This window comes from Vicia villosa, linkage group LG4 (assembly GCF_029867415.1).
Source record: "Vicia villosa cultivar HV-30 ecotype Madison, WI linkage group LG4, Vvil1.0, whole genome shotgun sequence".
Taxonomy (NCBI): Eukaryota; Viridiplantae; Streptophyta; class Magnoliopsida; order Fabales; family Fabaceae; genus Vicia; species Vicia villosa.
Genome location: NC_081183.1, coordinates 156,444,969 through 156,552,347, shown reverse-complemented (window position 1 = coordinate 156,552,347; position 107,379 = coordinate 156,444,969). Strand labels below are relative to the sequence as shown.

Sequence of the window (107,379 nt, the reverse complement as noted above, 5' to 3'; positions counted from 1 at the left end):
AAATCATCTTATATACATTCTTTTAAGTATTCACTCTCTTTCCACTGCACGAAAGAGTTCGAAGATTAGTGGGGGTCTTAATATAAGAATGTGGCCATTCGCCACCTCATAGTGAAGCATATAACAACAGCCTTTTCTTTTCGACGGGAAGAAGGCAAGAACCAAGAAGAAACCAAGTATATCTTGTCAACAATTTTTTTCTTTAGGCATTAGTTATTCTTCTTGATCTCAGCCTCTAATATACGTCTTTTGGATTGCTTCAAGTGAATCCTCTTTGTCATCCATTTTCTTTGTTACTCCCCCTTGCCTAATGTTCAACCTTGTCGACCTTTTAGGGTTGGAAAACAAAGAGATTTATAGGTTTCGACCAACCATGAGACTTTGGTTTGTATCCGTTGTTAGCTTCTCCCATCTTTTGAACCGCATGTCCTTCCTTAACATTTATCGTTTATGTTAGTCTCAGCAGAAAGAATCTAAATTCTACAGCGAGGATGAAGTCTCTAATTCTCCTCGACCTTTTACCCCCAAAGTATAAGGTTCCAATAGAGTTAGACTTTACCTTGTTCGAAACTGAACAAGGTAGGACAAAGCCACCTACGACTACAATGGAGTCTTCTAATCGCCAAAAGAAAAAGGTCGAGAAGAGAACCAGGCCTAAGCCTGTCATTTCCTTTGACACATAAGAGGTGAAAGATGATGAGACATCCAACTTGAGGAGGATGTAAAAGAGTAGGGATGTTCCTCGCTAGTCTACTTCAATTCTATAACTTACAACCTCTTGCACCACTCAAGCTACTAAAGAGGTGTTGAAAGTATTTTGAGTAAATATTTTCTAATATCGTATCCACAGAGACTGAGTTAATATTGCTTCCGTTCTATAGTCGAATTATAATGAGTAGTGAAAAGTATTGGTTTTGATTGTTTAATCTCAAATTGCAAATAACAGAATAAGAATTAAATGGCTAAAAGCTTAAAGAACGAATAACAATGATGATGAATATGTTGAGTTCTAGGATTCATCAACCTATTAACATGCAATAATCAATTAATCCACAAGTGAACATCATCTAAGTTATTATCTTCATTCATCCTTAAAACTGATATTATGTCTAATGATCAATTTAGAAACACCTCCACCGATATGATATTCGATCTCTCAGAATAACTATAAAGATAAAGGGAATTAACCACGATGATTTATGAAAACTCCTTCAAAATCTCATCTCTGAGTATTAATCAACAAGTCAATATAAGAACCTAGGGCAAAAGTATAAACCCTATCTCTCGATTGATAGTTTAACAATGATATAAAATAAAAGAAAGGTTCTTTATTGATAATAAAACTTAAACAATTGTTCACAGGAATTAATCAAAGTAATTGCATCTTCATAGGTTAACTACTACCTTAAACTCAACACAATGGGGTTTAGCTCTCCATAGACATGAAGAACACACAAAACTTCATAGAGGGATTCATCTTCATCAAGGGAATGTCTTCAATTGATGTTAAATTCTCCGTCGGATATTGTTTTCTCCTCTGGAATAGGATTGCTCTCTGAAATTCGCTCACCAAAGATCTCTCTCTTATGAGGATTAGGGCTTTTATTTATAACTTTATTTCTTTTCACGCGGCTCCCGCGGCGCGGCACGGATTGGCGAGGCGCGAGCCAAAGTCAGAAGTGATGGCGCGTCTCGCCCCTTATCACCGCGGCTCGGCCTCTGCTTCATCCTCCTTCTTTGTGATTTCTCTTCTCTAGAATCTCTACGCTTCTGTGTTTCTTTGTCTTTACTTTTCAACATTAAGATCTGCACAAATAACACCCAAAGTGATGCAAGTCGCTCTACAATTAGCATCAAACCTCTAGAGTTCAATTCTAACCATAAAATCCTTAAAAATCATAAGATATGTTTAACTTCAAATCAAAAGGTAGTTAATTTAACACATGAAAATACTACTAATTCACTCCTAACAAGAGGTAACTCGACATCTCACTTGTTTTTATTTTATTTATCTTGGCTCTGGCCATAACTTATTTCTTTTATTGTGAAGGCGCCCGATGTCAATCTTGACAATGTTTAGAACCTAGACGTTTATGGTTTTGTTGCTTGTGCACACGACGATTTATCCATCATCAAATAAAATACCCCTGCAACCACCAGTTCATTGTCCACTCGAGATGGTGATTCTGTTGTCAACCAATCCAAAGGAACAAATTTAACGGGTTTGGTGGTTATTGCATAGACAACCAAAATTCTGGTCAATGAGCTTATGCCTAGAAGCGATGTTGACATGGAGGATTAATAAGGATGTTCACATCTTATGAGTGGACGGTAACTAAGTTTACAAAAAACAAGTGAAGGAAAGCAAGTTGAAGTGTGGTAAGGGTGTTTATCCACTAATCAAAGTACTTCGTTTAGTGGATTGTGATGAAATGTCTGCAATGGGATTAATTTATAAGGCAATGGACAAAGCTAAATAGAAAATTCAAGCTAGCTTCAATGGTGTTCAAAGCAGGTAATAATTAATTCTCTAATTCTGTTTAAATTTGGGCATTGTTTGTTTATTCAATTTTGTTCACTGTTTTTTATCAATTCTGTTCAAATGTTCAAATCTGGTCACTTGAATTTTGCTCACTATTTTTATCCAATTCTGTTCAAATTTGCTGGTTCAAATTGGACATCATGTTTGTTGGTTCGGTTGAGATTTTTTTGACACAGCTACTGTTGAGATTTTTAGAAGTAGATAAATGTATTATTTAGTTACACTTTAGTTTGACACAACATTCAGTGTGCTCACTAGTTTACTAACTATTTGTTTACGTCCAGTTTCCACGCATTCATTCATGTTTAGAGTTTGACAAAGCTTCAGTTTGCTCACTATTTATTATTATTATTATTATTATTTAGTTACAAGCCTATATGGAATATAATTAATGAAAGGTGGGATAACCAATTGCGCAGGCCTTTGCAAGTTGCGGGTTACTATCTCAACCCAAATTTGCATTATAGCTCTAGTTTTAAAGCTGACTATGAAGTGAAATGAGGGTTATGTGATTGTATGGAAAAGATGATTGGAGATGTAGAAGAAATAAGTAAGATCGATGCCCAATTGAAAGATTTCAAGAGAAAGGCAAAGTTTTTTGGTAGTCCAATAGCATTGGCGGCACTTAAAAATAAAACTCTAGCACAATGGTGGGAATCATATGGGGACGAGCATCCCGAGCTACAAAAGTTTGCAATTCAAGTCCATAACTTAACTTGTAACTCATCGCGATGTGAAATGAAATTGGAGTGCCTTTGAAATGGTCCATACAAAGAGAAGAATCCACTTGAAACAAAAAATAATGAATGAAGTTGTGTTTGTAATGTCAAATTTAAAGTTAGCAAAGAAGAAGAAAACAAGAAAGATGATAGAATATAACACTGATGACATTGAATCGAATGATGAGTGGATCGTCATGGACAATGATCAAGGTTCATTAGATGATGATATTCTAGATTTCATAATTGAAGAAGGAGATTTGGAAGTTGCCAATCAAAATGATGGAGAGAATGGAATTGGCAATCAAGATGATTTGGAGGTTCACAACCTTAAAGATGAAGATGATTGAGGAGATGAAGATTAAGATCATGGAGGACTTGTTCAAGATGTGTTGAATGATTTGTTAAATTAGTTTATGTTATGTTTGTTTGGAATTTTCTAATTATGTTAGTGTTTATTTGGAATTTTGGAATTATGTTAAATGTTATGTTTGTTTGGAATTTTGGAATTATGTTAAATTAGTTTATGTTATGTTTGGAATTTTGGAATTTTGGAATTATGTTAATGTTTATTTTTTTAGTTATTTTTATAATTTTGTTGATTTTGTGGGATCTTACGATCCAACTTAGGATCTTACATCCACGCTTTTTTCATGCCCCAACGATCTTGAGTGAAATCCCGATTTTGACAACTATGCTTCTATCATTTGGCACTAACCATGTTTGATTTAAAACTAGATCAAAGTGTCTTGCTTGTAGTAAATCAAGAATCTTTCATGAAGCTCAAGACGTGTAATTGAATTATGCTACAAATTCAGGTTTTTGGCGCTGGCTTTTGGATATGATGGGATTTACCATAGCTCTTCAACATTTGCTACTGGCATGCTCAATCTTGTTCCTGGTTTTACCTTCATACTTGTCGTTCTTTTTAGAATGGAACAATTAGATTGAAAAAGTTATAGCAGCCTAGCACAATCATTCGGAACAATAATACCAATTGTCGGTGCTTTTATTGTGACTTTGTACAATGGGTGTTGTACTTCTGAAGGGACCATCATCCCCTGCAAACTTATCTCATCAGCTAGCTTTCTCGCAAGATACTAGTTGGATAATCGAAGGATCATTTATAACAGCTGATTGCATGGTGGCTTCAACATTTTTAATAGTACATGCTTCTGTTCTTAAGAAATATCCAACAGGGTTGATTGTTGTATTCTTTTATTGTTTCTTAAGGAGTGCTAGCAACACTCTCTTTTCAACACTAAAACACTCACTTTTCTATTGGTTGAAACATGTGTGAGTCTCTCACTTTAGAAATAGGTTCCACATAAAGTGATAAGACCCACACATGTTTCAACCAATAAAAGAGTGAGTGTTTGAGAGAGTGTTCTTAGCATTTCTCTTATTTCTTTGTGGCCATTCTATCTGTTGTGACATGTTTGGTTATGGATAGAGAAATCAATGCTTGGAGCTTGGAACCCAAGTTAAGGTTGCTATTAGTTTTATACTCTGGAGTGTTTGGCTCTGCATTTCAAGTTGGTGTGGCTACTTGGTGTTTGCACTAGACAGAACCTGTCTTTGTTTCCATGTTTAAGCCTATAGGAATTGTCATATCGGTGATTATAGGTGTTGTTTTCCTTGGTGATGAATTCTATCTCAAAAGTGAATCTCTTTTAAAAGTCTTTGGAGAGAAAGTTGTGTGATTTAGGAATATTGCGTGGAGTTAGAACTTAATTTCAAATAGCAAATATTCACTAAAAGAAACATATAATTTGGAATAAATTGATACCCTTAAAATTATTATCAGTGAGGAAATTGTTTACATTTACTTGCAAAAGAGACAATTTGGTGAATACATTATTTTTGCCAAATAGAAATTTGTGTACAATTGAGTGATGTACTAATCAGGTTGTTCAACATTTATTCTATAAAATTTCAATTTTCAACAAGGTTTGACATTCTATAAATATTAGGGTGGTTGAAGTTTCAAAATGTCATGTCCAATACAACAGTTGATCAAGTCTGCCAATTTAGGAACTTGTGTTGGAGTCGAATTCATAAGACGAAAAACTAACACCAGCATAAAGTTTTTAATCATGAATATTTTATGGAATTTGGTAAGTTATTATTGTGGTTATGGCTCAAATACAGAAGCTTTGACTGCAAAGTTAATCAATGGACAAATCTTCTCTGATGTCAGAGCAGTTAGTGGGAGTTAAGCATGAAATTTTGCTTTGGTTATTTGTTTGTGGAATGTGCACAAAATTTTGCATTGGCTATTAGTTTGCGGTGTGCGTTGTATTTCTTGTGTCGTCCTTTCTCCATAGGGTCGGTGTTGCTATTGTACTTTAAGTCTAGGTATATGTGCAATTTTACAGTCTACTTACAAATATTCAAGGGTGAACAGAATGACTTCAGTGGAAGTCAATCAAAATAGCAGTACAACCATCATTGAGACTTCGAACATCAAGGTTCAGCAACTTTGTTAATGATCACTGATACATATTTGGCAATGGACGATTCTGGAGACTGCTGAAGTCTTCCAATTACAGGGAACAAAGGTGATGAACGGATGAACTGTCTGCAGAGTGGATGGGCACACATCTTTGCAAGGGAAAAGAGAGCAATCTTTAAAGGAGACTCGTTTGTTGAATCATTTCTGCTTGGGTTTAGTGCTGATGCCGCATAATCGGAAATTAACTTCAGGAGAGACTGCAAAGGGAAGGTCATCAAAGATTTACATCAAATTGCTTACAAAAATAGCCAGTAGTATGAAACTGATAACTTCTTATCATCTTTCATCCTCAAGAGAAAACAGGATAAAATTTGCAAATGCGCTTCATTGCTACTGCAACCAATATATTCTAACTATCTAACTATTAAACTTTAGCTACCGCAACTACTTGATCATGCCATTGGTTATTATGTTCAACTAGCATCTGCTATTTCTTCTTACACTTTTTGTTCAGGTGTTGGCTGGCTAGTTACTGGTAGAGATGGATTCACAATATTCACATCAGCAAGCAGTTAACTTTAAAAGCTTATTTTCTTATAGGATAGAATGGGTCATAGTAGAGTAACTGCAAACTTCAAATTAAAATGTGACATGGAATTCAAAAAGTTTAAATTGAAGAAATTATTTAAAGAACAATTTTATCATTTGAACCGTGTAATCACAATTTTCTCTTTGATACACAAGTTTTTTTCATTTTAAAACTATAAAACTTTTTATGATAACAATTTAATAAAAATTTAAAGTGAATTAGCATAAGTTCGAAAAAGAAAATTTATGCAATCATCTTACATTCTAAAAGAAACTAAAAATATTTAAGTAAATATCTGCGAATTCGACTAAATTTATTGATTCCCGTGAAAAACAGTTAAGTGTTACTCCCTTCGCTTCAAATACGTTTTTCACACACAGATTAAGGAGTGTAATAATATTGTCATAAGACATTACACTTTTACTATATTTACTTTATTAATATGTTGGAACTAGTGTAAAGAATAATAATTAAATGGTACAATTAGAAAAATTGTAATCATTTCTATATTAAAAAGTGAAAATGATGGTCAGTTTAAAACAAATTTTGTTTGCTAAAACGATAATCATTTTGAAGCAGAGGGAGTAACTTATTTAGAAGTGAAGACTGATGAAGTTGCATTTCACTGTATAAATAGAATAAAAGAAAATTAATTCAAAGTGAAAACTGATGCACGTACCTGAACCGCTCCTTTAGACACAATGTCTTCACAAAGTCTGTCAGAATTGCGAACCAGATTGCTAAGTGCACCTGCTGCATTTGCCTTGGTCTTGTCCTCCTCTGCCTTTTCCAACAAATTTGCCAGATGAGGAATCGACCTCCTCAGCTCTTCATACAACACATCATTGTGGTAAGCCGCATTTCCAATCTAAACTCGGGTATGGGACATCAGATAAAAGACATAAGAAAAATTATAATTATAGCACATACACGATACGGAAAAGCATAAGCGTGATGGTATATGTCCTAAAAACAGGGAGGACAAATTATCCATACATCTATGTAAATTGACAAACTCATCCAACACCTTAAGTATGCCAACAGGACATAACATATGCTATCATACAGCATAAGTTTTGGGTTTAGAAGTGGAAGCTAAAACTTACAGCAAAACAAGCAAACTTCCTTGTCCGTTTGTCTGGATCAGAGCATCGGTCAATAAGGATACTAACGATTTGATATCTTGCCTGCAAATTCCAAATGTATTATAAGTGAATTCAAAATATGATAGCAGTAAAAGTTAAATGTCAGATTTTTGTTTTCCATATTTGATTCAGTTTCAGAATTTTTCTGAGTAATGAAAATGTGTTCACTCATTGAAAAAGGAAAACTTATTTTCCCTTTTAGGTATCGGCTATATTATAGATTCAAGTTACAAAATTGTCTATATCTAGTATTCAAGGATGTCATGATAGGCAAAAAATGAGAAGGACAACATAAGAAAAATTATAAAAACAAGTCCACAAATTTGCTTTAATAGTTTGATCATACAAAATACATTGTTTCTATATTCTTCATTATTATACTTACAAGAGAACTGTAAAAAAAGGCACTGTGACGGCACATGTTTCCAAGAGCACTGCAAGCTTTCGCACGCACATTTGGATCCTCATGTGAAAGAAAACTTTTTAAGAACTCCAAAACAGAAGCACCTTTAATGTATTCATAGAATCCCTGAACACCAGGAAACAGAAAATAATAATCATTTTGCAAACTATCATTATGGAACATCCAAAAAGCAAATGCATGTGAAACAACTATACTGGTCCAAATAAAAAATAACCCAAACTATGCTACTATGCATTGTGTGCCAGAAACCATAAAAGAGTGTTTCTTCAAATGGACATTTTGACATTACAAGAAAAAAATTCCTTAAGCTAAGGCTTAAAACAATAAACATATTCATCTATAAGGATAAAATGAGACCATTGAGGCTATATATAAATAGAAAACATTATACGAACTTATGAGATGTCTTATTCTAATATAAAAGAATCCTTCTTTTAATAGGAGAGAGTACACAAAGTCAACTTCTTAAATCAAGGAGTGAGATAAGAAGTTGAAATAAAAAATAGAGAACCAAATGCTATCAAAAATAATAACTAATAAGATATTTCAACAATAAATAGATGTATCAAGTAAGATGAGTTTTAGTATGAGAGGGTGAGAGAGTAAATCTGGTCCACAACCATATACAGACGGTTATGATTTAAAGGTACTTTCGGATCACATGACCACTTAAAAAACTCAAATAACTTTTTGTTCTAATCATATTTATTCATGATTTAATCAATTCCTAAGATCCATTCCCCTCACTATCAAGTTATCAGTGAGCTTTAATAATCAATTCTCTAATACCTTCACCAAATCTCTACGGGGAACCTCGGACAGATTGTTTTTTACATAACAAGTTGGATGCTTAAGGTGTATATACTATGTTCTCCAACTTGACAGTGAGCGTTAGTTATAGTCATAATTAGAATTATTCTCTCTATTTTTATTATAGTATAGTTGATACGGTTTCCTTAGTTTCTTATTTTTCCTTTTTGAGAGATTCTCTCTAGAATATACATTGCTTTGTACATCCCCAATGTGTAATTCCAGTTTATTATTCTCAACTATTTAACAATATATCCTTTGGGAATTAAGTTGATAGTGACACAAACACGAGAAATACCAAAATGAGGATTATCAAATATGTATTGAACACATCTCAACAAAACTGTACTACTTTCCTTCCTTTAAAAGAAATACATTTTGTTGTTTTTTTATAATTATTTGCCTATTTCTTGTAATACTCTTCACATTTAATTATCACATTCTACCTATTTATCTCTCGACGATAAATAGTTAGATGTAACTTTGACATAACAATATTTAATAATACTATTTCAAAGTTTGAAAACAAAAAGTAAATAAAACCAAAAAACTTCTAAAACATGACAATTAAAAAGGAACAGAGAGAGTATTATGTTCTGCAACAACAACCAAGTCTTATCCCACTAAATGGGGTCAGATGTTCTGCAACACGTCCACAAATCTATCTCTTTTCTTTAATGTGTATCCACTACCTTTATGTCTCTAAACTGAATAGAAAAAATAAAGGGAATAACTGATGAACTTAGGATTTATATAACGAAACCATTTGGTGAAGAGTCAACACTAACCTTGTCCATACGAGAAAGATCAGAAATGATCATAAGAGCATCCAGCATAATCTCTTTTGGTCCCGAAAGGTCAAACAACCTTTTCATCCTATTAGGATCCAAAAGACCTTTACTCACAAGTTGGACAGCTAAAGGTCGCTGGCACACCATTTTAGCAAGAAAGGCCACAGGCCTACCGATATCATTCAATTCCATATGGTCTAGGCATCGAAGGATAAGACTAGGCACACCAACCTGAAAACTTCAAGGTAATTGCTTAGGGGCACGGATGTTATAAGATACCATTTCAACAAATGGCCAAGTGAAAGTAAAAGATAAATAGCAGGCTGCTGAATCAAGTATAAATTTCTATAGCTGAAAACAACATACAAAATAATAATAAAACTAAAATTACCATAACAGAAACTAGTAATTGGCGCATTAAATAATAAATAGTGCACTAGCTTTGATCTTTCAAAAAAAGTAACCTAACATCAGCTGCTGCTTAATAACTGTTTAGAGTCCCACATCGGATAATATATGGCATGAACATGTTCTTATAAGTGGGGGCAATCCTCACCTTACAAACCGGTTTTGTAGGGTTGAGTTAGGCCCAATCCACACATTTTAACAACAACAAACACTAATAACATGCAGTGGGCAGTGGTATATTGGTATCCCATGAAAAAACAGTATTTGTTTGAAGCCACTTCCAATAATCCAAATAAATTACCAAGGACAGGAGAGTTGAAAGAGGAGTGTACCTCCATAAGGATCTTAATGTATTTTCCCATGTCTTCTTCTATTGCCTTAACTGTATCCTTGTCTTCCATGCATACTCTCTGACCAGGGGAACCAACGTTAAGAAGAAACCCACTGCTAACAGAAGCAGTGGCTGATGGCAATCCCGGTGCATTTTGAAGAGCAACAAAAGGAAATGCTAAGAGATCTATGACTGCATTTATTAGATCTCGAACTCCTGCTCTCCCTCCACCAGGTCCGGTCCAGCATTTTATCAACTTAAGATGAACATCACATATTAAGTTGGATATGAGCTTAACATGTTCATTCCTAATCAAAATCTGACGAAAAATTAAAGCGCCACCAGAGAGACAATGACATAATGATGAAACTGTGCACACAACACCGATAGGAGACAATCCAACTTTATCATTTAGGCACTCGTTTCTTTGAGAAGCATTTAAAAACGCATTGCTTAATAAGCCAATAAGAAGAAGAGGTATACCACTTGCACACAACTGCTGAACAGCTAATGGTCCTCCCAACTTGAGTTTGGAATCTAAAAGACCAACACACCCATCTTTTACCCCTAGCCAATTTGGGAGCTTCCCATTAAAATTTCCATGGTCCAGTTCATTTTCATTTCCTGATGAAGATTTAAGATGGTCACTTAGTGTAGAAGTTCGGGGAATTAAGGGCATAGCAACTTCAGATATCGAAGACTCAACCGAAGTCCCAGATTCGAGTGAAAGAATGGATGCCAGAGCCAACATGGCTGATGCACTTTGAAGTTGGAAAGAGGCTTTTGTTTTGTCATCATAAGAAACGTGATGAGAAAGAACTGAGAGTCGGGCAAGCTGCTTCTTTGGTGAGGTGGTGAGCATAAAAATTGCAGAATTTCTTCCAGTTGACTTCAAACATTGTGCAATTATTGTGAGAATGGTACATGAATGACGAATCAGAGCAGAAGGATTTGCAAATTTGCATTTAGTGTTACTTGGTTCTACACCGGGTGCATCTTTGTTGAGAGAGGAACTGCATATTGACAAAACTGAGAAAATCTCTGAAACAATAGTTCCATCACCACCACCACTTACAACAGTAGTTAGAGGAAGGGAACTGGGCAGACCACAAAGAGCGGATGGAACAATTCCACTATGGAGGCAGCACCTTGACAAAAGCTGAAAAGGAATAAGAATTATGTAATAAAAAATTAGAATTACTTTCAAATATATTTTGTAACTAGAACCTTTGTACCAATAACAATTAAGTACTAAAACATTATTAGAGAAACAATGAAAAATGTTGGAAAGATCTACTTTATGCAGCCAATATAAAACATGCAACTCGAGTCTCGATGTCATAATTGGAATCCCTAAAACAAGGGCAAGCGCACAGAAGTACCTGAAGACAACAAATCGTTGCAGACTCAATCCGTTGGTGAAAACAATAGTACACAGCAACCTGAACAGCTTTTGATCTCAGGAATGCTCTTGTCATTACATCAACCATTTTTGTTGATTCTTCATCAAACAAGGGATCTTGTTTGTGTTCCATAATTTCCGTCCTCTGCGAAAAATGACTCTGCAATGCACTAATGGGAAACAAAATGGCACTTTTTCTCACAAAAAGGACATCCAGAGCATTAATCAAAGACCAGGCAGCCCTGCATGCTTCAGAAGCAGCCCGTAGCATATTGGAAGAGCCTGCAATAAGACCTGAACCTGAAGTCGCTAAGCACGAGCACAAATGGTCAATTAAACCAGATGTTTTCGCATGCTCTATAATTCTGTTAGCTGTTTTGGTCGGTGTCTCTGAGCTTGAAATTTGAGATGATCTAAGCACCTGAGCAACCTTAGACAACATGACTGTAATGCAGGCACTAGATTCATACAGAACTCTTCCAGATGCATCATTTATAGAAGTTACAACCTGCAATTACACATTAACAAATGAGTGCTGCAAACATGTGAGATTTGCACAATTAATGTTGGAAATTAAAATAATTAATTATGCATTTTCTATTAATTCTGCATTTTCCAAGTAGTTAATACATTGTTTACTAGGTTCTATGTATCTTGGTAAACTGTATTAGTTTAATTCCTTGTAAATTGCACATAATTATGTATTACCCTAGTAAGTTGTAACAAATGATTATAAATAAAGCTTTATGCTGAGAGCAATGTATCTCAAGCACATTCATAACATTTTCTCTCTGTTTTTTTCACATGGTATCAGAGCTCCTAATCTAGGAGACTCTGCTTCTGCTAATCCTTCTTTAGAAAATCTGACTGGGCATTTTTATGCTGTCAAACCCTTAAATCTTGACTGGGCAACTCTTGCTGTCAAGGTCTGTCAGTTAAACACTATTTCTTCTTTCCGGTAGCTGTCTGTCCAGCCGTTGTTTGTACATTTTATTGCACTAAAATACTATGGAGGAGGAGATTGTAAATCCATTTGCTCAGGGAGGAAGTTCTCAAGTCCAGAATAACCAATCTGGAGAATTACAGAGCATCCAGCCTTCTTATCGATTAAATGGGAAAAATTATTTGAAGTGGGCCCAACTTATCCGTACTGTGTTAAAAGGAAAAGGTAAAATCAGTCACTTAATTGGTACTGGTCCTGCAGAGGGAGATCCAACTTTTACTGCATGGGATGAGGAAGACTCGATGATTATGGCATGGCTATGGAACTCAATGATTCCGGAGATTAGTGATACTTGCATGTTTCTTAGCACTGCAAAAGATATTTGGGATGCAATAGAGCAAACTTATTCGAAGGCCAAAGATGCTGCCCAAGTTTATGATGTGAAGGTGAAAACAGTTGCTGCTAAGCAAGGAAATAAATCGGTCACAGAATATGCCAACCAATTGAAGTCTCTTTGGATGGAATTGGATCACTATAGAGTGATAAAAACTCACTGTGCAGCAGACTCAGCAGTTCTTAAGGAATTTATTGAACAAGATAGAGTCTATGACTTTCTTGTGGGATTAAATTCTGAATTTGATCAGGTAAGAATTCAGATTCTAGGAAAGCCTCAAGTTCCTTCCTTAAATGAAGTTGTTGCAATCGTAAGAAGTGAGGAGAGTAGAAGAAACTTAATGCTAGATACTCCATCTACTGAAAGTTCAGCCATGATAGTTGAAAATCCTAAAGGTGGTGGACAAGCAAAGGTGGAAAAGAAGGGCGAATTGTGGTGTACTTACTGTAATAAGCCGCGACATACTCGTGAGAAGTGTTGGAAGTTGCATGGAAAGCCTCCTAGTCGTGAAGAAGGACAAAGAGGAGGCGTTCCCGGAGGTGTATCTCGAAAAAATAATAGGGCTTATGTTGCTGAAAAAATTGAAGAAAACTAGGCAGAATCTTCAAATAATTCTGGATTAAACAGCCTTAACCAAGAAGAGATTGAAAAAATGAAGGCTTTCCTTAATAGCTTGGATAAACCAAAAGGTACTTGTACTCTGGCGTATTCAGGTATGCTTCCAATTTCATTCGGGTTTAATGCCTCAAATATACTCTCTACTTCCCTTTGGATCTTAGATTCAGGAGCCACGGACCATATGACACCTTCATCCAAGTACTTCTCGACATATCACCCTAGTCCTAGTAATAAGAAAATTTCCACTGCTGATGGTACTCTAGTAACAGTGGCTGGTATTGGAGACATCCAAATAACTCCTTCCATTGTCTTAAAAAATGTCCTTCATCTTCCAAAATTATCCACAAATCTAGTCTCTATACAAAAACTTACTAAAGATTTATCTTGTATTGTAATTTTTCACAACCACCATTGTGTATTCCAGGACAAGGATTCGGGGAGGACGATTGGACATGCTAGAGAAGGGAATGGCCTTTACTATCTTGAAGAACCAAATCAGCTTGTTACCACAAAGAATCACTTGTCTTGCTCGCTAATGTCAGAGTCACATCTCACAAGCAAAGAGAAAATAATGTTTTTCCATTGTCGATTAGGACACCCCTCTTTTGGAGTTATCAAATTTATGTTTCCTTCTTTGTTTTCTAAAGTGAAAAATGAGACTTTTCATTGTGAAGTATGTGAAATTGCAAAACACAAGCGTGTACCTTTTCCTTTGAATAATAAAAGATGCACAATTCCTTTTCATCTTGTCCATACTGATGTTTGGGGGCCATCTGCTACTCCAAGTGTGTCTGGGGCTAGATGGTTCGTTACTTTCATTGATGATTGTACCCGAGTAACTTGGTTGTTCCTTCTTAAGAATAAATCTGAAGTAAGTACCGCTCTTCCACTTTTTTTCTCAATGATTAAAAATCAGTTTGGTACAAATATCAAAAGAATCAGATCTGATAATGGAAAAGAGTTCTTCAATCATGTCATTATTCCTTTTTGTGAAAAAGAAGGAATAATTCATGAATCCTCTTGTGTAAAAACCCCACAACAAAATGGAATTGCTGAAAGAAAAAATGGTCATCTTCTTGACCAAACTCGGGCATTGTTGTTCCAAAATAATGTTCCAAAGTATCTTTGGGGAGAAGCTGTTCTTACAGCAACATACCTAATTAATCGGCTACCTTCTAGAGTGTTGGAATTAAGGAGTCCTATGGATATTCTTTCGTCCTTTTATCCAAACATTTCAACCACTAATAATCTTGTCCCACGGGTCTTTGGGTGTGTCTCGTTTGTTCATATCCATAGTCAAGGTAGGGGAAAGCTTGACCCAAGAGCTCTCAAATGTGTCTTTGTTGGGTACTCTACTACTCAAAAAGGATATAAGTGTTACCACCCTCCATCAAAAAAATTATTTGTGTCTAGAGATGTTACCTTTCATGAAGGAGAAGCCTACTTCACTCAACCTTAATTTAAGGGGAGCCTCTTAATGAAGATAAGGGTAATTCTCTTGAAACTCTTATTCTTCCTAATCTTGAAATGAATTCTCATGAAGCAGTGAATTCTCATGAAGCAGTGAATGAAAACAAATTTGAGAAAGAAGCACTAGCTGAAAACAGAGCTGAAACCGACATGCTGGCTGAAAACAGAGCTGAAACCGACATGCTGGCTGAAAACAGGGCTGAAACTGACATGCTGGCTGAAAACAGAGCTGAAATTGACAAGTTTGGAAAGAATTTAGTGTATACAAGAAGATTAAAGGCCATTCCCGAATCAACAAATGTCCAAGAGACCGATCCAAATCCTTTAACACAGGTAATAGATTCTGATTTTTCTGTTTTACATGATATTCCAGCCCCACATATTGAAATAGGAAGCTCAGAAATTAAAGATAACCATGACCTCCCAATTGCCATTAGAAAGGGCATTAGAGAATGTACAAAAAAGCCACTCTATCCTATCTCAAATTATATTTCATTTCAAAAAATTTCTAAGACCCATAAAACCTTTCTTGCAAACTTAAATACCATCCAAATTCCCAAAAATATTTTTGAGGCATTATCTGATAAAAATTGGAAACATGCTATGGATACAGAAATGGAGGCATTAGAGAAGAATAAGACATGGCAGTTGGTTACTTTGCCGGAAGGCAAGAAACCAGTTGGATGCAAGTGGGTGTATACAGTAAAATACAGGGCTGATGGGACAATTGAGAGGTACAAAGCAAGGCTGGTTGCTAAAGGTTTCACACAAACCTATGGCATTGATTATTCGGAAACTTTTGCCCCGGTGGCAAAGATGAATACGGTTCGAGTTGTATTATCCCTTGCTGCCAATTACGGGTGGGAATTGCAACAATTCGATGTGAAAAACGCATTCTTACATGGAGAGCTTGAGGAAGAAATTTATATGGAGGTCCCACCAGGATATACAAAAAAGGTTGCTGCCAATTCTGTTTGTAAGTTGCAAAAGGCATTATATGGATTGAAACAGTCACCTCGGGCTTGGTTTGGAAGGTTTTCTAAGGCTATGACAACATTAGGCTACAAACAAAGTAATGGAGATCATACACTGTTTATTAAACACTCTACTTCAGGGGGAGTAACAGTGTTGTTGGTATATGTTGATGACATTATTGTGACTGGAAATGATTGGAAAGAGCAACAAGTCTTGACTCAACATTTAGCAAAAGAGTTTGAAATTAAAACCCTTGGAAGGCTGAAGTATTTTTTAGGAATAGAGGTGGCTCACTCAAAAAGGGGTATTTTCATATCTCAACAAAAGTATATCATAGATCTGCTCAAGGAAACAGGTAAGCTTGCTTGCAAACCCGTGGGCAGTCCTATCGATCCAAGCCATAAGTTGGGTAATGTGGAAGAAGGTGCGGTAGTAGATAAAGAAATGTATCAAAGATTGGTTGGAAGATTAATTTACCTTTCCCACACTAGGCCAGATATCGCATTTGCTGTAAGTGTAGTTAGTCAATTTATGCACAATCCAAAGGAAGTTCATTTACTTGCAGTTCATAGAATTTTACAATATCTCAAGGGAACTCCTGGAAAAGGGATTTTGTTTAAAAGGAATGGGAGTGCTACTCTGGAGGCATATACGGATGCTGATTACGCGGGTTCAGCTACTGATCGGAGGTCAACTACAGGGTATTGTACATTTCTCGGAGGAAATCTTGTAACTTGGAGAAGTAAAAAGCAGAATGTTGTGGCTCGATCCAGTGCTGAAGCTGAGTTTTGAGCTATGGCACAAGGTATTTGTGAATTACTTTGGTTGAAGATTATTTTAGAGGATTTGAAGATTAAATGGGATGGACCCATGAAACTCTTTTGTGATAATAAGTCAGCAATTAGTATAGCTCACAATCCAGTTCAACATGACCGAACAAAACATATTGAAGTGGATAGACATTTTATCAAAGAGAAGCTTGATTGCGGTTTGATTTGCACTCCTTATGTTCCTTCACAAGGTCAACTTGCGGATGTCTTCACCAAAGGATTGAGCTGCCCTAATTTTGAAAAAATTGTGTCCAAGCTGGGAATGGAGAATACCTATTCACCAGCTTGAGGGGGAGTGTTGGAAATTAAAATAATTAATTATGCATTTTCTATTAATTCTGCATTTTCCAAGTAGTTAATACATTGTTTACTAGGTTCTATGTATCTTGGTAAACTGTATTAGTTTAATTCCTTGTAAATTGCACATAATTATGTATTACCCTAGTAAGTTGTAACAAATGATTATAAATAAAGCTTTATGCTGAGAGCAATGTATCTCAAGCACATTCATAACATTTTCTCTCTGTTTTTTTCACAATTAACAAGATTAATAAATGACTCCTTGATAGAACATTATGGCGAAAGTTGATCCATGTAGCCAAACAGTGGGATAAGGCTTAGTTGTTGTTGTTATATAAGTTGCCCAAGTTAATGTTTAAGGTATGCTAGGAATTGGTTATGAAGATATGAGTACAGAAAAAACTAAACCATGAAGTTTAGATATACGTTGTCACATTCAATATAAATTTCTAACAAGTTGCAAATTTACATGATGGTAAGAGTATCACCTGAGAATAGATTTCGACCAATTCAATCCAGTGATTTGAATACGAGGTTGAACAGAATTTCCCACCAATATCTAGCAAAATTTTGGCGATCGAGAAACCCTGCACAAAACAAAATGCCTGAAGTTTAACTAGCTAATCTTGGGAGGAAAGGTTTGCCAGTTAATTTCACAAAAACATTCATCATAAAAATAAGGCAAAAATGATTAATCAAAGAGCATGAAATGAGATGCACATAAGTTGTAAATAAAAGTATTAAGAGAAAACAAAGCTAATATAATGTGGGCTGTCCAACAAGTTCATTTGTAATCTCACCTATCTCTATATCTGAGGTGTTGCTTACAATTGTATTATACAGGTTTATTTTACTCTCTCTATCTCTGTTTTTGCATTGATGGCCCTACCATATTTGCAATAATTTGATACTCATGCTGAACATTCAGGGTCCCTACTCATAAGGAACCCCCTTCGCAGTATTGCTTGTTCAATGAGATTAGCTTGTAACAAGGACATTGTTAAAAGTTCAAGTGCTGAAGCAAAATATCATGTGAGAACTCATTCCACTCAAGTTGCTTCAAAAAATAGATTTGAAGAGGTTACACAACTGAAACTTATTTGTGATGTGGGATAATCAAGTTGTACCACATTTCTCCTTTAATCGAGTGTTCCATCGAAGGGCCAGTCATCTTAGAAAAGAGAATATCTTTTAAGGAGGGATCATCACTCACTTTGATGATTCAAATTACCAATAAGCAGATGTTTTCACTTGCGTGAGGCAAACGTTTACACATCGGACAATATACGGCCTGAATATGTGCTTATAAGTGAGAGCAATTCTCACCCGACAAGCCGGTTTGGTAAGGTAGAGTTAGGCTCAATCATAATTCTTAACATACATCATAAACCAAATATATTTCAAGACATTGTTAAAGATTATGAGATGCTTTAACACGTCAAATGAAGATCCAAGCATTTTGAATTCATCATAGATAAATAAGAGGAAAAGAATACAATTCTTGAAGGAAGAAATCAATAGATCAAATGTGCAAGTGATGTACCTTAGTTAACAGGTCAAAAAATTCAGCAGACTTCATTGCCACAACAGATCTGGTAAACAAAAGAAGCTCACTTATGAGTTCGTCTATTTGTCCAGTAGAACTGAAGACACCGGCATCAACTAGATTTGAGAGAATTCTTAATGACTGGTTTGAAGCAGGAAGATCTTGACCACTGTAGATTATAAAAGAAAGACTTCAGAGATAAATAATTTTGAGACAAAAACTAAAAACTTCCTATGGTGTTGAAGTCAAAAGAATGTTCCCTATAAGATAATCAACAAAATCTCAATAAATAAAAATATTAAATAATGCTGATTAAGCTGAAGACATTAAAACCAGTTCAATTTTAAGTGGAATTCATGAGGACTTCAAATGCAAAATCAAAAAGTTTTTAAGTCTGCAGCACAACTATACCTGCAAATATTTTGAGATCCCATTGACCATCTTTTCAGGGGTTGCAGAACGAATCCAAATGCTTCATTGTCTTGACCAATTAGTTTAGCACCTTTGACAGTGCGAGAGTTACTTTCAAGTTTGTCCAGTCTTTGGCAGCCTGCTCAGAAGCATTCACAATCTCATCAATCCAGGTGTTTATGTAAGATAAAGAATATACTAATAATGTGTGTGAATATATATATATATATATATATATATATATATATATATATATATATATATATATATATATTGGCCTTTTGTGTTTAGCCTGGGTTGCTCTGTTTGATGCAGCATCTGGTTTACAGCTGAGATTAATTGTCATATCATTAAAAAACAGATGCAGCACTGAGTCATTCTACCTGTTCATGAAGAATGGAAAGCCGCTGCTAAATTTTTTTAAAGTCTCACTCATAATCCAGGTGACTATATTACCAAGTTAAGAATGATCAACACCTATTCTCTGGCTTGAGAAGAGTCTTAGAAGTTAGAATACATGAGTTTGTCCAGACACGTTAGAATTAGTAAAAGCTAGGGGCATGCACGAGTATGTACAAAATATCTCATAATATAAAAACCAATTAAATATCTTCACCCAACAGCTAGATTTTGGGATATGTGATTGATGAAATGGTATCAAAGTTATTCCTAAACCTTATAATGACTTCCTACAGCTTTTCATAAAGGTAATCATACTACACATAATCTTCATTTATTTTATAACTTACTACGCTATTACTGTTTATCCCCATCCTAGTATCAGTGTACTCCTGCAACTAATGAGAAATTTACAATTTGTAGTCACTAGTTCTTTAAGACTCAATGTTGTACAAAATGTAAATGTAGATAGCACTGAGTCAACAATAGTTTTCAATCCCTTCATTTGGAATGGAGTATACATGCTGACATGCTACCTCCCTTCACATAAGCAAACATGGAAGATAGACCAAACCATAATTACAAACCAAAACAAATAACACCCTTTTAAATTTAAATCTATTATGAGCTCATATTATTTAAATTATAGTAAATGTTTAGAACAGTAAATACTCATGTTACAATAGATTTTCAATAGTAGAATGAAAAACCACGTTATAGTTAAAAATATTTCTAATTTTAAATTTAATTGGAATTTATTATAAGAATATAGCCAATAGTCAGAAATATGTAAAAAGGGTTATAGCTTATAAGTCTTCTAACAAGTTACAACACCAAAGAAATATTTGCATACAAATAAGCAAGCATGGAATAAAGGAAAGACGAGAATACCTGACTCTGCTACATCATTTTGATTTGAAAATCCAGAAGACTCATCAAGCACTTTAGAATTGGTTTTGTTCATGTTAGGACTATTTAACTGAGCTTCATTCTGAAGGGGTGAAGAAATATGCTCCGCCAAACCTGTTTTGTGATTGTTTTTTCCTGTAACAAAGGTAGATTATTATATGGAGGGAAAGAGGAAAAAAGTAGAGACATCTAATAGACAATTTATTGATGCATAATAGTAGAGTATGAAGTATAGTCCTGCAATACTAAAAGTTGCTGAACCTGCTGAAGTTTGAATGGTTTTTCTTTCAACCCTCTGTGTTGTATCATTGTCCTTTGGCGAACCACTTATCTCATGCAGTTCCTGAAATAGTTCGATCCATATTTTACTAAAATCTAAATTAATTAACTGAGAATAACTGTGTTACAACTCCAATGAACATCTTGCCCGATGCTGAATTGTTTGGCATAAAGTTTAGTATACCTACCCTTTCCTCAATTTCTTCGTTAGTTTCTTTAACAAATGGGTGTTCAAGAAGAGCAGGCCAAGTTAGTCGACTTTCCGGTGCCTGTTTAGAATAAATTAAAAAACTAAAGTGTATGAATTCATTGTGGTTAAATCTCACAAGGTAGAAATGAAAGGGAAATGTGCAGTAGTGAACAACCTTGTTAAGTAAACCCCTCAAAAAGCTTTTGAAGTTTGGAGTCATGCTATCGGGATATTTAACCGGATCCTAGATCAGTCAATTAGTGATCAGTACATCTTTCAGTATAATAACATAAGTGATTGTATAACAAACCTTGTCCGATTGAAAAATGTACCTTAACAATGTGTCTGATGAGAGCATAAACAGAATTTGTGTAAAATGGAGGTTGGCCTACAAATAACTCATACCTGTTATGGGCATAAAAAACAGGTTTAAACTCATGTGATTAACAAAGAACAATGAGAGTGCAAAAGCCATACAACATTTGCTACATAACTAATAGGTAATGATTAGAAAGAATAAGGATAATACAATTACAAATAGAAAGTAACATAAATAAAAATTTGGGTTTATTTGGTATATGAGAAAGTGAATGACCAGCTTAAATCATGTAAAGGCATCTAATATCAAGACACTAGGCCTTATTTACATTGACAACTACCATCCACGAATGCATAACTGAATACCAGTAAATGTGTTATTAGATGCAGATAAAAATAAATAGAGATATTCAACATACAATATAACACCAAGAGACCATAAATCTACTGTGTGGTTGTAAGGTTGTTCCCGGACAAGTTCTGGAGCCATGTATAATGGAGTGCCTGAAAAGCATAAAAAAAATTCCGTTCCTCAGAATACAAGCTACACACAGGCTACATTACTACAATTGAGATTAAAAGCCAACAAATTGTGTTCCGATGAGCCCAACCTTTTATAGATCGCAAAACAACTGTGTTTGTAGACATCGCACGTGCAAACCCAAAATCACAAAGCTATTGGAAATTCAGAAAATATATATAAATTAGAGCATAATTAACTGTACTTAAAGAAAACTAGAAATGAAAACCATACCGTTAGTGAATATGATTAAAAATTAATATGATGAGTATTTGAATTAACTTAGTGATAAAAAAAAACTTGTATTTTAGGGGGTATTTCAACGACCAGGGGATGTATATTATATTCAATACCACCATTCATTCCAATAACTTTTTTCGCGTAAACAATGATGAGATTCTTATTCCCAGGTACTTTTCAGAAAAGTGTTAGGATAACACTTTCAACATTACTCAGAATTATTTGCAAGAGTGGGGCAATAGAGGTTGGTACACAAATTTCATTCCCCATGGGATTCTTTTTTCTCAACCTCTTCCTTGAGAACAAAACCATAGGAAAGTGGTAGTTACTTCATACTCAGGAATGCATTTTTTAAGCTTTGTTTAAACATGGGAATACACATTTCCTACACATATATTCCTGAAAATGTGGTCAGGATACTTGAAACAAACATCCTGGTTTAACCTTCTTAGAGAGCCTTTGAAGACAAATATAATTTCACTTAAAAAGATGAGCAAAACATGTATGCAATCCCCCCCACGGAGGAAGTGTGTTTACAGGAAAATTATGTTAGATTATTCAATGCAAATAAGTCTTAACTCGGTGTGTAATATAAATTGTAACAATAACGACAGAGTATGACAAATTTCTACTGCAACAGGCAAAAAGAAATGTTTGGTGCATGTATCTTCATGTGAACAAAGAGTTAAATCAACCTTGACAATAGATCCAGAACCAATGAGGATATTTTGGGGCTTCATATCACGATGGATGATCCGGTTGGAGTGCAAATAATGCAAGGCTCTTACCTGCATAATCCAAACCAAAAAGATAAGACACTTATCCTTGTAATTCTTCCCCTAAATTTTGTTAGGACAAATCATTTGGAATAAAAAATACCAATTGCTTTGCAATTGCTTGAACTTGTTCTTCGGGAAGGCATTTGTCATCTTCGAGAATCTCAAAAAGCTCACCCTGATAAATTATAAACTATCATCAGCATGTCTCATGACTCAAACTTCCTTGCTCCGCTATCAACTGGTTGTGCAGACTTAAATCAACGATTAATGGATAAGTGGTGGTAACTTTCATTGATTTAGAGTACTATAAATCCAAAATCACTCAAACAATAAGCCGAAAAATGGCAGAAAATATAGATGGTTTACTTGAGCGAATTCTGTGACAACACAAAACTCTTGTGGGCTTTCAAAAGAATCAAGCATTTGAATAATATTTTCATGCTTCAACTTCCTTAATATCTGCAAAATTCATGAATATCAAATGTCAACAGTTACTACAACCATTTATAAGTAATTAGTAGAAACCAGTGTTATCAATGGCAGAGAGCCAAAAAACTGCGGCCGATGTCCGCCACGGTCGATATGTGACAACACTTGTAGAAACAACAACAAAAGCTAAATCCTGCTAGGTGGGATCAACTATATATATGAGTGAGTGAGGGCTCTACGAAAAAATAGATCTTCAATAAAATCATTTAGAACAAATTCTACTCTCATGATCAATTGTTTGTCTCTTATTTCCCCAAAGTTTCCAAAAAAACACATTTGACATTACCAATACTAGTTCAACATGTGAAATTATTTTCTGTTATTGAAGTATATGGAAATCACTATTCAGGAAAAACAATAATGGCAGACCAGATCTATGAACTCAACATTAATAATGATTTCGATTTTTACCTTTTTAAGGAAACAGTAAATAATGAATTTATTTACTGATTAATTAACTCAATATAAACATAGCAACAGAGATTTAAGAACAATTAATTTAGCAGTAGATTCTTAACTCCACACTCCCATCCTAACGACCATAACTATAACTCACTGCTTTTGACTTCCGTGACAAAATACTTGTTTTCACATTCAGCCTACATACAATAACAGAAACCCTAACTATTGCAACCGAATGGGAATCGAAGCTTCCAATAACAAATCACACAAAATTTGTTAACACGTATGAGTTGATAGCGACGAGAAACCGAAGAATCAAAGAGTATTAGTTAAAACGAAAACAAAATTTATGAATGAGTTAACGAATTACCTCGATTTCTTGCCTCAGATTGTGAATATCCTTTTCAGTTTTACCGTGTTTCATTATGAACTTCATGGCAACAGTCTAGAACGAAAAGGATTGAAAATGAGAAGTTAGAAAATGGAAGAAAGTAGAAATGGTTGGTTTTAGGGAGAGGAGTAACCTGTCCAGTGTGCTTGAGTCTTCCTTTGTAGACTTTGCCGAATGAGCCCTCGCCGACTAGCTCAATCACGTGGTACTTCTCCACCGAACCCATTGTTGAATCGGAAGAAAGTGGAGCTCAGAGAGAGAGAGAGAGAGAGGGATTTGAAAATGTGAATGTCGTTGAATGATGATGAGGGAGAGAGAAGAATCAGAGATCGCAAACTTTGAATTTCTATTCCCGCTCCACTCAAACCCTTTACCGTTATTATTTTTTAATTTTATTTTTTAAAAATAATACAGTACTAGTAGTCACTTTATTAAACAGAAAATATTAAAGAGTTAAAAGGTAGTGCACTGACAGTTTAAAATAATTTTACACTGTCATTCAATAGAAAATTATAAATATGCCATGTTATTAAGTTTTTTTAAATAAAAAAATGATTTAATTGGATACATGGGTGGTGATTGGTTGACAGTGTAAAAATATTAATGAAAATATAGTTAACAGTAATTAATTATATATCAAATTAATTTTATAAAAAGTTAGTAAGATTTACCGTCAAAACTTATCTTTAATATATGACAACAAAATTTCCAAACTCTAATTAATAAATGAATAACTCACTTCCTATTTGTAACCAAAAAAATAAATAAATAACTCTTATAAATTTCGATGTAAGATGAATTATATTTGTTAATCATATTGTTTAATTAATGAAATATGCTTCAAATATTTTTGTCTCATTTTAGTTGTTTTATTTAGATTTTAATTATTTTTTTAAGATGATAGTAAAATTTATTTATTTATATTTTAAAAAAATTGTAATTTATAAATTGAACTATAAAATTACAATTTACACTTATTTAACTTAGTTAATAAATGTGATAAAAAAACTTAGTTAATAAATCATTAAGATTGAATTAAAAATTACTAATACTTTATACTAATTAAACTTAATTAATATATATTAGTTAAACTATTTCATTCATTTTATTAATTATATTTATTTAAATAATAAAAATAATTTTATAATTGAGATGAGAAAAAAGTTACATAATGAAAATATAAAAGAAAGACACTACATACCGATGGTGTTTAAATATTTCAAAATAAAATAAAAAAGAAAGAGAATTTCTCACTCAACCCAATCCCATTGCTCTCTTACGCACCACCGAATTGTTTATTTTGTCCTCGTGCTTCCGTAGATGCATCTCCAGAAGCATCTTTTTTTTTGTTTTAACGTTGTTCTGTTCCGTAGATGCATCTACGGAAGTCTTCCGTAAGTGGATCTACGGAAATGTTTGGTGTTATAACTCGCGCCAGACCTTTCCTCTCCCTCATTCTCTTCATTTCAAACTCAAACACAAACACAAACTCTCCTCATACTCTCTCAACTTCAAATCTCTTTCAAGTTCTACTTCAAATTTCTTATCAACATCAAATTCAAACAAGGTTTAACAACATCAACATCAACTTTAATCTGTAAGTTTTTCGAATTTTTAATTTATTTAGAGTAGTTATGAAATTGAATTGGAATGTGATATTTAGGTGTAGAAATGAATTGATAGGTTTAGCAATAGTGTTTAGAGACATTGTAGGGTTTGTTTGACGTCTTAAACAGGTGATCAAGCCACCAAAAATAGGTTTTGTGGTGGTTGGATTGACTCAGACGTCGTTGTTGCGTTTCTGAGTTTCAGTTGTTTCCGTATATCCATCTACGAAAGAGATGAACGTTGGGGCATTCCGTAGATGCATTTACGGAAGCACCCAATGTTTTGAAACAAAGGTACTTCCGTAGATGCATCTACGGAAAAATTCAGTATTTTGTAAATATCATACTTCCGTAGATGCATCTACGGAAGAGCAATTTTCTGTTTTTATTTTGATGTTTATTTGTAAATACGCAGTATCTAAATCGAGCTTTTTTGCATCATAATGTCGACATCATGACCCATGGCCCGGATAGAGACATTCATGGGAGGACCGTACATCACGCATCCTTCTGACGAGAATGGTCGCGTGTAGTAGTATCTCAGGTCACTGATGGAGCAGCTGTTCCACCTGATTCACCTACGACATCTCATACACCCGCATCAGCCATATCTTCTCCATCACCCCCTTCAGTCGGGCCTGCTCCTTCACGCGTCACGCCTTCACCATCTCCTGCCCCTCTACTACTGCACCACGGAGGCCTCGGGACGATCCTGAGGGTTCCTCACTTATGCCACCACCCCGCAGACGTCTTCGTGGCACTATTTCTACTTCTACTCCTGATGCAGGATCTGATGTGCCACCTACGCATGATCTACATCGTGCCAGGACCCGTGGGACGCTTGATGCTAGGGTAGAGCCAACAGATCCCTTCGTGGATTCGGAGGGGATGCGCATGATGGTACGCAGGAGGATGTCCGGCATACTCAATAGTTTTATTTGATGATGTATTTATATTTTATTTTTGTTTGTATTTCATGATGTACTCGACACTTTGACCGACATTATTTATATATTGTATTTTTATTGGTCTACCTGTTGTTGTTGTCTTTAAATTACATTACCGAATCTGAAAACGTGTGTCTTTAAACATGGATTTTCGTCATGAAAATGACATGAATTTAAAAAAAAAAAACAGACGGTTCCGTAGATGCACCTACGGAACACTATATTTCACCTCCTTCCGTAGATGCGTCTACGGAAGAATTATAAAAATGAAAATAAGGTGGAGTTAACTGTGTTTTCTTTTATTTTATAGGCTTTCGTAGATGCATCTACGGAAGGAATCTATTTATTTAAAAATGAGGTGCTTACGGATGTGCATCTACGGAAGCAGGGACAAAAATAAAAATTTGCGTGGTGTGTAAAATACCTATGGGGTAGGTTGAAAAACTTTCAAGAAAAATAATGTTATAACTACTCAAAAAAAAAAACAATAACAATAATAATAATAATTATATTTTATTATTGTTATTATAAATTGTATTAATTCAATTAAATTTTAGTGAATTTGTTCGCGATTTTAATTGTCTGTATATTAAATTATTTAAAAATAATAATGATAAATTATTGTTATAATAATTAAATAATAATATTATGCTTGCATTACATATGAAATTTAGGGTTCTTATTATTATTTTGTACATGAACAAGAAAAAGATAGTCACGAAAATTATGGTGGTGAACCTTCGATGCGATGGAGCAGGGGGTGTATTTGCAAGGTTAGCACTTCAATGCTCAAGTTAGTATGTGAGTGATAGAGAGTATTAAAATTGTGTTTGAAATTGTTACCTGAAATGGTGTCATCTGCATATATAGAAGAGTTAAATGACTAACTCACTAACTAACCAGTGTGAGATTCGGACACCGTTGGATGTGTTGGAGAGATGGAACTTATGCTTCTAGATAACTGAAGGTTAAATAGTCACATAAACATTCCAGAAGTCTTAGTTTCCACTTGAGATGGATCCGAGATGTTACACTTGTAGGTGGGCAGACTATAAATGGTATATGTTTGGACCGGATCAATTAGAGGAGTCATTTCCTTGCAGTAGTCGGGTCGTCGAAGGTGGGGTCGGATCTCTGAGCATGTGGAAAGCCCATAACAGTTTCCCCCCCCCCAAGACTTCATGGATTTTAGGAACCAATAAGTCTTTTCATTGTATCAGTCGGCTGTGTTGAAGGTATTCCCAGGATGCTTGAATAAGTGGATACGTTTGAAATATATTGTAGGGGGTACTTGGTGCACTTAATGTTTTCTCTATTTCTGACTCGTTGTCTCTCTAAGTCGTTGACATGTCATCTCATATATGTGGGTTAGGAAATGATTATCCTACCTAGGTGACACAAGTGCTTGTTTATTCGAAGGGACTTTATGGGACAAGAAGCATATTACCATCGGACAGTTTGATTATTTAGGCCGTTAGTATTTTCGTTACTTTTCCCAATAAGAGTTTAGGCATTATTTTTAAAATTTTATAGTTGTTTCGTTCTTGCCTATCTTCTTCACATTATTTCACCTTATCCCTCAAATCTTTTGTCTCGTTGATTTTATCGGTGTTCATGGCGGCGGTTGCTACTGAAGATTATTTTTGGCTAGCGTCGCCATATTTAGGTTATAAATCTATTTTCATTCCAGGGAAGGAAATGTCATTCGATCTTTTAGAGATAAGGGTTTCTTCCTAATGGAAAATGTCGCAGGTCTCAAATGAAAGAAGGATCTTCCATCAGCCAAATGGGTGTTTTGTCCCTTTTTATGCTTGTATTTTTCAAGACCTAGGGGTTCGCCTTCCATTAACTCCTTTGAGAATACAGTTTTGGATCATCTTTGTATTCCTCGTTCGCAACTTCATCCTTGTGCCTGAGGTTTCGTGCGAGTATTTCAATATTGGTACGAATATCATGGGAAAGCGGGTCTCGCTTTTCGAGATTTGTTTCCTCAAACTTTTCAAAGTGTGTCCTGCTTCAAAGTGTTATTGGCCATGAACTTGTTTCCCTCTATCGTATTCGAACCTTGTCTTTAAGGATTACATCGACAATTGGAAGAATTTTAAATCTGGCTGCTTTTTAGACACATCGCTTACCCTTCTGGTTCACGATGAGTTCTGTGTCGTTTCTTCTACCCTTGGCGGGCACCTGTGTTATATAGAGTGGTGAATGCGATTTTGGTCTTTCGAACATTTCTTCGAATGTGCCAATAGTTACTAGGTACCCAATGATGCCCTAATAACACTGATAAGGAGATGAAGGTGATTATGGTTTCATTTTCTGATGATTTGATGCCCTGTAAAGAAGTGGCAAAGGCCTATTATATGGATGAACGAATAATGGGAGTTTGGCAAGCTATATGTTTTGTTACCTTGAAGACCATATCGATCGATTTAACTTATAATTTGTTATCTTTTCCTTTCAAATAAGTATAAGAAAAATTTGAATTCGTTAGGACCCAAGATGATACCGATTGTCTTGGCTTCTCTTGGATGCCGCCCTAAGAAGAAGTGTGCCTAGATCAGTGTCGTTTCCCCTATAACGATCGAGTAAGGGGAAAGAAACCAACAAAGGTTGACCTTAGGAGTGATGTTGTCGGAGGGTCAGAAGGTAATTCTCCTTATTTGCCTCCATTATTGTCCGACCATTCTTCCCAATATCTTGGGAAATTGGAAAATCTTATCTCCGCATAGAATTGTGTCTTCGTTGGTCAACTTCCTTCTTCTAGATGTCTAAACTGGCAAAGGAAATAACTATTAGGGTTATGAGGACAGTGCCTCTCCTTAACTAGTTAGAAGTTGATCCAAAAGTGTTTTTGGGTTCTTCTGTCATGCCTCAGAAGGTGTATTTGTTGAAGGCTTAATGTGACATAGTCGAGACGAAAAGGGTGAAACTTGAGGAAGTTCATCTGGTGACACAAGGGTTATTTGAATGTTGTACTCGGATGTGAAAAGTGTCTCTAATAGCACCCCTGGGGAAATTGGTTTATGTAGTCGGGCGTGTAAAGCTTCTCCGACAACTCCCATGGATTTTGAAGGCACACAAAGCGCAGTGGGGAATTGACTGTAGTAGCCAGGCGCTCAAGGCATATCCGACAACACTCCCGACTGTTGAAGTCGTATTACCCTGAAGGAAAAATAGACGAACAAACAAACAAGCGAAGTATGATGTACCTGATATGTTACCATTGGCCACGACATGTAGGGGCATTTGCCGGAAGGTGGCACTAGGAGATGTCGTCTTTCCACTTTCCTGTTGGGGAGTTGACGATCACACTCCATGACGTGACCTGTTTGCTCCACCTGCATATCAGACGGAGGTTGTCGGACTGTTCCCGGATACAGAGGGTTGAGGCCATCGAGTGGATGGTGGATTATCTGGGTATGGACCCATACATGGCCGATTATGAGTGCAGGACGACGAATGAGGCGTATGCCCGATTCTCCTCCCTGAAGAAGATTTATGAGCACCACTTGGCGGCGACAGCTGAGGCCGAGGATGAGGGGGGTGCTGTTTTTTGTTGAGTACCACCGAGCCTGTGCGTTGTAGTGTTGGTTCATGTTCTTGGTTGGCACGTCCCTCTTCATGGACAAAAGTGAAACCTACATGGACATGACATACATACGGTACTTCATTGATTTGTCTACAATTCATGAATGGAACTATGGGACCGCCATTCTGGTATACCTCTACTAGAAGCTGAATGAAGCATGCAACTGGAGGACCAGACAGTTGATAGGCTCTTGCACACTTCTCACGGTATACTTCTTTTTAACTATATCACACTTAAAGTGTTATTTGTTAACTTGTACCAACATATTTTCATATTTGTGTTTCAGAGCTGGATCATCTCTTACTTCCACCGCATTCATGCTTACGATTCTGATTCCTTGTACACTGACGCCATGCCTAGGGCTGCACGATATGTCCTCCATAGGGGGAATCAGAAAGTTGGGCCATATCGTGTATACCTCGATCGTACTGCTCACGATGACATCAACTGAACGTATATATAGATGATACCGAGATCTCCATTTGAGGCTGCTCCCGACACCGTTATCCCTCCGAGATCTCACTGCTATCTTTGAGGATTGGACGCATCATTTGGTGTCAAAGGAGTATCGGCGTACGCGAGCCGCAAAGAGTTGACACTGTGTAGATGGATATGTGACATGGTTTTATCAGGTGTCACATTCTATCATGGCACCCGATGCTCATAGGCATCCACTTAGGCCAACGCATGAGATGCTCTTGGAGAACCAGCAGGTCGAGGATGACCATGCCATTGATCTGCTGCCGATATGCCAGCGAATACAGTTGATTGGTCAAAAGACATTGGACATAGGGATCATTGAGGGGGGTGGTCTAGAGGCAGTTGCGATAGTGCAGAGGCTGGTCAGTGAGGCATCCGGTGCGACATCGTATATAAGGCAGAGGAGGTCGTAGCGAGTTCGCATTAGGCATACTCAATAGTAGTAGTAGCCTATGTTTTATTTATGATTTTTTTGGTGTTTTAATATTTCGACATTTTGCACTTATCTGAACAACTATTACTATATTTCAATATCGATATTATATTCTAGTCTACGTATTTTTTATTTCTATTATATTTTATCAGATATCCGCAATATTAATTTAGTTGCTACGTTGCTCCGATTATAACAATGTAATTTTGTAGTTTTTAAAAAAAATAAAAGACTCAGAGCATATTGCAGATGTGCATATCTAAAACTTGTTTATAGTCTTTTCGGATATGCACATCCAAAATATTTAAAAATGTGAAAATGGTGCATTCGAATATATATTTTGCGGTTTTTCATAGATATTTTTCACTCTATATGGGTGCAATGAAAATTTTCATTTATTTATTTTCTCATCATTTTCTTTATTTTCCGAGCTATTTTGTAACTAATCTATCATATAAGAAAATCAATTGTTCTGGAAATACCATTTTGCCCTGCTTTGCTATTAAATGTCCACGTGGCTATGCTCTTTGATTAGCTTCTAAAAAATTACTTTTTCAATGCAATTTCTTGTATTCTTCTACTACTTTTTTGAATAATTTCCAATGCTACTTTCTTGTACTACCTTTTTGAAATATACAATCATTACTATTTTTCTTTTCCTTTCTCTATCGAAAAAAGTATAGCTTTTTTCCATCCTTTCACATCAGCTTAGTACCTAGCAGACTGGCTCTCTAGCAGATTGACTCTCTATCAACTGTTAAATAGTAGATTGCAAAGCTAGGGACTTTACTTACTATGTGTCTGTGCTACTTCATACACACCTTTTATTTTGCTTTTTATTCTCTTCAATCTCCTTTTGCTTTTCTCTTTCCACCATCTTCTCTCTTCTCTAAATATATTATCTCTATTTTTTTCTTCATCACTTTTCTCCATTTTTTTCCTCACTACCCATTATTTTTTCTACAATCTAAATACATAAAAACTCATTTTTCACTCTATTATTTTTCTCCTTCATCTTCTTAATATTTATTTGGATTTTTCAGGTTATAGATCCACCGAAGACGGAAATCAGTAGGTAGTAAAACAACATTAATAATAAGAAACAGGTTAATAATATTAAGATCATATATGTTATTTTAATTTCTTTTATATTTATACCAAGTTAAACATTTTATATTCAGATCTATTATTTTCTTGATTTGTTTTTCAATGTTGAGAGTTTGGATCTACAAATATATTATCTAATCAGATTTGTAATTGTAATTTTAAATCTGGGTTGAGATTTTTTCCAGAAATGTTCAGAATTGGAATCTTTGAATGATTTAGATGATTTATATTTCTTTATTTGTTTTGATTTTTAATGCATTTTTTATATTTTCTTTTTATTTCGATTTTGAATACATATATATTTTTCATGTCTTTTGTTTAGTAATTTATGCACTAACTCAATAACAAATATGGTGTTTTTCTCATCTTTTAAAACAATTTATTTTTATGTATCCATCTCTTTCAAATTTTTTGATGCAAGGTCTGATTTTTTTATTTGTGACTTTTGATTGATAATATTACAGCATCCAATGTTTTTATCTCTGAAATCACTCTGTTTGCTTTTGGTATAATCTCATAAATGCTTTATATTTTTCATTCATGGTTATGTTTCCCATGTCTACCAATGAACATTGCACCTACCAAAGGACATTATTACTCCTACAATGTAGGGCCATTATTTTATAATTTTGAGAAATGTTGATTAACTATTAATTAATTTTATCTTTTAGTACTTAAATATTTTTTATTTTATTTTATTTTATATGCATTATGTATTATTTTGTATAACTAATAACTGTAAATATTATTTTTATTACATTCAAAGAGTTATATAGAAACTATAAAAAGATTATAGTTTTATTACATATTTATAATTAATATTTATATATAGAAAATAAGAAAAATAATTTAGTAATTAATAAATTTGTTTTTAATTATCATAAAAATGTTAATTAAACCAAAACTAAAAAATATATTAAATATGCAATAATTTCTAATTAAGAGCATGAGCATATTTTAAATGGTAATTAAGCTATAGTTGTGAGAAGAATAAAGAAAGTCATACATTTTAAATGCATATTTATGAGTAAATCATATTCAAAGCATTTACGTTATTGAGATGACAAATTTTTTTATGATCAACATTTAAATTAGTTTTCTAAATTTATATTAATATATAGAAAATAAGAAAATTATTAAATAATTAATAAACATGTTTTTTAATTATTATAAAAATGGTAAATTTGCACAACTAATAAAAAATGTTAAATATGTAATAATTTTTAATTAATAAAATGGACATGTTTTAAATCGTAATTAGTTATATTCCTGAGAAGAATAAAGAAATTAATCATTTATGTTAAAAAAAAATAATCATTTTAAATGCATATTTATAAATGAATGATATTCAAAGTATTTTTCAATTTTGAAATGACAGAAATGAATAAAGAAATTGTATTTTGTATTAAAATGAATAAAGAAATTGTATTTTGTAGATAAATGAATAAAGAAATTGTATTTGTATTAAAAAATTTTTTTGATCTAAGTGTTTTTACGGGTACCAGACATTTTTATAGATTCAATTATTATTATTTCACGGGTACCGGACATTTTTCTATGCCTTCAATTATTATTTTTTCACGGGTACCAGATATTTTTCTAATCATTTAATTATTATTTTTTCACTGGTACCGGACATTTTTCTATACATTCAATCATTATTTTTTCACGGGTACCAGACATTTTTCTTTACATTCAATTATTATTTTTTCACGGGTACCAGACATTTTTCTTATACATTCAATTATTTTTTTACGGGTACCAGAATTTTTCTAAACATTTAATTATTATTTTTTTACGGGTATCAGACATTTTTTATACATTCAATCATTATTTTTTTACGGATACCAGACATTTTTCTATACATTCAATTATTATTTGTTCACAGGTACCAGACATTTTTCTATTAAAAAATAAACATCTAAAACAAATGCGCGTCCCGTACCAGAACCCGTGCGAACGCACGGGTTTGTTACTAGTTTATTTTTATAATTATGTTTTACCCACGACTGGAACACAGACGGAATAACCAAAGTTGGCCAGCTACAACCAAATGCAATTGAACAATCCCACAACAAAGCTTCTACTTTCCTTCTCTCTATCACACCGTCTTCTTTCCCCTCCCTGCATATTTCAATGTTTCATCAATCACTTTCCCATCCTTGTTCACTTTCCTTCTCCTCAATTCCATCTCCTAAATCTTCCTATTTTTCTTCAACTTTCACTCTTCGATGCGAGACCAAGGATCACTCGCTTTCACTTTCCGAGATGCCCAAGCCAGTGGAATCGGCGAAGAAGAGTGGACCCTATCCAGGTGGGTTGGGTCCATTCACCGGGAGAGACCCCAATGTAAAGAAGCCAGAATGGTTGAGACAGAAAGCTCCTCAGGGTGAAAGGTTTTCTCAAATTAAGGAATCTATCTCTCAGTTGAAGCTCAACACTGTTTGTGAAGAAGCACAGTGCCCCAATATAGGAGAGGTTCCATTTTTTTCTCCTCTTTATTCAAATTATGAAATATTTTTGTTGGCTTTTCTTGAGAATTTCATTTTGATTCATGTATGACCCGAAACTGATTCATGTAGCCTACCCCACTTAATGAGATAAAGCTTGACTGTTGTTGATGTTGTTGTTGTAGTTAGTGACATATGTTTTGTATTTATATGCTTCTAGTCTAAATAAATAGTTTTGACATTTATATTCTGACGGACAGTGTTGGAATGGAGGTGATGATGGTATTGCAACAGCTACAATCATGGTTCTAGGCGATACGTGCACTCGTGGATGTAGATTTTGTGCCGTGAAGACCAGCAGTAATCCAGCACCTCCTGATCCTATGGAACCGGAAAACACTGCCAAGGCCATTGCCAGTTGGGGGTGCGTATATAACATGTTAAAAATTGATGTTTATGTTTCAGCGTGAATTAATGCACATTGACAACTGATTCATTCTAGTGTAGGGGTAAAAAATATCAAATTAAGCCAAAAGCCAAACTTTGTCTTAAACGGGCTTGAGATGTTTCTCAAACATAAGGCCTCGTGAGACAAAGTTTGACTTATTTTACCTGATGTAGTCCCTTTTCCAGAGTTAATCCTAAGCCTCTTATTTTTAAATCTGTCTTAGCTAAAAGCAGATTTGGCCTTCTCTGCAACAGGGCCATTACATAGTCGATGAAGTTTACTTATATGCAGACTTAGCATATGTTGTCCTTCCACAACTACCAATTGAGTTGACTTGGTATACCTTTACATAAGCTTATAGGTTGTGCCTTGAAATATGTCAATAAGTGAATGATTTTAAGACATTACAATAAAAATATATGTTTTTTGTTTCAAGTACACATATTGTGCAAATTATTTTAGTACAATAATTGTACGATACTGATAAAAATCTGAATCAGATAAGCACGGGAGAAATGATTTTCTTGATGGCCATTTCATTTAGAGCGCACACACAAACACCCAAGTTGTGCAACTTGCCATTCTTACTTACATGATGACCATATTACATTCTTTGTATGAGTTTTCCTGCATCTAATTCCTTTTTAATGGCATTGATTGGTTCAAATAACTAACTCTTCCTAATAAAATAAAGTCTGGTTTCAGTTCTACTTGTAATCACCTATTAATTACAAATTCCTGAATTTTCAGTGTGGATTATATTGTCATAACAAGTGTGGACCGTGATGATATACCTGATGGAGGAAGTGGGCATTTTGCACAAACTGTGAAAGCTATGAAGGTGCACTGATATATAGTCTGATGTTTAAAGATGCACTTAACAGAAGATATATAATGCAAATTATGATTACAAACTTTTTTTGATTATTATTCAGAATATCAAACCTGAGATCATGGTTGAGTGTTTAACCTCCGATTTTCGGGGTGATCTAAAGGCTGTAGAAACTCTGGTTCATTCAGGTTTAGATGTCTTTGCTCACAACATTGAGACAGTCAAGCGGCTCCAAAGACTTGTTAGAGATCCCAGAGCTGGGTAAGTTGAATTGCTGATCCAACTGCTTTGTTATAGAACCCTAAAATGTTACTTCGGTGCAGGGTTGTCAAATATTGGCTAAGGCAGCGCCATGGTGGATTTTTTGACATTCGCCATGGCTAATCTGTTAAGGACGGCAACACCAATAGCGTTTATGGTGGCGGAATTTTGGCCTTTTGCCATTGTCCGTCATCGATAACACTACTGGTAGAGTTGAAATAAATATGTAGGAAAAAAATATATTTCCATGAGTGTTTTCAAATGTAGTACCAAAATATAGTGTAATTTTTATCTTAGTAATGCATGACATGTGAGTGGAGAAGTTTTAAAATATATATTGTGAAGTGGGAACTGATAACTAGTTTGTACCAAATGACATCATTTAAAAAAAATGAAAGGGAAGATACTATTTAGCAAAGCGATCATTTTACACCTGTTTCTGAAGGGATTTAAACTTTGTTTTTTGAGGTAGACCCAAATCTTACCACTGAACTGATACCCCGTGGATCTAAAAACTCATGAATTAGTTTAGCATATATTTATTCTTTCTAAACTTTACAACCAAATCATTGGTCTTATATTCAATTTCTAACTGGATTTTCTAAATTTTTATGTCTTCTCTGTTCAGTTGCTAAGTAGGGGGATCATATGCCCCCCCACTAATACCAACAACGAGACTTATATCTAATATTTTGTGAGTTATAAATTTCAGTTACTTTATTCTCCAATATCATATATTATTCAATTACCTTATTCTCCAATGTTAATATCTCTAAACAATGGGGACATGGGGAAGGGATGGAGGAAACATCATAGTAAAAGCATCTTGATTGTGGTTTGTCCAATTACTTTACTACTAGTACTAGGGAATGTGATTTAAAACTTACCTTGTGTTTTCATAGGCATGTTTTTTTCCATTATGAATCATCATTAGTTCCATTTCTTATGCATAGTATGGTTGCAGGTATGAACAAAGCTTGGCAGTTCTAAACCATGCAAAACAAAGCAAGGAGGGTATGATAACAAAATCTTCGATAATGTTGGGCCTTGGAGAATCTGATGATGAGGTGAAGAAAACAATGATGGATTTAAGGGCCATAAATGTGGATATTCTGACTCTTGGTCAGTACTTGCAGGTTAGCTTATGTGAAGTTTCCGGTACCTCCTTTGCATGCTTGTTATAACCTTAGAATAAATATTAAAATTCAGTCCTTGGTTACAAGTAATGTTGATCATTCACATAATCTTACTATACATTTCATGTTTCATTTAATCTATGGTCTACTGTATGTTTAATTTAATATATGGCCTATTGATTCATTGTTGTGGATTATAGTTTAATAAAAAATGTTCTTGCAGCCTACTCCTTTGCACTTGACAGTTAAAGAGTATGTTACGCCTGAGAAGTTTGACTTCTGGAAAGAATATGGGGAGTCTATCGGTTTTCGTTATGTAGCCAGTGGCCCACTGGTACGCTTGTAACTATTGCATACCTTCTTTTGGCGTATGCCTTAATAACAGTTAGCATACAAATCATATGTGAACAAAACTACCAATCTACCTAAATGGACTAAAACAATGTACATGGTGCCTTTAACTGTCTTCTTGGATAGATTGTTTAATCATATTGTCGTTTTGATTGAGCGCTATAATTGCGTTGTGCAGGTACGATCTTCATACCGAGCTGGGGAGCTGTTTGTACAGACAATGGTAAGAGAAAAGACCAAGAATGTAGAAGGCTCGTTATTATAACTCTTTGCTCTGTGATTTTGATTATATAGCCAGCGACAAGAGATGATGAAATTTTTTGCTTGTGCAATTACTACACAGAAAAATGGTTAGCTATACAAGTGTCTTCTATTGCTTTGGAGTGAAGATATCGAGATTTTTTTGTCAATTATATGAATGAATTTGTTGCAGTGAGAAGTTCTAATCAATTCATTATCCCAGATATGATTCTGAGATATTTATAGTTATTATTTCAATATGATAATAGTGGGTAGGCTTAGTAAACTTGTAAACGATTTAACATTTTTGTCATTGCAATTCTCTTTATAGCAAACATATAAAATATTAAGAATATTGTAGGTGTAATTCACCCTCAAAACAACAGAGAGGAGAAATCACATCAGACAAATAAGTGAAGTTCAGATTCTTGATGTGTTCCCTGCATAAAACTTAATTTTTGGGCTTGAAATATCATGATAATATCCCTATGATATATTTCAAGATTCTCTAAATTTGGTGTAGAGCATTTTGTAGTTTGTTACTCCTTGTTTTTTTTGGTTGGACTATTTCCTCTTTATAAAATTTCCATCAAAAGCCACGAAATCAAAGGAGGAAATGGGGGTGTTTGATATCTGTGCTGTTACTTTTCTCCATTCTATCATAGTTTGCATATCTGACATTGTGCTTTTATCCAACAAAATTATTTCAATGGGGTTGCAGCACCTCCCCAAAGCTTCTTTTTTTAATCATCCTGTTGTCCCCTCTTTTGAGTTTTGCACTCATCTTGTTGGCATTACTCTCCAATGAGCCTATTTTCAGGTTTTTTTAATCTGAATTCTTTGTTTTGGTGTTTTTATTGGTATCATTTCCTCGATTTAATTCAAGTTGAGCCGATTGGGGCCCATCTATATGCGGTGTATACTCAACACCTTTTTTTTATTTGACAATACTTAAATTCAAGACTTTATTTAAACGGAACCAAACTCCTTTAACACTTGGACCAAGAGGTATTGATTCTTTGTTTGCTTTTTATAGAACAAATATCCAATACATATATTATATTTGTTTGTTTCTCTTGAAGTTCTAAACAACCATAGAAGTAATCTTATCCATGCCAGTGTTGTTCTTAGTGTTTTTCAATCTTGTTTTGAAATAAGCAATTAAAGACAAATTTTAGAAAAGCATATTTTGAAATTCTTCTTCCTTTCTTAACTGTATTTTTTCTTTAAAATGACAGAAGAAACTTGCTTTGGCAGTGAAAATCATAATGAAAAATCCGAGCGCAGTGCTATTAACTATAATAATAACTTTAATTATAAATAGAACACCAAAAAACAAAGCACTTGCAAAAAGAGTACTAAACATGAAATGCTCATACTAAATCCTGATATAGAGCAATTGTTTACATTTCTTGTGATACATTGTAGGGTAAAACATGTTTTTAGTTTCTGTAATACCGAATTCTGTTTTTGGTCTCAATATTCATTTTTTAGTTCTTATAAACTACATAACTGCATGCTTTTAGTGAGGGACTAAATTCATACAACTTTGTAATTTATACGGACTAGAACATGAGCATAAGAACTAAAAACATAATTAACCTTACGCTACTATCAAATTAAAGTAGCGCACTCAACATCTCATTCCAAATATCAGGCACACCAGGGAGACACCAATGACTGCAATCAGAAGAATGGTCTGTTCCTTGTTTTTGTTTCTCATCTTGTCTTATTGCCTTCCTGTACACTGAAGGATGTCCATCTCTGCGTAAGGCAGTCATTGATGTAATATCTTGCAGGTATACTGGAAACCTCATTCTCTTCAGAACTCCTTGGAGCACAACCAAGGGTTCAGGAGTATGTTCTTGGAGGCTGAAAAATGGTAGAGGTTGTTTCTGATTATAGCATTTCCAACCATTTTCCCTGCATAAAAAACCAAATCGCTAGAGGCAGTGAAAGGTGTAAAAAATTTAACTATAGATGAAAAATTATTAAGAAAGATTTATAGATGGTTTGATTATGAACACAATTTCTGCATTTCATCCGTGTCGATTTCACCTAGTGGGATATGAGACACAGTTTTTGTTTTTGTTTAGAAAATGATAAACTAGTTTTGAGCATTTAAAAATAGATAGTACCTGTTATGCCTAGGTGACATGCTTCTGAAAATGACTTTGGTTTTTTGGGGGTCTAGATTTAGATCCACCCACCTTGCCCATGTACTGAGTCCTTTTTGATAAGCAACCATAGGATTCATGTTTTTGATCAGACTATTTCCCTCCTTGTAGTAATCCCACCTGTACTAGTCAAGAAAAGAACCATATAAATCAATTACTTTAATTTTTTAAATTATAATTGATGTCGACGTGTCAGTTTCATGGTTGAGTCTCATGTCAGTTTCATGGTCATGTTCTTTAAGAGCGGAGAATTTAAGATTAAATGAAGGAAAAGGAATGATATGAGTTTATGAAGAATATTTCTTACGAGCTTGTGTTATTAGAGTGAGACCACCAATGAGCTGAATCAAATACAAGGATATGAACTCCCCTCCAAGACCTTGCATTTTCTTCAATCAAATCCAAATGTAAAACTCTTTTGTTTTCTGAACCTTTCTTCAGTTCTACCAACAGTGGTGCCCAGAAAAACTCAATTGAAGTCTCAAAATCCTATCAGACAAAATTTCGACATCAATAATTTACAGAGAAAGAAAAGAAAATGTGTTTGATGAATACCAGTACTTTCTTACCATAGCATGGAAGGCCATTGCAGGTCCATTATAAGTCACTTTTTTTCTACCAGTTGGTATTACTCCTTGCACTAAGCAAACCAAAGATTCCCACTGATTTCTCATTATTGAGTCTCCCACCAACATTATTCTCTTCCTTCTCATATTTCCAAGAAACCTTAGTGCATCAAACCTGCAGTGGGAATAAACAATTTAATAAGTATATTGATTCAATGAGTGCATATACAGAAGAAAACAAAAGGGTGTTAATGTGAATAAACCTTGGGATAGAACAAGCATTTGGTTTCCACTTCCACTTCTCATACTCAGAATCTGGCCTACCATTCTTTTGACAAGTAACTGCAGTACTGAGATAAGGGCAGTCAGGATCATAAAGAGGGTAAGATTCATCATAAACCCATTTTCCAACAGAAAAGTTACATCTCTTGCTTTGAACCATTTTAACATCATGATCAAGTTCAACTAGAAAGCCAACCTCATCTTGAGGGTTCAGAAGAGATAGTATGCAGTGGAAGAAGGTGAACAAGAAGATAAGAGTAAACAAGTGAGTGATTGGTGTTGCCATGGAAGAAGAGTAAGGGAGAAGAGGGTTGTGTTATTGTAGAATGGAAAGAGGTGATGAAGGCATGAGTTGCGGGGGTGGTGGACTGGTGGTGGACCATTGAGATATATTACTTGTACTTATTGCCATTGCTGAGACTGACACTGTAGTAATTGAACCTTTTCTTTATGCCACCTTTTTCAGACACCTTTAACTCTCTTTTATCCTTAAAATAGAATAGGTAGGTGTGTGTTTGGTTGATATCATAGCTGCCATTGATTGCTTTAATATTCAGATAAATTGATTCTTCGAAGTATAAAAAGTGAAAAAATATTAACCAAGTATGATAAAGTTACAAAATTCAAGAATTTTACAATCTTAGAATTTTAACCAAGTATGATAAAGTTACAAAATTATTCTTTTACTATTCTTTATCAGTGCACTATTTTGTATCCATCAACTGTGTTTTGATGATAGCTACACTCACTTCTTCAATAAATGGAAACAAGTGTCCTGCACCTGGTAATTCATGGTATTCAATCCATGGAAGTTTTTGAACAATATATCGTTGCAGCGAAACTGGGACAATCAGATCATCAACACCTTGCCATAGATGAACTTGGGTTGTATTATCTGGGAAAGGGTTATCAAGATCAAGTGGATCAAAATCCCAAGATCCAAAACCAACCATGGCGTCACGGCATATAGATTCGTGCTCACCTTGTTGTTTCACCTGTGACTACATTACAACATTACATGAGTATGATATATCTATAATGCTAGCTCAAAGACTAAAAATAAAAATGTAAATCATCATATTCATACTTGATGTTGTTTTGGAACAAAGTTGGAAACAATGGATAAATCTTGAGGAGAAAGAACAGCGGGATTGACATGTACTGCACTTGAAGTAGGAAACCAGTTTTGAGTAAACCACCAGTATGTAAGCCATGGAACATAATGAGCAACTCGAAGTGCCCATTGGTCTCGTGGAAGTTTCTCATGATAGGCCTTTGTGGACATGTTGTAAGGAAGTCCATGCCACCAATAGTTTATCCCTGGAGTCAACAATGTTGCCCCAGCAAGTCTATGAAATAAAATTGCAGCAATGGTAAGGGTTTATAAAAGTCTTATAGAATTGTAGAAAATCTTTTTGAACTCTTTTAAAGTTGGGATTTAGGATACTCGAATTAATTTGCTCAAATAGTAATAAATTTAAATATAATAGATTTATTTAATGGGACTCGTAATAATTCAGTAAAATAACTATAAATATTATATTTAGTAAAAAAACTATAAATATTATTATTTATCTTTTAATATTTCCAACATTCTTCTTCAAATTGGTGAACGGATCTTGGAACGTTAAAATAACGTAGCCCATATCCATATTGTACCAAATGACCCCGGTCTTTTTACCTTAGAAATCGCAATACCCTTAGAGGGTACTTAGACCCTTTGGCGTGGATGAGGTGAAACATGCGTCGAATTGTACTGATTCGTTTGCCCCGATATATTGTGTGGGCGAGGTCATCAAATTAGAGGGCCGACTCAACTTTGAGGCAACAAGTTGACTCAGCTTCGAGTGATTTTACATAGAAACAACATATTTAATGGTCATAATGATCTTACGGCCATAACGGCCAAGACAAGATTGGAGTAACGGTATGACTATAAATACAATGGAAGAGAATCGATCATTCATAGATCAGATACATTGAAGCACTGCTTGTTCTCCTCAAGAAAGTTCACATGTATTGTACTTTTTTTAAGTACAAATATCAGTCATTCCAAGCTTGCAAGTAAGTTGGTTGAACTATTATGTTGATAAAGCATTTGCTAATACATTTGAGAGCTAATGTCTAGAGGGTATATAGATGATATTTATCAATCCATTATCCAACTTTTCTTTGATGAAATGTTGGTCAATTTTAATATTTTTGTCTTACAGTGTTGAATAAGATTATGTACAATGTTAATGGATGTTTTTTTAGTAACAAAACAATGTCGCAGAGCCTTCACTCTGTATCTTCAAATCTTCAAGCATTTCATCCCAAATAATTCTAAAATTCCTAGTGTCATAGCCTTGAATGTTGCTTCAGCATTTGATCGAGCAACTACATTATGATTCTTATTCCTCCAAGCAACAAGGTTTCCACATAAGAAAGTACAATATCATGACGTAGATCTTCTATCAATCACTAAAAATGCATAATCAACATTAGTATAATCCTCCATAGTTAGACTTTCACCTCTTTTAAACAAGAGTTGTCTCGCTAAAGTGGCTATGAGATATTGTAGATCCTGGTATACAACCTACAAGTGTCTCACCCTTAGATCATGCATGAAATTAATCACCACACTAAATGCATAAAACAAATATGGCCTAGTGTGTGTTGAGTAAATCAACTTTTCCACTAACCTCTAAAATATTGCTTTTCAATTATAGTTCGTTTTTCTTTGTGTATGTTCAAAAAACAAAGTGTGATCTCCTTGGCTTTACTTATAGCCCAAATACAATATTGCCTTTATGAATCTTTAAAACCATGCGTGAGGGGACTATTTTACTCCATACAAGACCTTATTCAATCGAAACACCTTGTTAGATTTTCTTATAGAACTAAAACCGGGTGGAATCTTCTTATACACTTCTTCCTTAAAGTTTTCAAGCAATAACACATTTTTAACATCAAACTGTTGTAATTACTATCTATAATAAGCACCAAGAGATAGTAAGATTTGAATAATATTCATCTTTGAAACTGGTGCAAATGTCTCCTCGTTATCAGTATCATATATTTGACTATAGCATTTTTTCCATTAATCATGCCTGGTAATGATCAATGGTGCAATATGATATGTGCTTTACAATATAGATTCATCTGCATCCAATTATCTTATTGTCTCCATGCCTCTCAACAGTGTATCAAATACCGTTTTACTTAAGAGGTTTCATTTTCCCACTCATAAATTGGGCCAATTTTTTATATTTCAGTGCTTCTTTAACATATTATGGGATTCTCACAAAATTAATAATTGCAACAAAATTATGTGTGAAAAGATGTTTATAAGAGACACATTGAGAAATACGATATCTATTCAGGGAGTGACAAAATCGTTTATCGTTCCTAAAAGTAATGAGTAAATATTTTGGATCAATATCATAAGTATTAGAAATCTAAGAACCATTAATGGGGGAATCATTTTCAGTACTTACCTTCAACTGAGGAGATTGAAGTTGTTTTTAGAGTAGATCAGATTTGCTTTTTTCTATGAGACACATATCGGTGCTGAAGGTGTTGATTCTTGCAAAATAGAAGAAAATGGAGGAACCAAAATATGACTAGGAGTAGGCTCATGACTATGACTAGGATTAGGTTCACTCATAATAGGCGAGAGCTCAGGTTCACAAGTAGACTTGGGACTAGGAGCTGAGTCAATAGGACTATGAGTATATTTCCTCAAGATAGGAACAGAGACAAGTGTTTTAGAGAAATTGTGAGCAAGGATTAGAAATTCAAACTCATAGTCGGAGTCACTCATATTCTCCCTCCATGCCTAAGAACGGGTGAAGTAAGACACATTTTCTTGAAAGGTGAAATCTTTAAAAACAAAGTACTTACGAGTGAGAGGATTACAACATTTGTACATTCTTCTTTTAGCAAGATAACTCACAAAGACACATTTTGTTAGCAAGATAACTCACAAAGACACATTGAAGTGCATGAGAATATAACTTAATTAGGTGTTGCTTATGGGCATGGACAAAAGTTACACACCCAAATATTCAAGATTCAAGACCTTGCAACATAGAAGTTGAAGAAAAAAATGAGATCATAAACTGAACAAAACTAACATTACCTATAATACAAGACTGCTTCACTCCAATATGATTTTAAAACGGACATTTAGAAGAGAAAAAGCTCGAGCAGCTTCAAGTAAATAACAGTTTTTTCTTTCTGCAACCATTTTGTTGTGAGATGTTAACACTTGTGAATTCATGTGAATTCATGGATGATGCCTTATTTATTGGTAACAATGAAAAATTATGGTTGACGTATTATTTTCTATTGTCATAATGTATTCTTTCAATACCCTTTCTAAATTGTGTTGCACCATAATCTAATACTAAATAAACAATTATGGCACGTATGAATAAACAATTATGACACATACAATAGTTAAAGTTACTTGAGAACAATCATCTATAAATGAAACAAATCATCTCACGCCAAAATATTAGAAGCATGAATAACCTTAAATGATTCTGCACTTTTAATAAAACTAAAAAAAAAATAAAAAATAGCTCGATTATGATTAGGAAGACCAATATTTATCACAACAATACTCCTACAATATTTTTTATTACCTAAAAAATCTCTTGAAATTGTACTCCAATATACTTCTAAAATTCCTCACACCCCATTTACTTTTATCACACGTGTAACTAACTATGTTGAAGAAGTCGACTTTCATCTCAATTTTCTCTGTTTCTAGATGTATCTCTGCCTTTAAATTCCAAGCATTTCGTAATCAAAATGGTCAATCTTCTACTTCAAATATCTACCTAATCCAACTAGTGATTGTGGATCAACCAATTTTTATCCAATCTTTGTAATAATATTTGCATTTTTTGAGTAGGAGAGTTACTCATAACATATTATAAAAATGATTGGTCTATAGTAGAAGGAATATTAATTGTGTAACCAACCAACCAACCTGTGAGGAATGAATTTGAGGCAACCCCAAACAGCTTGTCCACCCATTGAATATCCCATGACATAGAACTTGGAACCCAATTCCAGCTTATCTGCAAGCTCCTCAACATCCAGAGCCAAACTCTTGACACTTCTTTTTGGATCAGGATCACTTTCTCCATACCCCGGTCTATCAAATGACACAATATATGCTCCTAACTCCTCAAGCAACCCCTGACCAAATTAATTATTAATCAATCAATCAATAAATTGAAGGAAAAAGAAAAATGAACCATATCTAGTTGAATATGTATGTAACTTACAGATGGAAGGTTTGTTGCTATGACTGTATCATGTCTGCAAGAAGCAAAGCCATGTATGAATACAATCTTCTTGTTGGCTAATTGTCTTGAAACACCATATTCTTTGTAAGCCAAATGCCTTCCATCTCTCAGCTTTATCCTTGTTGCTGTTATGGGTGGACCACCTGGTGAACCACATGTTCTTGGGGCTGGAGGTTTAATGGCCTTGTATGCTAACGCCAAAATTACAATCAACAATATTGATGCAATTCTCCTCAACATTTTCTTTCTACAACAAACATACACGGACTCAACTCAATATATATATCCTAAATATATTTTTGGTCCTTATAAAATTATTAAATTTTGTTTTTGTCCCTATTAAAAAAATGATATCTTTTCGTCCCCACAAAATTATCATGCATGTAGTTTTAGTCCCTGCTGTTAAACCGTTGTATATTTTTGAATGATTATTTTACACACATGTTTAGAACGTTATAACAAAAACATGTGAAGCATGTTGGAGGATCTTTTCTTATTCTATACATGGAAGGAAGCCGGCTGTAGAGAGACTGTTTTTTCATATGGAAGGTGAAAACTCCGTGTACTACAAAGACTACGAGCAAGTTGGTGATGTTTTACTCAAACCAAGTGTAACCGAGTCAATGTTTACATCTTGGTTTGAGGCAAACAAAACTTACGAGGAAGCAAGGTTGCTAACTTATGGTGACTTTGTTTCTAAATTTGTTTATCATAAAAGAAGTCGGACTTGGAAGCCAAGGAAAAGAGGATATACCATTGGTCGACTCATTTGGGTTCCACAAAGCACTGGTGAATTGTTTTATTTAAGAATGATGCTCACTGTCACAAAGGGTCCTTTATGCTATAATGACATTAAGAAAGTTGATGGAAAACAACTTAAAACTTTTAGGGACGCATGCTTTGCGATGGGTTTTCTACAAGATGATCGAGAATTTGTCGAGGCGATCAAAGAGGCACATCTTTGGGGTTCCGGTCCATTTTTACGCAAGTTATTCGTGACAATGTTGTTATCTTCTTCCATGAACCGACCGGAACATGTATGGAGAAAGACTTGGATGTATTTATCAGATGGCATCCTTTATGAGCAACGCTTATTCACAAGAAACCAAGGTATTTTCTTTATACTCTCACTGTTGTATTTGTTTAGATATGAATGCTTCCCTTCATGCCATTAACTATTTAGCTGCATCATACTGTTTTCATTTTACAAATAACATGCTTCCATTATATTTGAACCATAAGATTCAAGTTATTGCATTAACTTTGAGTAAACCGTGGGGAACACCGTCATATAATAATTAAAATATCTTGCCTATTTAAACATATATAGGTCATGATGATTTTATCATTTACCACCTATGTACTACATGCTGGGAACTCAGAAACAGTATAAATTGCCATGTATAAAGTTTTTGGTTTTTTTCTATGACAAGCTTCCTAACTGATGGATTACAATATATTATATGCATAATGGATGACGTCCATTGTACAAAGAATGACTCAACCCGTCTCTAATGGTTTTTAATAGTATCAAATTAAAATATATAGCATTTTACTTTTAGCATTTTACTTTTTTTTATCTCATCATGACCGAAACTGATACCCTGCCTATCAACCATTGTAACTATAGTTATTACAAAGGTCAAACTAATATATAGTTCTCATTTTTATTATTACCAATTATGTCGTAGGTCTAACAATGAGCGATGCCGAGCTAAAAGAAAGGACACTTATGGCCATTGAGACACTTTTACAAAATAATAATCGGACTCTTAAAGACTTCAAGACAATGCCATATCCAAAAGATTTTGTCGTCTCCTTTACGGGAAATAGACTACTTTACGATGAACTTCAATATGACGTTGTTGTTCAAAAACAAATTTTTGATACTTTGTATGCTTCTCTTACAGGTAAGTAGACTCTATTGATCGCTCATTTAAAAGTACATCCATATTATGTTTTTATTAACACTCTATTTTAATATTCACTATTATACATAGATGAGCAACGAAGCATTTTTGAGGAAATCATGGATGCTGTAGAAAAGCAACAAGGTGGGGTGTTTTTTTTATATGGCTATGGTGGGACTGGTAAGACCTTTATGTGGAACACTTTATCAGCAGCACTTAGGTCCAAAAAGAAAATTGTCTTGCCGGTTGCTTCAAGTGGAATTGCAAGTTTGTTGTTACCAGGAGGAAGAACAGCCCATTCTAGATTTAAGATTCCCGTTCCTACTTTAGAGACTTCTATTTGCAACATTGAAAAAAAAGATGATATTGCTGAGCTTCTTAAGTTTACGGATTTAATCATCTGGGATGAGGCTCCTATGGCTAACAAGTTTTGCTTCGAATCTTTGGATAAATCCTTAAAAGATATCATGAGTGATCCCACACATGCATCTAAAAAAATATTCGGAGGTAAGGTTGTTGTTTTTGGTGGTGACTTCAGACAAATTCTCCCTGTTATACCAAGAGGTACTAGATCTGATATTATCCATGCAACAATTAATGCTTCTTATATTTGGGATCATTGTAAAGTATTGAGACTTACAAAGAACATGAGATTGCAAAGTGGTCCACCTACTACTTCAGCTGATGAGATTAGGAGCTTTTCTGAGTGGATTTTAAATATTGGAGATGGGACCATGTGTGAACCTAATGATGGTTATGCTGATATCTGTATTCCAGATGAGTTCATTATTTCAAATTTTACAGATCCTATTCAGGCCATTGTTGAAGATACCTACCCTGATCTCATTCATAATTATCTTGATTCCAATTATCTTCAAAGTCGTGCAATATTAGCTTCAACAATCGAAGTAGTTGATGATATCAACCAATATATCACTAACCTTCTTCCAGGTATTCATATGCCACTTAGTTCATTTCCTAAATCTTAATCATAAATATCTGTTGTACTATGATATAACCTTTTTTCCGTTAACATTATTAACTAATTATTGGTTTTTTTCATGATGTAGGTGAAGAGAGAGAATACTTTAGCAGTGATTCCATTGATAGATCAGATGTTACTAACTTTGATGCATATGAGCATGTGACACCAGAGTTTTTGAACGCTCTTAAAACCTCGGGATTGCCTAACCATTCAATCAAGTTGAAAGTCGGGGCCACTATTATGTTAATGCGCAACCTAGATCAGTCAGAGGGCTTGTGCAACGACACACGACTAACTGTAACCAGACTTGCTGGCCATGTCATTGAAGCCAAGATCATTTCTGGAAAAAATATTGGTAACATCTTTTATATTCCTAGAATGTCTTTATCCCCCTCACAATCTCCATGGCCATTTAAATTGGTGAGACGCCAATTTCCAATTATTGTTTCCTTTGCCATGACTATTAACAAGTCACAAGGCCAGTCACTTGACAATGTGGGGTTGTATTTGCCAAAGGAAGTTTTTAGTCATGGGCAATTGTATGTCGCTATCTCAAGAGTCAAATCCAAAAAGGGATTGAGGATTCTTATTCATGACAAAGAGAAACAACCTATGCTCTCTACCACCAATGTTGTTTTCAAGGAAGTCTTCCATAACATTTAAAAGGTGCGAGGTTACATATTATTTAGTACCAAACATGTATCAACGCTATTTACCACTATGAATTATTATTTATTTGCAATATAACCGAAATTGTGATTTTTTTTCATATCTTTCAGGTTATATTCTACCACTTCATTTTGGAATGTCATGTTGCAGCTCGACTTCTTTTTTATAAGCTTTTGTAACACATTTTGTATTTCCCTGCTTATTTATAGAAGCATATTGTTTGCTTAGTACTAAGCTTATAACATTTGGAATTTTACTAGAGCCAACAATATGAGTTAATGGAGGATAATACTTCTTCATTTTCATGACATTAACAAGACTATCAATATATTTTTTGGCAGATTATATCTTTTCTTTATAGTCATATTCCATTTATTAATTTCATCCGGAACAACATAACATCACTAAAAAATAACCCGTGCGGCAGCACGGGTCTCTTACTAGTGTATGAATACAATCTTCTTGTTGGCTAATTGTCTTGAAACACCATATTCTTTGTAAGCCAAATGCCTTCCATCTCTCAGCTTTATCCTTGTTGCTGTTATGAGTGGACCACCTGGTGAACCACATGTTCTTGGGGCTGGAGGTTTAATGGCCTTGTATGCTAACGCCAAAATTACAATCAACAATATTGATGCAATTCTCCTCAACATTTTCTTGCTACAACAAACATACACGGACTCAACTCAATATATATATCCTAAATATATTTTTGGTCCTTATAAAATTATTAAAATTTGTTTTTGTCCCTATTAAAAAAATGATATCTTTTCGTCCCCACAAAATTATCATGCATGTAGTTTTAGTCCCTGCTGTTAAACCGTTGTATATTTTTGAATGATTATTTTACACACATGTTTAGAACGTTATAAAAAATTCTTTAAAAAAAACTCAAAATTTGTATTACTTTTTATCATTATCTTTTGAAATTTAAAAAATTAATATTTAATTGTACTCATTTTAAAAAATTCTATATAAAATTCTACTCATTTTATCATTATCTTTTGAAATTAAAAAAATTATATATATATGGATTGAATAGATGTTGAGCCTTGTTACGAAGCAGTAGATGAGTTTTTTAATTTAGATCTTTGGCCAACCCAGAATAGTTGCCTCCAAAACTTACCATGAGATGTCATATGAGAAGTCTTTCATAATATGTGTCGGCCTCATGATGCCAAGTTGAATGTGAAGGGATATTGTTGCGTATGAACGTTGGGGAATGGGAAACATGTGCATTAAATATCTTTTCCATCATTGAGACGTTTCACAAGAATTTTAAACATTTGGCCCCAAGTAAGCAAGCTAGGACGTGGTGCTTCCTCCTATGAAGTTTGAGTGCACTTGAGTATCGTGGTGTTCTATGATCAGGAACATTGTTTCTCGTCTTCCCATTTTCCTTTCATCTAGAATGTTGTTAGCCTGATAATCTTTTCTTATTTAAGGGTCATTTGACTTTCTGAACGGACTTTCGCTCTCATTACTTATTAAAGTATACTTTACCTTGGAGAAACCATCCTTTCTTCTTCAACTTCTGGATATCCATAGTTACGATGCCCCATTTCCTTGTTGCAACGGTGTGTCTTTTGAGTTGTCATCAACCTTTCGCTTCCCTTGATTGCCTCTGTTTCTCTGACTCACATTCCTCTCAGGTACTACTTCCAACCCTTAACTCCTATTTCATAGTTTTTATTCTTATAAATTTACGATGACCCACTTACTAATTCGGGAGGTAGCTCCGTCATGGTGATCCTTCATCATCTGTGTGGGCGGAAACCCTAGATAATTCAGATATAACTTCTTTGACGTATATTTTCCCTGATTCGATTCTTGTGGTTATTTATGATAGTTTTCAATCCAATGGTAATTTTGGTAAATCACATTTCGTCGAAGCCTTTTCTAAAGAATCTTCTAGCGTTTTTTCTATGAGTGTTGGGAACTTCGCTATTGATGTTCCTCTTGATAATGTTGTTTCTGCTTCCTAGAGAGTCTTTGGTGACTCTCTTTCCCCTATCACTCCTTTATTCTTTGCGGAGATTGCCACCAGAGATGAGCGGATACCTTAACATTTCATTAAGTCATATAAGATTACACAAGGAAGGGATGGACAAGCTCCAAGAGATCGAACAATTTAGGGGCTGATTTGGCTGCTGCAAGAGATCGAACAATTTAGTGTATATTCAAAAAATTGAAAAGATTTAAAAGATTTTTTCTTCTTGGCTCCCCCTCAAACTCCAGAGGCTCATCTTGCCTTCTGCAGGATCTTCGAGGGAAGGTCCTTACTCCTTAGTACCTGAATTTTCCACCCATAATTAATAACATTTGTGGAAGAATATTTTATTGTTTTATTTGTTTATGAGTTTAATTCTTGTAATCATAATCATATGCATAATACCTTATAAATAGGGACAAAAATGATTATAAAGATTGACTCTTTGAGTTTTGGATCAAGTTTCTAGATTGGATCAAGTTCAATTTATCACGAATTCATATTCTTGTGATGATCTTCATTCCATAAGGCTTATCATCTTCTTAGATTAAAAGACGGACAGTTCCCTTGTCTTATTTTCCCACCTATTTCTTCTTCCGATTATTTTGTTACAATTTCACAAATCATTTTATTTTTCCATAAGAATTCGCAATCACTTCATTATTCATCATAAATATATGTGTCTAAGTGAATCACAAGAACACATAAAAAGGGGCTTTGTATTCCTGTCACTAAACAAAATGGCTCAAAATCTCAATCTAGGAGCCATCAATGATGTAGCCAAACAATCTATAATATAAGAAAGAAAACTGTGCTGGATTATACAAGTTAACCCTTGCTTTGTTAGGTGACAAATCTCACTTATGGGGGCAAATTAGGTCCAAAGTAACCATTTGTCAGACAATTAGATGGTATTAGTTACATAATTGGTACCTTTTGTGCCATTCATTGGCTGCTCACATTATTTAATATTTTTCTGCAACGTTCCAGTTGCACACGAACCAGAAAAACTTTCCAAGTTCTCTCTGCAAAACAACTGCTCACTCATGGTCTTTCCAATGAGATGCACTGTTTGCAGGTTCTCTTTCTTTCTTTCCTTGTCTTTCTTTCTTTCCTCTTCTCTTTCTTTCTTTCCTTCACACGCCACCTCTCTTCTCTCATCTTGAAACTCAGCCCTCTTCAGATTCCTCATTGTTCATCTCAACCTTTAACTTTCATCTTCTTCCACCATTAACTTTTGAATCTTAAAAAAAATCCACAATATTTCAAAGAAACTTTTCTATTGCTTTTGGTTTTTCGTTTCGATTTCAAGCGAAGGAGATGGAGATCTGTTTGTGGTTTTGGTTTTGTTTCAATTGAAGAGTTGATGACGACGGATTTAATATTTTGGACAATTTTGCGGTGGTATATCATTTGCATATATTTTGTGTATATATTAATTGGTATTTTATACGTGCAAATTTTAGGGATTTCTTCTCCATACATATATGTACGGATTTTAGGGTTCCATACACCAGAAACGATGATGGTAAAAAAATCTGTGTTTGATGTGGTAAGAAGTTTCTGTTGTTGTTGTTGTGTTCATGAGTTTTTTTATATGATAGGCTTAACTTTTTGTGCTTCCAAGTTTTTAGTTGATTTACTGGTTTATGTTGTGTTGCGTCGATGTATTGGTTTCCGTTGATGAGTTTTTTATATGATAGGGTTAACTTTTGACGCTTCAAAGTTTTGATTGTTGTATTTTGTATCTTCTAAATCATTTTAGGTTTCTATTGTGCAGATTAGTTTTTAGTTTTTGTTATGCAAATTTCAGAGTTGATGAGAAAAGGAACCTTCTTGGCCTACACTATGTTTAGCTTAGTTGTTGCTGTGCATAAAATTTGTGGTGCAGATTTCAGAGTGCTAACAAACTTCCCAATAAAATGCCACTGATACACATCTCTTAGTATTTACATGAATGCAGTCCCTTTTACAAGTTTGAACTTTTAACGAATTTTATATACTCATACACTAATATTTGCATTTCAGGGATCTGATATACATTGTAGAGTTCCTACTGTGTATATACAAGCTTTTGATTCAGTGTTTACCGTCAATATCACATATAAAAAATCAAACAGAAGGATCTTATGAGTGTACTTCTGAAACAGGTTGGGCATCCTTCTTTTGTTTGGTCCAAAACATTCATAGTATTGTTACACTTAATTTTTTATTATAAACAAATCAATATTTATGTGTTTGTTGCAGCAGGAAGGCATTGTACAAGGTGATAGTGAGTTTAACGTTGACGAGTATTCTCTAGAAAACATTCCCGTCTAGAAGTGACTCTCAGTCGGTTCTTTGGGTCGACTACTAAACTCGACTTCATATGTCGGGTTGGTTAATATGTCGGTTTGGTTAATATGTCGTGTCGGTTAATATGTTTTTATGATTATTCCTTTTTTCCTTCTGTCCTCTTTTTCTCCTTTAAATTTGCACGTGTTCATCGTTGTTATTGGTGTTCTCTATTTCTTAAGAACGGTCTAATATGTATAGCTGCAGTAAACCGTTTAACTATTTGAAGTTTATAGGGAATCGACACCGGATGAGATAGGCATTTATGTTTATGTTTGCCTGTTTCAAGTTTGGAGGTAGGCATTGAGCCCTTTGATCTAAAATTCTAAATTTCTTGCTTTTTATACCCTTTAGTATTGACCAAGGAGTTAAAAAAACAATTAAACAATGCCATATATTTGCTTTTATTCTTGTCATTATGATGAATGTTTCATATTTTGTATTGTTGGTTGTTGGTGAGCTTCACAACTGCGAAAGTAATGCTTCTGAGTTGGAATTATGATGCTCTCATCTCACTATGGGATTCTCGAATAATGTTTTACTGGTATGAAGAGGTTTTGTTATTTGATTGTCATCAAATGTTAGTTAATGTTGGTAGTGTTCTTGAAGTTACTAAATGCTTCCCTTTTCCAGTATGATATCAAATTTTTGTTTTTTTCTTCTTTCTTTTCTTTCTCTATTTTCACACTATCTAACTTTGACTCCTCATGTTTCATCATATCTATTTCTAAAATTTGCAGATGAGAAAGGAGGATGGGGAAATTGAAGCCGATGGTGCAAATTATCAGCTTGAAATGATGAGGTGCTTGAGGGAGGTTAATGTGGACAATAATACCTTTGAATGGTATGTACTTTACACATGCAGGAGTGTTTCTAACTTTAGTAGTTTGGTAAACACACAGTTGGATTTAGTTTAAACTTCAACGTGTTATTTGTAATCATTTATCTAACACTTGGAATAATATTTCTTGAAACTTTACCATCACTATTATTAGTTTACTATGACACTGGTACTTTGTCAACAGTTTGAACTAAAGTCGGAGATTGGAGCAGCATGTATCCAGGTCCTATTGACATTGGCCATTGTTGTTCATACTTTACTCTTACGATATTCTCGATGTGCGTCTTTATGGTCCCTTTCTGCAAAATATTGTGAATCTGTAAATGGTTCAATCTATATCAGTATTTGTCTTTATGTATCCTGACCGACAATTGGAAAAGGGATGTCTTGATAGGTATCACACATATCCCCTAATTTACACTCTATACTAACTACCACAACATATTAACTTTACCTTCTATTCATTTTTTGGTATAGATGTATTAGGAATGGTTGTGGAGATTGGATACACACAAATTCACAATTCTAGCAAAAGGCAGCAGATCAATATGGTCCTCAAGGATTTGGGGTGCACACCATTTCAAAATGCTTCATTTTTTTAACTATTGTTTCTTACAACTGTTTCTTACATGTTCCTGAATGTTACTGATACATGAGAAGTTAGATAGAGATGAGTGAGAATATATTTCTGTTATGTTTTTGTTTAATTTAGTAACTATGCTCCATGCCATGTAATGAACTTCTCTGGGGTTAATCTTAGGAGGGGTGGATCTTAATCTTTCAAAATAAAATATAGAAATTTAATAGTTCAAGAATGTTTCAACTGATGAGACTAATGTCTCTCGTGCAATTAATACTGCTACTGAAGAGCTTGCTGGGACAGCCAAAGGTATTTTTAACACACCACTGACTTTGATTGTGAAGAAGAATGGTGTTCTTTTCAGATATTCTACTCACATTCTTCATCTCTTTTACTCATTACAACTGTTTACCAGGTCATTCGTATTCACGACTTCAAGAAAATTCACCATGCGCCGAAGGTATCAATTCTCTCTGTTTAATTGATTTTAAATGATATAAGAGTTGTAATACTCATCACCAATCTTAGTTTAGCATCTCTGTATAATTGAACGGTGTTGCTGTTGCTATGTGAATCTTCGATGAATAGTTTCGTTTTAAGAAATTTGCACGGTGTTTTGAAATTCTGTGTTTTTTGCATCTTTTTTTTCTTCTCATTATACTTTTATAAGTAATAGTAGTAACTATATTTCAGGATGCTTGTAGAGATGACAGGAGGAAGACCAAACAGAACAACATCTTGTGGATACTAGAAAGCTACCGGTTCTCCAAGCTATGTTTACAGTTCAAACAACAAAGTGATTGGGATAAAGAAAACCATGGTGTTTTACAAAGGGAAAGCTCCTTATGGTAGAAAAACTAAATGGAAGATGCATGAATATAAGTAAATTGAACACTTTTATTCATCTAACACAAATCCTCCTAAGGTATATTCATCATTAACTTGATCATGATATTTTAAAACTTTGGTTGTAAATTTATATGCTCTCATAAAATATATTTTGAATTGATCATTGCTTAATTTTTGTATGTTTGTATCTATGTGTATATATAGTTACGACACGAATTCAGCTTGTGTTGCATTTATGTGATATTGGAAAGTTTTAGTTCATTCTATCGTTGATCATTAGAGAGACCAAAAGTGGAGTTACAATTTGAACACAGTGCTTCAACAAGTGCTCAACAAGTTGTATCAGAGATTGATGAATCAAATCTGCATGCAACCTTCCATTCAGAAGGAATAGGAAGAGATCATGATGGTGTTGTTATGGGAGGGTCAAGTGGTACAAATTGGAATGATGTAGCAAATAATGGGGTTGATGAATCTGAACCTCTTTGGGAGTGGGAACATTTAAATTGGATCTAACCTTATAAGTCAAACCATGCATGCACAGACCTATTCTCTGTGGTTGGAAAACAAGACCAACAGAGTCATGTAACATACTATAACACAATCATTATATTTGTTGTTTGTGATAGTGAAATGCAATACTTTGTCAATTTAATAGCAGTCCTACTTTTAATAGCATTGTTTATAAAAAAAAATAGCAGTCCTACACTCATACTTTTATTTCTAAAAAGGCTTAGAAAACAATGTTTTCTTTATCAACTGACAACGGTAAGGTTTGGGATTTTTATGGACTGTAATCTTTTGACCATTATATATAAGTATCATAAACATGCACCTATATGAAGGGGGTGTAACTTATTTTAATTAATACACAAGTCTTGGAAACTTAACAGAAGGTGAGTTGAAACTTTAACTTTGCAACGTTTTTCAGAACTTCAACTCACTTTATCAAAGAATATTCAAACTATTCCATCTAAAAGTTCAGCCTTGCATAAAAATCTGGATTCTTAATTAATTTTAAATTTAATGAATATTTAATAAATTTAAGTAAAACATTAGTAAACATTAAGAATATTTAGTGAGATTTGTCAAAATAAAATAAAATTTTATTGGCCAATGGTATAGGCATTGTATTCACATGACAGTAATATATTCTTATCTAGAGATGGATAAGGATACACAAGTATTTGAGTCTCATCATTCTATATTTTTTTGTGATAAGATCATTTAAATTCAAATTTCTATATAGGATTAATTATATGGTTATTTAGATTGGAGTTAATGCAACTCATGAATTTGTTTCAAATATGTGAAAACATTAAGGGAAAAAATAATACTATTGTACATAAAAAAACAACTTTACTACTAATCTAACTTTAATATATGACAAAAATTATTATTGTAATAAACACTAACAACTTTGCTACTAATTTACCTTCTAAATAAAAAATAAATTAATCAATATTTTTTTTTTTACAATTTCATTTTTCTTTCATTTCATTTTTATTATGTATTCAAAACAAATTCGCGTCCCGTACCAGTACCCGTGCGTACGCACGGGTATCCCGCTAGTAGGTGATAATATGAATTGATGACTAATATATATATATATATATATATATATATATATATATATATATATATATATATATATATATATATATATATATCAATGTTAAACTCACTTCTACTTTGTTATTGTTTTTAGTTTCTGGAAATATTTTTCAAAACAATTCTGAAAATCCAATTCGCTTAAAATATTAACTATTACTCTTAAGTTGTTTTGCTGCATCATTACCTATAGAAACGATATAAAAATCCTCACTTCATTGGATTTTTATTTAAACAATACCACTACATTACAAAATCCTGCATCTTCAATGATCCTGAGAGAGGGGTGTCCAATAGATATACATCTATTATTACTCTAAACATATTTAACAAGTGAAAATTGATTCCTTAGCTTCTTTTGGTGAATGTAAATAGTAAAGTACCTCTCCCAATTTGCACTTTAAATTTGTAACAACATCACCAAAACTAACAATGGCAACTTAACTTCATCAGTGCACTATTTTGTATCCAGCAACTGTGCTTTGATGATAGCTGCACTTACTTCTTTGATAAATGGAAACAAGTGTCCAGCACCTGGTAATTCATGGTATTCAATCCATGGAAGTTTTTGAACAATATATCGTTGCAGCGTAACGGGGACAATCCCATCTTCATCACCTTGCCATAGATGAACTTGGACTTTATCATCTGGGAAAGGGTTATCAAGATCAAGTGGATCAAAATCCCAAGATCCGAAACCAACCATGGCGTCACGGCATATAGATTCATGCTCACCTTGTTGTTTCACCTGTGACTGCATTACAAGATTACATGAGTATTTATATATCTATAATGCTAGCTCAAAGACTAAAAATAAAAATGTATATCATCATATTCATACTTGATGTTCTTTTGGAACAAAGTTGGAAACAATAGATAAATCTTGGGGAGAAAGAATAGCAGGATTGGCTTCTAATGCACTTGAAGTAGGAAACCAGTTTTGAGTAAACCACCAATATGTAAGCCATGGAACATAATGAGCAACTCGAAGTTCCCATCGATCTTGTGGAAGTTGCTCATAATAGGCCTTTACAGACATGTTGTAAGGAAGTCCATGCCACCAGTAGTTTACCACTGGAGTCAACAATGTAGCCCCAGCAAGTCTGTTATCATTTCGTAAGATGAAGACTTGTCAAAGTATAAAAGTCTTGAGCAATATTATTATGAAAATTAAATGTTTCTAATTCAAATAGTAACGTCGCAACATCATAATTAGACATCTTTAATAAATATGGCACTTCCTAAGTAGAGAAAGATCTCAGAGTAAGCCCGAGTTAAAAGGAACACATAACACATAGACTTTCATACTAACTAAAAGCAGGCAATTCCACCCGATAGCACATCAATGATCATTCGATTTAATCTGGTGACGACTGTCTGCACAACATTCTACATAGTCCGTTCTTGGTATTTAAGAATAAATTGTGTTATTTTAGTTATTCTAATTTATTATAACTCATATATTACTTCTAATTTCTTTTACTAACATGGACGTTTCTCTCACTAACTTGGGCGTTGAAGTGTCAACATGTTGATCAGCCTTATTTCTACCGTGTTAGAAATAGAGATCCACTGCAGCAATACACAACTTCGCTATCCCTCCTTTTATCGGTTTCTGACCGGAACAATTACTACTTTGACTGAATATATAGTTTTCAAAACAAAAATCGGAAAATTCCTAACATAAAACCTAAAGAGATAATTCCTCCGTCTCACAATAGGTATTATCTTTTCTATTTTTATTTGTCTCAAATTATTTATCCGAATACAAATGTAATATTTATTATTTCTTCCACTAAATTACCCTTATTTATTATATTTTAAATCAGGTAACTACTCAACTACTTATTATTAATAAGATTATTTTAATAAAACACATTTATTTTATCTTTAAAAAGCGTGAAAATCTCAAATATAAGTATATTAATTAATTTAATAAATGGTAGTTGTGTGGATTGTAAAGAAGGAGCAATAATCTGTAAGGAACCTGTGGGGAATGAATTTGAGGCAACCCCAAACAGCTTGTCCACCCATTGAATATCCTATGACATAGAACTTGGAACCCAATTCCAAATTATCTGCAAGCTCCTCAACATCAAGAGCTAAACTCTTGACACTTCTTTTTGGATCAGGATCACTTTCTCCATACCCTGGTCTATCAAATGACACAATATATGCTCCTAATTCCTCAAGCAACCCCTAACCAAATTAATTATTAATTATCAATCAATTATGAATAGAAAAGAAAATGAGCCAGTTGAATAGGTAACTTACAGAAGGAAGGTTTGTTGCAATGACTGTATCATGTCTGCAAGATCCAAAGCCATGCATGAATACAATCTTCTTGTTAGCTAAATCTCTTGGAACCCCATATTCTTTGTAGGCCAAATGTCTTCCATCTCTAAGCTTTATCCTTGTTGCTGTTATGGGTGGACCACCTGGTGAACCACATGTTCTTGGGGCTGGAGGTTTAATGGCCTTGTATGCTAAGGCCAAAATTACTATCAACAAAACTGATGCAATTCTCCTCAACATTTTCTTTCTACAATAAACACAGACGGACTCAATTCAATATATATACTCTCTTTCATACAATAATTTTTCTACTCCAAATTGTCAAATTCCTCTTTTTTTTCTATTTTTAATTAATTTTTTATTGTTTTTGAAGTTTCGAAAAAATTCAAAAAAATTTCCATAATTCTTATTTCGTCTAATTAGATGAAATTATGTGTTTTTATATTTTTCTGAATTTAATTTAATCGTTTTTCTTCTTTCTATTTGTTTCTGCTTGTTTGGAACATGATTTGTATTTATGTGTTTGTTGATAACATGACGGAACAAAGAACTTTAAGGCAGTTGACTGTCCCTGATGCGAACTATAATGGTTTGTGCATTGAGTATCCTGATGTTGATGTATCTTTGGAATTGAAATCTGGTTTAATACATTTGTTGCCTAGGTTTAATGGTTTTGCAGGTGAGGATCCGCATAAGTATTTGAATGAATTCCAGGTTGTGTGCTTTGCACCTTCTGATCCTTCACTAGAGGATATTGTCAAACAAATGGCTGCAAATAATCTTTAGTATCAACAACAAATAGATTCTACTCTTCAGACTTTGTAAACACAGATTGGACAGCTTACCACTTTGATGAATGTCATGCAGCAATCTCAAGGATTTATGTTTTTCAAATAGAGTTGCTTTCTGAAAATGTTGATGATACTTGTAATAATTTGCTTGCATCTGATTTTCCATCACTGTCTGATTTTGATGATGTTTACTCATGTTCTGATTGTACTGACACTAACATTTGTGTTGTATGTGCTGAGATTGATGCTGTCTTGCAGGGTAACATATTTACTACAGGTGAAGTTGTTATCGATGTAGTTGTTCATGCAGCTGATACTCTTGACATCCCGGTTTCCCCAAGCACTCCTTCCATTGAGCAGCCACCTTCCCCCGAGCTGAAGCAACTTCCTGAAAACTTGAAATATGCTTATTTAGAGAGTAATGAAAAACTCCCTGTTGTAATTTCTTCTAATCTTGATTTTGATCAAGAAATTAAATTTTTGCAGGTTTTAAAGAAGCATAAGAAGGCGATTGGGTGAACTTTGACCGAAATTCTCGATATTAGCCCATCTATGAATTTGCATAGGGTCTTAATTGAAAGGGAAGATGAAACAAAAGTAGTGGGGCATCCTCTCAATCTTTTGATCTTCGATGTTGTGGAAAAGAAGATCATGTGCCAATTCGATATTTTTACTTATCGAAGATTCTTCTTTGATCCTGGAATAAATGGCGAAGGCACTAATGAAAATTTCAAGTTCAACGGACATTACCCAAATCTACTCCATGAGAGCCCCACTTTGGAAGAAGAGAATGTAGAAGATCTCTCTTTGGAAAAAGCTGCTTATGCGATCACTAATCCTCCTTGACTATTCGGGTGTGTTATTTCCTTTCTCTCACTCTTATTTAATAGTTATGTCCTTTCATTGAGGACAATGCATGTTTTAAGTGTGGAAGAGAGAATCATTTATTTTCTTTGCTTTTGTTCGTTGCTTTGTTTTGTTTTTAGTTATTATATTAAAAAAAATGCATCTTTTTGAAACTTTTGGGCTGTAGATTAATTTGAGGTTAGTTGGGGAGACTTGGGAAAAGTTCACAAGATCGGTATTGTCTTAACACCATAAGTCTCCTGTGTATGGAAATTATTTTGAATACTTGTTATGACATAGCCTTGAATTCTCATTCTCTAATAGCTCTTGAGCAGTTTATCTTTGGAGTCGACACCATCTCACACATGCTCTAGTGTAAGGAAGCCGGTGAAAATAAGTGAGTGATCGAAGGCTCTTTTGAAAAAGAAAAAAAATATAGGGAATGCACTTTCTAAGTTGGGTGACCCTCACCCGGTCACTTAGCCCAACGGTTGTGGAACCTACAAAAAAAATTAATAATAAGACTCGTTGTTAGTTGGTTCAGAGGTTTCTGGTGTTGAACTTGGTAGGGTTATACCATTTAGGTACCAGAAACCCATGCAAAAAGGATCAGAATCACTAACAGGTAGCCTTACTATGTGTCTGTGTAGATAACGAGCTTAATGTGATTGTGGCAGAATGAAAAAGCGTAAAAAGGAGGTTGAGTAAGTTAGGCTTTGGCATAATAACATGATTCGAAATGGTTTGTGTGTTCAGGAGGCTTACGATCGTATAATTGTGAATTTGTGTTCCTACAATATCCTTAGTGTGCAAGATTAGTACCTATTGATGCAACCTTAATCGAATATAAGTTTGTAGGCTAGAATGAGTAAATGTTGCTGTGTGCTTCTTTGTTTTGATTTTTTTTTAGTTTTTGCTCGGAATGCAAAATTTTAAGTTTGGGGGAATTTGATAAGTGCATTTTGAAGCACGTTCCTCTATGTTTGTACTTATACATTTCCATGGTTTGCTTTTCTTATTTTTATATTTTATAATGTTTTAATATTTTAGTATATTTTCATTGTTATTTAATTTTCGTACTTAATTTTCAGCTTTAGCAGTCTGCACTATAACGATTACAAATGGAGCTCCGAGAATGAGATCAACGCGTTCTAATAATCACCGAAAATCTAAGAGAAAAAGCTACAACTTTTGTGTTGGTGTCGAAGTCAGATTCAGAGTGCATATTATTCAGAATTTCGTTTGAAGCTGCAACATTAGTTTAATTTAGTTTTTGGGTCGTTAGTTTTGGGGTTATGTTTGTTTGACCCAGTTGGGTTATGACCCGAATTCTTGTTTCTCCCATTTACCTAGGGTTGGTCGTACTGTTCACTTCGTCACGTTTTTTTACTATTCACGAAATTATGAGGCAAGCTTGTACGAATTCCATGGAGAACTAATTCCCTAGAGATTAATCTGCTGTAAACGGTTTCCGCCGTTACTTTGAGGTTCTTATATTTTCCAATTAATATTTTTTATTTCAATTTTGATCTTTGATATGTTGTTTGCTTAATTCGATATTATCCCAGGTTAGATTGATTTGTTTCGACGGTTGCATGTTCCTATACTTTAATCGTGTTTGCATAATCCGCGTATGTTTGTCGTGTTTGCTTAATTCACAATTGTTATATCTAATCCGTTTGCTTAATTCGGGAATTAGCAACATACATCACATAATATCAATTGCGCTTGTATAATTGTTTTAATAATAAAAAAGGGAATAGAATCCGTTTGTGAGTTGGAAATTATTTGGATCGATGATAAGTTAGGAAGTCAAAACAGTAGATTAAACGTTTTAGCTTATTTTGATAATCATTTATTTTCACTTTTTTCCAAATCGAAATCTAAAATAAAACCCCCTAAATCGACTTACCATTGGTTGATAATTAACAAGAATCCTCGTGATACGACCCGAGCAATTGTCACTATACTACCATTTTATAAAATACTCGTTTTTGATCCGTGCACTGATAAGTGCCAAAATGTACTTATTTTGTGTATGTAAATAGTGGCACTTATCGATACTTTTGTTAATACCATTTGAATAATTCCCCATTTTGTGTATAAATACGTATACTTTGTGAATAGTTGTATTTTCATATACTTTTATACCATTTGATAGTTTTTCCTGTGTTTTGTAGGTAGTTATGCATATTGGAGCCTTGAGGAATAAAGTGTCAAAGGCATGACTTCGATTTCGCAGTTTTGGTGCAAGTCCGCTTAGCCACCGTCAAGCGGACTTCCATAGGCTCAAAATAAGGATGACCAAAATCATCATTTTGTTTTCCATTCATTCATTATTGGATAGAGCATTGAATAAGCTTTCCAACGCTTCGAACCAGGCGCAATTCGGAGTTACGGTTCTCAACTTATGGCGAAAACAAGATTTCACTTTTGCTGTCAGCCGCTAAGCGGGAGTATACTCGCTGAGCGACCATAATAGATAGAAGCTCGTTAAATAGGGATAAAAATCACATTTTTAGGTTATGGTTTTGGGGTATTTGTTCCCAACTCCATCAACCTTCATTTGTTGGATAGATTAGTTTAGAAAACAACTTCAGAGGTTGCATTTGGAAGATTAGGGGTGGATTGAGCGTCGAACGGAACTGACAAACCGGGAGATTTTCGGTTCATTTCTCTTATCCTTTGTGTATTTCTCTTTGGTTGGGTTTTGTATATGATTTTACTTTGAACTCATGTATATTTGTTGATCATGACGTTATATAAAACTTGCTTTACAAATCTATGTTGATTGTTGTATTTTTTTGCTCTGTGCTCGGGATTTGGGTTGCTTTAGAGATAAACTTCTTGAATCCTTATTTAGGATGATTATCTGTTAGTTTATGAACTCTAGAGATAGATGTAGAGCTAACAATCACTGTGGGTATCCGTTCTTAATGCTTTCGTGTTTGAGCGGCGCGCGAGAGATCGTCGACGTGAGAATACGGATGTTCTCGCAGCTTTGCGTTAGAGATAACCTAGGTTGTGAGTTAATCTCGTAGGTGCTCCAGAGATGGACACTTATGTGAGAGATACGTGATAACATAGACGAGTATCGTAGGTTGAGTATAACGGGTCGATAAGTTTAAGTTTGTAAGAAGTAGATCATATGCAAGGCTTGATAAGTCTTATCTTTCCAAAGAATGAATTCTTTTCTGTTCATATATTTTACTTTTCCGTTCTTATACTTTTGTCATTCAAACCCGAGCTCGAAACCGTAGAAACTGTTGAATGACATTCTCACCATCTCTGCGGACACGATAATTCCCGAATCAATATTTCCAAATCTTTTGTTGCTTGCCGCTATGCCTGCTTCAACATGCACGACAGCGGATCATTAGGATTACACAAGGAAGGGATGTACAAGCTCCAAGAGATCTAAAAATTTAGGGGGTGGTTTCGTTGCTGCAAGAGATCGAACAATTTAGTGTATATTCTAGAAATTGAAAAGACTTAAAAGGTTGTTTTTTCTTAGTGCTCCGTTAAACTCTAGAGACTCATCTTGCCTTCTGCAGGATCTTCGAGGAAAAGTTCTTGGTACCTGAATTTTCTACCCATAATTAATAACATTTGTGGCAGAACATTTTATTATTTTATTTGTTTATGAATTTAATTCTTGTAATCATAATGATATGCATAATATCTTAAAAATAGGGGCAAAAATATTATAAAGACAGGCTATTTTGATGAAAAAATTGACTCTTTGAGTTTTGGATCAAGTTTCTAATTTGGATCAAATTTGATTCATCAGAAATTCATATTCTTACGATGATCTTCATTTCATAAGGTTTATCATCTTCTTAAATTAGAAGTCTGACGTCTCCCTTGTCTTATTTTTTCACCTATTCCTTCTTCTCATTGTTTTTGTTACAATTTGACAAATCATTTTATTTTTTCATAGGAATTGTCAATCACTTCATTACTCATCCTAAAATATATGTGTCTAAGTGAATCACAAAGAACACATAGAAAGGAACTTTGTATTTATGCCTCAAAATCTCAATCTAGAGTCATCAGTTGAACAATAGATGATAATATGAATTGATGACTAAAATATATATAACTGATTATTAGTATGTGTTGAGAAGTGTGGTTGGGCCTAACACAACCCTACAAAACCGGCTTGTAAGGTGAGGATTGTCCCCCACTTATAAGGACATGTTCAGGCCATATATTGTCTGATGTGGGACTAAATGCCTCATCAATGAAGTAGTTGAAAAATAGATGATAATATGAATTGATGACTAAAATATATATAACTGATTATTAGTATGCATGTAGTTATAATACTTACAATTTAACCTCAACATCTATATATCAAAGTTTAAACTCACTTCTACTTTGTTATTGTTTTTAGTTTATGAAAATATTTCTCAGAACAACTTTGTAAATCCAGTTCGCTTAAAATATTAACTATTACTCGTAAGTTGTTTTGTCGCATCAATCCCTATATAAATGATATAAAAATACTCACTTCATTGGATTTTTATTTAAACAATACCACGTATATTAAAAACCCTGCAACTTCGATCATCCTGAGAGAAGGGTGTCCAATAGATATACATCTATTATTACTCTAAACATATTTAACAAGTGAAATTGAAACTAAAAAACTACTACATCCAGTTATTATCAGTCTGTGGTTGTAGTTTTGTTTCCTTAGCTTCTTTTGGTGAATGTAAATAGTAAAGTACCACTCCCGATTTGCACTTTAAATTTTTAACAACATCACCAAAACTAACAATGGCAGCTTAGCTTCATCAATAAATTATTTTGTATCCAGCAACTGTGTCTTGATGATAGCTGCACTCACTTCTTTGATAAATGGAAACAAGTGTCCAGCACCTGGTAATTCATGGTATTCAATCCATGGAAGCTTTTGAGCAATATATCGTTGCAGTGCAACGGGGACAAGCCGATCATCATCACCTTGCCATAGATGAACTTGGATCGTATCATCTGGGAAAGGGTTATCAAGATCAAGTGGATCAAAGTCCCAAGATCCAAAACCAACCATGGCGTCACGGCATATAGATTCATGCTCACCTTGTTGTTTCACCTGTGACTGCATGACAACAATACATGAGTATTTATGTATCTATAATGCTAGCTAAAAGACTAAAAATAAAAATGTAAATTATCATATTCATACTTGATGTTGTTTTGGAACTAAGTTGGAAACAATGGACAAATCTTGGGGAGAAAGAATAGCAGGATTGACATGTACTGCACTTGAAGTAGGAAACCAGTTTTGAGTAAACCACCAGTATGTAAGCCATGGAACATAATGAGCAACTCGAACAGCCCATTGATCTTGTGGAAGTTGCTGATAATAGGCCTTTGTGGACATGTTGTAAGGAAGTCCATGCCACCAGTAGTTTATCACTGGAGTCAACAATGTTGCCCCAGCAAGTCTGTTATCATTTTGTAAGATGAAGACTTGTCAAAGTATAAACTCACATAAGATTTGATGCATCATAATTTGTTAAATGTTTATAAAAGTCTTGTGCAGTATTTTCTTATAAAAGTCTTACGCATCATTAGTGTTTTTTGTTGTTGTTATGTATGCAATGCAATTATTTATTTATTTGTTTTAGAGGTTTTATTCTATTGTGTTTTTCTTATAAGAACTTTAATGAGACAATATATGTTCTTTTCAATTTTGTCCTAATCCCTCAAAATTGATCAAGTATAAACTTATTATTATGAAATTAAATGTTTCTAATTCAAATAGTAATATCGCGACATCGTAATTACACATCATTAATAAATGGAAAATGCTAAGAGTGCATCAGTAACACTTTTTAGTATGACGACTGTCCACACAACACTCCACGTAGTACGCAAGCAATTTTAACCGTTCTTGATATATAAGGATTATGCGTATTACTTCAGTTATTCAAATTTATTGTCACTCATACACTAATTCTAATTTCTCTCACTCTCTCTACCTTATTAAAAGCAGAGATCCATTGCAACAATACACAACTTTCATATCTCATCTTTTATCGATTCCTGACGAGAATAGTTATTACTTTGCCTCTGTTTGATAAGACATATTTTTGAACTTATAACTTATAACTTATACCTTATAAGCTCATATGATAATTTATATCTGTTTGGTAATGGTCTTTTCGTCGAGCTTATAATTTATTTCTCAGACGCTATTTCATTTTATCTTATAGCTTTTCATTTTTTCTTTCTTTTTTATCCTTATTATTTTAACAAAAATTTACTTTTATCTTTTATAATTTATAATTTATTTTAATTTAAAATAAAATAATTATTTTTATTAAATATTTTTTATATTATTTTATATTTATAAATTAATTGAACCGTTAATTTTACCAAACAATTCAATTAACTTATCAACTATCAGTCTCAATCATCAACTATAAACTATAACTCATCAACTATTTTATTAGTCCGCCGCTATAGCTAGTGGCGGAGCCAGGAATTTTAGGCAGTCTGGATTTTTACACCATTGATTATTCATCTGTTTTAATTTTCACACCTTATTTTTACTAATTTTGTCCCTGATTTTGTTTAAAAATCGACTATTAAATTTGGGGAGTACAAAGAAAATAGGCGTTGAGCCCGGGCGCCTGCCCGGGCTAGCTGGGCCTTGGCTCCGCCCCTGTAGCTTATCAACTAGCTTATAGTTCAATTGACTCGATATTTAATTTTCAAAACAAAAACCGGAAAGCTCCTAACATAAAAACCTAAAGAGATAACAAAGTATATGAATGGTTGGTGAAATTTGAACAAGTTAAAGAATTAAAATAATTTAATAAATGGTAGTTGTGTGGTTTATTATTGTAAAGAAGGAGCAATAATTGCGTTACCAACCTGTGAGGAATGAATTTGAGGCAACCCCAGACAGCTTGTCCACCCATAGAAAATCCCATCACGTAAAACTTGGAACCTAATTCCAGCTTATCTGCAAGTTCCTCAACATCAAGAGCCAAACTCTTGACACTTCTTTTCGGGTCAGGATCACTTTCTCCATACCCTGGTCTATCAAATGACACAATATATGCTCCCAATTCCTCAAGCAACCCCTAACCAAATTAATTACTCAATCAACAAATTGAACGAAAAATGAACCAATTGAATAGGTAACTTACAGATGGAAGGCTTGCTGCAATGACTGTATCATGTCTGCAAGATCCAAAGCCATGTATGAATACAATCTTGTTGTTGGCTAACTCTCTTGGAACACCATATTCTTTGTAGGCCAAATGTCTTCCATCTCTCAGCTTTATCCTTGGTGCTGTTATGGGTGGACCACCTGGTGAACCACACGTTCTTGGGGCTGGAGGTTTAATGGCCTTGTATGCTAAGGCCAAAATTACAATCAACAAAACTGATGCAATTCTCCTCAACATTTTCTTTCTACAACAAACATAAACGGACTCAACTCATTATATATATACTCTCTTTCATACAATAATATATATTATGTGTATCATTTGTTTGTCAAAAAGGAAAGACATGGTGAATTTAAAATTGTTACTTTATGATAATATTCATTTAATATTAATTCAGCTATCACGTCGACATCATGCCATTTAAAAAGTCCGTGCTTTAGTACTTGATTTTCCTTTTTTTCAGTAGACAAAATCGACAAGAACTCTTTCATTTCAAAAAACGTGAAATATGTGAGTGCCAAATAGAGTTTAATTGCTATGCACTGTCAGTGTAAAACTTTTTACACTATCAATGCATCACAACCACTCAATTATATTACTTTTTAAAAATTAAAATAAAAGTCAAACACTTCCAATAGATTAACGGTTGTGATTTACTGACGGTGTAAAACTTCTTTATACCGTCAGTATATTCCAATTAAATTCATTGAACAAACGATTATATAAGATTTTTTTTCTCCTGAACTAAATAATTCATACTTTGAAGTGATCAAAGTATACTTAACTCAAATCTAATTAAACAAAACAATCACAAGAACCTACTTACACATTCAGTGCTTTTCAAAAGGCCAATAATGATGGTACGTAATTCATAAAGCGCAAAATACCCATACACGTTATTCGCCATACTTCATTTTATTTTATTTTTTTTGTGGAATGAGGTTTTTGATTTTCTCCAAATATGTATATTATTGTAATTATGCATGACCTTTTTTTTTAAGTTTAATTGTTATACATTGTAAGTATAAAAACATTTACATCATCAATGCATCATAACCATTCAATTATATTATTTAAAAAAAAAATTAAACATTTCTAACTTATCAACGGTTGTGATTAACTGATAGTATAAATTTTTTTATAATCTCGGTGTATTTTAATTAAATTATTTCTTTTAATTATTTTAACTAAACATTATTTTTTATTTTTTACTTATTTATGTTTTGATACTTTCTTTTTTATTTTCTTAAATGTTGTATACTGTACGTATACTATGGATCATAGGTGGTGAATGTGTTTGAAATTTTTAGGAGAACAAGGGACATGTTTGAACGTCCACTACCTTGGTATAAAGATAGAGATATAAATACAAATCCTGTAAGTGAGCTGTAGTAAAAAGGAAACTAAAGGTTGGAAACAATATGCTGGGACGGATTGCCAGAATGAATAAAATTTCCTCTCCTTAAGCCATCTTAACATTGTTTTTGCGGCGCATGAAGTTGACGAGAAAAGAGTCCACAATAATCTACAAGGACTTCTGGGTTAGAATGAGAATGAAATATTAGAAGTAACGGTTGAAAAAAACAAATGAATAACCTGGATTAGATGTGTTGCAATACAAGGAAGAACCAGTAACCCGGATTCTCCAAATGCACCACAAAGTGGCTCGATAACTGCTACCATTACTGGTAATGTTTTCTGAAAGGTATCAAAGCATGTTTTTTTGAGATAAAATCAAATGAAGTATAACTATTTTATATGTGATCGATATTGAGAAAGTGATAAATAACTAGTTGATTTTTCACCTGGCTTGCGACTAATATGAGCGCGTTGGCATTTTCTTTGCGGGAAAAAGTTGATTTTTCACCACCAGAGATAATTGAAAGACTCTGGACAGCAATGCTGTTGAATACCAATAAGGTCAAATGAAGAAGTCTGCAATGCACCATGAAAGTCAATGTTAGATACCATAACTCCGTGTATGTTGGATGTCCTTTAAAACAACTAATCAATATGCAGAGTAGTGCCACCGAATACTTTCTCTAATGACTTATGTTGGTAATTAGAGGTTGTTATGGTTCCAGATCATATGCATATGAACGATAAAAGTACATAAGACTCTAAAAAGTAACATTGTTAATTGAAAACATGTGAACTATACAATAAATTATCTTATTTATAGAGCTTATTGTGCTAACTAACTTCTTAAATTCCTAACCAACTTACCAACCTAACTAACTAATTAACCAAACTTAATAGTAGCATCCTCTGCAATCAATTACGGACCACAGCTACTCTAAAGTGGGTACTCACTTGAAATTGGAACTCATTTGATAAACTATTAGTTTTAGAATAAAATACATAATCTGTTTTTATTTACTCAATTAATATTTCCAAAACAATCAATTAGTGAATTGAAAACTAGTGAGAACAGATCGCAGTTATCACACAATGTAAACAAACTGAAGCATGTTGGACATACAGTCCGAGTCCAATGGCTACAAGAAAAACTTTGGGCTTCACGATTAACAACAGTGGCCTTGACTTGCTCACTTGTGTCCAAGGTACCTGCATGATAATATTTGATTACCATAACTTTCCAGTAATACCTTGTTGATAAAATATTGAACCAAATATAGACTTAAACACCACCCGCCAAAACCTTGTCCCATTTCATAGACTTGGCTACATTGGTCAAACATCATAATGATATCCTATTATTATAACTCATGTGTAATGATAGACCATTAAAATGCATTTTTTTTGTGTTAAAGGTTTAGCTAAATATGATATAATTTATGAGAAGGAAGTAAATTCCTGAAGAGCCTCTAAAATTTTTAGTTAAAAATTATTTGTCCAGTAGGATAACTGGTAATATATGCAAGGCGTTCATGGATTGAATTAAAAGGCAGCATTTAACGAACAACTATTCCCCAGAAACTGACTTGTTTATGTACCAATTTTAGATGGCTCGCTTTGTACAGGGATTTCATGAATCAATTAAACAGATGGCTCACTTTCTTCTCTACTTTGTGGCGTAAAAACACTATTTGCATTTTTTTGTAAAAAATCAACAGATGAACATACCACTGGTGCAATGATATAATTAGTTTAAAGAAACTGCAAAAGCATCTCATCCATTTCACAACACATGACTCTGTAAAAATTAAAGAAAATAAAATAAAACTTAAGTACTCTTTTTCACCACATTGGTGCAAGGAAAATCACCAACTTGGAGAAAAGAAATAAGGAAACCCTGCAATGGAATCAGTCTTACCAGGCTAAGGAAAAATGCACTGATCCCTGAGAAAAGCTTACGGTTTCTGTCAACAAAGTCAGCGACACCTGTAATGCAAATCTGATCAAGACAAATAGTTTCAACAAGTATCATGTTATTGCATAGAAAAATGGAGAATCAGCACTAAACGAGAGCAAGACATTCTCTTTTAAATAAAGAACAAAAAGATTAGACTACTAGCATATATCTTCCTATAGCAAATAAAATAAAGAGAACTAAACCCGACTCACCAACTCGTTGACATAACGCAAAATCAATCAGCTCGAGGAAGCAGAAATGTAGCATAAAGACATGTCACATTCCCAACATTCCTTTATGCATACACTTATCATTCTTTTGTCTCTTAGAAGGGGAAGTGATTATGTTAAGGTAGTTAACCGACTATTTATATACGGAGTGGTAAAGGAGTCAATGCACTAGGATGATTACATAACTGTCTATATACGCTCGATCAATTTTATATTTTTATATGATTCTCCTTCATGGCTTTGGCAGAAGTAAAGAGGAGGGCAATCATGGCAATGCACAACTGATGACTGATGGTGTCCTTTGACACATGTATATAAGAGAAGTAAAATTGAAAAGGAAAATGTGTTTCGAGAGGGTTGGACAGAAGGAGACCAAACGAGCATATGAGAGGAGTGCTATAATTGGCTCGGAGCAGAATGTATATGTGATTAAGGCCGAGGGCGAAAAGAGTCAGTGAGTGAGTGAATCAGCTCTGATTTTCTTTTTTGCAGCATTATAATAGAAACCAACTGGTATAGAACAAGAATAAAAGAAGATCCCGGTTTACAGTGTAAAAAATTCCACCTTCATTGCAGTCTACTCCTAGTTGCCTACTTGCAGCATTTGGGTTACGTTCTTGGAGCCTCCAACACCTTCATTGTGTTGCATATGAAAGGGTGGATTTAGTTCCACGTGTTTATAAAACTTAGGAAAGCCTGTTTTGTAAGGTTGGATTATGTTCAACCCAAATTCTAAGACTAACCCATTAACCAACAAACTTCTTAACTACAAAACATGCCTATCAACTTCTCTTTGAAATTTATCAAGCCCTTTCATATTTTAAAGAGGCTTCTATGGTCACATGTTTAAGATTATGAGCAATTAGCTTTTATACGATATAATACAGTAAATAACCTTTCAAATGAGGTTTCCCTAAAAGATGTGTTGAGGGATTGACCATCTATTCTACATGGATATATTTTATCAGTTGTTATGTGTTATGTTCTTATGAATTGAGGGGTTACATTTTATCAATTACCTAAGTATGAGGAAATAATTACAAGTGACATTTAAGCAAATAATAATACAACTACTTGCCCATAACTATAGTATACTGCTTTGCAACAAAGACTTCTAGAAAACTGCATTACAATTTTATTCTCACTACTTATCATTTCTTCATAAAACACAATTACTTTTTTCTGTCAAAACAAGTGACAAGCAAACTGTTCGAATAAGCATAGAAAATAGGACACACCTTTAAAAGATTCACGAAGAACCTGCCCATTCAAAGCAATGAAAATTATTAAAATACTTTTAACAAACTGAGTGTAGCACAATAATTTGAGCACCGACCTCAAACAAAATTCAAACTATTGACAAGACAAACACAAATGCATACTACAACCAGGGTTTACAGCAACATAGAATTTCGACAAAATGAAATTATGCTACAAAATTGATGTGGTCAACAGGTAAAAGATTAAATACCAAAAAACTATATCTGCAATCAAGAAACAAGAAAGTGGCAAGATAGGATATTTGAAGAGTCATTTTGAATAATATGACCAATATATTGGCTCAATTCTTCAACTTTAATTTGGTAACTTATACAATTTAACACCCATGCCCAAATGACATCGCCTATTACTTGCAATAATACCTGTTTCTAAAGAGAATTAAAAGTCATTCTAGAGAGCAATAATAAGTGGGGTTTAAAACCACTCGCACACACTCATGAAGCAGCCTAACTTTAGAGATGCTTCGTGATAGTAAATAAAACACAATTAATTTCATTATGGAATATCATGTAGTTGGTCAAACCACATCATGTTGCAAAGATCAGCATCACAACTTAAGAAAGTGAAACAACCTCATAAACATAAAGAAACCTAGCAGTAAGTTCACGGAAGGAGGTCATATTTTTGCAGTTCAGAACCACAATGCTTATAAAGTATTCAAACAATAGTATATTCCGTATTGAAGATATGTGAAAGAGAAAACTCCATTACCTTTCCCAAAATAAGGGGGAATAATATGGTAAGAACAAGACTTTTAAATAACTGCTTGGTGGGTAAAGCCACTCCAACTCCACTAGCTACAAATTTTGTGATGGAAAATGGAACCTAGAAGAAGATGAACCATTGTCATAAAATACGACAACGAAGCCAATAATTATATTAGATAGAGAAAACAATATGGATACTAAAACTTTCTTGTTATTAAAGATAGTAAAAAAAGAAGGATAATAAAATCACAACCAAACCAGTTGAAATGATAGGAACTTGATGAAAAATGAGAAAAGAGACGAAACATTATTAATGTGAATATATTTATACCCAAAAATAAATATCAATCACACGAAAGATAGGTTCTTCCCAATTATAGTATAAAATAACCTAATAAGCACATATATAAACAACTATACTCTAACACAAGGGAAGATTACTAAGCACGTCTATAAGTAACTCTCTCATGGTTAGTCTAGCTTGAAAAGCTGGAAATTATACCATAAAGCTTCCAACTACACCAGAGGCTTCTCCTAACAGTTTCCCAAGCTGTATAAAGCTCTAAATCTCTAATGTTTGATTTAACCAATCATAAGAGAAAAATAGAAATGTAATACAAAAGTACACTCCAAACTCAAAAAAATACTACCTAAATTGTCCATTTCACTTATTATCAGTTTGTAGTTGTTTCCTTAGCTTCTTTTACTAGTATAACCCACTTTTAAGCATTTTTGGAGCTATGCCCCAAACTTTTGTCACTCTTATATTATAAATTGAGATAGTAAGCTAGCTAGTTGTGCTAGTGACTGTGAAAAAGCCATCTCAGCAAAGAATATTCAACCTATGAGCCTGAAGAGGCTGTGGTTTATAGAATACTGGATAGGAAGGCCTGGAAAGGATAAAGAAGTTGTGAAGAGTGTTTGACATAGTCAAAATCCTACTGAGTTTTGTGGAAACTAGATGTGACCGTGGGGGACAAGGGATACTGGCATATGCCAGCCAAATTTGATTTCTTTATCCTTTTCTGTTACTGTTATGTTGAGATGTTTCTTGATTGGCTTAAGTTTGAAAAGGTTGCTTAGTACATTTGGAAAGAACCCTGTTTTCCATATTCCTAATGGCAAAGATTATAAAACATGTTTTGTATAATCACTCAATGCATACTCGAGGTCAGATTTCATCTTATCATATCAAAGGTTGAAAAAAAGATAATGAGCTAAAGTTCTGCAAATATAATGATTAAGTTACAGGTACCTTCATGAAGATGAATCCTAGTTGCCAACAATTGTTGTTTTTACTTCTGAAATAAACTTCAAGCTCAAGAACTTTCAGAGTAATAAGGAGGAGTTGGACGTTACTTATGATATTCTTATAGTTGTATTTCGAGTCCACAAATCCAAACACTAGTTAAGGAAGCAAGACACTGAGCTAATTATGAGTATCATCCTTAAAAATGCGTTCATGGTATGTTACAATTCTTGGTTTTTCTATATGAGGAGGCGTTGTCTTAGTTGCAAAGATTACAAGAAGATTCCTTTCATCTTCTTACTTCTAAGATCCTAAGCCAACCACACTTAAGTTTTTATGCAACATCCAATATTTTCTATCAAAATTCAAAAATAGATTCTCAAGTTTTTTCTTTCCCCTCATTCCTAAAACTTCAACACAGCATTTGATTATTGGGCAAAAAAATTTAAAATTGAGATGATTGATAAAGAAGTAACTATTCAAGACTCACGATTAATATTCCTAACAAATTAGATATTACAGTCATTGCAAGAGCTAGTGCAGAATTTGCCCCAGCAAGCTGCAAGATAAAAGTAGCAAAACTCAGATAAAAACCAACTGCAGTGCAAGTGCTAGACACAAGGTATATATAAACTTATTGGAATAGAAAATAAATAAAAAACAAAAAAAAAAAGAGGGGGGGGGGGGGGGGGGGGGGGGGGGGAGTAACTGAAGAAAGAAGAGAACATAATCATTACTTGGGAAAGTGCAACACCACTTGATAATGTAGTTGGCATACAGCAAAATATGGCTAACCCTGTTTAAAGCCAGAAAACTTGTATCTTGAATAGCAATCCAACATTACGACAAAAGTACTATGAAAATGGCTAACATTGACTGCTTAGAGTAGAATATAAATGGTTAAACCTGTAATAAATTCTTGGGGTTGGAGCTGAACTTGCAATATTATCCGGGAAAAGTATGGTGTAAGAAATAAAATAGATACCTGTATGTAGAACAAAAGAGCATGTTACATTTTCAAACGTTATAAAAAAACGTGCGCTAATATTTTTGAAACGTACAAATATAAAAAGAAATTTTTTAAAAAATTGAGATGATCCATATTTGATAGAACACAATGGTGTAGATAGGTATTCAAATCTTGAAACCATTGATCAATAGTCATGTGAAACCAAGAGATGGAAGGTTTTTAAGAGAGGGCCAAAAGTTAGTAATATGAGTCTTGAAATCATACATACTTAAAGTCGGGAGTCGGTTAGGAAAGTAAGGTCCATGGAGCATAAGGAGTGTAGGTTAGTGTAATATTGTGAGCAGCAACGTATCATATACTGGTAGTTTTGGAGTTGGAGCATGTATTGTATCTGTTGTTTAGGGAAAGTGTCTCTATAATGAGCCGTATTTTTGGGAACACCTCTACTGATTGCTTTTCTCGTTAACTTTCCATAATATAAACAAATCACCCACTATATTTCTATTTCCACAGAATCTGTGTTTTAGGATACTAACATGTATCAGTTGAGCAACCCGGCAGAACCCACCTAGCACGATAAAGCTTTGTAGTTTGCTATTGCTATTGTATTACAAAAACATTCATACGGGCATACAGCAATCGAACCTTACAAGTCAAGAGTTTTATTCTTGACCATAAAAATAAAGACTCAAAGCCACCTCCTTTATTTCCTTGCACGAGATCGCTAATAATTTTGGACAGGGTGAAAATATTTATCCTATTAGTTGTATTTTGATTACTTTAAGGGGGGAAATTAAAAATTGGTGGTTTTTACGTGTCAAACAAACAAACACATACAATTTGATCATAAATTTGAAGAAGCATGGTGTAACACTCCAGTTAAACAGAGATTCCAAACTCGGGCACGTCAACCAAATCTAGGTAAGCATTTCCAAACAAAGCTGCAGCAGAGTAGTCTATAATATGCACCCGTAAAAAATAAAAGTGCACACATACTAGCCCAAAGAGTCCAACAGGCCATGCTTCTACAGCTGCACCAATTTCTTCACTTCGCAACACCAACCCTACAAGACAAGCCACGCAGTAGAACCTAGAACACTTAGAGACTTGTTTGTCATAAAATCAAAACAGCCTATAACTACAAAAGATTAGCCTACAAGTTACAACATTAACCTGAGATAACAAAAATTCCAAACGGCCCAATTTTCGACACATGATATTTGTCAACCGCGCAACCAAGACTAGGATATGTTAATCCTAACGTCACCGCAGAAATCAGAGCTACAAATGGCCTCAAAAGCAAACAAACAACACTGCAAAGTTATACCTCAGAACACAGCGAAGTCACAAAATAATGAAATACAAAATTTGAAATCATAGAAAGACAAAGACGCACCTAAGGGTAAAACATTGCCCCTAGCGAATCTCGAAATGGGTTCCACCCAACTCGGTGTTTTTGTCTCTTTGCTTCCACTATCACTACCATCCATCTGAAGGTAAATTTGTTAATGAAAAACTAGAGTTTCAATTCCTTCAAATGTGTTTTGTTTCCTTTTTGCTGAAGCTTATAATCATGAGGATGAAGGAAAATGGAACCTGATGGGATTGAGCAGATGCTCTGAAGGGAGATGGGATACAAACCCCAGGGCGTGGAGTGAGGGATTTGACAGGTGAGTGAAGATGACGGCGGGAAGGGAGAAATTGAGGACTTCGACGGGGGAATGAGGACGTGGTGGCGGAGTGCGGCGTGAGGATGAGTAAATGGGCGGTTCCCGCCATGAGGTCCGTCGAGTGGTGTAATGGCGACTAGATGTTGGGTGACATGACACTCGAGAGATGAATGAGTGAATGAATGGTGGGAAGAAAGAGGCAATTTTGGTTTGGTTTGTGGTGTGGAGTGGGAAGCAACCAAATTTTAATTAATTATTGAGAGGAAAATGACAACAAGGGTAATAAAATTGTGACAAATCCAAGAATGCAACTTACACAAAGGAAATCCTTTCAAAAGGAAAACTTGCAAGGGATGTATTGGTAATAGTAATGGAAATAGTCTCCTCAAGTCTTCTTCCTAGAATCTCCATCTTCTCCTTCTAAAATTCAAAATTGTCTACTTTCCTCTCCTTCACTAAATCTCAATCATTTGATTAATCCAACAACTCACAATTTAAGAGTAAAAATATATATAATTCAGAAGAACACTACGTTGTGTTGATGAGAATAATACAAATATGAGTGTGGATAATAGTCTCGCATTGGAAATGCATGTAATGAGTTGAACATATATAAGTGGGAGAATACACTCACCTATTACCTTAAAGTTTTAGGTGGAGAAGTGGTGTGTTTCCCACAAATGTGTTGCTCAAGCTGAATGTCCCAGAATTAACAATGCTCCCGAACTCGACTCTCCCATGATTGTTGCCCCAACATGTGTCTCATACAAGTTAGCGTGACAATTTTCTTTAACACCACGAATTTCTTCTTCATCTTTCTTTTAGGGTCTCCATCTAAAAAAAATATTGCATTCATATCTTTCATGTTTGCTAAAATCTACACTCATATCTTTTAGTTTATCATTGTAAGTTGTATGAATAACTTTCATTTGACATGACTTTGTTATTAAATAACATTTCATCATGTAATTTTTCTCATATTTCAACGGTTAATACAATATATTGAATGTGCATTCATTTGTGTTTTCATGTTTAGCGACTTTTGAAATATTTGGTAACAAAATATGTTTTTCTGTTTTAACTTTTTTCTCCAAAATACGTAGAAATACTAATTCAAAACGCAAGAAGACTGAAAGCCAGTTGTAGGCACTACAACGAGGAAGGGCTTTTAAAGCGCTTTTTTTGGCCTTTAACAGCGCTTTAAAGCGCTGCCAAAGCCAGCGCTGGCATAGGCTACGAAAGCGCTTTTAAAAGCGCTCTGGTAGGCCCCCCTATAAGAGCGCTTTTCTGGAAAAAGCGCTCTTGTAGGCCCCCCTTTAAGAGCGCTTTTCAGGTAAAAGCGCTCTGGTAGGCCCCCCTTTAAGTGCGCTTTTTCCAGAAAAGCGCTGTGATAGGCCCACCTGTGAGAGAAAAAATTAAAAAAAAAACGCAACATACTAAAGCGCTTTTGTAAAAGCGCTCTTATAGGGTGGGCTTTAAGAGCGCTTTTTCCAGAAAAAGCGCTCTTATAGCCCCCCCTATAAGAGCGCTTTTACAAAAGCGCTTTAGTATGTTTTTTTTTTTTTTTTTCCTTTTTTAGTAATCTTTGGCAGCGCTTTTAAATAGAAGCGCTTTAGTATGTTGTCCTTTAAGAGCGCTTTTTTAAAAAGCGCTTTAGTAGCTAAATGAGGTATTTTAATGTGCAGCCTGTAATTTAATCCTCCCAGTCGACCTGTAATATTTTCGACCTGTAATATGTTTTCAGCCTGTAATATTTTCGACCTGTAATTTATTTTCGACGATATTATTTCAGCCATCAGTAAGACAATATATATATATATACTAATATAATACCATTATAATATCCAATATTATATATATACATCATTACAACATCAATATACTTCAATTCGACACAAATCCTACATGAAAAAGCGCTTAATATAAAAATGACACAAATCCTCTTTTATTTCTTCCAACTTAAGTCTCGGGTATCCAGTGGCACGGAATTCGTCAAGGTACTACAAAACAAAAACAAAATATGAATGATACATTTAGTTAAATGTAATAAATTATATGAAATTATCTTAAGTTATAAATTCATACCGTGATCGGAATCTCTAATTGATTTGCCTGAAGGATTTCTTTCATAAACCTCAATACAAAGTATCCGCAATCGTAACTGTTTTTCTGTTGCGGGCACTACATAGAAAAACAAATAAGATTCTATAGTTGTGCATTGTTTTATCAAGTAGCATAAATATATTATAAGCAACATTGTGAAAAATAATGTACCTGCACTTGGATCCAAGTAATGTTGCTAGATTTAGTTCGGGATACCTGTGCGTCCCGTTGACTTCGGAACACTTGTATTGATCTAATTAACAAATATATAAAAGCATATGTTTAGATCAATCCCACAAATAAGTAAATATATATATATATATATATATATATAAATATACACGAATATATATTTAGAACGATCCCACTTACAAATCAACGATGTCCTTCATGGCCGGATAATTGGTCCATTCACCATTTACCGAATTCAGATAATACACGACTTCCCTTATAGGGTTGATAGCAAGCAGCAACCAGTGTGCTCTATAAATAAAAACAATAGGTTATATGAAAATTTTGCTATACACAAAAGAAACAGAGATTAGATGAACAAAGAATGAGAAACTAACCCTACTGGTCGAGTATTATACGCCCAAAGATGCAGACATTCTGTATTGCCGGTGGACATGAATCTATCTACTAAGCACTGTCTAACTGATTCCGGTTCCGAATCAATTGCCATTCCGCTGCAGTGGGCGGAAGACACGAAACAGAATCTGTTAGACAACGGAGTCCCGCGCAACACTCTGTCATACAACAACCTTAAATAAAAACATAATAAACATTAGATTATTTTCATTGAAATGTGTAAATAAATTATATTGTGGGACTAATTAAATAATATATCGGATGAGGGAATATTACCGAATGTATGAGTGTATGTTATTGACGCCTAGTTGATCATGCTTAAAAATCTCCTCCAAGTCATCAAGTGTAATAAGTGACTTGAATTCAATACCGAAGACACTCTCATCCATAACGATTTCACGTGCAGCACCATCCGTCAAATCGGACATATCAACCATTGTTGCGAGCGTCGATCGGTACCGAGGCACAAAAGCACCGCCTTTTTTTCCCGCTGGCTTCGGAGGACCAGTGGGTGGTACGGTACGAACTTGTTGCGTCACTTGTTGTGACTCTCGAGCGGATGCCTAAAAATCATATAAGTTATGTAAAATATAAAATCATGCAGATTTAGATTCAGATTAATTATTAACACTTTAAATGTACCTCTTTTAGTGATGCAACGGACTCCTCCTCCTGTAAAATCCCTTTACCCTTAACTGTGGGTTTTATAGGAGCAGTCTAAAATTAAAATGTAAAAAATAATTAATAAACGGTTTAGAATTGACATTCGAAAACTAAATGATTCATAATCGTTTTCAATATACCTCATCACTAATGGTAATGAGCTCCGAGGGCCATGCAACAAATGATCCTATTGCATCTCGCAGCAATGTCGTCTCTGAGACCATGTCAGGTACCGGTAGCATCGCATCATGATCTACTACAACATCCACCGATACTTTCAGGTGTCCATCCGGGAGCGGTCTATGGTGAAGTAAATCTCCCAAAGTGTTGTGCACTTTTCCCTTGCCAACTAGTCGATAACTCGGTTCCGATAAGTATAGTTGGCAAGATGAAATGCCCTAAACCAATAGTAAATATAAAGTCATTATCATTAATAAAATAGAACAATTTAAAAGGAAAAAAAATTATAATTACCTCGGGAAATTTCCTTTGATAGTTGATACTAGCCTTATCACTAGTTTCTTTCACCGATGAAGTGTTGCACTTTTCTCTCATATACGCCTCTTTATCTCTTTGCAATTCAGAGACTTGTGCTTGCAATTCCGCCAACTTTTGCAACACTTCTTCATTTGAAGGATTTCTTCTCCTAGGACTCTTGTAAAAAGAGGTTGGAGTCACACCATGACCCTTACCCCTCACCCGACCGGGATACTCAGGAGCATCTAGTGCTCTACTAAGTATGCTCCCCTCACCGGTGGATGCCGATTGCGACAAGGTCTCCTGTAATTCATTTACATTAAAAAATCATTTATATATTAAAAAACATTTGATTTAGTTAAAGACACAGTATTATACTTACACATTCAGTAAAAACTCTCTGAACTTCGGGATCGACAGCATGATCCTTGCCCACACGAGCTTCCCTCCACAACACATGTTCAGGAAGTGAGGTTTCCTCACTTTTAGTCTCCTCTAACTATGCATTGACACAAATGATAAAATCATCAAATAAAACACATTTAGACAATTAATTAAAACGCATTTCTATTTACTTACAATTTTATCCTCCAAGCGTGCATATCCCAAACGCCCTTTTTTGTATGGATATGCGGGTTTGGATGCTCTCTCACTATTCTTGGCACTCCTTTTCCGAAAATCTTCATCTCTTTGCTCTACAAACTTAGCCCAATCTTCTTCACCAATGAAGATCTCATACTTTTTTGGCCGTCCCGGTGCCTCTTCAAGAAAGTTTCCATCTTTATCCTTAAGATAAGTGTTTGTCAAAAAAGCTTTCCACCCTCTATATCTTTTGCCGGCCAAACCAAGTATGTAGCGTCTACGATCATCTGGTATCTCAAAAGTCCTCTGCAAAAAAACATACGCATAGTGTGTTAGTATAAGTAATTTAAACAATTTATCGTCAAGATAATAACAACAATTAACCATATATGATATATACCTGAAGCTCGTCCCAAATCGCGTCTTTTTTCTCATCCAAGTCTTTGCTTTTCATATTCCATCTAGCTACGGAGACCGGAATATGCATACGAACAAGTGTACCAATATAACTTGTCAACTTTGGAGAATTAGGACCAATTGCTTGTTTATCAGAATTCCATTCCAATCGGTATACTAATCCTTGGTCTCTATGTCGAACGATTCCCTTCATGATAGTGATGCCTCGTGCAACTTCTTTTGCTTCAGTATCAGGTGGAGCATTTGTATCCGTGGCATCTCTTTCTTGAGCATCTCTTTCTTGTGAGTTTTCAGGTGGAGCATCTCTATCCGGAGCCATTTAACCTGTATCAAACAAACTAAAGCACATTAGTACACTATTAATAAGCTAACAATCTATACAAGTAAAATGGAAGTCAAACCATGCATGTACAAGTAAATCGGAAACGAAATCGGTACAAATCAAAATAAGCGTCAAAAAATAAAGTTGTCGGAATTGAACGAAATTTACATGGCTATGGTAAAACGTCCCCACGGACTCAAAAATAAAGTCGGTTTTCCGAAATTCAGACCCTAAGCCCGACTTTTGATTACGGGCAGAAGCAAAACCGATAAAAAAACAGTCCCGAAATGTAAAGATAAGTGCATGAGCAGCTCCGAAGTCGTCAAAATAGTATATTTACATGTAAAGAAGTCGACAAACGGATACATGGTTCAAAACAAATTAGTCGGTAAAAATTGAATAAAATAATCGGTACAAATTGAATAAAACAATCGGTACAAATTGAATAAAACAAATTGAATAAGTACTATACTATTGAATAAAACAATCGGTACAAAGTGAATAAAACTATTACCTTTATCACTAACGTCTCTTTCTTTTCTTGGTAGGATTGTGTTCAACGCGTCTCTTAACAACACGGACGGTTGGATTAATCCAAATACCCTCATTATGATCATTTCTAGTACAAGATTCATTCTCATTTTGATCGCTTCTTGTACAAGAATCAATGCCAACACCAATATCACCTTGATCTTCAATGTTTTCATCAACTATTTTGTTAGATAAAAGCACTATAGACCATTTCGTACTTGAAGGATCATTGACATAGAACACTTGTTTAGCTTGAGAGGCTAGAATGAAAGGCTCATCTTTGTACCCTACCCTATTGAGATCCACTTGTAAAAATCCTGACTTATCCATTCGTATGCCACTATTATTTTCAACCCACTTGCAACCAAATACAGGAATCTGAAACTTCGCGTAATCAAACACCAAAATGCGCTCGATAACCCCAAAATATGACAAATTTGCAAATTTCGGATTTAAGTCATTCGCACTTGATATGTGCATTGCTTCAGCCACCAAGGTAACACCACTATTTTGCATAGTACTTTTATCATCCTGTTCTTTGGTATAAAATGTGTATCCATTAATTGCGTATGCGCTATAAGAAAGCACAATTACAGTTGGACCATAGGCTAAGCATCTCAACCTTTCTGTTACTGAAGCAGGATCTGAACGATACTTTGAATAAATATGATCCCTAAACCACGGTATGAAACTTCGATTGTGCTCTCGTACTATCCAGTTCTCATTTCTATTTGGATTTAAATCTCGGAGAACAATCTTGTGCATTTCAACATACGGCTCAACCTCAATCTCATTGTGCAGAACATACAAGTGCGCTTGATCCCGTTCGACCATTGATACTGTCACAACTTTATTTCCAATTAGCCTTTTTCCTTCTTTTTTTTCGACAATATGAGACTTAGGGAGTCCAATAGATTGAACATTTGACAGATATTCAGTACAAAACTCAACCGCTTCTTCAACAACGTATCGTTCCGCAATACAGCCCTCCGGTCGACTTCTGTTTTTCACGTACCCTTTTAATATTTTCATATAACGTTCAGCAGGGTACATCCATCTCATATAAGCTGGTCCGCACAATTGTGTCTCTTTCACAAGATGCACGACTAGATGAACCATTATGTCAAAAAACGAGGGAGGAAAATACATTTCAAGATCACATAAAGTAACAACTATCTCTTTTTGCAATGTTGGTAAGATCGCGGGATCGACCACCTTACTGCAAATTGACCTGAAGAAGAAACACAGCTTAGTTATTGCGCTTCTTACTTTTTCTGGAAGAATAGAACGTATACCTATTGGTAAAAAATGTTCCATTATAACATGACAATCATGCGTCTTCAAACTCTTTAACTTGAGGTCTTTCATGGACACAAGTCTTCTAATATCTGAAGAGTAGCCTTCTGGAACTTTAACTTCACTGAGAAACTTACACAATGTTTTCTTCTCCTTTCTAGATAAAGTGTAAACAGCAGGTGGCAGATATGTTCGTCTTCCTTTCGTCACGGGTCCCAATTCAGTTCTCATTCCCATGTTTACCATGTCCTTCCTTATGTTAAGGCCATCCTTAGACTTTCCTTGTATATTGAGTAACGTACCTATGACGCTGTCAAATACATTTTTTTCAATATGCATAACATCCAGGAAATGTCTTACGTACAACGTCTTCCAATATGGAAGTTCAAAAAAAATTGACTTCTTCTTCCACCCACCCTTGACAAGTGAATGTGCAAAAGGCTTGCCAAACTGAGTGCTCACATCTTTCACCTTTTCAAAAATTTGATCACCTGACAAAAAAGGCGGGGCTGTACCGTGTTCGGCCTTTCCGTTGAATGCTTTTCTCCACCCACGGTAGTGATGATTAGAATTTAAGAATCTACGATGGCCGAGAAAGACATTCTTCTGACAAAGCTCCAATCGTGTCGTATCGGTTTCATCTTCACAAACGGGACACGCCTTTTGACCTTTATTGCTGTACCCGGATAGATTTCCGTATGCTGGAAAATCATTAATTGTTCCAAACAACATCGCCCTCAAGTTGAAACTTTCCTTCCTATACCCATCGTAAACCTCCACACCGTTCTCCCACAAAAACTTTAAATCTTCGATTAAGGGTGCCAAGTATACATCTATGTCATTCCCTGGTTGTTTAGGCCCAGAAATTAGCATAGATAACATCATGTACTTACGCTTCATACATAGCCACGGAGGTAGGTTATAGATCATAAGAATCACAGGCCATGTGCTATGCGAGATACTTTGAATACCATGCGGGTTCATTCCATCAGTAGACAATGACAACCGAAGGTTTCTTGCTTCTTTTCCAAATTCAGGATATTCAGTATCAACTTTCATCCATTGTGGTGAGTCTGCCGGATGTCGCAACTTTCCATCAATAATTCTTTCATCTGCATGCCAAGTCAAGTGTCTTGAATCGGTCTCACTACGATACATGCGTCTAAATCTCGGAATTATAGGAAAATACCATAAGACTTTAGCAGGAGACAACTTTTTCTTATATCGAGGGGCACCACATTTAGGACACTCATTCAACGCTGCATACTCGTTTCGAAACAAAACGCAATCGTTTGGACATGCATGTATCTTATCATAGCTCATGCCAATAGAGGACAACATCTTTTTGGCTTCATACGTTCGATTGGGAAGAACATTATCCTCTGGTAGCATATCTTTCATAAGGGCTAATAACTCTGTGAAACTTTTATCCGACCATCCATTGTCCGCCTTTAAGTTGTACAACTTTAACACCGCAGACAATCTTGTGAATTTTGAACAACCATCATACAACGGTTTCTCTGCATCGCTTACCAACCTCTCAAACATTTTGGGACAATCCGCAAGATCTTCTTCAAGCGCTTCTGCAATCTCTTCGACTCGATCGCAATCGTATGTGTCTGTGCAATCGTCGTTTGAAGCATACTTCCTATTACAACTCGACCCAGCATTCCCGTTACTTTTCTCACCATGCATTGTCCAACATGTATAACTTCTATCAATTCCAAACCGTAGTAAATGGGATCCCAACTTTTTCCCGTCAACCTTATCCCCATAACAGCAACCCAAGCAAGGACACGGCATTCGAAGCGGGTCTTCGGAGTGCGCAACCGCAAACTCAACGAATTTCCATACCCCTTTCTCGTACTCTTTCGACAATCGGTTTGATCTCATCCATGTCTTATCCATGACTTAATTAAGCTAAACAAATGCTTCTTGGTTTCTCTATCAGGTACTAAGGAATTTTGTCAAGATAATAAATAGCTATCATCATTATGTCTTGATCAAAATACCTAGTGAGATCCTATAAAGTGTGAATAATAGAATACCTAATCAGAATACCTAATCAGAATACCCGATTTCTTAAAGAAGACATTACCTTATTTCAAGGTAATATAAGTTCACAAACCAAAAAATGGATTGAGAGACACTAAATTGCAAAAAATACGTCAAAACTGGGTCAAATCTCCCAAAGCAAATTGTTTGCTCAAAAATCTATAAAAATAAATAAAAGAGGAAATCTAGATAGGAAGAAATTGATAGTTGTATAACTAATTTAGTTGTAATTGATATAATAATAATTTTTTATAAGCAATATAATAATTTTGTTTAATTGAAATCGATTGTTTAGTTAAAATTAGTATCTAATCAATATTGTTTTTCAAGAAAGTTTGAACTTTCTCTCTCCTACATGATTGAATGGAAAGCGTAAGAAAAAAATGATATATTTGTTAAACTACAAAAATATCATAAAATATGAAAGTAATATAGTATAAAAGATTATTTTTTTAAAAATAAAAAGTAGAAACAGTTGAGAAATACCCTCTAATATAATAATCCATCATCTTCAAGTTATGGTTCTCATATAAATTGAAATTGAAATTAAGCAGAAAACAACAAATTATAAGCAAGAAGAAAGGGATAGTAACCTGAGTTAGACTTGATGTGGGAGATGGGTAGGTTTGAATCGGCGTTGTACAAGTAGAAACCAGAGACTTCAAAGTAACTGTAAAATTAAACATATACACGATGCAGTTAAATACACCACTACTAACAAATATCAAAATAAACCCAATCTAGAACTCAATTATTTAAAATGCACAATAATTCACATAAACATGGTACCAATTAATTTTCAGCTGCTCGACCTGCTCTAATTAGCACCAAAACACTAATGTCATTACCATTTTTCATGCTCTAACAAGTTGCAATGAACTCAAAACAACACTATTATCAATTGTCCATATAATTTCCAGCATTTCAACACCATTGAAACTCATCATTCTCTCAATTTACATGTTAACAACACCACCAACCATCATAGAAATTTCCAGCATCAAATGTCCACCAAATAAGCAATACAATTCACATTATCAATCACTAAAGCAACACCAAAATTCCTGCATCTATATACCTTCGTACAACCACATTTCAAAGCATTTTTATGAGTTAAAAGTAGTGGAAAAAACAACAGAGGACAAGTCTGAAATACTGCACTCAAATGCTCAACTCTAAAGTATAAATAGGAAAAGTTGCAAACATTAGAAATAAGTGAGCAAAGAGATAGAATTGAATTTATCCCAAATGCAGTACCACAAACAACAATCAACCTGCATTAGAAACACTCTCTACCCTTCAAACAAACAAAAATCTGTCCTCCAACTCTAGCCAGCAAGAATTCCAAAACAGTATAATCCAAAATAGCAGAACCACAATAGCAGTACAATCCACAAATACAAATCCACAAAACCAAATACAAATCCAAAATAGCAGAACCACAATAGCAGTACAATCCACAAAACCACAATAGCAGAACTTCTTTTTGACATTGCCATCAGAAAGTAACAAGGTATGAAATACCAAACACAAATCCAAAATCAGTTCATAGGGATAGGGTTCGAACCTGCGTTTCTTCTCGAAGGGAGTACGAACGGCGGCGGCGGCTAGTTGTTTTGGGAGTACGACGACGGAGGGAGTACGAACGGCAGCTCTGCAACTGCAACCGTCGGAGGGAATACGAACAGTGGGCGGCGGAGGGAGTACGAACGGAGGCGGCGGCAAGTTGTTTTGTGAGAGACGGCGAGAGATGTGTTGTAGAGAGAGAGTTAAAGGTTTGTGAGAGACAACGAGAGATGTGAGAGACTGGGTGATGAGCGAGGAAGAAGAAGACCCTTTTTTGTTTTCTGAAACAAATAGGGTGTTTTAATTTTATGAAATATAAATTTAAAAAAAGGCTACTAGAGCGCTTTTCAGAAGCGCTTTCATATGCCCCTTTATACCAGCGCTTTATTACTAAAAGCGCTTTCGTACCTACCCCCTATAAGAGCGCTTTTAAAAGCGCTTTCATACCCACCCCCTATAAGAGCGCTTTTAGAAAGCGCTTTCATACCCACCCCCTATAAGAGCGCTTTTAGAAAGCGCTCTCGTACCCCCCCCCCTTTACCAGCGCTTTCTAGAAAGCGCTCTCGTACCCCCACCATTTACCAGCGCTTTTTCCCTTGTTTTTTTTGTTTTGTTTTTAGCGAAATCTATAAGAGCGCTTTTCCCTAAAAGCGCTCTCGTAGGGGTGCTGCAAAAGATCATATTTGGCGTAGTGAGGCATGATTTTTTATAGCATGAATGATGCTCGGGAATTTTGAGTTGATTATGGTGGGGAGTTGGATTAGGAGTGAGAAAACAATGCATACACGAGAGTAGAGACGGTTCAACTACTTCTTACAGATTTGTTTGTTGCAAAGAAGGTTTACGAAACCAGACAAACGAGATTATAAAACAATAAAGCCAAGAGCTGAAACTAGAACTAACTGTCAAGCAATGATATCACTTTAAAACATGGGTGAAGTTTGGATAATGTGTGATTTTGTGAAGGAACACAACCATATTTTCCACTTGGAAGAAACAACATATATGTTGTCATATCGACGAAAAGTTTCTGAAATTCAATACAACAAAATGAAATAGCAGATGATGATGGTTTTCAACAAAGGAATTCAGTTGATTTGATTATATTTGACTAAACAATTTTTTAAATTAATTACAACTTTTAAATACCACAATTTACCCCCTTCTTGTGCTTGGAGTCACTTGTTTAACAAAAGATATGTTGGGTTTGGTTGAAAATATACATGTTGAAGAAGTCTCACATCTCTTAGTTTTGTGAAGGAATATGGAGTCCACGGATATATATATATATATATATATATATATATATATATATATATATATATATATATATATGATCAAAGTTTTTCTAAGTCTCGTGTCGCTTAATTTTGTGATTGAAGAGAGAATTCAAGGTTATATATAGGATTCAAGTTCTTCGTGACAAGATGCACCAATCAAAAGCACTTTAAGCTTGTATTTTACTTTCTTTATTCTCTTATGCTCTTGTATTAGAGTGTTGTGAGATGTAGTTAAATATTTGTTTTGGAGCGTGTGGGTATATTGGGGGCCTGGGATAGTTGAGGGTATATTATGTATTGTAACAATTTTCACATAGTGTTATTCTCTGGTTGTCTATTGACAACGGCCATGGTTTTTCTCCAGTTTTGGAGTTTCTTGTGTTGTCATTGTGTTCCTCTTTTTCTCTATGTTTGTTATTTTCCTAACAACTGATATTAGAGTATAGTTCGATCCGGGGATATGTGTTCTTAGTATGCTCTGTAGTTGCAGCTTTGTCTGATCTTCCACATCAAAAAGAATGGTTGTGTTGTGAAAGAGTTGTTAAGCTGAAGTCACAAGCTCCGTTGTGCAGTTTGGGTAGATAAAATTGATGGAAGAATTGTTTTTAACTTGTGAAAAGTTCAAGTTAAATATGCGTTGATACAACCAAGATTACACAAGGTGGGAGATTATGTCGATGGTTGAATAGCTTCTTACCAACATGGAAGTTGCACCATAAAGTTTAAACCTGGTTTTCGGCATGTGAAAATTCTTGAAGTGGTTTAATTTCAAGTGAAGTATACTCTTCTTTTGGTGGAGTATGATAGTTTTTAAAACTATGATTGTCGGTGAAGACAATGTAAAAACTATCGGAGTGGTGTAGCTTCAAGTGACTACACTCTTTATGGTGGAGTATGATTATCGATGAAGACAATGAAAATTAATGTATTATTTTCAATCTAGGTGAAGATTGTTGGATTTGGTTGAAAATATACATGTTGAAGAAGTCCCACATCGCCTAGTTTTATGAAGGAAGATGGAGTCCAAGGCTATATATAGGATTAAAGTTTTTCTAAGTCCCATATCGCATAGTTTAATTATGGAAGAGAGTTTCAAAGCTATATATAGGATTCAAGTTCTTCGTGATAAAAATGCACCAGTCAAAAGCACTTTAAGCTTGTATTTGACTTTCGTTATTCTCTTATGCTCTTGTATTAGAATGTTGTGAGATGTAGTTAAATATTTGTTTTGGAGTGTGTGGGTGTACTGGGGGCCTGGGATAGTTGAGGGATATTATATGTTGTAACAATTTTCACATAGTGTTATTCTCTGGTTGTTTATTGATAACGACCGTGGTTTTTCTCCAGTTTTGGAGTTTTCACATTATATTCTGTTGTTGTGATTTTGTTCCTCTTTTTCTCTATGTTTGTTATTTTCCCAACAAGAAACCTTCTAGTGCTTACTCGTTGAAAAATGATCGACCAGATTCCTCGATATGTATTGATAAATGGTTAGTAAGGTAAAGGACATTCATGAACCACCCAAGGCCTCCTCCTTAAAAGTCATGGGCAGGAGTTTGCACTTCAATGAGTCATAGACACCTATTATCGCCATCTGAGTATTGAAAGTGGCACTGTGTTCATGAGAATTCTCTCCCATCAAACATCACTAGTGATATTGGTTTTAAAATGGGGATCCAGGATCTCATATTCTACTTGGAAATTTTTGTGTTGTTATGCTGTGGAACTATGTGCTTGCAGGTTTAATCAAGAAGTGATCAAAGCTAAAACAAGACATTCCTAGACGTATCATAGTTTTGATGATGACAACTCATGAAGATGTAACCTGATTTTGATGACAATAGAGATGCAACATGACTTTAATCATAAACACATACAAAAATTTAAATTATTTTAAGCGGTCAAAGATGCACAAGATAATTTGATCAAGCTCTCTCTGCTAATAAAGTCAAAAAGTTAGGGTTTAATGATAATCGTGATGATGGCGTCCAACTTGAAGATATCTCAAGCTTCATCTCCAAGAAGATTCAAGTAAAATGTTTATGTGATTGGTATATTCGGGCAAAGACTTAAAGCTTCATAGTATGAAAGAGAGGAAGTGTTATGTTGGTGCTTTTATTGGCTGATTGGCATCTATGTTTGGCTAAAACATAATAGCAGCAAAATATAATACAATGTGTAATCTTGCAAATATAAAAGAACAAAACAGGTACAAAAGCAAGATGTTGTATGGAATGTCATGCCATCAACTCATGACATCGCGCCTGCAGAACTGGAATGAAGTTTCAGTTTGATTCTCAACAAATACAGAATATTCTTGGAATATTTTGTAATCCTATGTGGCGCAGATTTAAAGGTCAAAAGAATAAAGTCAGAATATTGAAGAATCAGATCAGAAGATTGAAGATTCAGCAGTTTCTAATTTAGGAGATAAATTAGGAAACTTATGATTAAAAGACCTTGATTGTAGCAGAAGATATCTGCAAATTTGTAACAGTAAGGAGTGCTGTGATTTGTAAGCCCAAGTCCAATTGGGAATAGGTTATAAATAGAAAACTTTGTAACCTAGTTTGATATAGAAAACCGTGTTTAGAAAAGATGTAGTCTTTAGGGTTTCTATAGGTAGACCACCTAGGTTGTGGGATGGCTGCCATGTCCTTCTCGAAACCTGTAGGTAAGAGAAGTTATTGTTCTCACTCGAAACCTGTAGGTAAGAGTTGAGTATTGTGTTCTTGATTGAAGCTGTGAAGCAAGATCAAGTTATTATTTATTACTAATTGTGTAAATAGTTGTTGCAGGGTTGTAACAGTTAGGTATCACTAGGGAGTGAGCAGAGGTTCTCTTGTCTTGGATGGATATCTGAGATAAAGGTTGCATTGGGTAGTGAATAGGTAGACCAGAGGTTGTTTATCTGTAAACCAAAGGTTGTTTACATAAAATAGTACTACTGATAGTGAAATCTTCTTCCTGGCTTGGTAGCCCCTTGAGTAGGTAGTTAAACCGAACTGGGTTAACAATTAACTGTGTTATTTATCTTCTGCATCGTATTGTTTGTTAAGTCTCAAAATGTTATAACATCGTGTATAACATCAGGTTCAGTTTTGATAGTTGTTCCTTTCAGTGACGGAGCCAGGAATTTTAGGTAGCCTGGGCAAAAACTTTACACCATTGATTATTTATCTGTTTTAATTTTTACACCATATTTTTACTAATTTTGTCCCTAATTTTGCCCCTGAGTTTGTCTAAAAATCGATTATTAAATTGGGGAGAGTACAAAGGAAATAGGGGTTGAGCCCGGGCGTGCCCGGGCTAGCTGGGCCTTGGCTCTGCCCCTGGTTCCTTTTACAGAACCAATAAAGATTACAATCTGGTTATGTTGACTGAACATATATGATCTCAGGTCTCATTGACTCCTTCTTAGGGGTAATTAAAAATTGGGGGATCTTTTTATTCTGTCTCTGCTAAGTTAATAACAGATTAGATGTCTTGACATCGTGAATGACATCCTGAGTTTGTCATACCAGAATTTCATGTTAAATCTCGTCTGATCGTGTTTTAGTGATCACTTTTTTGTAAAAACACTAGGACTTTTTCATAAAGTATAATATGGATAAATCACACCTTTACTAAAATTATCATTAAAGTCTCTTTTTCTTAAAGAAAGAAACCTAAAAAAGTTTTGGAGCCTAGCTAGACAAACTAGAAACTGTTAGAATGATTAAGACATGTTTTCTAAATTGTCCAATCAATTGGACCATGTACCAAATCGATTGGATAAGGAAAAAATGATTTCATAATCGACTGTGACGGTATCTTAATGAAAGGTGACAACTCTGTATCTAATATTTCAAAAATGGGCAAAAATAATCGATTATTTAGGTCATCCAATTGATTCAAATGAGGACCCAAATGATTGGACAATTAATTTTGCCCATATATAGTTTTCTTTTTTGAATCAAACCTTTGGCCTATAAATAAAGGTTTTTCCCATCACTTTTTTACGTCTAGAAATGTGAGATTTCTCACCTATCCCACAGTCTCTCTAATTTTTTTTCTTTCTCTCATATAAATTTGGACATAGTGCTTCGAGAAAGGTTCTTGTGTTTAAGTGAGGAAACTATTATGAAAAGGATATTTTCAATTCACCAAGAGTTATTTTTCCTCTTTAGTGAATCTTTCTTCCTTATGAAGGATTTGTTTGGGTTCGAAGCTAAACCCGTTAAAATCTTTGATTGGGGGATTTAGCATTAAGTCTCTGTTTAATTAATGAGTTAAGCCACGTAAGGAAAACTCTCTTTCTGAGTTCTTGAAGATAACTAGTAAAAGACTTGATAGAAGAATAAACTTGAAAAACTGTAGTTAATCTTGTAACAAGTACATATTCATTTGCCTAGTCCTTTTGATTTATTGTTACCAATCCTTTGGTTTGAGAAAATGAGATAATTTAAGGAAGGGGTGTGAATCTAAAAGAAAGACAGTACAAGAAGCAATTTAGAGCCCAAATTCATCCAAGGCCCAAACAAACCAAGGAAGTTGAAAATTGCATTAGTTAATCCATTAACCTTTAAAAGCTACTAATTAGGTGCTTTGAAATTCAAATGTCGTGCTTCATAATCGATAAACTCTAGAGGCTAAATCGATTATGTGTGCAATACCATTCATTAATTAATCAAATTTGATTGCATTAAATTCTTAATCAACCATAAGCCTAATTAATCAATTAAGACATGTGTATAAAAGGTAACTCACTCTCTTATCTTTTTTTTCCCATCTCAATTCCTTCTCTCTTCTTGCTATCTAGTTGTTATTTTGTTTTTGTAAGTTCTTGTGAGTGTTGATCTAGTTTTACATTTATCATTAAAAAATGGCACCAAAAAGAGTCAGAACTTCTAGAAGCACCTTTGTTCCAACATACTTATCCAACAATTTTTCTTCATAAGTTCAGAAGAGAAATTACAATAGAGATTTGCTTCAAAGATTCTCTTCCCGACCTACTCTTCGATCTTGGGATATTTGAAAATTGTCATATCTTCGATGTCTTTGTACACATAAGGTTAAAGGACTTCATCAACAATGTCTCAAGATATGTGTTTCCCAGTCTAGTAAATATGCCTTACTCCAACCGTAACTACCAGGACAAAATCATCACTTCTAAGGTACGAAAGCATCCACTTTCCTTAACTCTAGATGACTTCTATAAAATATGTTATCTTCCATGCACTAGTCATTATACAAGCCAAGTGAACTAGAGCTAGGTGAAGAAATTAATTATGTTAATGATGTGCTCACCTTCCTTTCAGATTCAAATAATGGAATTCCTAATCCTTTCACTGTGGACTATATATTTCTAATTATTATGGTCATTCACTATGCGGTAGCACATATCCTCATCCCAAGGAAAGAAAATATTGGGCAAGTATCCATAATCGATTTGATTTTAACTTGGCTGTTGGAAAATAAAATTGAAACCAATTGGGTAGGCCCGATTATCTATCACATGACGGAAAGTCGAAGATATAGGATTTTGTCGTTGCCATATGGTGATATTATTTTCTTGCTTCCTACATCTTTTCCTTTTGTAATCGTTTCATTTTTTAATGAATAATTGTTTTTGGTTTATTATTAAAGCCATCCTTTTTTGCTTTATTATTTGTGATTTATGTACTTGAATATTTTTCATACCTTTTTATATATCTCTTTATTTTTCCTACCTGTTTGATAATGCCAAAGGTGATAAAATATACTATGAATGGGAGTAGGGTATACTCACTATATTTGTGAAATTGGACTTTAACCACTCCAACATTTTTACCTTGTCTTTATATTTTCCACCTCCTTATAAGATGAGTTATCATTAAAAAAAAGGAGAGAGTGTGGATCTATGTTCTAACATGTACAATTATCTGCAACCGTTAGATGCTCATGATATTTTTGATGATTACCACACTATAGGTCAAACGACAAGAAGTGAAGTCTCCATATGTTAAGAAGAATTAATGATCAAAGATTTTCTATAAAGATCAAGTTGTTTCTTTGAGAGATCAAGATGTAAAGTCAAATTCAATAAGGATAACACCTAAGGTCAAACAATGTTTGGTGAAGTCCCTGAAGATCTATGATCCATCAATCTCTGATGATGGCGTCTACCAAAAAAGTTATATCAAGCCTCATCAGTTAGAAGAGTCAAGTCACAGATTAAGTACCAAATCAATAATGACTCAAGCTAGGAATTTTGAAGCTTCAAATATTGTGAAACAGTGGAAGTGTGAAAGCGCACCTGATCCTTTGTCTGATTGATAATTGTATTGTAAAAATGTAAGAGTAATTCTCAAATTACTAAGGCATCTCACAAAAACACTTGAAAATGATTTTAAACTTCTCTCTTTTTAAAAAAAACACCTTAAAACCTTTGAAAGAATTATGAAGATTCATGTTAAATTGACAAAGAGTGTTACTAATCATATGGGAAACATTTGTACACTACCAAATCAATTAGGGACTTAATCCAATCAATTAGAGTAATAGAAAAGACCCCTTAATTGATTAAAAATACTGTTAATCGATTAAATCGCATAACAGTTACAGGGTTTCCATTTTGGAATTAGGGTTGTCGTATTTTAGAAGCTCGTTATCAATTAGGCTACGTTTAATTGATTAGATCATCAAAAGATCCATAGATATTTTTCCTTTTTGAATTGTTTATTGTCTTATAAATAGATGACTGAAGGTGCGAAGAAACACAAGAAAGGGGGTTTGAATTGGGTTTCTAAATTGAAACTTTTTCACAACCCAAGAACACAAACAACAAATATTCAAGAATGATAAAAGACACATGAATTTTTATCATGGTTCACTGTTAACAAAGCTACCTCCAGTTCACCAGTCAAGGTGATTTTGCCTTCTCAATAAGGACTTCATCCATTAATTATAACTTTGATTACAAACTCAATGACACACAGTCAAAGAATTCTCAAGGATTCTGACTATATCATAGTCCCTAAAGGAAATATTGAAGGATAGAAAAACACTTAGAAAGGGGGGGGATTGAATAAGTGTGACTTTAAATCTTGGACGATAAAAATAAATTGCACAATTATTTTTATCCTGGTTCGCTGTTAACGAAGCTACTCCAGTCCACCCCCGCAGAGATGATTTACCTCAACTGAGGATTTAATCCACTAATCGCACGGATTACAATGGTTTTCCACTTAGTCCGCAACTAAGTCTTCCAGAGTCTTCTGATCACACACTGATCACTCCAGGAACAACTGCTTAGATACCCTCTAAGACTTTTCTAGAGTCTACTGATCAACACGATCACTCTAGGCTTAGTTCACTCCTAAGACTTCCCTAGAGTATTCTGATCAACACGATCACTCTAGTTACAAACTGCTCAGCCAACTGCTAAGACTTCCTAGAGTATACTGATCACACTGATCACTCTAGTTCCTTACAACTTAATGTAATTCTAAGAGTATTACAAATGCTTCTTAAAAGCGATAATCACAACTGTGACATTTCTCTTAACGTTTAAGCTTAATCTCACTAAAATATTACAACAGCAATGTAGTGAGTTGATGAAGATTCTGAGCTTTGATTGAACAGCGTTTCAGCAAGTTTGATATAAGTTGTTTTGGTGCAGAATCGTTAACCTTGCTTCTCATCAGAACTTCATATTTATAGGCGTTGAGAAGATGACCGTTGAATGCATTTAATGCTTTGCGTGTTCCGTACAGCATTGCACTTAATGTTATACGCTTTTGTCAACTACCTCGAGCCTTGTTCACGCTGTGTCTACTGACGTAGCCTTTAGTAGCTTTTAACGTTCCTTTTGTCAGTCAGCGTAGTCTGCCACCTGTACTTCCTTCTGATCTGATGTTTGTGAATACGACGTTTGAATATCATCAGAGTCAAAACAGCTTGGTGCATAGCATCTTCTGATCTTCTGACCTTGAAGTGCTTCTGAGCGTGATACCATCTTCTGATCTTCAGTGCTTCTGATCTCATGTTCTTCTGATGCTTCCATAGACCCATGTTCTGATTCTGCTTCGACCATCTTCTGATGTCTTGCCAGACCATGTTCTGATGTTGCATGCTGAGCCATTTGAGATACAACTTCTGAGCGCTGAATTATGCGTACTCTTTATATATATTTCCTGAAAGGGAAATTGCATTGGATTAGAGTACCATGTTATCTTAAGCAAAATTCATATTATTGTTATCATCAAAACTAAGATAATTGATAAGAACAAATCTTGTTCTAACAATCTCCCCCTTTTTGATGATGACAAAAACATATATAAATGATATGAATTTGCGATCAGAAAGAGTAGACGGCAAAAGACAAATTACACAGCTATAGCATAAGCATATGAATATGTCTCCCCCTGAGATTAACAATCTCCCCCTGAGATAAATAATCTCCCCCTGAAATAAATACTCGAAGACCTTTGATAAAAGACTTCCCTGATTATTTCGGTAGAGACGATCATATAAGCTTCTGCCTTCAGAGAATTCATAGCTTCTGACTTCTGCTTCCATTGGACAGCTTCAGAACTTGAATTTCTTTAGATCCTTAGAACACTCACAGCTTCTGATTCCTGCTTCCATTCAGGACAGCTTCAGAGCTTGAATTTTCTGGATCTTTTTAGAACATTCACATCTTCTGATTTCTGCTTCCCTCGGATAGCTTCAGAACTTTGAATGTCTACCAACATCACTTCATGCTAGATTTGTATCAGAACATTGTTGAATGTACCAGAGCATCATCAGAGCATCTCTACATCCTGAAATGTTACAGAACAAAAACTAAACGACAAAAGTCAGCATGAACGAGTTAGAACATAAAATGTATGTTTGAACACATTATATGTATCAGAGCCATATAGGCTGAAATAATGTATCAGAGCAAATAATGTATCAGAGCCATAACATTATATGTATCAGAGCAAATAGAATTTTGTCAGAACAGGATAGACAATGATATTCAAATTCTATTATCAGTGCTTCTGATTCATTCTTCTTTCTTGCTTCTGATCTCTGAAGCTTGACAGCACTCAGCTTGCTTCAGTTTCCAAGGTTTTGCTTCTAGTGTTTGCTTCTGAAGATTAACTTCACTTTTGTACCTGCAAAACACTCAAACCATATAGAACTTGCAGTTCTTGTTAGTGAATGTGTGGGAGCCTTTACCCAGCAACTGATAGATTAATCAAATCATTTATCATTTATCTTATCATTTATCTTCTCCCCCTTTTTGTCATAACATCAAAAAGAATATTTTAAAAAAAGATTCAGATGCATAAAACGACAAAAGAAAATATTTACTGTAATGTAAAACACAAAGAGACTTTTCATTTATAATAAAAAAAAAAGGATTACAAGAAGTTCCTATGTTTAACAGGCAGATGCAACAAGGGAAAAGAAAACTACAAAGACCAAATCCTAAGACCCTAGCTAAGACAACGTCTGTGCCAGCATGCCATGAAGGAGTGAAACGCTTCATTGACTGCTTCTCGGGCTTTCAGGCGAGGAGTCAGGGAGACTTGGTTCTGATGCAGATCTGCCACCATCTTTACCAGAGACAACATTCCCAGCAGGTGAAGATGAAGAGACTTCTTCAGAAGAGATTAAGGGAGAGGAAAGGATAGATGAGGAGGAGAGTTTGAAGAGTATTTAAACAAAATAAAATGAAACAAATGATGAATAGCATTTAATGTTACGTGACGTGAGGAGAGATAATAAAGACAAATGAAGTGACTAGCACAGTTACCTATGGTCGGCGTCCCTTCAACTGCACGCACGCTTATCCATGAATAGTAACGACAGGTTTACCATCCCGAGATAAAACGTAACAAAAATAATATCATCTACATATATTTGACAAATTAAAATATCCTTTTCAAAGGTTTTACAAAAGAGAGTAGTGTCCACTTTTCCTCTAGTGAAACCATTATCTAGAAGGAAAGAACTTAAGTGTTCATACCAAGCTCTGGGAGCTTGCTTCAATCCATATAATGATTTCTTTAGTTTAAACACATGATTCGGAGACATAGAGTCTTCAAAACCAGGAGGTTGATGGACATAAACTTCTTCATCTATATAACCATTTAAGAAGGCACTCTTAACATCCATTTGATAGAGAGTGATGTTATGTTGAGTGGCAAAAGAAATTAATAGACGAATAGATTCTAACCTGGCCACTGGTGCAAAGGTTTCTGTATAATCAATCCCTTCTTGTTGACTATAACCCTGAGCCACCAGTCTGGCTTTGTTTCTTACCACTTCACCTTTCTCACTGAGCTTGTTTCTGAAGACCCATTTTGTACCAATTATATTGAATCCATCTGGTCTAGGAACAAGATCCCAAACATCATTCCTTGTAAACTGATTCAGTTCTTCTTGCATAGCAATTATCCAGTCTGGATCTTCTAGAGCATGATCAACAGAAGTTGGCTCGATCAAAGATACAAGACCTAATTGACAGTCTGCATTGTTCTTAAGGAATGCTCTTGTTCTGATTGGATCATCCTTCTTTCCAAGAATGACATCTTCTGAATGACCAGAGATGAGTCTGGATGATCTTCTGACAGATGGTTCTTCAGAAATACTTAGATCCTCCAGAGAAGCTGATACTTGATCTTCTGGTTCTTTGCTTCTGAGGAGCTCTGCTTCTGATGCGTTGCTTCTTGGCTCAACAACTTCTGATATATCAATATCACAATCTGCAAAATTATCAAACTGCTTTGGTTTTTCAGAACCAAGCTTATCATCAAACCTGATATTGATTGATTCTTCTACAACCAATGTTTCAGTATTGTATACTCTGTAGCCTTTTGAGCGTTCAGAATATCCAAGAAGGAAACACTTTTGAGCTTTGGAATCAAACTTACCAAGATGATCTTTAGTGTTCAGAATAAAGCATACACATCCAAAAGGATGGAAATATGAAATGTTGGGCTTTCTATTCTTCCACAATTCATAAGGAGTCTTATTTAGAATAGGTCTGATAGAGATTCTATTCTGAATATAGCATGCAGTGTTTATTGCTTCTGCCCAGAAATGCTTAGCCATATTGGTTTCATTGATCATGGTTCTGGCCATTTCTTGCAGAGTCCTATTCTTTCGTTCTACAACCCCATTTTGCTGTGGAGTTCTAGGACAAGAGAAATCATGGGCAATACCATTCTCTTTGAAGAATTCTTCAAAGGATCCGTTCTCAAATTCACCACCATGATCACTTCTGACCTTTATGATTTTACACTCTTTTTCAGATTGAATCTGAATGCAGAAATCAAAGAACACTGAATGAGTCTCATCCTTGTGTTTTAAGAATTTTACCCAAGTCCAGCGGCTATAATCATCTACGATGACTAATCCATATTTCTTTCCTCTGACAGATGCTGTTTTGACTGGTCCAAACAGATCAATGTGCAAGAGTTCTAATGGCCTTGAGGTAGAAACAACATTCTTAGACTTGAATGCAGGTTTGGAGAACTTGCCCTTCTGACATGCTTCACAAAGAGCATCTGATTTGAATTTCAGATTAGGGAGTCCTCTGACCAGATTCAGTTTGTTAATCTGAGAAATCTTTCTCAAACTAGCATGACCTAATCTTCTGTGCCAGACCCACTGCTCTTCAGAAACAGACATAAGACAGGTCACCTTCTGACTCATAAGATCTTGCAGATCTGTCTTATAAATGTTGTTCTTCCTCTTGCCTGTAAATAGGATTGAGCCATCCTTCTGATTTACAGCCTTGCAAGACTTTTGATTAAAGATTATATCATAACCATTGTCACTCAATTGACTGATAGATAAGAGGTTATGAGTTAATCCTTCTACAAGAAGTACATTAGAAATGGAAGGAGAGTTACCAGACTTTATAGTTCCAGAGCCAATTATCTTGCCCTTCTGATCTCCTCCAAACTTGACTTCTCCTCCTGACTTAAGCACCAGGTCTTGGAACATAGACTTTCTTCCTGTCATGTGTCGTGAGCATCCAGAGTCCAGGTACCATGACATGTTGTGCTTTGTCCTTCTTGCAGCCAAGGATATCTGCAATAGGAATAATCTTATCCTTAGGTACCCACATTTTCTTGGGTCCTTTCTTGTTAGATTTTCTCAAGTTCTGATTGAACTTGGGTTTAACATTATAAGCAATAGGAGGAACAGCATGATAATTCTTAATGTGAGTTTCATGATATTTCCTAGGTTGTGTCACATGCTTTTTGGTGTGTGTTATGTGAAAACTTTGAGCATGTGAAGTGTGCCTAATATCATGAGAGTGGCCATACTTGAACTGATCATACAATGGCTTGTATGTAATTTTCATTTCATCAACAGGTTCAAGTTTGTATGGGGTTTCACCCTCAAAACCAATGCCAACTCTTTTGTTTCCAGACACAGCATATATCATAGAAGCTAGCTGACTTCTGCCAATACTTCTAGATAGGAACTTCCTGAAACTTAAATCATATTCTTTCAGAATATGGTTTAGACTAGGAGTGGATTTTTCTGAATCAGAAGGAGATCCAACATTATTGGATAATTTTAAAAGTTTTTCTTTTAATTCAGAATTCTCCAACTCAAGCTTCTTTGTTTCAAATTCAAATTGCTTTTTCAGCTTTTTGTATTTGAGACTAATTTGAGACTTGAGTTCCAGAAGTTCAGTTAGACCGGAAACTAACTTATCTCTAGTAAGTTCAGAAAATACCTCTTCAGAATCTGATTCTGATGTAGATTCTGATCCGTCATCTTCTGTCGCCATCAGCGCACAGTTGGCCTGCTCATCTTCTGAATCATCTTCTGACTCATCCCAGGTTGCCATAAGACCTTTCTTCTTATGAAACTTTTTCTTGGGACTTTCCTTCTGAAGATTTGGACATTCATTCTTGTAGTGTCCAGGCTCATTGCATTCATAGCACATGACCTTCTTCTTGTCAAATCTTCTTTCATCAGAAGATTCTCCACGTTCAAATTTCCTTGAACTTCTGAAGCCTCTGAACTTCCTTTGCTTGGTCTTCCAGAGTTGATTTAGCCTTCTGGAGACCAGGGACAGTTCATCTTCTTCTTCAGATTCTGATTCTTCAGGATCTTCTTCTCTGGCCTGAAAAGCGTTAGTGCATTTCTTGATATTTGATTTTAATGCAATAGACTTACCTTTCTTTTGAGGCTCATTTGCGTCCAGCTCTATTTCATGACTTCTCAAGGCGCTGATAAGCTCTTCCAGAGAAACTTCATTCAGATTCTTTGCAATCTTGAATGCAGTCACCATAGGACCCCATCTTCTGGGTAAGCTTCTGATGATCTTCTTTACGTGATCAGCCTTGGTGTATCCTTTGTCAAGAACTCTCAATCCAGCACTCAGAGTTTGAAATCTCGAAAACATCTTTTCAATGTCTTCATCATCCTCCATCTTGAAGGCTTCATACTTCTGGATTAAGGCAAGAGCTTTTGTCTCCTTGACTTGAGCATTTCCTTCATGAGTCATTTTCAAGGACTCATATATGTCATAGGCCGTTTCCCTGTTAGATATCTTCTCATACTCAGCATGAGAGATAGCATTCAGCAAAACAGTTCTACATTTATGATGATTCCTGAAAAGCTTCTTTTGATCATCATTCATTTCTTGCCTTGACAGCTTCACGCCACTGGCATTTACTGGATGTTTGTAACCATCCATTAGAAGATCCCATAGATCACCATCTAGACCCAGAAAATAACTTTCCAGTTTATCTTTCCAGTATTCAAAGTTTTCACCATCAAATACCGGCGGTCTAGTATAACCATTGTTTCCGTTGTATTGCTCAGCAGAGCCAGATGTAGATGCAGGTGTAGATGTAGACTTTCCACTTTCATCAACCATCTTTTAAATGAAGCGTTTTTCTCTTCCTGAATCTTTTCTAAACACGGTTAAGTGCTTGCACCTTAGAACCGGCGCTCTGATACCAATTGAAGGATAGAAAAACACTTAGAAAGGGGGGGGATTGAATAAGTGTGACTTTAAATCTTGGACGATAAAAATAAATTGCACAATTATTTTTATCCTGGTTCGCTGTTAACGAAGCTACTCCAGTCCACCCCCGCAGAGATGATTTACCTCAACTGAGGATTTAATCCACTAATCGCACGGATTACAATGGTTTTCCACTTAGTCCGCAACTAAGTCTTCCAGAGTCTTCTGATCACACACTGATCACTCCAGGAACAACTGCTTAGATACCCTCTAAGACTTTTCTAGAGTCTACTGATCAACACGATCACTCTAGGCTTAGTTCACTCCTAAGACTTCCCTAGAGTATTCTGATCAACACGATCACTCTAGTTACAAACTGCTCAGCCAACTGCTAAGACTTCCTAGAGTATACTGATCACACTGATCACTCTAGTTCCTTACAACTTAATGTAATTCTAAGAGTATTACAAATGCTTCTTAAAAGCGATAATCACAACTGTGATATTTCTCTTAACGTTTAAGCTTAATCTCACTAAAATATTACAACAGCAATGTAGTGAGTTGATGAAGATTCTGAGCTTTGATTGAACAGCGTTTCAGCAAGTTTGATATAAGTTGTTTTGGTGCAGAATCGTTAACCTTGCTTCTCATCAGAACTGCATATTTATAGGCGTTGAGAAGATGACCGTTGAATGCATTTAATGCTTTGCGTGTTCCGTACAGCATTGCACTTAATGTTATACGCTTTTGTCAACTACCTCGAGCCTTGTTCACGCTGTGTCTACTGACGTAGCCTTTAGTAGCTTTTAACGTTCCTTTTGTCAGTCAGCGTAGTCTGCCACCTGTACTTCCTTCTGATCTGATGTTTGTGAATACGACGTTTGAATATCATCAGAGTCAAAACAGCTTGGTGCATAGCATCTTCTGATCTTCTGACCTTGAAGTGCTTCTGAGCGTGATACCATCTTCTGATCTTCAGTGCTTCTGATCTCATGTTCTTCTGATGCTTCCATAGACCCATGTTCTGATTCTGCTTCGACCATCTTCTGATGTCTTGCCAGACCATGTTCTGATGTTGCATGCTGAACCATTTGAGATACAACTTCTGAGCGCTGAATTATGCGTACTCTTTATATATATTTCCTGAAAGGGAAATTGCATTGGATTAGAGTACCATGTTATCTTAAGCAAAATTCATATTATTGTTATCATCAAAACTAAGATAATTGATAAGAACAAATCTTGTTCTAACAAATATAACTCAAAGACTATCCGTTAATGACTTCTTGAGTATTCTGACCAACACTTAGTCACTCAAGGAAATTAACCAAAAGTTTAATACAAATATTGCATGTTTGCAGATTTGCATCTACAATAAGCAGATTACAAAAAGGAAGATCAAAAGATTACACTTAAATGATTTGAAATGTAATGATCTAAGTGTTTCTTTCTATTTTCTCCTTTTCTCTTGGCGTGAATCACTTCATGATTTTCTCTCAATCCTCTTGTTGATTGTCACTTTTTTTAAGCTTCCAAATATTCTTCATATTAGCATGAAATACATCTGTTAGAAGGTGAAGTTGGAATGTCCACAAAAAATATTGGAGGTGCTTGATACTACCATAGGAGTGGAACTTGCAGCATGTATTGGATGAGGGTATGGATGTTCGCGGTGCGGTTTGAGCGGTTTTGACGTGAAAAATTATTCAAACCACAAGAGAAAAAAGTATGCAAGTCAGTTTGATTCACTTGGCTTTTAAAAATAAAACTGAACCAAACCAAAGCGGTTTGCATTGATTTGGTTGGTTCGTTTTTTTTATAAATTATTGAGCCATATACACATATAGATGACAACATAAATTTGTATTTAGTCATTTATGCGTTATCAAATAACAACGAAATTTATAATATTTGGAGAACAACTTTCTATTTAATATACAAAAATAAGATTAGATAAAAATAGAATAAAAAATATAAAATTGTAGCATAGAACAATATCAAAAACATTATAGTGAAATAGAAAAAAACAGAAGTGAAAGATTAGAGAAGATGAAAAAGAAAGAGAAAAAGAGAGGAAAGATTAGAGAATAAGAGGAACATTAAAACATAATTGGAAGAGAGAACGGTATAATAAAAATAATATGATGAAAAAGAAAAAAAAAAACATAAGAGATAGGAGTCTAGAATAGAATAAGTGATATGTACTTGGAAAAGAAGATGAGAAGAAGGCGCGATACCGCTAGGAAAGATTTGAAAAGACTTAAACTGAAACCTTAAGTGTGAGGAAGGGAAAATCATTTGTAATCATAAGGTTAAGACATAATAGGTTTAGGTTTGGGTTGGATGTCGGCTAAGTGAAGTTTGGGTTATAACATAATGTAGTTTGGTTAGGTTTGGTTAGGTTTGTAAATTACAAACCGCAAACCGAACCAAACCGCGCGATTTTATTATAGAATGGCCGAAACACATCTGAATCAAATGCGATTTTTTGCGGTTTCAGTTTGATTTTGCGATTTTCTATTGGGCCGCTTTGGTTTTGAACACCCCTAAACGAGGGAATGAAATGAGAAAAAATACATTGGTACAATAATATTGTCCTTTTTCCATATTTTTAGAGTAGTGGAAAGAATATTTGATCCTGGTTGTACTCGTGCCACATATTCTTCTTCTTCTTCTTCAAAGATACAGTTTTTGTTTGAGAGCTTGGCGTGTGAAAAGCTCTTGGTTGGTTAGTGAGATTAGCCAATTAAAATATTTTGTTTGGTTCATGAGCTCAGCTTGATGTAAAAGCTCTGTTCGATTCGGAGATTAGCCTAGTGTAAAATCTCGTGTTTGATTTGGAGATTAGTCAGTGTAAATTCTTCTACTTGGTTGTAAGAAAAATTGTGGGCATACATGTGAAAAGATAAATTTCATAAAGTGGAAACTCTCATGAAGAAATTCTCTGGGATAGGATTATGCCAAGTGGTTAGACTAAACCTGTATAAATCACTAGTGCTT

General features: G+C 34.7%; 9 protein-coding genes and 1 pseudogene across 11 annotated transcripts; 4 read left to right on the top strand and 6 right to left on the bottom strand.

Moving 5' to 3' along the window:
- Window positions 1-3,736: 3,736 nt before the first annotated feature.
- On the top strand, window positions 3,737-4,964 carry LOC131598155 (WAT1-related protein At5g40230-like; annotated as a pseudogene).
- Window positions 4,965-5,159: 195 nt separating this feature from the next.
- Window positions 5,160-24,381, bottom strand: LOC131595646 (serine/threonine-protein kinase TIO-like). 2 transcript variants are annotated; one of them, XM_058868056.1, is made up of 22 exons: window positions 24,153-24,381; window positions 23,999-24,073; window positions 23,104-23,196; window positions 22,838-22,912; window positions 22,654-22,746; window positions 21,810-21,873; window positions 21,618-21,702; window positions 21,213-21,285; window positions 21,056-21,124; window positions 20,879-20,959; window positions 20,673-20,754; window positions 20,394-20,546; window positions 19,104-19,242; window positions 18,690-18,861; window positions 17,635-17,733; window positions 11,597-12,124; window positions 10,216-11,373; window positions 9,473-9,706; window positions 7,836-7,979; window positions 7,412-7,492; window positions 6,985-7,173; window positions 5,160-5,973 (listed from the first exon to the last, which is right to left on the bottom strand). In XM_058868056.1, the coding sequence occupies exons 1-22, from the start codon at window positions 24,243-24,245 to the stop codon at window positions 5,728-5,730; spliced, it is 4,026 nt and encodes a 1,341-aa protein (XP_058724039.1). In that variant the 5' UTR covers window positions 24,246-24,381; the 3' UTR covers window positions 5,160-5,727. The 2 variants fall into 2 exon arrangements, with proteins under 2 accessions (XP_058724039.1, XP_058724040.1); XM_058868057.1 differs by lacking the exon at window positions 5,160-5,973 and having other exon boundaries at window positions 6,996-7,133.
- A 9,806-nt stretch (window positions 24,382-34,187) lies between these two features.
- LOC131595645 (lipoyl synthase, chloroplastic) lies at window positions 34,188-38,901 on the top strand. Its single transcript, XM_058868055.1, has 7 exons — window positions 34,188-34,663; window positions 34,896-35,059; window positions 35,834-35,924; window positions 36,019-36,176; window positions 37,141-37,312; window positions 37,536-37,646; window positions 37,842-38,901. Exons 1-7 carry the CDS (start codon window positions 34,322-34,324, stop codon window positions 37,926-37,928), a joined length of 1,125 nt encoding a protein of 374 aa, XP_058724038.1. The 5' UTR covers window positions 34,188-34,321; the 3' UTR covers window positions 37,929-38,901.
- Window positions 38,902-39,262: 361 nt separating this feature from the next.
- On the bottom strand, window positions 39,263-41,374 carry LOC131595642 (protein trichome birefringence-like 36). The gene is made up of 5 exons (XM_058868052.1): window positions 40,910-41,374; window positions 40,650-40,821; window positions 40,388-40,569; window positions 40,042-40,200; window positions 39,263-39,826 (listed from the first exon to the last, which is right to left on the bottom strand). Exons 1-5 carry the CDS (start codon window positions 41,212-41,214, stop codon window positions 39,523-39,525), a joined length of 1,122 nt encoding a protein of 373 aa, XP_058724035.1. The 5' UTR covers window positions 41,215-41,374; the 3' UTR covers window positions 39,263-39,522.
- A 130-nt stretch (window positions 41,375-41,504) lies between these two features.
- On the bottom strand, window positions 41,505-46,510 carry LOC131595644 (uncharacterized). The gene is made up of 4 exons (XM_058868054.1): window positions 46,211-46,510; window positions 45,910-46,121; window positions 42,016-42,277; window positions 41,505-41,929 (listed from the first exon to the last, which is right to left on the bottom strand). Exons 1-4 carry the CDS (start codon window positions 46,469-46,471, stop codon window positions 41,633-41,635), a joined length of 1,032 nt encoding a protein of 343 aa, XP_058724037.1. The 5' UTR covers window positions 46,472-46,510; the 3' UTR covers window positions 41,505-41,632.
- A 263-nt stretch (window positions 46,511-46,773) lies between these two features.
- LOC131598154 (uncharacterized) lies at window positions 46,774-48,149 on the top strand. Its single transcript, XM_058870784.1, has 2 exons — window positions 46,774-47,341; window positions 47,923-48,149. The coding sequence occupies exons 1-2, from the start codon at window positions 46,774-46,776 to the stop codon at window positions 48,147-48,149; spliced, it is 795 nt and encodes a 264-aa protein (XP_058726767.1).
- Window positions 48,150-48,260: 111 nt separating this feature from the next.
- LOC131598153 (uncharacterized) lies at window positions 48,261-49,789 on the top strand. Its single transcript, XM_058870783.1, has 3 exons — window positions 48,261-48,361; window positions 48,410-49,092; window positions 49,212-49,789. The coding sequence occupies exons 1-3, from the start codon at window positions 48,261-48,263 to the stop codon at window positions 49,787-49,789; spliced, it is 1,362 nt and encodes a 453-aa protein (XP_058726766.1).
- An 8,412-nt stretch (window positions 49,790-58,201) lies between these two features.
- Window positions 58,202-60,589, bottom strand: LOC131595643 (uncharacterized). The gene is made up of 4 exons (XM_058868053.1): window positions 60,275-60,589; window positions 59,988-60,199; window positions 58,842-59,103; window positions 58,202-58,754 (listed from the first exon to the last, which is right to left on the bottom strand). Exons 1-4 carry the CDS (start codon window positions 60,533-60,535, stop codon window positions 58,458-58,460), a joined length of 1,032 nt encoding a protein of 343 aa, XP_058724036.1. The 5' UTR covers window positions 60,536-60,589; the 3' UTR covers window positions 58,202-58,457.
- Window positions 60,590-66,427: 5,838 nt separating this feature from the next.
- On the bottom strand, window positions 66,428-70,601 carry LOC131595641 (uncharacterized). Its single transcript, XM_058868051.1, has 5 exons — window positions 70,465-70,601; window positions 69,099-69,366; window positions 68,821-69,032; window positions 67,124-67,385; window positions 66,428-67,036 (listed from the first exon to the last, which is right to left on the bottom strand). Exons 1-5 carry the CDS (start codon window positions 70,599-70,601, stop codon window positions 66,740-66,742), a joined length of 1,176 nt encoding a protein of 391 aa, XP_058724034.1. The 3' UTR covers window positions 66,428-66,739.
- LOC131595640 (probable sodium/metabolite cotransporter BASS4, chloroplastic) lies at window positions 70,447-78,880 on the bottom strand. 2 transcript variants are annotated; one of them, XM_058868049.1, is made up of 14 exons: window positions 78,472-78,859; window positions 78,272-78,365; window positions 78,049-78,156; window positions 77,872-77,939; window positions 76,812-76,890; window positions 76,643-76,701; window positions 76,396-76,464; window positions 74,661-74,774; window positions 73,907-73,928; window positions 72,400-72,467; window positions 71,605-71,690; window positions 70,928-71,057; window positions 70,719-70,820; window positions 70,447-70,647 (listed from the first exon to the last, which is right to left on the bottom strand). In XM_058868049.1, exons 1-14 carry the CDS (start codon window positions 78,652-78,654, stop codon window positions 70,585-70,587), a joined length of 1,245 nt encoding a protein of 414 aa, XP_058724032.1. In that variant the 5' UTR covers window positions 78,655-78,859; the 3' UTR covers window positions 70,447-70,584. The 2 variants fall into 2 exon arrangements, with proteins under 2 accessions (XP_058724032.1, XP_058724033.1); XM_058868050.1 differs by lacking the exons at window positions 70,447-70,647; window positions 70,719-70,820 and having other exon boundaries at window positions 71,573-71,690; window positions 77,845-77,939; window positions 78,472-78,880.
- Window positions 78,881-107,379: the final 28,499 nt, after the last annotated feature.

Excerpts from the sequence above, each read along its gene's own strand:
- LOC131598153 (XM_058870783.1), top strand. The coding sequence starts at position 48,261 with ATGGATGCTGTAGAAAAGCAACAAGGTGGGGTGTTTTTTTTATATGGC. Across the intron at positions 48,362-48,409 it reads ACTTTATCAGCAGCACTTAG|TTTGTTGTTACCAGGAGGAA; the intron begins GTCCAAAAAGAA and ends TGGAATTGCAAG. Across the intron at positions 49,093-49,211 it reads TATCACTAACCTTCTTCCAG|GTGAAGAGAGAGAATACTTT; the intron begins GTATTCATATGC and ends TTCATGATGTAG.
- LOC131598154 (XM_058870784.1), top strand. The coding sequence starts at position 46,774 with ATGGAAGGTGAAAACTCCGTGTACTACAAAGACTACGAGCAAGTTGGT. Across the intron at positions 47,342-47,922 it reads CTTATTCACAAGAAACCAAG|GTCTAACAATGAGCGATGCC; the intron begins GTATTTTCTTTA and ends ATTATGTCGTAG.
- LOC131595645 (XM_058868055.1), top strand. The coding sequence starts at position 34,322 with ATGTTTCATCAATCACTTTCCCATCCTTGTTCACTTTCCTTCTCCTCA. Across the intron at positions 35,925-36,018 it reads AAACTGTGAAAGCTATGAAG|AATATCAAACCTGAGATCAT; the intron begins GTGCACTGATAT and ends ATTATTATTCAG. Across the intron at positions 36,177-37,140 it reads GTTAGAGATCCCAGAGCTGG|GTATGAACAAAGCTTGGCAG; the intron begins GTAAGTTGAATT and ends GTATGGTTGCAG.
- LOC131595640 (XM_058868049.1), bottom strand. The coding sequence starts at position 78,654 with ATGGCGGGAACCGCCCATTTACTCATCCTCACGCCGCACTCCGCCACC. Across the intron at positions 76,891-77,871 it reads CTGTTGGACTCTTTGGGCTA|GTATCTATTTTATTTCTTAC; the intron begins GTATGTGTGCAC and ends TTCTACATACAG. Across the intron at positions 73,929-74,660 it reads TCCCCCTTATTTTGGGAAAG|GTTCTTCGTGAATCTTTTAA; the intron begins GTAATGGAGTTT and ends TTGAATGGGCAG.
- LOC131595644 (XM_058868054.1), bottom strand. The coding sequence starts at position 46,471 with ATGTTGAGGAGAATTGCATCAATATTGTTGATTGTAATTTTGGCGTTA. Across the intron at positions 46,122-46,210 it reads TAGCAACAAACCTTCCATCT|GGGTTGCTTGAGGAGTTAGG; the intron begins GTAAGTTACATA and ends TAATTTGGTCAG. Across the intron at positions 41,930-42,015 it reads TTGTTCCAAAACAACATCAA|TCACAGGTGAAACAACAAGG; the intron begins GTATGAATATGA and ends GTTGTAATGTAG.
- LOC131595646 (XM_058868056.1), bottom strand. The coding sequence starts at position 24,245 with ATGGGTTCGGTGGAGAAGTACCACGTGATTGAGCTAGTCGGCGAGGGC. Across the intron at positions 20,960-21,055 it reads TGAGGGGTTTACTTAACAAG|GCACCGGAAAGTCGACTAAC; the intron begins GTTGTTCACTAC and ends TATTCTAAACAG. Across the intron at positions 12,125-17,634 it reads TGGTCGAAATCTATTCTCAG|GTTGTAACTTCTATAAATGA; the intron begins GTGATACTCTTA and ends GTGTAATTGCAG.
- LOC131595642 (XM_058868052.1), bottom strand. The coding sequence starts at position 41,214 with ATGGCAACACCAATCACTCACTTGTTTACTCTTATCTTCTTGTTCACC. Across the intron at positions 40,201-40,387 it reads CACTCTAATAACACAAGCTC|GTGGGATTACTACAAGGAGG; the intron begins GTAAGAAATATT and ends TGACTAGTACAG. Across the intron at positions 39,827-40,041 it reads ATGTCACCTAGGCATAACAG|GGAAAATGGTTGGAAATGCT; the intron begins GTACTATCTATT and ends TTTTTTATGCAG.
- LOC131595641 (XM_058868051.1), bottom strand. The coding sequence starts at position 70,601 with ATGTTAAGATGGCTTAAGGAGAGGAAATTTTATTCATTCTGGCAATCC. Across the intron at positions 69,033-69,098 it reads TTGCAGCAAGCCTTCCATCT|GGGTTGCTTGAGGAATTGGG; the intron begins GTAAGTTACCTA and ends TAATTTGGTTAG. Across the intron at positions 67,037-67,123 it reads TAGTTCCAAAACAACATCAA|TCACAGGTGAAACAACAAGG; the intron begins GTATGAATATGA and ends GTTGTCATGCAG.
- LOC131595643 (XM_058868053.1), bottom strand. The coding sequence starts at position 60,535 with ATGTTGAGGAGAATTGCATCAGTTTTGTTGATAGTAATTTTGGCCTTA. Across the intron at positions 59,104-59,987 it reads CTCAAATTCATTCCCCACAG|ACTTGCTGGGGCTACATTGT; the intron begins GTTCCTTACAGA and ends AAATGATAACAG. Across the intron at positions 58,755-58,841 it reads TTGTTCCAAAAGAACATCAA|TCACAGGTGAAACAACAAGG; the intron begins GTATGAATATGA and ends CTTGTAATGCAG.